The sequence below is a fragment of the Neomonachus schauinslandi genome, chromosome 12 (assembly GCF_002201575.2).
Source record: "Neomonachus schauinslandi chromosome 12, ASM220157v2, whole genome shotgun sequence".
Taxonomy (NCBI): domain Eukaryota; kingdom Metazoa; phylum Chordata; class Mammalia; order Carnivora; family Phocidae; genus Neomonachus; species Neomonachus schauinslandi.
Genome location: NC_058414.1, coordinates 21,545,412 through 21,663,136, shown reverse-complemented (window position 1 = coordinate 21,663,136; position 117,725 = coordinate 21,545,412). Strand labels below are relative to the sequence as shown.

The 117,725-nt window shown below is 37.6% G+C and overlaps 2 protein-coding genes and 1 non-coding gene across 3 annotated transcripts; 2 read left to right on the top strand and 1 right to left on the bottom strand.

The window, feature by feature from the left end:
* The first annotated feature begins 21,545 nt into the window (after positions 1-21,545).
* Positions 21,546-26,006, top strand: TMEM60 (transmembrane protein 60). The gene is made up of 2 exons (XM_021689664.2): positions 21,546-21,744; positions 25,317-26,006. The coding sequence occupies exon 2, from the start codon at positions 25,367-25,369 to the stop codon at positions 25,766-25,768; it is 402 nt and encodes a 133-aa protein (XP_021545339.1). The 5' UTR covers positions 21,546-21,744; positions 25,317-25,366; the 3' UTR covers positions 25,769-26,006.
* Positions 26,007-36,379: 10,373 nt separating this feature from the next.
* Positions 36,380-101,007, bottom strand: RSBN1L (round spermatid basic protein 1 like). Its single transcript, XM_021689700.2, has 8 exons — positions 100,408-101,007; positions 66,148-66,264; positions 57,243-57,883; positions 45,124-45,261; positions 43,429-43,571; positions 39,262-39,429; positions 37,669-37,777; positions 36,380-37,587 (listed from the first exon to the last, which is right to left on the bottom strand). Exons 1-8 carry the CDS (start codon positions 100,982-100,984, stop codon positions 36,946-36,948), a joined length of 2,535 nt encoding a protein of 844 aa, XP_021545375.1. The 5' UTR covers positions 100,985-101,007; the 3' UTR covers positions 36,380-36,945.
* Positions 77,353-77,456, top strand: LOC123326425. The gene has a single exon (XR_006541085.1). It is a non-coding gene; the product is annotated as a U6 spliceosomal RNA (small nuclear RNA).
* Positions 101,008-117,725: the final 16,718 nt, after the last annotated feature.

The window sequence follows — 117,725 nt, the reverse complement described above, 5'->3', positions numbered from 1 at the left end:
TTTAAAGATTTTATTTATTTATTTGACAGAGAGAGAGACAGCGAGAGGGAACACAAGCAGGGGGAGTGGGAGAGAGAGAAGCAGGCTTCCCGTGGAGCAGGGAGCCCTATGCGGGGCTCGATCCCAGGACCCTGGGATCATGACCTGAGCCGAAGGCAGACGCTTAACGACTGAGCCACCCAGGCGCCCCTCTTTTGTGCTTTTTAAAAAAAAAAAAAATACTTAATACTTTTATTTAACTGTTGTGCCACTTGTAAAAATCAAATAGTTACAATCCATTTAAATGGTTTAAATTCCTCATTTACTCCCAAGAAATTTTTGCCATCAACCAACCAGGCTCCATTCAAATATGGATATGTTATTATTGGCCTCTAGTAGAAACATTAACTAAATAAGTGGTCCAGGTACTCTTTATCAAAATAATAATGCACTAAATAATATTCAAATGGCTTAAAGATTTAATAGATCTTAAAAATGATTTTACTTAGGGCGCCTGGGTGGCTCAGGTGGTTAAGTGACTGCCTTCGGCTCAGGTCATAATCCTGGAGTCCCGGGATCGAGTTCCGCATCGGGCTCCCTGCTCAGCAAGGAGCCTGCTTCTCCCTCTGGCCCTCCCCCCTCATGTACTCTCTCTCTCTCATTCTCGCTCTCTCAAATAAATAAATCTTTAAAAAAAAAATGATTTTACTTAGAGATTAAAAAATGTTAACTACACCTCATCAAAAATGCTATGAATAAAATTTGAAAATCATTACTTCAGAGATATTTAATCCAGTGTCTGATCAGCTAATAAAAATACTTATTTACCAACATTACAAATACTGCACTATTCTAGGCACTGAGGATACAGTGAACAAGAAACAACGTCCCCGTCATGATGAAACTTACACTTCAAAGAGAAAAGACAGAAAATGAACAACAAACAAGATAATTTTGTGCTGAAGAAGTGCCAGGAAGGACATAGGGAGAGATGACTGGGATGCGGTGGGAAGTTTTGAAAACAGTGGTCAAAGAAGTCCCCGTGAGATGACATGGGAATTGAGATCTGAAGGATGAGAAGAGCCAACTACAAAAAGAATTGAGAAAGGGCATCCTGAGCAGAGGGAGGAGCAAACACAAGACCTTGAGGTGGGAATGAGCTTGGTATTTTTAAGGAACAGAAAGGAAGCCAATGTGCCACAAGTATAATGGACATAAGTGACAGTGGTTCAAGATGGAGTATGAAAGGGGGATGGGGGCATGGGATCACAGGTACCTGCTCTTTGGAGTGCCTTTCTATTTGCTAGATGGGACGCCACCCAATTCAAGAATCACTGAACAAAGCCAACTGAATCTTTAAAATCACTCAGCTGAATTTTGTTTTTTAACAAAACTAACAACAGTTGCACTTTTACTTCTGTTAGTCCTAACAGAGGAAGTAAAGGGAAGACACCCAGTTTCACTTCTTATAAATTGAAGATACTAAACAGAAAATACAGGACCATAAATTAAGCTCTTCTGTGAACCTGTTACAAATACCTCCAAGAAAAAAAAATAAAATGCATTTTCCCTCCCCAAATCGACTCCTTTTTTACTGTCTACCCAATCTGCTCTTCAAGCACAGAACCCTAGAATCCTTCTTGTCTCTCTCCCTTTCCTACCACCACCCGTTCGGTCTCTGGCACATAGGAACCATTTAGTAAATATGAAGGAATAAATTAATATAGTCTATTTGTCATACTGCCAAAAACACCTCTCATATAACCCCTCCCTGACCCACTAGCAGACCTGGTGCAAGTCCACATCATCTATATTTTTTTTTTAAAGATTTTATTTATTTATTTGACAGAGAGAATGAGATAGAGCATGAGAGGGGGGAGGGTCAGAGGGAGAAGCAGACTCCCTGCTGAGCAGGGAGCCCGATGCGGGACTCGATCCTGGGACTCCAGGATCATGACCTGAGCCGAAGGCAGTCGCCAAACCAACTGAGCCACCCAGGCGCCCGTCCACATCATCTATTACCAGGACTATTCTAACAGCCTCTTACTACTTCTTCATTTTCTAAACTCCCGACCTCATCATGTCTATCTCCTCCTTAAAATTATCTAATGAATTCCCATTGCCTAAGAAAACAGTTTAATCAGTACAGTAGACAAAAGATCTTTTTTTTTAACAACCCAATCACATTGCTTGATGGTGCGGGAAAAACATACACACTGGAATTGGTACCAGAATTATACTCTTAAGATACATATTTGTAGAACTTTGATAAAATTACAAGTTTTAGATTTCAATTTCCAAATAGTTACAGTTTCAGTAAACTGGAATCCTAATATTCATAAATATGATTTGGTTATATAAATATCTTCCAAAATATTCATTTAACATTTTGGACAACCACCTTTTACCTAATATAGTCTTCATTATTCACAGATTCTGCTATATACAAATTTGCCTGCTATCTAATTTTTAATTTGTAAGCTCAAAATCAATACTCATAGTACTTTCCTAATCATTTCCAGACATGTACAGAGTAGCAAAAAAACTGAGATGTCTGATGTGCAGGTTACCAGCTGAGATCGAACAAGATGATGCTCCGTCTTCTTAAGACAGCTTTCATACTATAATTAAGTATCCTTTTTGTGGTCTGTTTTGTGACAATTTTTCAATTTTTGCTTTTTGTTGCTAATTTTTTTTTGTTTAAAATGGCCCCCAAGGGTAGGGCTGAAGTGCTGTCTAGTGTTCCTAATGAAAGAAGGCTTTGAGAGGAAAACACAGGCAGTAACCTCTTTGACCTTGGCTGCAGCAACTTCTTGCTGGACACGTCTCCAAATGCAAGGGAAACAAAAGCAAAATATGAACTACTGGGACTTCATCAGGATAAAATGCTTTTGCAGGGGCGCCTGGGTGGCTCAGTCGTTGAGCGTCTGCCTTTGGCTCAGGTCATGATCCCGGGGTCCTGGGATCGAGCGCCGCATCGGGCTCCCTGCCTGCTTCTCCCTCTCCCACTCCCCCTGCTTGTGTTCCTCTCTCACTGTGTCTCTCTCTGTCAAATAAATAAATAAAATCTTTAAATAAATAAATAAATAAATAAAATGCTTTTGCACAGCAAAGGAAATAGTCGACAAAACTAAAAGGCAACCTACAGAATGGGAGAAGATATTTGCAAATGACTTAACAGATAAAAGGCTAGTAGCCAAAACCTATGAAGAACTTATCATATTCAACACCCAAAAAGCAAAAATTCCAATCAAGAAATGGGCAGAAGACATGAACAGTCATTTCTCCAAAGAAGGCATACAAATGGCCAGCAGGCACATAAAAAATGCTCAATATCACTTGGAATCAGGGAAATACAAATCAAACCACAATGAGATACCACCTCACACCGGTCAAAATGGCTAAAATTAACAACTCAGGGAACAACAGATGTTGCTGAGAATATGGAGAAAGGGGAACCCTCTTACACTGTTGGTGGGGATGCAAACTGGTGCAGCCACTCTGGAAAATAGTATGGAGGTTCCTCAAAAAGCTAAAAATAGAACTACCCTACAACCCAGCAATTGCACTACTAGGTATTTATCCAAAGGATACAAACATAGTGATCTAAAGAGGCACATGCACCCCAAAGGTTTATAGCAGCAATGTCCACAATAGCCAAAATATGGAAAAAGCCATATCCATTCATCTGATCAACAGATGAATGGATAAAGATGTGGTATATATATATGTATATATGTGTGTGTGTGTGTGTGTGTGTGTGTGTACACACAATGGAGTATTACTCAAAAAGCCATCAAAAAGAATGAAATCTTGCCATTTGCAATGATATGGATGGAACTAGAGGGTGATGCTAAGTGAAATAAGTCAGTCAAAGACAAATACCATATGATTTCACTCAAATGTGAAACAAAACAGATGACCATAGGGGAAGGGAAGGAAAAATAAAATAAGATGAAAACTGAGAGAGAGGCAAACCATAAGAGATGCTGAACTTTAGGAAACAAACTGAGGGTTGCTGGAGGAGAGGTGGGTGGGGGGTATGAGGTAATTGGGTGATAGGCATTAAGGAGAGCACGTGATGTAATGAACACTGGGTGTTATATGCAACTGATAAATCCCTAAATTCTACCCCAGAAACTAATAATACAGTATACATTAACTAAATTGAATTTAAATAAAAAAATTTTTAAAAAGAAGGCTTTGCTATATACCTTATGAAGAAAATGTGTGTTAGATAAGTTTCATTTACATATGAGTTATAGTGCTGTTGACCATGAAATCAATGTTAATAAACCAACAATAAAAAATAAATAAGATGTCTTTAAACAGTAACACATATGAAACAAGGTTATGTATTGATCAGTTGATGAAAATGTTGTGACCGGTGGCTAACAGAAACTTAACCCTGTATTTCCCCTAGGAGCTATGCTTTAATGTTCACGAATTCAATGTTTGCTGCCACCTTATAGAACACAACTACTGTGAATAACAAGAATCAACTGTAATTGGACTTAGTGACTGGGCTTAGTTCTCAGAAAGCAGATGGAGAGTTAATGGTAAAGTAGAAAATGAGAACTAAATTGTGTTCCCTGAGTTTTCTTATCCTACAGTTACAGTGGCCAATTTAAAACTAGGATTTATGGCTTTTATGTACCAGAATACTTCTTAGGGGACAAATTATCATTGGAAACCAAGACATTTTTAAAATGATGAACACGCTGCTGGTCAACAAATCTCACTATTTTATGTAACACCATTATTAATATGTCCACATCATCAAGTCAGGATTAATAAAAATGAAATCTGGGGGCTTTGTTACATATTACTACTAACTACCAAGCCAAGTGGCCTAAACTGCCTGGAAACTCAAGAATGCAATACAATTTAACAGCCACTAAACTTACAACATTTTTTTTGGTAAGATTTTATTTACTTGAGACAGAGAAAGAACATGAGCCGGAGGACAGGGGCAAGGGAGAGGAAGAGTGAGAAGCAGACTCCCCACTGAGCAGGGAACCCGATGAGTATCGTGACCTGAGATGAAGGCAGACACTTAACCAACTGAGCCACCCAGGCGTCCCTAAACTGACAATATTCTTCTAATCTGAGGGAATTTTCTATAAATCAAGAAACCAATAGTTCAATTTCCAGCCCATTCAAATCCATACCACAGAGAAAAGTACTCTATAAACATGCTACAACTACTACTTAAACCAGAATCATTAGCTCAACTACGTATAATTTATTCTTTTCATTTTTGCCTTATCTTTTCAACAATAAAAGACCAGAGTAGGTGCTCAACAACTGCAACTATTCCATTTCTCTTCTCTCTGTCACAGCAAAGCTTTGCTATCTCTTCCAATTCCTCCACCCTCTCTCTTCAATCCAACCATGCCTTTAAAACTCCCCACACCCTACTGAAAGCTCTCTTTAAGGATACCAATGACTTCTAGTTGCTAAATCCAATGGTCATTGTACCCAACCTACTTGCAGTATATGATGTAGCCGATTATGTTCCCTCCTCTTGGAACACTTTATTTATGCCGCTCCTTATTTATGTAGCTTCTAGGAAACCTCTCTTGGGTTTGCTCCTAACTGTCTGGCTACTACTCAGTTTCTTTGCTGGCTTTCTTCTTCTCCCTGAGCTCAGCACTTGGACATCTTCTCTGGCTTTATTTAGTCCCTTGATGATCACTTCAGGTACCTTGGTTTAAATACCAGGTATGTAGATTCCATCGGCAGCCTAACCTGTCCCCTAAATCTACTGGTTTAGAAAAACTCAGATAAAAGTTTCCTTACTTAAGGACGTCTCAGAGCCTTCTCCTGTGCATTATAAATATCCAAAAGAAGAGTATGTACACGTTATGTCTTACACTTATTTAGAACAGAATCTTTTCCTCATGATGCATCTTGTGAGACATACAATTAACTAAGCCACTAAATATAGCATACTAAGCTGTCTTTCAAGTAGTTCCAAATTCCCACAGCATGAATTAATTATATAAAAATGGGCAAACTTTCCCTCTGATTTTACAGAGGTAATAACTGAGTTTGAAGTTTTCAAGGCAGCTCACTCCATTAAAAGAGTTTGCCTCAAAGTTTTCCTTATGCAGAGAGAAATTATGTCTCTCTTAAGCTCCATTCACCTGTATTAGTTATACACTCTAAATGAGTACAAAATATATTTACCACATCTTCAGGCTTCGACTAAAATAATATAATAAATATATACTATTGTTAATCTTTCTTTTCCCAGACTAAATGTTGGTAGCTCCTTCAACTGTTCTTCATAGAACATGATTTCCATTCCTCTCACCATCCAAGTCATCTTCCTCCCCAGATAAGATATAAATAATTCCTGAAATCTAGTTGGTCAACAAAATAATCTGTTTATCTGAAGAATACAAAACACAGTAGACTTATAACTTCTATTAATTGGGACAGGGTCACTTGGTTATGCAGCTTAAGAATATATTCACTTTTTTATTCTTAGCAGCCATGACACTGCTTAACTCAATAATCCTTTCTGAAAATAAAGGTGTATTACACAGATCCACACACATACATACTCATATATACACATTTAGCTATGTCCACTAAGAGGGCCTAGAAGCAATGATTCCTTAGTAGCAATAAGCACATGTAGCAACCAGATCTCTAAATACCATTCTACAGTAAAAGAAACCAAGGCTCCTTAGAGAAATGTCTGATTCTAGTTGGCACAGAGACAGTACAAAATGATTCTGGAACATCTCATGGGGTCAGAAGTTAAGAAGGCTCAAAGAATGATAGGGACATTGCCAAAAGTTAAAGTAAGAATCAATGAGTCTATACTGATATGAATGAATGAATGAATGAATGAGAGGGAAGCTTTTCGATATAGCAGGAAGCCAGCTAACACAGAAGAAATTAGAGAATTAGGGAAAAAAAAAAAGTCACCATTTGGCAACAATCTTTTTTCCCAGTTTTACTGAGATATAATTGATTCCAAACACTGCATAAGTTTAAGTTGTACAACATGATTTGATATATGTATATATTGTGAAATGATCACAATAAATTTGGTTAACATCGATTACCTCAATTACAATTTTTTTCCTTGTGATGAGAACTTTTTTTGGGGTAGGCTCTACACCCAACGTGGCACTTGAACTCACAACCCCTAGATCAAGAGTTGCATGCTCTACTGACTGAGCCAGTCATGCACCTCTATGATAAGAACCTTTTTTTTTTTTTTAAGTAGGCTTCATGTCCAGCGTGGAGCCCAATGTGGGGCTTGAACTCATAACCCTGAGACGAAGACTTGAGCTGAGATCAAGAGTCAGACACTTAGCCAACTGAACCAACCCAGGCACCCCTGTGATGAGAACTTTTAAGCAACCATCTTAATAATGGATTCATGCAAGAAACAGCAATAAATATTAAAGCTAACAGACAAGTTTGAGAGTAATAGGATATTTACATAATCAAAATATCTCCAAAGATAATTAGCTACAAAGAGTGACTCTGGAGAAACCTGGCAGGTGTCACCTTAACTAAATGATCAAAGTTATCATCACCTGTAACATGAGAAATTGCAGCATTTGCTTCTTGATATAATGTACTGTGAAAAACACAACATTATATCTGTGGTATCCCTGCCCAAAGTATATAACCTGAATCCAATCATGGGAGAAAAATCAACCAAACTAAAACGGAAGGACATTCAACAAAATAACATCTTAACACTTCAAAAAATGTCAGTATCATGAAATACAAACAAAGGCTTAAGAAATATTCCAGTTTAAAGGAAACTAAAGAGACCTGAAGACTACATACAGCATGTGATCCTGGATTTTCTTTTGCTATCTGAAGAGTATTGTGACAACTGGTGAAATGTGAATAAAATCAGCAGATTAAATAATAGTTATTGTATCCATGTTAATTTCCTGATTTTTGATCACTTGCACTTTGCTTATGTTGGTAAATTGTCTTGTTTTTAGGAAATAAAACTGAGGTATGTGGAAGTAAAGGAGTCTCATGACTCAAATGAGTCAGGAAAAAAATAATATATATATACATATACGTGTATGTGTGTGTGTACACATATGGATAAAAGGATAAAGCAAATGTAGGAAAATGTTAATATACAGTTAATCTTGGTTGAAAGGCACACAGAAATTCTTTATACTATTCTTTTTTAAAGATTTCATTTATTTTAGAGAGAGAGAGAGAGAAAGCATGAACAGGGGGAGGGACAGAAGGAGAGGCAGAGAGAGAATCCCAAGTAGACTCCCCACTGAGCGTGGAGCCTGATGCAGGGCTCAACCTCAGGACTCCAATATCATGACCTGAGCCTAAATCAAGAGTCTGATGCTCAACCAATGGAGTTACCCAGGCACCCCTATACTTCTCTTATATAACTTCCTTAAAGTTTGAAATTATGTCAAAATAAAAAAGAAATAGCTATAAAAAGCTTTAATTCAGTTTTAAAATACCTCCTTTTTCATGTTAATTTTCTATGCACAAACTATCAACTTAATAAACATAAAGCCGTCCTCAAGCTTATTTTCTGATTTAGTATGGTTGCAGCGATGGAAAAGAATAGGATAAGCATAAGAGAACTATCCCTATGTTTTGATTTTACAAATTTACAAATCCACCTCCATCAAAAGAAAAAGGTCATACTCAGTTGCCTATGATCAATGAGGAGACAGATTTTTAGATACACTCTTCTAATATCTTAAAGCCCATTTCCTCCACAGAGATTTTTAACAGTGTATTTAATACCTATTACTTCAAAGGTTAAGTTAAAATGATTGCTCAAAATATAAACTAAAACTCTGGATCATAGCAGCATTTTTAGTCATTGTTACAAATATTTTCCAATGATGATAAAAACTGAATAATTATACTCTTAGAGAAATAAACACTTCTCATTAATTTCCCCTAGTAATAATCTAGTCACATTTTTCACACTCACACAATTTTTGTCATGAGAACTGGGTTTATAAAAGAAGAAAATGCAATTAGTTGCTCACCTTTTAACTCATCATACTTTCATACATTTGTTTTAAACGAAATAGAAATGGTAAGGGGGATGAACATAGACACATTCATCCAGTCAAAACATACAGTATATTTTGGTTCTGGATATGCAAAGCTAATACATTCTGAAATCATGGGACTTAATTAAAACAATAAAAAAATGGTACTTTATGTACTTTCTATTAAAATTATTACTTTAAAACTTAATATACAGGGACTTCCATTTCTAACCATGATGGAGTATCAGGGACCAGATTAATCTCCCCATCTTAAATACTAAAAACATGGACACAATAGTGAAGTTTTCAGACATTGGGCAACAGGCAGCACAATCTCTGAAAGAGGTAATAAAAGTAAGCCGGATGACTTCCCAAGGGTAGAGTTTCCGGGATACAATACTAAGATAGGAAAATCAGATCCAGACAGACTCCCCAAATTGAGAAGACAGATAAGGGGATTCAGGGACACCAAGGCAGCTACAGTTCCCAGGGCAAAGTACCAGGGAGGAGAAAAAAGCACAAAGAAAGCTCTGGAATTCTGTAGAACATTTCCCCTGAGTCTCCTGCTGAATACTGATCAGCACATGTATGCAAGGAAACTATCTGAAACCAGGGATAGAACCACCAGAAAGGAGCAAGGAGAACAATTACCAAAGTTCACCTAGGGATGATGAGTTCACAGAGTGAAGAAATCCTGTAACAATGGGCAATAGCTAGAATATCCAGAAGGGCATTATGCCTGTACTAGGAACAAATTAGCCTTGTACTAAAGGATGCTCAGGTCTCACCTAACGAAACTTAAAAAACAAGCCTTAGAAAATTAAACTGTTTCTAAGTAACTTAACTGTATCTCAGAAGAAATCTCAAAATATTAAAAATAATACAAAGGAAAGGCAGCTCCAAACAACAAAATTCACAATGTCTGATATCCAAACAAAAATTAGCAAGCATGCAAAGAAAAAGGAAAATACAATCCATCATAAGGAGAAAAATCAGTTCTAAAAACGGACCCAGGAATAACATAAGTGATAGGATAAGTAAGGAAGGACATTAAAACCGGTATCTTATATAAAACATTGCTGAAAAAAATTAAAGGAAGCAAAAGTAAGTGGAAAGCAACCTTATGTTTATGAATTGGAAGACTGAGTATTATTAAAGAAGTCCACACTATCCAAAGTGATCTACAGATTCAGTGCAATTTCTATCAAAATTCCACAGTATTTTTTTGCAAAAATAAAAAATCCATCCTGGGGCGCCTGGGTGGCTCAGTCGTTAAGTGTCTGCTTTCGGCTCGGGTCATGATCCCAGCGTCCTGGGATTGAGCCCCCCATCAGGCTCCCTGCTCAGCAGGAAGCCTGCTTCTCCCTCTCCCACTCCCCCAGCTTGTGTTCCCTCTCTCGCTGTGTCTCTGTCAAACAAATAAATAAATTCTTAAAAAAAAAAAAAAATCCATCCTGAAATTCATATGGAATCTCAAGGGACCCCAAATAGACAAAATAATTTTGAAAAAGAGGAAGAAAGTAGAAGGACTCACAATTTATTTCAAAACATATTACAAAGCTATACTAACCAAAACAGTGTACTACTGACATAAAGGTAGACAAAAAGACCAATGGAATAGAACAGAGTCCAGAAATAAACCCTCACATATATGGTCAAATGATCTTTGACAAGAATGCAAAGACTACTCAGTGCAAAAGAATACACTCTTCGACAACTGATGCTGGGAGAACTAGAGAGTCACGTGCAAAAGAATGCACGTGACTCTCTAGTTACAGAAATTAACAAAAAATGAATAAAGAGCTAAAACTATTAAACTCCTAGATTAACTAAGGGGCAAAACTCCAGGATTTTGGACTTGGCAATGATTTCTTGGATATGACACCAAAAGTACAGACAACAACAGCAAATATAAATAGGACTATATCGAACTTAAAACTTCTATGCATCAAAGGCTATAATCAATAGGGTGAAAAGCATATAGAATGGAAGAAAATATTTGCAAATTATATAACTGATAAGGAGTTAATAACCAGAATATATAAAGAACTCCTTAACAACAAAAAATCACTCAATTAAAACACAGGCAAAAGACCTGAATAGACATTTCTCCAAAGATGATGTACAAATGCCAACAAGCATATGAAAAGGTGCTCAACATCACTAGTCATCAGGGAAATACAAATCAAAACCATGAGATATCGGGGCGCCTGGGTGGCTCAGTTGGTTAAGCGACTGCCTTCGGCTCAGGTCATGATCCTGGAGTCCCTGGATCGAGTCCCGCATCGGGCTCCCTGCTCAGCGGGGAGTCTGCTTCTCCCTCTGACCCTCCCCCCTCTCATGTGCTCTTTCTCTCTCAGTCTCTCTCTCTCAAATAAATAAATAAAATCTTTAAAAAAAAAACAAACCATGAGATATCATTTCACACCCATTAAGACAGCTACTATCAACAAAACTGAAAATAACAACTGTTGGCAATGATGTAGAAAAACTGGAACTCTTTTGTACTGTTAGTGGAATGGTAAAACAGTGCAACCACGATGGAAAACAGTATAGAGGTTCCTCAAAAAATTAAAAACAGAATTACCTTATGACCCAGCAATCCCACTTCTGGATATATATCTAAAAGGAGTGAAGGCTTGGTCTTGAAAAGATATTTGCATACCCATGTTCAGAGCAGCACTATCCACAATAACCAAGAGGTAGAAGTAAGCCAAACATCTACCAATGGATCACTGGATACAGAAAATGATGTATATACATACAATAAGATATTATTCAGCCTTATTATTCATCACAACATGGATGAATCTTGAGGACATTATGCTAAATGAAATAAATCAGTCACAAAAAGACAAATACTGTATGATTCCATTTATATAAGGTACCTAGTATAGTCAAATTCATAGAGACAGAAAGTAGAAGAGTAGGTACCTGGATCTGGGGGGAGAAGAAAAGAGGAGATGTTTCAGATTTGTAAGATGAAAAAGTTCTGGGGTGCCTAGGTGGCTCAGTCAGTTAAGCATCTGCCTTCGGCTCAGGTTGTGGTCCCAGGGTCCTGGGATCAAGCTCTGCATTGGGCTCCCTGCTCAACGGGGAGCCTGCTTCTCCCTCTCCCTCTGCCTGCCACTTCCCCTGCTTGTGTGTGCTCTCTCTCTCTCTCTCTGTGTCAAATAAATAAATAAAATCTAAAAAAAAATTTTTTTTTAAAAGATGAAAAAGTTCCAGACAGTTGTTTCACAACAACGTGAATATACTTAAAACTCTCAAATTGGTTAAGTAAAAAGGGTGAAAATGGTTAAGATGGTAAATTTTATGTGACGTATTTTTAACCACGATTCAAAAAAAAAAAAAAAAACCCGTCTATTACAGACTCCATATATTTAAGAAAGTAAAAGAAGAAAACATGACCACTGTTAAGGAAAGACATGGAAGATATAAACAAGATTCAAATCAAACTTTTAGAGATGAAAAATACAATGTTTAATGAGAAAAATACAATGGATAAGATTAACAGCAGATTAGAAATCAGTAGAAGAAAATGTTAGTAATTTTGAAGACATAGCAATAGACATTATTCAAATTGAAACAAGGAGGGGAAGAAAAGAAACCAAAAAACAAAAAAACCCAGGATCAGTTAGGTGTGGAACAATATCTATTTGTCAATATATGTGTAACTGGAGTACCAGAATGAAAGGAGAGAGTGAAGGAAGAGAGAAAAACTATTTGAAGAAATAATGGCCAAAATTTTTCTAAATGTGATGACAATGACAAATCCACACACCCAAGAAGCTCAACTAACCCTAAGCATAAGAAACATAAAACTACACCAAAGCACATCATAATAAAAGTGCTTTAGGGCGCCTGGGTGGTTCAGTTGGTTAAGCGACCGCCTTCGGCTCAGGTCATGATCCCGGAGTCCTGGGATCGAGTCCCACATCGGGCTCCCGGCTCAGCAGGGAGCCTGCTTCTCCCTCTGACCCTATCCCCTCTCATGCTGTTTCTCTCTCTCTCTCTCAAATAAATAAATAAATAAAATCTTTAAAAAGTGCTTTAAACCAGTGGTAAAGAGATCATTCTAAAAGTAGCCAGAGACCAAAAACACTTTCAGTATAAAGAAATAAAGATAACAGTAGGATTTCATGTCAGAAAAATGCAAATGAGAAAATAGCGGAGCATCATTAAAGTCGTATCATTAAAGTCCTGAAAGAAAAAAACTGTCCATCTAGATCTATACCCAGTAAAAATACATTTGAAAACTGAAGTACAAAAAAAAAGGGGGGGGGGGGTTCAGACATATAAAAGCTGAAAAAATTCTCAGCAGTAGTTCAACTTACAATAAATGCTAAAGGTAATCATAGGCAGAAGGAAAATGATACCAGATGGAAAAGGAATTTCAAAGGAAAGAAGAGCCTTGAAAATGGGACAAATGTGGGTAAAAATAAGAGCCCTTTCCTAAATATCATTTTTAAATCCACTTAAGAGAACTGACCATTTAAAGCTAAAAAACTAAAACCATATTGTGGGATTTAAACATATGTACAACTAAAATGTATGACAACAACACAAGAATGAAAAGGAGAAATAGAACTATAGTGTTTTAAGGTTGTTATATAATATGTGAAGTGGTATTTTACCCAAAAACAGACTGTGATAAGTTAGATATATATAAACAAACAAACAATAAACCCAAAAAACAAACCAAAACAAAAACCTATAGATGATAAAAAGCAAAAAAAAAAAAAAAAGATATAAAGGAGAGTCATAAAAAATACTCAAATAATACAAAGTAGAAGGCAAAGAGCAAAAACAAAACAGATGGGACAAATAAAACACAAATCACAAGATAACAGATTTAAACCCAACAATATCAATAATCACATTAAATATAAGTGGTCTAAACTAAAAAGCAAGAATTAGAAAACTGGATTAAAAAACGAAGACTGAACTATATGCCATCTACGAGAAACTACTTCAAATACACACAAATGGATAAAAGTAAAATGATGGAAAAATATGCACCATGCTAATACCAATCAAAAGAAAGCTAGAGAGGCAATATTGTCAAAGTAGATTTCAGAGCAAAGCATACTACCAGAAATAAAGAGAGCCATTTCACAATGATAAAGGGATCCAATTCATCAAGAAATCACAACAATCCTAAATATGCATACATCTAGTAAGAGAACTTCAAAATATACAAAGCCAAACTGATGAAAGTATAAGCAGAAACTGGCAAGTCCAAAATGATATTCAGAGATTTCAATACCCTTCTCTCAAAAACTGCTAGAACAAGTAGACATAAAATCAGTAAGGATAGAGAAAACTTGAGCAATTCTATCAATCAAGTTGATCTGACATTTATACCACTCCACCCAACTTTCTTTTCACGTGCACATGAATCATTTACCAAGACAGACCATATTCTGGGCCATAAAACAGTCTCAATAAATTTAAAATGATTCAAATCTTACAATGTATGTTCTCTGAGCACAATGAAATTAAATCAGAAATCAATACCTAAAAAATCCCATGTGCATACTCATTTGTAACCAATGGGGTCAAAGAAGGAATCACAAATAAAATCAGCAAGGATTTCTGAACTGAACAAAAATGAAAATACAACGTATCAAAATTCACGGGATGTAGCCAAAGCACTATTTAGAGGGAAATTTTACAGCATTAAACATTTATATCAGAAGACAATAAATTAATGAGCTAAGTTTTTAAGATACAAGCAAATAAAATGCAAAGTGAAGAACAGAAAGAAAATAATAAAGAATAGAAATCAGTGAAATTGAGAATAAAAAATCAATAAAGAAAACCAAAAGCTGCTCCTTTGAAAATCAATAAAACAGACAAATCTCTAGCCAAACTGAAAAGGAAAAAAAATGAAAAAATACACAAATTAACAATCAGGAACGAGAGAGGGGACATAGCCATAGATCTTATAACATTAAAAATATAATAAGAGAATATTATGAACAATTTTATGCCAATTTAACAACTTAGATAAAACAGACAAACTCTTTGAAATAAACTATTGCTGCACCTGGATGGAGCAGCCCATTAAGCATCCAATTCTTGGTTTCAGCTCAGGTCATGATCTCAGGGTCGTGAGATGGAGTCCCGAGTCCAGCTCTGTGCTCAGCATGGTCTGCTTAAGACTCTCTCCCCTCTCCCTCTGCCCCCCACCCCTACTCATGCTCTCTCTCTCTAATAAATAAATCTTAAAAAAAAGATACAAACTATTGATGTTCATTCAAAAACAAATAAATAAACTAAGCAGCCCTCTATTGATGAAAATAAAGTAGTTGTTAAAACCTTTCCTACGGGGCACCGGGTGGCTCAGTCGTTAAGCGTCTGCCTTCGGCTCAGGTCATAATCCCAGGGTCCTGGGATGGAGTCCCACATCAGGCTTCCTCCTTGGTGGGAAGCTTGCTTCTCTCTCTCCCACTCCCCCTGCTTGTGTTCCTCTCTCACTGTGTCTCTCTCTGTCAAACAAATAAATAAAATCTTTAAAAAAATAAATAAATAAAACCTTTCTCACAAAGAAAACTCTAGGTATAGGTTTACAAGTCACTTAGTACTATCTTAAGTTTAAGATACATGGACGGATCTAATATTTATTAATTATTATCATGTGCTGGCATTAAGAATATAACTTTAATATGACTTATTAGTATTCAGCAACATCATTCTAGAAGGAAGTTGTGTGAAGAACTGATTAATATGAGGCTAAATTAAAACCAAGGAGACTAATAATAATCTGGGGGAAAAATGATGAGTACCTAAAATAAGTCAGTGGCAATGAGGGGTGGGTGTTGGGACAGGGCATGGTTAAAAGATGGATAGCTAGTAAAGAGAAAGACCAGTAAAGAGAAAGACCAGATGTAGTTATTGACTGGATATGAAAGGTACAGACAGTGAAAGAGTAAGGATGCTCCATGATTCCTGGCTTGAACAATAGAAGAACTATTCATTAGGATTGGGAATACAGAGGAGAAACAGATCTGGGAACAAGAAGATATGTTTATTTTCCAACATATAATACATTTAGACATTCACTGCCCAAAAGATATATAGTAGGCAATGAGATATATAGAATCAATACTTGGGAAATATATGTAGTTAAATTAACCGGCTCTATCTCCCAAGATTACTTGCAATTAAAGCCTTCTCTATGACTGTAAAATTAATGGCTTTTATCTGTTGGAAGAATTTCAGAGATAAGAATGTGGCTAAGGGATTTGAGGAAAAAAGTCCCTTTCCGTGTATATAGTAAACTCACAGTACAAGAGACCCAATTTCAGTATTCTTTTTATTGCCATTTAGAATAGCAAAATCTTATTTACTTTATCTGGTTTAATGAGTCTGACGTACTTTCTTCAGGAAAAAAAAAATTGAGAATATGACGCCCTTTCCCTATCTTTTCCCTTGTTTTGTATGTGGCTGCAATGACTTGATTTTTTTATTCAACTGTGCCTATTGCCTGTGTAACATCCAATCGTCTCCTCTTAAGGTTTTATTTGTTTGTTTGCCATTTTCTGGCTCTCCTTACTCTGTTTGAGAATTGTATTTTTTTTAAAAAAACACATCTGTTCAGGGCACCTGGGTGGCTCAGTCAGTTAAGCCTCCGACTCTGGATTTCTGCTCAGGTCACGATCTCAGGGTTGTGAGATTGAGCCCTGTCTCAAGATCCACACCCAGTGTGGCGCCTGCTTAAGATACTCTCTCTGCCTCTCCCTCTCTGCACCCCACCCTTTAAAATAAATGAATAAATGAATGAATGAATAAATAAAATAAAAATCACACCTATTCAACTTAGTCAAATAACAGCAACAACTGTTTTTTGAACATGTCTTATAAGCCAGACAATGTGTCAAGTACTTTACGTACATTAGCTAATTTAATTTTCAAAATCTTGCACAGTATCTCCATTTTATGATTAAATAAAACTGAACCTCAAAAAGATTACATAATGAGCCCAAAGTCACACAACTGATGGACTGTAGAACTGAGACTTGAACGTAGGTCTGCAGAGCACCAAAATTCGTGCCACACAACTTTAGTTTTTTGCTATCTGTAACAGACCTTTTATGGAATGTTTTACTAAGGTGCTTTCATTCATGCAACAAATATCAGTGCCTACTACATACCTTCAAAACTTCTATAGAAACACTGTGTTTTTTTTTTTGTAGAAACACTTTTAACAGTCCTTTTCCCCTACTGTTTCTGAAACTGGAAAGCTGCATACAGTGCACTTTTTCTCTCCTTTACTTCCTCTCATTAAATGTCAAATTCAATCATGTTATGATTATTATCAGGTAGTGGTTCAGCCACAGCCATTTCCTGCCCAGTTCCTGTTCACCACTCAGAATGAAGTCCAGCATATTTTCTTTCCTAGTACTCTAAAACTACCTGGTCTAGGAAGCAGTCCGTTTTTCTCATGTGAAATCTGATCTTTGTGTCATTTTAGCAATTTGTATGAGAATAACAAGTTGGAATACAAAAGCAGCTTTCCTAAATGGCATTTAATATTTTCAACTTAGATAATTCTGGTCATGAATTTACATGTCATACATGTACATACATACCTTACATATAAATCTACATTTATAAATCCAGTGGAAGTATTCATGGGTCTGTGCTAACCTGAAGGGAAGATTTACACATGGGACTTTTTCTCAGATTTTTTTAAGAACAGCCCCAATTTGAAACATTCTGTCTCACCGTTACATCTCAAATTTGGATTCAGAAAAGGCAGTTGGCGTATATACAAAGGGTAGTTTGCAATAGTGGCCCTATGTGGCTACATACTCGGTAAAAGGGTTAAGGGAAGCAAGTCACTTTAAGATTCTTCTTTTTAAAGTAATCCCAAAATACATTCCACAAATTACGTGCAAATGCCTCTAGTGGTGGTGTAAGTCTTCCTTTATAGCTTAGAATGAACTATTGCAATGAAATAATGAAAGTGCTTAGCTGGACACGTTTGGAAAACAAGTTTTAATTGTCACTGGGGGAAAAAAGTCTTAAACGGTAAATATTAAATAAAAATGTAACAATTCCCAAACCGTTGAGGATTTCCTATAATTTTAATCAAAATTGGGTAGTACTCACCTTGCCTAGCCACATTTATACACAATTACCATTTAAATTTTGGCCTTCACAAATACTTTTTATACAAAGCTACGATTACTTGCCATTCCCTCAACAATCCACATTCCTGTTCTGTGACCCTGCCTCCTGTTCTGTGTAGGATGCCCTCCTTCCCCAACCATGAAAACTACTACTTACCCTTGAAGGCTCCAGTGGTAGCCAAACCTCCAACCCCTTCTCCACTCCGCCTCTGAATATTATTCAGTCTTCTTTGTTCAGGGCTTACCAGTGTGCCAGTACTTTACATATTCTGTTTAATGCTTAATACTCCGCTTTGAAGTAATTCATCTCCACTTAACAGATAAGAAAACTGAAGCTGAAAAAGGTTTACTATCATGTTAAAGGTCACAAAGCCAAACAGGAATTCAAATGCTGGTATGCCTAAACTTCAACTGAATTCTCTTCTATTAAATCACAAACTCTATGGCACTCTTCTATAGTATACACTGTATTGTATTATGATTATTTGTTTATTTCTCTCCCCCACTAACGACAGGACAGGTGACTCCATCCTTACATCCCCAATACTCAACAATGCCTACTATACAGTGACTCAAAGTGTTACTGAATATGTACAATATTCTTACTCAGTTGATGACTTTGCAGCATTAGTTTTCACTGATTAGTCTCCTTTGTACCAGGTCTCTACGAAGCCACTGTGGTGGTAAAACATACTGGCTTGAAATTTAGGCTTTGTAATCAGATTGCCTGGATTTGAATCCCACCTCCACCAACTTATGACCTGAGAAATCTTCAACAAATGAGTTAACCGAAGTTTTGGTTAACTCATCTATAAAACAGAACAGTAATCACAGTACATGCCTCACAGCATTATAAAGATTAAACAAGACAGTATGGAAGCAATCCAACTATTTTTCGATCCTCATTTTTTCTACATGCCACCCTAAATTTTCTTTGGCTTAGTCTAGTGTAGCCTTTTTAATTACAAATTCCTTGAAATTTTATTAAATGGGCTGGCAAAAAGGTTCATAGGTTTAAAAATTGTTCAGGCCAAAAAAAGTAAAATAAAATAAAATTGCTCAGGCCAGAATGCCTGGCTGGCTCAGTCAGTAGAGCATGTGATTCTTGATCTCAGGGTTGTGAGTTCAAGCCCCACATTGGATGTAGAGCTTACTTAAACCAAACAAATAAACATTTAAAAAATAATAATAAAATAAAAAAATAAAAATTGCTCAGACCACCTACTTGATTTTTAGGGCCAACTGTCCACTGCCAGTTTGGACTCAAAAAAGAGTTTACTCTGGGAGGTTTGACTATACAAGACTGCCCCCATTATACTTTTTTCTCTTACTATGTTTTCATGGCCTATCAGAAAGTGGTAAAAGTCAGAAAAAACACTTTCTACCTTACTAACACCTAACTTAATACTATTTGATGCATGCACACAACTAACCTGCATGGGAGACAGGCTATTTCCCCAGCCAGAAATTTTCCTGGAACCACCCTGTGTCTGGTCTCAGGCATGGCTCATTCTCCTCAGACCTCTAGATTGCTTTCCTCTGGAATCTGGAGGCTGAGCCACTACAACTGAACATTTCCTTCTCTTAAACTTAGCAATGTTTACTCCAAGAAGTTAGGATTTCAAATTGTTATGCTATTTTACAGCTCTTTAGGCTAAAGTGCATAGTTTCCAAATTCTCAGAATGCTCCCTTCCAACTTTAAAATGCTATGAAAAAATCCAGCTGGGGAGGAAACAAATTTTTTTTAAAACATACATGATCTCTAATAACAAGAGCAAATAAAGTGGCTATGCCCAAAGTCTTAGGGGGAAAAAAAAGAAAAATCCTAAAATATCTAGTTGGCTCAAGCTAACCAAAAACTATAAAATCAAAGCACACACTTAACAAAATAACCTCAAAGTAGGCAGGATATACCATAAACAAAGACAGCAAGTATAAATTACAAAATATTTAATAATTCACGAATTTAAAAACTACTTGGTATATAAATACTTAGATTAATAAATTATTCCAGATTCTGTACTTCCCAGTCAGTACATGATGATATAAAGCAGTTCTTTTTTGTTTTTTTTGGTCAGGCTAAAAATAAAGAGTGATGGATCAGTGACAGAATGATCTCCAAAGTTATAGAAGGAGGTTGAGTTTAAAAGTCATGACTCGAAGGAACAATACCAAAATACTGGCTGTCAATATCAGGCAGATAAAAATAAGAAAAGGTAAAGCAAGCTGATGGACTGCAGTATTGTTTCCAGAGGGGAAAACAGCCCTTAAGGCCCCTGAGAGAATTTCAGCACCCGCTCCGCAGTGCTGGAATCAGAACTAAACTGTTGCCTGCTCAGTGGGTGCAGGGCAAAGACCCTCCCTCCAGCCTGCGTCCTGCGTGCGCACAGTCGCCCCCTCCGCCCGAGCCCACTCCTCCGGCGGCTAGCTGACCTCCCCCGCCCGCCCGGGCTCCGCCACCCGATGCCCCTGCACGCCCTCCAGGACCCGGCGCGCCCCCAGCACAGCGTCAGGGGAAGGAAGCGGAGGAGAGGGGCCGCGAGAGGGGGCGGAGGGGCGGGAGGCGGCGCTGAGCTTCGGCCCGTCACCATTTAGGCTCGAGGACGGCACGGGCTCGGGAGGAGGGAGGCTGAGCCTCTGCCACCGGTCAAATGATGGGAGGGGACCGCGGTTGCCCCCGGCACGCAGGTGCCAGCGGCTGCCGGGGAAGTCACCGGCGGCGTAGGGCGATGCGCTGGCCCCGGAGCCCCCACCTCCATCCTGCCCTCCGCTTTCCTCCCTCGTCCTGCTCCATCCCCAGGATTCTGTCAGAACCCAACGACCTCCACACGGCCCGCCCAAGCACGGAGGTGATGCCGGCCCTTACCGTAGGAGCGGGCGCCGCGCCGCTAGGAGGCGGCTGGGGTGCGCGCGGGAGACTCCGAGGCGAGCGCCGCCGCCGCTGCGGGAGCCGGAGGAGTCACAACGAGGCTGCCGGCGGGAGCGCTGCCTCCAGAGCTGTCGCCCCACCCCCTCTCCCGCAGGATTTTGCGCCGGAGCGGGCAGTATCCGCGCGCTGGCGGGGAGGGCGAGAGAAGGGGCGGGGCGCCCCTCGGGGGCGGAGCCGAGCGTTGGTTGGTCTGATTGGCGTCTATGGGCCCAATGGGACCACGGATACTCCAGGCTGTGCTTAGACTGACTTTCCTCCTAGCCCGTAGCGGTAGAGAGGCGGGCCTAGTGGCTTCTTGTAGAGCAGCCTTTTTGACAAACCCGAACGTAAGAAAAGGTCGGTTGGTTCGCACTGGTGGCCAAATGGTCCAATTACCACAGGGAAAAGGGCCTCTGAAACTAGATTGGCATCCTCTCTACCTATAGGTAGAGAGGGCAGACCCAGGGCAGTGGGAACCTGCCCCGGATGTGGGTGTGGCCCTGAGGTAGAACACAGAGCCACCACCGCGGTGGTTTGGGGAGGCGGAACTGAGATCTTTTTCTTGATTATCATGTGACGGGTTCTGGATTTAATGGAGGAGAAAGCGTGGAAAAGGCCAAGGATCCAAACTGGCGAGTTTTCTGATCTTCGGGCCCCTCCCCGCTCTCCGGCCAGCGGCGCTGCCAGGTGAGTCCCGGGCTCCAATGGGCCGGCATTCTCCCGAGGTGCATTTGCCCACCCGGTGCCCCGGAGCTGGCTTCCCGATGCCTCAGGGGGTTTGTCGCTGCCTCCCACCCCTTTACGCTTCCTGCCAAACGTACAGACACCTGCTTGGCACCAGGCTTCTGCGTGCGTTTTGGATCGTGTGCAAGAAACCGCGTTCAGCTCCCAAAATGTGCTGGGCCCAAAGCGTAGAGTGGGAATAGTCCGAATTAGGGCGAACCGTAGGTGTTGGAAGACTGAGGGCGAGGATAGTTTAGGAACGTCCTGAAGTTCTAGGGACAAGTAGGCCCAAAAATCATGTAAGTTGTAAGCAGAACGCTGTTCCTCTGAAGGAGGGTTAAGTTCGACGAGGCTGTTGAAGCAGGAGCCTTTCGAAAGCGACTCATTATTTAGAGGAATTGTGTTGTGGGCTCATAAGCAAAACTGTCTTTGGGATGGGGTGAGTTCATTTGGAACAGTGCTGGCAGTAGCCAGAGAAGGAAATGGGGGTTGTGTAGAACGCACTGTGGGCAAATTAATGAGTGCACACGCAACTGCTAGATGCTGGAATTGTGGGCAGAGCCCTTTCGATTTCCATCTTGGGACAATGCAGAAGATTTTGACAATGGATGAGAAAGCATATGAACTAATACTTAACTATCTTCCTGGTACCAGAAGTAGTCATCTCAAATAGGACTTTACTAGAGCAAATTTTTGTTTTGGAGCATGCAGCCCCCTCTGTTGAGATAAAAGACGGCCAGTAGTAGGAAATAAATTACTTCAATTAATGAAAATTTATGAACAAGTAAAATTGGCGTTGTGACGCCCTGCATCTAGAATTCTTCAAACCTCATTTAAATATCGGCATAGTGCTTCCCAGTTGAGGGCATTTTAGTATAAGTGCATACAGAACTTTGTTGCATCCCACATTATAAAACTTGAAGCCACAGGACTGTGCTCTTTCTATCATCCTTCCATCTCCATCCCTAAAGTACCTATGTTGAGTGCAGCAACCGTTTCCATGACCAGTTGCTTACTCAGTCCTATATGCAAAAATTTGAACCCTGACTTACCCAATGGCTGATGGAAAAGTTGTGTTTAAACAAGTGTATTGGGGCGCCTGGGTGGCTCAGTCATTAAGCGTCTGCCTTCGGCTCAGGTCATGATCCCAGGGTCCTGGGATGGAGCCCCTCATCAGGCTTCCTGCTCAGTGGGAGGCCTGCTTCTCCCTCTCCCACTCGCCCTGCTTGTGTTCCCTCTCTCACTCTGTCAAATAAATGAGTAAAATCTTTTAAAAAAATAAGGAAGTGTATTATCATAAACTTTTTAAACGTTCACAAAAAATGGTCAGATAGATTGGAGATCAGGTTTGAGCAAACTTGATTTCCAGCATGAAATCCATTTGTAGTTAATAATCAGTTCACACCCTTCGCACCTCTTCTTCCAAATTCAGCCCCATATCCCACCATGGCAGCCTTTGGTCAGGAAAGGCGACCTGGAGAAAATGCCCTCCTGGGAGCAAAAGCATCTGCTTTTCATATGGCAGTATGAAGCATCCGATCTGCCAGCTAAGTAAACAAGTGCTAGCAGATGGGTGTCAGGGGAAAGGGGATTTAGGAGATCTGTAAGTCACTATTATAGTAAAACAGATATGCACTCTTGCCCCATGATAGCTACCCACTCTTTAAAGTAGTAGAGGTGTAGTAAACAATATCAAAATTAGTTTTATTTTTTTTAAGATTATTTGAGAGCGAGAACGAGCGGGGGAGGGAAGAGGGAGAAGCAGACCTCCCACTGAGCAGAGAGCTTGATGTGGGGCTTGATCCCAGGACCCTGCGAGATCATGACCCCAGCCAAAGGCAGATGCCCAACCAACTAAGCCACCGAGGCGCCCCTCAAAGTTAGTTTTAAAATATAATTAATTAAACATGCTAGTCTAGGGCATTTTCTTCATCTAGCCAGTTTCTTCACTTTTTCCTTGTTTCTTATTTCTTCCTGCATTTTTACTCCTACCCCTCATGCTTTTGCTACCCCACCACCTTCTGATGTTTACCTCTTTCCATCAGGTATCCTCTCTCCGTCTCTCTCTCCTTTGTGGCCTATTTCCCTCAGTTTATAATCATATTTAGATTCTTCCTTTACTGAAAAATTTCTTCCTGACCCTTTCTCAATCTCATTATATGTCTTGTCTTTCATCTTCTCTTCTTCAAATGTTTCAGAGGAATAAAGTGTTGTCAACTGTTTACATTTTGCTAACTCCTCACCCAACTGCTGCAGTCTGGCTTCTGATTTCCATTCTTACCCTTTTTCCAAATGGTCACAAGGTTGTTATAAAAAGCTTGAACAAGTATAGAACATACTATCAGCCTGTATGTGAAGACTAAATAAATGCTTATACCTATGTATTATAGATTAATGTGTCCCAATCAAACTTCCAAGTTTTTAAGAATTAATGGTTTTAGCAGTGAAAAAAAAATGAAAGGGCAAAATATTCTGGAAAAGAAATCCATGAGTAGTAGGCACTAGTCCTTTCAGATATTAGAGTATATCCTAGAACATACCTAATCACAGTCATATAGTACTAGTGCAAAACAGAAATATAGGTCAGTAGGACAGATCTATGGACAGATCTTATATTTTAGGGATGTAAGAAATAACTTTCCGTTGCCTGGCTGGCTCAGTTGGTAGATCATGCAACTCTTGATCTCAGAGGCCTAAGTTCAAGCCCCACATTCTTTAAAAAAAAGGGAGAGAGAGAGAGAGAGAAAGAGCCTAAATTATTGAATAATTTAGCATCTAATAATAACAAAATGTCAAAAGTTTAAGTGGTCTTGATTATTGGATAGCAAGTAGCAAAAAATCAGGATTTATACCACAAACCAAAAGATACATAATGAGTAGTATTAAAAAGAAAAATTCAGACTAATAGGTATTTATAAGAATTGAAGTGAGAAAATTTAATTTAAAAAGACCCACAGACTAAGCTGTGTGAAAATCCAGTATTACCAATATATTTTGTATTATTTAGCCCAAAGATCTCCTCACACTCTTAATTCTATTTAATATCTGAATTTTTGTTAACCATTCCCTCCTTATTAAAACTCTCCTCCCTTGACCTGATAAGCACTTCCTCCTTTTTCACTACTTTTTGAATGCTTTTTCTTAGTACATCTTGAAATTGAATGAAAATTTATAGATGTACAGATGTACAAAAAGAATTTAAGAATATCCCTGAGGTACAGGAATAAAGTCATGAGTACCTGGACTTGAGTGACAGCAATGAAAAGGAACAGACTATTCTTGAGACATTTTGAATAGAGCTTACGCCCAGTTGATATGCTAAAAGTTTTATTGTATTTTGTCATGGGCTATAAGGAATGATGAATGTAATGTTGTCAAAGATGTCTACAAATTTTACAGGGTTTGAAAGGAAGAATAGAATGTTTTCAAAATTAGGAAATCTGTGAGTGGGGAAGAACAAGCTTTGTTCACCAGGAATGGAAGTGATTTTTTTTTTCTGGTATCAAAACAATCCTGACTTTTTTTCCTTCTCTTAGGGTATATTTCCCTTTTTTCGACTCTGCAACAGCCTCTTTAAACTGTTTAAATGAGAATGTCCTTGGCTCAGAGAGTACTACTCACCTGGCTTTTCACATTACTCTTCTTGATCATGTTGGTGTTGAAACTGGATGAGAAGGCACCTTGGAACTGGTTCCTCATATTTATTCCAGTCTGGATATTTGATACTATCCTTCTTGTTATGCTGATTGTGAAAATGGCTGGGCGATGTAAGTCTGGCTTTGACCCTCGACATGGATCACACAATATTAAAAAAAAAGCCTGGTACCTCATTGCAATGTTACTTAAATTAGCCTTCTGCCTTGCACTCTGTGCTAAACTGGAACAGTTTACTACCATGAATCTGTCCTATGTCTTCATTCCTTTATGGGCCTTACTGGCTGGGGCTTTGATAGAACTTGGATATAACGTCTTTTTTGTGAGAGACTGACTTCTAAGGACATCATTCATTTTATTGCCGTTCAACAAGCTATCATTAAAGTGTTCTGAATCCTTGCAAGCTTGAAGAATACCAGAGAACTGAGAAAATAACCAAATGTAGTTTTATACTGCTTCCATAAAATAGTCTTTGTGAATCATGGACTTCTAGTCAATCCAAAGCTTATTCAATATTTCAGTTATTAATATCCTTATTATCCCTATATAAATAAAGTTTGTTTTTGACCTTATTTTTCTACTTGACTCTTAATAATCTGTTGTACATATGTGGTCAATTTTTAAAGTATATAAATAAGTCTTTAATCTACATTATTTGGGTAGAAGTTTTAATGGATCATAGCCTCATTATGACCAAAGTAAATGATCATTTGTAAATTACGGAGGAAAAAAAACCTAGTTACTGAAATAGTTGTGAAATAGTTGTGCCACTTCATGTTTACATTCAGAAGGAATCTGAGAGTTTGACAGATTTTTATCTAAGCTAACATCATTGCTACTTCTCCCTTTATGACCCATGAATTACAGGTGGCATATTAAAACAGAGCAGAGGCTTGCCTCTTCCTAAAGTTAGAGGGACCTTTCATCATGGTTGAATCAGGACAGTTCCTATTTATGCCTTTGTCCTGGGGTTCAGGAAGTTAGTGCCCCTTTACTCTTTTTTTTTTTTTTTAAAGATTTTATTTATTTATTTGACAGAGAGAGACACAGCGAGAGAGGGAACACAAGCAGGGGGAGTGGGAGAGGGAGAAGCAGGCTTCCCGCCGAGCAGGGAGCCTGATGCAGGGCTCGATCCCAGGACCCTGGGATCATGACCTGAGCCCAAGGCAGACGCTTAACGACTGAGCCACCCAGGCGCCCCTCCCCTTTCACTCTTAAAAGTGTCCTGGCTTGAGAATTTATAGATGATCCTACCAAGGCACTCAACCCATTCCAGTGAAGCATAGGTGACATTAAGTATTCCAAACAGTCTTATGTACATTATAACTCTAAAGCAGGTGATTGTTCTTGACCTATACAGCCCTCACTTTTAGCTTTGGGAAGAACCCAAAGTAGTATTTTGTCTGTTTTAAAAATATCTAACACACAAGAAAGTGATTTCTGGCTGCTAGTACTTGAGAGGATTGCTTTGAATATAGCACTTTGGTCTAGTTCTCCTTTGTAAAGCAGATAACATGACAAAGTTTAAGCTACAACACCACAAATTAATATAGCTGAACTCCTTGTTTGAAACTACAGAGCTACGCTAAATAAATAAAAATTGATCAGTTACAAGCGTTTTCCTGTCTTACAATTAGTATATATTCCTATTTTGAGCATCTAAAAATAGGATGGAAAAGGATAGTTAATATGGGGAACATAATGTTCCAGACTTGATTAGATATTCCTAATTCAGCTGAGAGATCCAAAAAAATTTGGTCTAATGATAGATTCAAAGTAGAAGAACGCTTTCATCTCAGTGAGAAACCAGATAGGAGGATTTTGAAATTCAGCAAAAGCTGTATTTGTGCAAGTATTATCTAAGTATGATCTCTCACAGGGAAAAGGAAAAGGACAGCACCACGTGCAAACAATTAGCTGGGTCAGGAGTCAGCAAAATTTTTTCTGTAAAGGTTTATCTAGTAAATAGTTTAAGCTTTGTGGGCTATATCATTTCTATCTCAACAGCTCGGATCAGCTCTGTGATGAAAAAGCAGCCATAAACCATGGGTTATGTTCCAATAAAACTTTATGGACAATGAAACTTAAATTTTGTAAAATTTCCACATATCACAAGGTAGTATTCTTTCGACTTTTGTTCCAATTACTTAAAGCTATAAAAACTATTCTTGCCTCACAGCCATACAAAAAACACCTCTAAGCTAGGTCGTAAAACAAGCAAAAGCAGAAATTCTGTGTGAGATTTCTAAGAGAAAAGGTGGGACAGGTCTCCAAGGAAATAAGAGAAACTGGGTAAGAATTATATCTAAAAGTCAGCACAATAACCAACCTGTTGACCCATGAGGATCAATTAATTGTAATAGTGTCTGAGAGGTTCCCAGAAAGTAGAACTTTTTCTTAAAGTTAGTATACTGACAGACTAAATAAACAACTTGAAGCAGCATTAAGTTATTGACGTGCACCTCCTTGATTCTGGCACCCATTCCAATGTGTGTTTTATCCCCATACCACCAAGGAATTCTTTCAGTTCTGACACTACTTGGAAATATTATGTGATCCCACAGGTTAAGGGTTCAATCCCAGAAGACTCCTCCTCCCTCCAAACTTCAGATACCAAATACAAATCCAGCTATAGACTGGATGTTCCGACTCCCTTGATTAATTTGCTAGAGCAGCTCACAGAACTCAAACATTTTACATACTAGATTACCAGTTTATTATAAAAGAATATAACTCAGGAACAGCAAGATGGAAGAAATGGTAAGGCAAGGTATGGGGAAGGGGCAAGGAGCTTCCATGCTCTCTGGGCATACCACTCTTGCCCCATCTCCTTGTGTTCACCATCCCAGAGGCTCTCTGAACCCTGTCCTTTTAGGATTTTATGGAGGCTTGATTACATAGCATATAAATTAAATCATTGGCCATTGGTGACTGAACCCAATCTCCAGTTCCTCTCCCCTGGGAGATAAGGAAGGAGGAAAGTTCCAACCCTTTAATCACATGGTTGTTTCTCCCTGGCAACCAGCCCCCATCCTTAGGTTACCTAGGAGTTTTCCAAGTCACCGCATTAACATAAGCTCAAAAGACACCTTTATCACACTAACAGGAAATTCCAAGGAATTCTTGTGCCCAGAAAAAGGATAAAGACCAGATGTATATTTCTTATACATTACAATGTCACAGTCTCAGTGGTTGGAATACATTTAAAACATTAAATAATTAAAGACAGAGCAGATAGAAATTATGCTCACAGATAGAAAAAGCAAAACTAACGGAATAATATATAAACAATATTGCAGAAAAATACTTTCCCATTTGTTTTTAGTTCTAGGATATTTCCTTTATAATACAAAGATTTAACTTAAACATGAAAGGTTCCTTATGAAGCCAGTATTTTCCAGGTCAGTATGGACAAGAAGTAACTTATTCTGGTTTGGGGCAAAAGATTTATCAAAAATTCTGAGTAAAAGCAACTTGTAAACAAAATAACTTTTTTAAGACTTGAAAATATGAAAAGTAGAAAATATTCAAAGAATTCACAACTTGTTCAGCAATATTTCATGAACACAGAGGCTGGGTATGGTGGTACCATCAATCCACCACATGAAACATGAACACAAATCCACCAACAGAGAGCTTTCAAGCACCAAGAAAATTTGTTGCTCACAGCTTCTAGAAGTAAAGATCCATCTGTGGGCTAAAGTTTACTGTGATTTTAAAAGTTATTAACCACCTTACAAATTAGGTCATCTGCTTTCCTCTCTGCTTTTTTTACAGTGCAGCAAATAAGAGAAACCGATGTGACTGATGAACAGAAGTGATGGCCAAAAAAGGAGAGGAAACCACAGAACTTTCATTAGAGGCAGGCATATTACTATGCACCTGTGTCATCAAGAATAGTTCTCTTTACTGAGAGAAAATTAATCAGAATCCTTTTAGCATTATATTAAGAAACAGGCCACAAACTACAAAAGGAGTTTCCTTTAATCTTGATTGGTCATGTTTGCACAGTAAATGTCAGTTGTTTGGTGTTCTTATAATTCATGACATAGTGAAGGTACACGGGAATTACAGTGTTAGAAACAGGATAAAACAAAGAAAAAACCCTCATTATAATAATGATGGAAAAACTAAAGCACAGATAAATGAAATGAAATCAGTCCCTGGTCATTGATAAATGGAGAAGTTTTAACTCCAAATGCTATTTCCAAAATAGGTTTGCTATTGAAGAAAAAAAAAATAAGAATTCATCCATGGAAGATACATACCAGTTATCAAATGCCAAATAAAGTAACCCTAGGCTAAAAACTTTTATGAGAGGGATCTACTTTACACTTTAATGTTTTACTCTCATTTTGCTTGTCCTATGTTCAAATTACCATACTGTAATCATACTGATATCTTACACCACAAAGTAAATTTACTACCACTATCATCTATATACTACAAACCCAAATTTGTAATCAGGAAAAGGCATTCTGTAACATGATTTTTGAATTGCTGGCCCTGGGCAAAATAGTGAACTAGGAACAAGTATGTTTTGGAAATCTACCTACCTCCACGATACCTCATGACCCCTTGATAAACATCTTCCTCTTCCCAGATGCCTATCCTTTGCCAAAAATAAGAGGAATACAGAGAAAAGATAGTGAGAAAGGCATAAAATGATTAGGCTGACCCAGAACATAGCTCTTCTATTCTTTTTACTATGTTAATTCCAGAATCAGAAGCTAACATTTGTAGTATCTACAATATATAAACCAATGCACTAAGCCTTGGGCATGTTCTGTCATTTAATTTTCACCACCAATTAGCAGAATAGGTATTCCCTCCTCCCCTTTTACTGATACGAAATAAAAGCTAAGTGATTTCTCAACGTTATACAAGTGTATTCCCCTTTCATGAGCCATAGCTGTACTGCTCAAATGCCCTCAGCATAGTATCATACTAGTGAAGAAGGTCTGTGAAAATGTGCCACCTTTATGTCCTTGTCCCACTCTTGCAACAGAATGGATATTGACTAAAAATATGAGTGCATGTTATCACCTTCAATATTTTCAATTTTTGAATATTTATATCAATAGGGAGACTTTGTCTTGCCAAGTTAAGACTTAGCACGCTAAAAATCTGATTCAGACTATAAGATATTAAGGTGCTTCTTATATGATATTTGCCATTTTAATCACTTTAGGTCTAGTTTAAATTTACCCTCAATTTGTAATGAGTGTATCTCTAGTTGAAGAAAAAAGTTGGGTGAGTTTTACAGGTTTAACGATTTTTACAATACTTTCTCCACATTGCCCAGTGGGCCTAGATATTTAACAGGTAGCTTCTTAAACTTTATTCATAAGACTGAAGTACAAAATAGAAACTCGGTCTCTTTATAGTGCCTGCTAATCTAATTTTCTCCACTTTTCTATTGCAATTCTAGAATTACATTACGAAATAAAGTCAGTTTTTATATCATAGAAACCCACATAGTTTTTCCCACCCCAGTAAAGTTAAGGTACAACTTTTGTTCCTTCAAATATTTGTTGAATACCAAGTGTATATATTAGGTGTCAAGGATACAAAGGGATTAAAAAAGAAAAAACTTGTAACTTCTAGTTCATGGTTTAGGTAAAGCCCAACGTGTACTTAACTAATGTGTACATTAAATGATGTGAACAAAGGGACACAAGAAGCAGAGCGAAGAAATGGTTCTACACCAGCTTTGGGGTGAGGGGACAGTTGGAACAGATGAACTCAGTAAAAGACACAGAAGAGAAGATGTTTAGAGTTTTGAAAAAAGATTTCACGGTATTATATTCTAAGCAGAGATTTCCCCAGCAAAAGCAAAGAATTTTAAAAGTACACAAAGGAAATAGCAAGTCCTGGCTCCTGGTAAAGCTGAAAATTGGGCACATTAATGGAAGACTGGTGGATGAAGCTGGAAAGGAAGGGCCATATCATGAAGGCTTTTTGGTGTGATACTGAGATTTGGCTTCTAGACTTTAGGAAAGGAGCCACGGAATATTTCTAAGCAAAAGAGTAACAATCATATCTATCTTAGATTAATCTGGTAGTAACAAAGAATGGATTGGAATGGGGGTAGAGGCAGAGGACTGCAGGCAGCCTGAAACATTTTAGGCTATTTTAAGAGTCCAGGTAAGATGAACATCTACTATAACAAGAAAGTAGACAAATTATAAACATTTCCAGGGTCAACTCAAGAAAATCTCATGACACATTGTATATAGTTAGAAGAAAAGAGAAATCAGATAACTGCAATGACTAGGTAGAGACATAGTGATGCCGATACCCAAATTAGGAGGGAAAGGAAGAGCTAATGCTTGGGGGCAAGGGAGAAGAGAAGGATTTAATTCTGATTACACAGATCCTTAGAGCTGAAGTGAGAAATCAAGGCTAACTGAAGTCATGAGGTCACGAAGATAATTCGGGGACAAAGTGTAGAGACCTAAAGAACCTGAGATTGCTTTAAATAGCGGTGGCTAAGGCAAAAGAAGACATCCAAAGAAATGGAAAAGCAAAACAGAACAGATAGGTCATACATAGTTTTAGGGAGTAAAAGATTGCTAACAAGTGCCGCAAGGATTAAACAGAAGTATTAAGGGGTGCCTGGGTGGCTCAGTCATTAAGCGTCTGCCTTCGGTTCAAGTCATAATCCCAGGGTCCTGGGATCAAGCCCCGCATTGGGCTCCCTGCTCAGCGGGAAGCCTGCTTCTCCCTCTCCCACTCCCCCAGCTTGTGTTCCCTCTCTCGCTGTGTCTCTGTCTGTCAAATAAATAAATAAACAAACAGAAGTATGAAATGAAGCCAATGAATTTGGCAGTCAAAAGGTGACCTTTGAGAGAACCACTTCAGCCAGGTGATTAAATTTGAGGATTAAGACAAAATTATAGTGAAATGAGGAAGTGAAGGCAGACAGAGTTCTCCAAGAACTCTGTCAGTCAGGAAGAGGTATGGAACAACAGCGTAAACAAAAGCCAGACTAAAGTTTTTGTTTTTGTTTTTTTAAGAAGATAGAAGACTCGAGATTTTTCACATAAATGTCTGGCTCAGTTAAAAACAAAAACAAAATTTCAAAGAAAGAAGAAACTTGGGTAGAGGGAGGATGTAGAACTGCCTGTCCAAATAAAATTTTAAACACCATATTATGCAAAATATTTGCAACTATACTGACTTGTCTCTGAATCTGCATACTTTGTAGTCTTCAGTAGTACCAAGGCAATGAACTTTACAGAAAAGCATACAGATTTAACATTTTAAAAATATAGATGCATAAATTCTGAATTTCAAAATCTGTAGAAGGATCCAGAGTGCTAATATTTTAATAGTGCAGTTCTTGGAAGGCAAATAATAGTAATAAAACATATAAGTAGTATGTTTTAATTTTACTTTTAATTTCTAGTTAACATAAATTCTATTTGCCTACATTTTATTCTCAGCTCATTCACACTCCCTGATTGGGCCTAAAGTCCTAGAAGGGAAGATAACCTGAAATGCAAGATGTTATCCCCTCCTTTTTCCCTATCTCCCAGTAGAGATATGACCTAGAACATCTGTAAACGTAAAGAAGAAAAGCCATCTCTGCTTTTAGCCTCTTGTGCTTGACATTCTAAAAAGCGATGGTTTCCATCTGCAATATGCAGTATGTTAAAAAAAGAAAAGCCAGAGCAGAGATAGAGATTTATACTTCCTCCGAGTTGTCCTTTTAATTATTTTATCTGAGGTACACTGTCAGTGCCAAACATGTCAAACATAACTCTTTCATGAAATAGAAAAGGCATTCTAAAACCAGTAAAATTCTGTTTACATATCAAAGTAGTTACATCAGGTGGAATATTAATAATCAAGAGCTCTTCTATCACTCTGAAGACCTAAAACCCATCATGTCACTTTTTACCAGCTTAAAAGTATCTTGAAAACAATGCACTTTTGTCCTCCCCTCCTGGGACAGAAATAGTCCTGTCTAGAGAGAAGGGAAGTGATTTAGCATGCCATCCCAGCACCCACACTGAACTAGTTTAACAGCCTTGCTTAAGGTAATCCTCAATATTCTAGGTTGGCATGAATCAACTTTTGATAATTTTTAAGAGAAAAAAAAGACTTTCAGATTGGAATCACTTTCAAGATCTTATGGTTTCATTTGAAGACAAACAAGAACTTTTGAAGATGACGAGATGAAAATAAAATTTCAAATATAAGAAAATAATACAAAACAAAGGTAAAAAGATTACAGTTATCAATTTTAGTATTTATTGAAAGGTGGAAGACAAGGAAAATTCCTCTCAAACTCTAAAAACAAATCTTGCATCTCTGCTAAATGTAAAATGAATTTTTAGATATTTGCTTTACATGACAATAAACTTGTCCAACAAAATAACTAAATGCAAATTTACCAAAACAGTGCTAATCTATTATTTACAAAAATGATCTCACCTGCCATTATGTATTTGGGGAAAAAAACCGTTTCACACTCAGGAACACTAATGAAATACCTTGAGGACATAACACAAGAAATAAAATTCGTCCTACCCTCTCTGGCCCTTCCCTCCCTAAAGTTATAGAATAGATTGAAAATGAATATATGTGGGAATAAACATAGTATTTCCAATAATCTTACACACACACACACACGATTGAAAATGAATATATGTGGGAATAAACAGTATTTCCAATAATCTTACACACACACACACACACGAGTGTTGTGCCTGATCAACCTAATCTTTATTTAAGGTCAGCAGCCTTAGGGACAAGGGAGATAATGAATAATGAATATGGCTTTAGTCAAGTTTTCAACTAAATATCACAAATGCTTAATTCTTTTGCTAGCTAACCAGCTAACCTGAGAATGGAAAAGATTCTACTTCTTCAATAGCTAATAGGTATGAACCAAAGTAATTAAAAAAAAAAAAAAAAAAGCACTGTAGCAGACACCACTGAGGTACCTTAGTTTTTTTTAAAGGTCTGTGTATCGATTTAATAATTTACATAATAACTGTTTATATAGCATAAGATCATATAGAAACTACATCTTAAGTGCTTTATCGTTCTGGTCCAAGAAATTGGAAAAATCAACAAAAAAACGTGTGTTCAGGTAAAGAACTGGAATGTAGTAACTAGGAAACCATTAATATAAAGCAATATTGAAATAGAAATTATGTGTGTTTAACAAAGGTAATCAGCAAGTTCTTAGATTGCATCCAAAGAGGATTTTAAAAATTATAACCCGTAAGACAAGGGATGTAACATTATTCAAGGTGACAAAGCTGTATCTTGAAATCTTGAGCCCACTGATTTGTTTCATATATTTATATTGTAAAATGCATACATATATGTATTTTACAAAACTTTATAAATTTTCAAAATATGGAGAAGTTTTGAGTATTGGTTATATAAGAAACTCTACCTAAAAGCAACCACTGTGGTTGTTTTAGATATGTCTTTTAGTTAAAAGTTTAAGGCTCAAGATATTTTGGAGGGATACCCTAAAGACATTTTATTACTGTATGATCTCATGTATCTATGTGTATACTACTGGAAAACTAAAATATTGTTAAATATATCACCCTACAATTAAAAAAAAAAAACATTTTAACCACTTCAATTAAAAAAGAAAACATTTTAACCACATGCTCTCCTATTTCTCAATACTGGTTTGCTATGAACTTTTATATCCCCAAAAAGTAGATGCAAATGATAAATTTAGCTTAAAAGAGAAGATTAAAGTGGTGAGGAGTAGGCTAAGATGGTAACATATAAAACAAAATCCCTATTTACATTATCATGATTTATACCTTCCTTAACCCATGAAAATTCCTATATTGCAAATATATTGATTTCCTATAAACCACTGAGATTTCCTACAGTATTTGCCTAACCCTTTTAAACTGCGGGCCAGAAATGATGTCACTGCTGCAACTGATTTTAGTGGCTTCTCCCTAACCATAAAGATAAGCAGTTTTATGGGTACCACAAATGAGGCTGGAGCAGAAACAATTTCAACAGCAACACTAAACAAAAGACAGCACAAAGAATCTCAGTTAAAAGTCATCAACCAAAGTATGAGCCCAGAAAAATACCAAAGATAAATAAAATAAATGTGCAATGAGCAGTGTTCCTTACACCAAAGCATACATTAAAGACATTTGTTTGACTTTTAATTACAGTAGCGGAAGCGGTCTCAAATAGTGCTGAAGCCCATCACTGAAGAGATCTATTTTAATCTTTAGCTAGGCACTGGCAATCCTACCCGAATTTTACTTTCCAGGGCTTTTTTGGGAAAAAGGTAGGGAGAAGGATCCTTAGAAAAATGAGGTAACGCATCTTATTTTGTTAGTTTTATCTCTGTATATGGCAGTTGAGTCATGGCCCTTAAGGTTTTGTATTTGTCAGACTTTCCTCCTGTTCTGCGAGAAAAATGTAAAAGAGGATTTTAACTGCTCACAACTAAACATTCTGTAACTAAAGATTTTTACTCAGCTACTATTAAATATAGTACAGGTGCTTATTAGTAAGAACATTTTCTCAACTTTTTCTCATTCCAGACACTCTATATAGAGAAGATTTACGTTAGGGCTATGTAATCTGGCCACGTAACTTCATGAGTTAGAAGAGTTCAATACCACTCACAGACCTTGTTTCTCCCAACTTTATAAAACTGCTTCTATTACCTAAACTGCTTTCTGAATGTTGAATATAAATATTTTAAAATGTATTCCAGGGAGTGAGGCTAGGAAGTGTCACATATTCATCTTATTCAGCAATTTAAGAAGTTATGCAAAATATGATATACATATCTATATATATTCCCATACATACACGCATTATATAAATATGCTTTCATAACTGAATCTTGTTTTCAAAAATGCTTACACAGTGTGGGGAATTTAAATATTCACTAGATTCGAATACTTACATTTGCACTCCATTACCACTCTAAATGGATACACCAGCAGAAACGTAATAGACCAAATAAATGACTTAACTGAATTGTCAGTTTGTCTTTTTGCAGACCCAACAGAAAACATTTTATTATTATGAACCTTTATTAAGTGGCTCACATTTCAGTATAAATCACACTAAAAAGATTTTTTAAAAGCTATTTACACTACAGTGCTGACACATTAAAATGAAAAAAAAAAAATCGGTATAAATAAGCTCTATGGAAAAGCCTTAAATTGTCAAAAAAGAATTCTGGCTCATATTACAAAAAATATATATATATATGTTAATGTCAGCTCTATTCTAAAACCTACAATTCCAAATCAAATGATTCTTTAAAGACTCCTTTTGTTTAAACCTGTAATATTTACAGTGCATCTGGCCCTAAGTGCTTTGATCCTTCACAGTTATGGACAGGCACTGAGGAATGTTACAAAGCTACATAAACTCTATTTTGTAACAGACTTGGGAGCAAGTCCTTGGCTTGCTTTCAGAATTCATGAATCTTTATTACATTATTAACTTTAAAAAGAAAAAGAATTTTAAATGGTATGTACAAATTTAGCACAAAATGTCATCATCTTTTCTATCTTGATTTGAATGTGCTGAACTATGTTGCCTTGTATCAACTAGACCTATGAGACTTCCAGGGCACAATTCTTCCTTTAAATCTTTGTTGCTATTTTCAAATTTAGAGTCCATGTCAATCTTAAATTCTGTAAATTGAACATGATCCAATTTTGCTTTAACATTCTTGCCATCCGTATTATTCGGTGCTCTAGTCTTTTCAGGAATATAAACATTCACAGGTTCTTCCTTGATTCTTACAGCTGCAATAGGTTCATGTTTAACCGGCTGTAATTCAGATTTAGAATGAAGTTTGTCTGAAAAATTAGAATCCAAGGAGGTTTTGCTTACAGCACAAATCACATGGTCAGTGTGAGGTCCAAGAACTGATGTTGTGGAATCTGGTGATGTGCCTGTTTCGTGAGTAGCTGTATTCTGAGCAGTCTCCTCCTCTGAGTGATACAACTTGAGCCGAACATGCCATGCTAAACTGCATACTGCTGAAACTGTCTTGAACTGATGAACAACATTCCTTGGAATAAAATAAATGTCATTATCATACAGCTGAATCCTGGCATAGCGGATGCCTTCCCTCCTCAGTTGATTAAGTTTTGCATCATCAACCCACTGGACACACTAAAAAAAAGAAACAGGAATACCATTAAGTCTTTTCTACAATAAAAATTAAACTGAAGACAATAATAGTTTAAGATATACCTGGGACAGTGGAGGTTCATGTAAATCTAACTGCATTCGTTGAACTACTTCTAAGAAATCTTCAGCATGAAAACAAATTACATCTTTGGTTATTCGGGGTTGAGCAGGCCTAAAAAAGAACATGAGATAATGAAGACTCTTCCATTAATGTTTCACTCTGTTAAGTCCTTATTAAATTTAAAGCAAAAATAGTTTGTGGTCAAAACAAAAGTACCTAGAAATAAAGTTAAAATGTAATTAGAAGATCACTCTACATATTTAAACAAAGGGATAAAACCATGAGTTTTGACCTAAACACAAATAAAAACTAACCTCATTTTATTATAGCTATGTATATAACCATATTTTGAAAAATTAAAATAATCTGAATTGGTTAATTATGCAAATCAAAAAACTAAGGGCTTTGTCTTAAAGGTCAATACTTCAACAAATTAAATGCTAAAGATGAAACTACTACATAAAAATTAGAGGTAGAGGGGCGCCTGGGTGGCTCAGTCGTTAAGCGTCTGCCTTAGGCTCAGATCATGATCCCAGGGTCCTGGGATCAAGCCCCGCATCGGGCTCCCTGCCCAGCGGGGAGCCTGCTTCTCCCTCTCCCACTCCCCCTGCTTGTGTTCCCTCTCTCGCTGTGTCTCTGTCAAATAAATAAATAAAATCTTTAAAAAAAAAAAAATTAGAGGTAGATATGGGGAGAAGAGTACTTTCTTCTAATAAAGACATATATAACTGCAGTTATATCTAAAATTCCTAAGTAACCCTTAATAAATTAAGAGACCTTCATTTAGAAAAGTGCTAATAAACTATTATCACTCTATTTGTGGGAGTTAATAGTGTCTTTAAATATAGTTCTAAAAAAAAATCCCAAATTCTTCAATTAGCTAGCAATATACAAACACATTTTTACAGAAGATGCTCAAAAATGGATTTTGAAATGAAATTCCAAGCAACATAAATCCAAAAAAAAAAAAAAGAAAAAAATCATACCAAGGCAAATCATAAAGAAATTTTTAAAAACCAGTGATAAAGGGGGGCCTGGGTGGCTCAGTTGTTAAGCATCTGCCTTCGGCTCAGGTAATGATCCCAGGGTCCTGGTATTGAGCCCCGCGTCAGGCTCCCTGCTCGGCAGGAAGCCTGCTTCTCCCTCTCCCCCTGCCCCTCTTGCTGTCTCTAAGTGAATAAATAAAATCTTCAAAAAAAAAAAAAACAAAAAAAAAAACAAACCCAAAAACAGTGATAAAATCTAAATGTTAGGGCTCCTGGGTGGCTCAGTCGGTTAAGCGTCTGCCTTCAGCTCAGGACATGATCCCAAGGTCCAGGGATCGAGTCCCACATCGGGCTCCCTGCTCAGCAGGGAGCCTGCTTCTCCCTCTCCAGTCAAACCCAAAGAGTAAGACTACATTCTAACAACTGAAAACCTTTGGTGCAATTATACAATTAGGATATCCAAATACAGTGAAAAATGAAACTTACTTTCCTTATAGTAAGGAGAATTACTGAGAAACTTCCCAAGAAAAATTTTAGAAGCCAAGAAAACCTATCATTAAAATAGCAATAGCTCAAAAACAAACAAAAAAAGCAGTAGTTAATATATACCACTCTCCACAGTGCACAGCTTTCAACACTCCGACAGCAGCTGTAGTCTGTCGTTCAAAACCTTGTCCTATATGATCTGCATGGGCTCTTGTTCTGTCTTCAAAGAGCATCTCACGGGGCTCACTGGTTCGAGGTAGGTACTGCAGGTTTTTTATTTCATTGGTAGTTCTGTTAAAATAAAATTACATATATATAATATAAAGTGGAGGTGGGGAGAGAGAGGCAGGCCTATGTATTAAGGCTTAACTGCCTTCAAACATTTGTACTGATGTACTGAGGCTTAATTGCCATGAAGCATTTAGATCACGTAATTCAGACAGAAGGAAATTTTAAATCACCTGCTCCCAAATCAGGTTCTATTTTTAAAATGAACAAGTACAAACAAAAACATATATAATCCCCTCCTTTTTCTAACATACGCTTCACAAAAGTGGCAGCTGTAGTGTGGATAGACTACTAAATTACAGATGGTGTGGTTTACCCGAAAGTTCCCCTGTCCAGAATCTTTACCTGAGGTTTGTTTGGGTCTTACCTGTAGAACCATGCCCCCACTCAAGTCACATGGCTAACGTAAGATATATATCTGGAACAAACAGGTAACTTTAAAAATGGATTAATATTTATAGAATACCTATTATATACCAGGTCCTATCTAGGCACTGCAGCTAGTGAACAAGACAGTAATGAAAATAACAGACAAGTTTCCCCACTTTCATGAGAGTTCATACTCCAGTGAGAGAAAGACCAACAAATAAATAGCAAGAAAACACCAAATGATAACTGCTTCCACAAAACACACAGGACTTATTGGAGGCAGAAAGAAAACCTTAGCTCTCTCTTGAAGGACAACCACCTGCCACCGGCACTCTCTCAGAGCTACTGCTCACCTAGATATGCACACAGAAGCTGCTACTTTGCCTCATTCAATGCAAAAACCCTCTCTAATTTTGCTGCAGAAGGGAAAATGAGTGAGAATTACTTTGGGAGTCATCATCTTATTTATCCCTCTGTAGAGTTTTTCTGTTGCTTTCAGAGACAATTCCAGATTGCCCCCACAATTTTCTCCTCTCATCCTCATCTAAACCCCTAGAATCGCTCTTCCTTACTTGTTCTCTAATTTCCCTAGAATCACTCTTTTCTTACTAGTTCTCTAATTTACCTAGAATCACCCTTTCTTACTAGTTCTCTAATTTCCCACTCTCAATCTCTACTACTTACTGCTCTTTGTGCACTCTTGTATTACAGTCGTATTACACACTCGCACACACAGGTGATGCTACAACATACCTTTTTTGCCCTTTGTGACTGATGTTCTATAGGTGTCAGAAAGCTAGATGATGACCTTAATTCCTATGGAAAGCTAACAGACTTTCAAGCCTACAACTTTGGTCCCATTAACACCACTTTTTTTTTTTTTAAATTTTATTTTATCACGTTATGTTACTCACCATACATTACATCATTAGTTTTTGATGTAGTCATTAACACCACATTCTAATGATTTAAGACTTTATATGAAGCCGGGCACCTGGGTGGCTCAGTCAGTTAGGCGGCTGCCTTCGGCTCAGGTCATGATCCTGGGGTCCTGGGATTGAGCCCCATGTCCAGCTCCCTGCTCAGCGGAGAGCCTGCTCCCTCTCCCTCTGCCTGCCACTCTACTTCTGCTCTCTATCAAATAAATAAATAAAATCTTAAAAAAAAAAAAAAAGACTTTATATGAAGCCTTTAGCACCGTGCCTTGGGCAGTGTTAGTAGTTGCTCAGACTACAATGTGATGTGAAATCACATTACATGGATGCTAATCCCTGAAGTACATACAAGCAGGTTCCTCAGAGGCCTGGTGAACTCCCTTAAATTACATGTAAAACTCTGTGGATATCTGTACTTGTTCTGGGGAGAGGCTTTCAGATCTCTAAATGATTTATAAATCCTAGTTAAGAACCACTGAGAAATACGCCAATTTTATCATTTACTACCAGCTTATAAATTAACTTGTAAAAATTTCATTCAACAGATATTTATTAAGCAGCAGGCACTCTGTTTATGTGCTAGAGACACATTAAGTAACAAGTACAACATGGGCTCCTGTCCTCATGCAACCTACAGTTTACTCAGTGACCATTTTCCCTGGTTTTTAAGATTAATAATCACTGTAATTAATAAAACATCTTTATAGACCTAAAAAAAGGTATCTATCACCCACTCCATTCCCACCAATGTTAATTCTGTGTACATTTTTTCCACACTTTTCTGTGTTCACATAAATATACACTTAACACATGTTTATTTCTTTTCATACAAACAGAATCGTACTGGCCATATTACTCTATATTTTGCTCTTTTCAAATGTCCTGAACAATCTTCCTGATCAACACACAAAAATAACTCATTTATTTGAACTATTTCACCATATTTTTTTTTAAGATTTTATTTTTTTAAGTAATCTCTACACCAAACATGGGGTTCGAACTCACAACCCCAAGATCAAGAGTCACATGTTCCACCGACTGAGCTAGCTAGCAGCCCCAAAGGAATGGATACTGGGGTTTGGGGGGTCTTTTTTTTAAAGATTTTATTTCACCATATTCTTAATAGGAATGTACCAAAATGAATTCAACCATTCCACTGTTTATGGGCATTCAGACCATTTTAAACTCTCTCACTCCAAATAATGATGCAATTAATATTCTTATACATTTACCTTTAGTGCTTTCATTTCTTAGGACAGATTCCCAAAAGTGGTAGCACTGGATCAAAGAGTGTATGCATGTATACATGTGTTAAACTTCATGAGCTATTGTTAAATTACTTTTACAGAATGATTACAGCAGCTCATCTTTCTACCAATAATATATAAATGATCCTGTTTCCTCACATACCTATGAGTCTAATATTATTGTTCTACTTTTTTTGCCAGTGTAATAGGTAAAAAATAATATCTCATAATTCTTATATTAATATAACTGGCTGAGGCCTATTTTTCTACTGGGATATGTTACATTTTTCTTATCAATTTGGGAATGCTCTATGTCTATTAACTTTAGTCTGTCACATGTTACAAAATGTTTTAGTTAAGTGTATCATAGTTCTGAACTTTAACTTTAATAGTATTGTCGTTACATATTTTTATATTGCTTAGAAAGGTCTCCCCTAGGTTTAAAAACTTTATTCTTATATTTTAATTTTTTTATCTATTATGTTCAAATCTCTTACTTCTTATATGAGATAGGGGCTATGGCTTTGTTTTCTTTCAAATGGACTTCAATTATGCCACCCTTACTCATTAAATAAATCTTCCTTTTCCCATCTATCTCATACATTAAGTTCTCAATATACTTTGATCTATTTGGGTACTCTACCCTACTCCAGTGATCTTTTTGAGCTTTAAAGTAATTTTTAGTATCTAGTAACACAAGGCCCCCCTCACTTATCTTCTCTTTCACAGTTTTCTTGGCTATTTGTTGACTTTACTTATTCTTCCTTCTAAACTTTTTTTTTTTTTTTTAAGATTTTATTTATTTATTTGAGAGACAGAATGAGAGAGAGAGCACATGAGAGGGGGGAGAGTCAGAGGGAGAAGCAGACTCCCTGCTGAGCAGGGAGCCCGATGTGGGACTCGATCCCGGGACTCCAGGATCATGACCTGAGCTGAAGGCAGTCGCTTAACCAACTGAGCCACCCAGGCGCCCCTTCCTTCTAAACTTTAAAATCATTAAATCCAGTGCTGAAAGTGTGAGTTCAACTAAAATGCCAAAAATTTCAAAGGACTATCATTTTTATCCAATCTGGAACATAGTAGGGTTTTTGATTTGTTTCACTATTATTTTATACCCTCCAGAAGATGTTTACGCTTTCTTAGTATGGGTTCTGAATATTTTTTATTAAATTTATTCTAAAAGCTTACAATGTCTTTGTTGTGAAGGACATTTTTTCCATTCCTAATTACAATTTATTGTCATTTGCCCACATTTTTCAAGCCTTATTTATATTTGATATATTACAAGAAATTTCATTAGCATGTGTAGCCATTTTTGAATTCACATTCCAAGTATGCTCTAAACGTTCCCTTTCTTCTTTCTCCGATTTTCAACTAACACACACACACACACACACACACTCACCCAATGTACATCCATCCCTGGCAATAAAAATTGGTATTCGACATACCTTTTCCTTTTGAAAGGTGACTTTGGCATATCAGCCACAGGGATCATTTGTTCTCCTGGGCGTACCCACATGATGGGACCATCATCACTGTCTTTTCGACTCTCTAATTTTAGACTAGATAGGGTCCCCCATGGCAGTGTACACTAGAGGCAAATAATTACACAGAAACCAATTATTTTCAAAATGCATCTTCAAATATACATTAAATACTGCCCCCTTGACAAACTTTCATATATACCTTTAATACTTATACATTTGAAATACAAACCTACATTGAACATATTCCTATGTAGTCATATATTTTCCTTCAAAAGTAGGATTTCAAACATACCAAGAGTAATTATTCTTGGATGGCTCCCTCCTTTTAACCCTGCCAGAAGTATGATTCACTATATTCATCATTTGTTATTCTTCCTTCTACCAAATATAATAAGGGTCATATGATGTTAGTAAGTTGGCAAAATAAGCAAGTGTTCTCCATGAGAATCTATAAAAATGAACAATTTGTTTTAAAAAATAGAAATCTCAAAAAAATGGATACCTCTTTGATTAGCTATAATGAAAATTTAACAAAACAAAAAGGAAAACCAAATCAAAATCAAAATTTATTTGTTTAGTAGTTTCTTAAATAGTTTGCTGGTCTAAAAGCAACTTTTCTTAAAAAAAAAAAAAAAGAAATGTCTAAGGGCCATTTGTCCATGGAACAGTGAGAATGGTTATTTTAAAAAACCATTCATCCCATCCCCTTTTAAGAAAGGGTAGAACTGTCACATGAAATTTCTCCTAAAAGAATGCCTTTAGCTCATTTGTCTTTAAAATTAAAATCTGAAACATAAATATTTAAATAATGGTATTTTTAAAATACCACTCAAAATAAATGCAATCAAATTCCATAGTATTACTAGTTGGGAAAAAGAGAAAAGTAACAAAAGGTTTAAAAGGAATAAAAAAGGAAATGAAAGGGGAATGGATTGGAGTCAAAAAGATAAGTTAGAAAAAGTTAGAAAATGGAACAAGAAGAAGTGAAAAAAGAATAGATCTATAACAGATTACGTGGCAAATATTAGAGACAAATGGATTCTGTCACATTCTGACCTCTGAATTACTGATTAAATAACTACACAGCTCAGAAATTTCTCTCTCAATGGGATAGCCCCAGCAGCCCACAAGAAGAAATATTTTCTAGAATGCACAGATTACTGAAAAAATAAAAAGAATTTGGCTAGAAATCATTTAAAGAATTCAAAGGGGCCTTAAAGCTATGTAGCCTAAATGCAATGTTTTATGGATGCGGAAACTGAAGTCCAGAAAGTTTAAATGGCTTGCCCAACCCAGCAAGGTAGAGCCAAGATTGAAATACAGATGTACAATTTCCCAAGCCAGTTTTCCACAATGCCAAATTGCCATTCTTTTGTCCTAAACATTTAATTTAGTAGGCATCCTTCCTATACTTCTTAAATCCTCTGATACTCAGTTTATAAAAAGTTAATAAACAGATGGAACCTAATTTCCTAAAGTGGCAGCAACAAGCGTTATTTTTTGGTTCACCACTTAGCTCTGCCATTATAATTAATATCTGAGTCACATGCACACACACTATACGAGAATTATATTTCTGAAACAACTATGATTTGGTCACCGACAGCATGTGAGTGACACCCACAATTTAGACTGCTTGATATTGTTTTCTCTTACTTTTAAAAACGGTGAATCTTCCAACATGTCAAGGAATTCAGGGAAGTAATCTCCCACCTCTTCATCAACTGCTCCCACCAAGCTGATCTGTCGCATTGGGCCAGCTCTGTAAGTACCGTGAGAATATGTTCTTTTTACCTGAAGGATATGGATTTAATTAAAGGTTATAAATAAGATAATGCTTGCTATCATTGTGTAACAACAAATTATATTGTCTGAGAATATTAGAACATAATGTGAGGTAAGCAAATCAAAACAAAAAGGCCTTTACAAACAGTAAAAAAATAAAATAAAAAATAAGGCAAAAAAAAAAAATCCATACCAGAGCAAGCTATTTTACCTTCTCTAGCTATTCCTATACACTGCTTATGAAAACACAGGTAAGATAAACAGTATAATTCTAGATAGCAGACTATAACTTCTCCTCATTATATAGTTTATTATTTGATCTATAAGGCCAATGAAATTTATAGTCAAAAGTTCATATACCTACATTTTCCTAAACGGTTCATATCTTTTTATCAGAATTTCTAAAAGTAGACTGCCTGAAATGTTACATTTAACCATTACCAGTGGTTTGTATGTCTGAAAGGCCGCCAGGAATGATCTTCCCCTCTAGATCATACCATATTAATTAGGATCCAGTTTATATTTCTATGATTAACTCTGAGAAAAACTACCAGAGATTGAGAATCAGGAGTGCTAGGTCCCAATGCTACCTTTACTATCTAGCAGCTATGTGACCTTCAGAAATCACACAGATTCCTGTATTTTAGTTTCCTTAAGTGGAATGATCTACCTCAGACTGCTGAAGGAAATTTAATAATTACGTAAAGCTATAAAGCCACCCGCACAATGCTAGCAGGGTAGCATTCAAGTATCAACTGAAATAAAACCACCTGCACCTCAAGAATCTTGACACATGGGTAGGGGAGCCTGGGTGGCTCAGTCGTTAAGCGTCTGCCTTCAGCTCAGGTCATGATCCCAGGGTCCTGGGATTGAGCCCTGCATCAGGCTCCTTCCTCAGCGGGAAGCCTGCTTCTCCCCCTGCTTGTGTTCCCTCTCTCACTGTGTCTCTCTCTCTGTCAAATAAATAAATAAAATCTTAAAAAAAAAAAAAAAAGAAAAGAATCCTGATACCTGAATTCTGGCAAGCACATTTAAATTCTGCAAAGAAATCTATGCCTTTTCATACCCTAATGTTAAGAAACAAGAATCTTTATAAAGCAAAACAACTTCCTTTCATGGGGCGCCTGGGTGGCTCAGTAGGTTAAGCATCCAACTCTTGATCTTGGCTCAGGTCATGATCTCAGGGACATAAGATCGAACCCAAGTGGGGCTTCATGCTCAGCGGGGAATCTACTTGAGATTCTCTCCCTCTCTCTCTCTGCCCCTTCCCCCTCCACGTGTGTGGCATGCACTTCCTCTCTCCAAAATAAACAAACAAATCTTAAAAAATAAAGTACATTGTAATACTTTTACTTATATACCATTTAACCCAACTTTCTAGTTTAATAACCCAATATTCAAACATTCACTAAGTCAGTTGGAATCATTAATTTAATGTTTTAAACATGGCAAATTACATAAAACAATGCAACCAAATTAAAAAACACGTTATCTCTTGAGAAAATATACAGATGGCACTTAAGCAGTTAAAACAAAATATAAGAATACAATCCACACGCCTTTCAGAAAAATAGAAATAGTTCTCAATTTAGGTGACACCTATTTTATCAAATACTATATAACAAATATCCCCTACTACATGGAATGAAATAAAATCTACAATATCATAAGATTAAAAAGCCTCAATTCTCCAAAAATCATCTATCCAACTACTATTACACTCAAGGGCAATGGGCGGGGGAGGAAAAAGATGAGGGTTTAAAGAATCTCTAGATAGCCAAAATAAATGCCGTAAGACCATGACTCATAAAAGGGTCTCTTCTGACACGTGTTTCTACATTAGGCACAATTCTCACTAACCTCTAAAATCATAAAGGATATGAAACTACAAATGTGAAGGGGAGGAGGAGCAGGAAGCAAGCATACATAGCTGCAGCTCCCCTAGGATGTATTATAGCATCATAACGACAAACCTAGACTGAAAAAGGATAGCTTCACTAAAGTCTTGGTACCCAAAACTAAAGACTTCCATTATCTAGAAAAATCACCTATCTCGAAAACCTCACATCACGGTAATACTAGACATGAGATTACTGTATTTGCTTTTTTCCCACTTCAGTAAACATTAATCAAACCATCAGTTTTCTGATGCAATTAAAATAATTACTAGAAAATATCAAAACATGTCACTGTTTTAAAACATATTCTGTATGCTTCCTAAAAGAAAAATGCGTTGTTACAAAGAGTACACATATTTTTCCTCCCAATTTAGGTATAGCTCTTTCAAAAGACAACACAGTAAAAGACAGAAACAATACTTATTGATATATTTGCAAATACTTCTATTTCAATAGTTCACATTTAAATAGTGCCTGTTAGAACAGATAGATAGATCTTAATCTAAATCTCCTCCCTACAGCTCCTCCCCTTGCCATCCCCAGCCCTGGTAAAAAACCTACCAATATCGGGGCGCCTGGGTGGCTCAGTCGTTAAGCGGCTGCCTTCGGCTCAGGTCAGGATCCCAGGGTCCTGGGATCGAGCCCCGCATCGGGCTCCCTGCTCGGCGGGGAGCCTGCCTCTCCCTCTCCCTCTGCCTGCCTCTCTGCCTACCTGTTCTCTCTGTCAAATAAATAAAATCTTTAGAAAAAAATAAAAATAAAATAAAAAACCTACCAATATCATAACTGCATGTTTACCTTTCCCCTCATATATTCTCTACAAATGTTATAGAGGGAAAGAAAAAAACAGGAAATAGAAGACTTCTTGTACCCACTGCCAGTAAGTGCCAATAACAAAATCTCAGAAATACTGGTTGACAAGAAATGAACTATTTAATTAAATTATATTTAAACTAAAATCCTAGGGGTGCCTGCATGGCTCAGTCAGTTGAGCGTCTGCCTTCGGCTCAGGACATGATCCCAGGGTCCTGGGATTGAGCCCCTGCATGGCTGCCCCCCCTCCGCTCAGTGGGGAGTGTGCTTCTCCCTCTGTCCCGGCTCCCCACTCATGCTTGTACTCTCTCTCTCTGAAATATCTTTAAGAAATAAACTAAAATCCTATTCATTACTCGTTCTATGAAAAGTAATCTTTAAAACAAACAAACAAAAGACCTTATGATTCTGAGGTCAGCCCGCTATAAAAAGAATAAAGTAGCTTTTCTGACAGGGAATACATTGCCAAAAATAAATCTGTTAGACTTAAGACTGTTTTATGTATAAAAATTGCTACAACAAGGGAAGAAGCAAATATGGTAATAAGTAATTCAAAAAAACCATGAATGACTCACTTGAAACGACTTGCTGTTTCCTAAAATATGTTTCCTTATACGGCAGCCCCTGAAAAGAGGATTCTATATAGTCCACTAAGTTTGGGAAACTCTTCTGTTTGGGAGGTTTACCACACAACACTATTACTGAGTTTCTGAGAGGTCTTAAATGGTAAACATAACTTATTTGGCTCAGTACTACACAAAGTATTCTGACTTCAAAACCTGTTTTTCTCATAGTTGTTTTAGCATACCTATCAACATCTCAAGACATTAAAAGTTCCACAGAACAATGGTGAACCATAATAAATACAGAAGATATTACAGATGTTCCTACCTAGCATAAGCATCAATCTGAAGAAAATACAAAAACAGGATAGTTATCAGAACAAAAATTGAGGGAGTGAGGGCAATTCTGGGTGTTTTGTGGGGAGGGGTGAAGGTGAGGGAAAGTCTTATCTTAAAAAACAAGGTTTAGCTCATCACATTCTTTCTGAGGCAATCTAAAATCTAACATAAATGAGTGTGCCACAAGAGGGAGCCATTTCCCATCACATCTGGCATATTCTTCCAAATCAAAATATAATAGGTAATGACATTTAGTCAACATTCTATTTCAAAAATATCCATATAATTTCATGTAAAATAAGGATGAAAGTGTTATTATTCATTTTAAAATCAGTACAATAAAGGAAAAAGTCCCCTTTCTCAATTAGAGCATCTGGTACCAGCCACAGTAATATTTTGTACAGATCAGCTCATAAGCTTTCAAGGAAGATGTGACAGGCACAAATGGTCAAAATGAGAATTTAGTGCAAAGGTAGCCGATGGTTCAAAGATGGCATACCAAATTATCTTTATTGCCTAGCACAGTGAATGATTCTAGCAAGAAGTTAATTCTCCATTTTGCAGAGGGGCAAAGCTTAACAGATCAGATCAGATTTAATAACTGTTTAACTATTAGATATTAGCCACTTAGTCATGATTAGTTAACACCTTGACCTAAGTTACCTGATACAAACAACTTAGAACCAGGATAAAATAAAAACAAGATTTAGAGTTTGGGGGAGGGGAAAAGGTGGTGAGAAGACAACTGCTCCGTTTTCATATCCTTACAGCTCTAACTACAGGGTTCAGAGTATATGCTGCTTAAATACTGAGTAACAAGAAAGAAATCTTATTTATTCCTTGACAGACAAAACTCCTATCTCACTTGCCTTTTTGTTTCCCTACTATCAAATGAATATTTGAGCCAAGTGGAGATGGTAGAAAAATTAGAACAAATGTGGAGGTTGCAAATAGCCAAAAATTCTTCTCAAGTATGTATGCTCACTTCTGAGCAACATGACTGCACCAGTCCTATCATCATGAAGTGAATGTGGTTTTGGCCTTTTCACTTCCTTTGGCCAATGGACATTAGCAAACACAGCACAAGCAGAGGCTTGTGCACTGGGGAGTGCCCTCTTTTTGCTCCATGGAACCCTACAACAAGCATCATGTGTATGAGCTCAGGCTAACCCGCTACATGATTAAAGAAATGTGATCATCACTCCAGGTGACACTGCACCAACCACCAGACATACAAGCAAGATCTCCTAAGATCAACTGACCTGCCAACCACCAGACATGTAAATGAGGCCACCCAGCCCCAGACAAGATGACAAAGACCCTAAGAACTCTCCAGACAGCCCAAAGAACTGTGAGAAATCACTTTAAGGCATTAGGTTTTCAGGGTTTTGTTTTCTACAGCAAAAGAACGGATACAGATAGGTTACAAACTTACCTATTCTCAAAGACTTTTATCATACAGTTTGACTGACACTGTGACTCAGAGCCACAACTTAGAGACATGACATGACCTATTAAAACAATATATAATTTCACATGGCCTTTAAATTTTTCAGGCAACTTGCAAGGATACAGATGAAGACGGAAAACATTACAAGTAAAAAGAATTCCATAACCAAAAGAATTCAAAGGCTAGGATGTCTTGATCCTCTGTCACTGCCATGTGTGTGTGTGTGTGTGTGTGTGTGTGTGTACTGTTGTATACACATGTACACACATATCCACCAAAAAAACTCAAATTAACATGTTTTAAGGATAAAGGCTAAACAGGTGCAAAAATGAGTTTTTGTGACAACTACAGAGTAATTATTACAAAGATAAACACTATCACTATAAAGATCATAGAAATAGCTACATAATTTGTCATCTTTTAGTTTCCACAGAATTGAGGGCAAATGTATTTTGGTTAAATTTTGGTTGCTTAAAATTTTTAATTGGGAAGGAAGGAAGGAAAGAGGGAAGGAAAGAAGGAAGGAAGGAAAGAGGGAAGGAAAGAAGGAAGGAAGGAAAGGAGGAAACAAACTAGTCTCACGAGGATGGACTTAGTTTGGGTTCCATAAGCCACTGGTAGTCAGGGCCACCAGGTTGCATTATCAAGAGTTGTAGTAACAATTTACATCATCAAATACAGTGGCCCTGCTGGTGGTATTAATTCTTTGGGTCTGATCTAAACTTGGGCATATGAGGACGTGTTTTAAAGTTGAAATTAAGGAGGTTTTATTTACATTTCAAGCTTCAATATTTACACAGAGTACAATATTAGAATGCAAGAAAACAATCAAAAACTAATGATGTAATGTATGGTGAATAACATAATAAAAAAAATGCAAGAAAACATAGAACATATATTTTAAATTATTATATATACTATTTTATCCACTAAAAAACTGTGCTAATTCATTACATAGATACTCATCATGATTATCATTATAAATTTCTTTAATGCTGCTAAATGTATTTTCTAAACTAAGATTAAATAAAAACAACAAAGGTCAGATTTCTTCTTTTTTTTTAAGATTTTATTTATTTGACAGAGACAAAGCGAGAGAGGGAACACAAGCAGGGGGAGTGGGAGAGGGAGAAGCAGGCTATCTGCGGAGCAGGGAGCCCAATGTGGGGCTCGATCCCAGGACCGTGGGATCATGACCTGAGCCAAAGGCAGACACTTAACGATGGAGCCACCCAGGTGCCCAACAAAGGTCAGATCTGTACCCTTCTCTATCAACTCATTCAATTATCTCTTCTCATGTTTCTAGATCTTTTGAATACTGCTTTTCAGACTGGTTTTGATTGGATCAAAGGTTTGTCAGAATATAAAAGGTAGAAAGGGGAATTAAAGGGTAGTTACTGGATTATAAAATTCTATTTTTTAAAGATTTTATTTATTTATTTGACAGAGAGAGACACAGCGAGAGAGGGAACACAGCAGGGGGTGTGGGAGAGGAAGAAGCAGGCTTCCTGCAGAGCAGGGAGCCCAATGCGAGGCCCGATCCCAGGACTATGGGATCCTGACCTGGGCCGAAGGCAGACGCTTAACAACTGAGCCACCCAGGCAGCCCTGGATTACAAAATTTTAAAATTCAAAACTTCTCTACAGCTCTGCTTTCCTCTGCTCTGTAAAAAGCATTCTTTCTCATATAGAGCAGGTTCTACTGAACCTAACCCCTTGAACTTTGTTAATAAGAAGTCATGACCAAATCATCAAGCTGGAACATGAATTTGGCTTTATTTCCCACAACTTGTCTTTGTTATGGTTGATATTAAGTGAAACTACATTCCAATACTGATACCTCCTTTCCTTTCTCCCCTAGAAGACTAACACACAATTAGTTCAGTTAACGTTACCTCAACCAATTCTTTTGGTGAAAACAAATTCACATGGCATTATGTAAGCTAATTCATTTAACATCACCAAAATACATAGCTTCACTATGTGATTCTACTAACAAGTGTGCATGATGCACAATAATACCACAGATAAGGGGAGAAAGGATGCTGGAAGAGAAATAAGGTACAAGATACACTTTCAATTTCTCAAGATGAGTGTTAATGTCATATTCTAAAAGTACTCAGGGGGCGCCTGGGTGGCTCAGTCGGTTAAGTGTCTGCCTTTGGCTCGGGTCATGATCCCGGGGTCCTGGGATCGAGCCCTGCATCGGGCTCCCTGCTCCGCGGGAAGCCTGCTTCTCCCTCTCCCACTCCCCCTGCTTGTGTTCCCTCTCTCGCTGTCTCTGTCAAAAAAAAAAAAAAAAAAAAATTAAAAGTACTCAGAGCTTCCAAGTTCTCAAAAAGAGTGATCAATAAAATGAAGTCCTCAAATACCTAGGAATAAATCTCAAAGGATATGTAAGATCTATAGGATGAAAAAAATATATTATTGAGAGAAAATAAAAGACAAATGAAGGGAAATACCATGATCACAGACTGGAAGATTCAATATTGTAAAGACATCAATCCTACCCAAACTTGAACTACAACTTCCATGTAATCCCAATCAATATCCTAAGCAGATTTTTCTGTGGAACCAGACAAACTGTGAAGTTTATATGGAAATATAGAGAGCCAAGAAAATCTTGAAGAATAGCAAAACTGATACTTACTCTACTAGAGACCAAGTTTTATTATAAAGTTAAGACAATTAAGACAAATAGAATAATGAAATTAGAGGGAGTCCAGAAACACCATATATATGATTCAGATGATTCATGGCTAAGATGACATGACACTGTAATGTGGAATGGGTGCCTTTTCAATAAATGATCATGTCCACTGAGTACCTATATGGAAAAATATGAACCTTGAAGTTTACCTCATACCATACACAAAAATCAACTCCAAAAGTACTGTAGATTTAAATGCAAAAGGTAAAACAATGAAAGTTTCAAGAAAAAAACTTTAGAGAATACATTAATGACCTGGGGTAGGCAAAGATTTCTTAAACAGGACACAAAAAGCACTAATCGTAAATGGGGAAAAAACTTACAAATGAGATCACATTAAACTTGAGAACTTCTAGTCATCAAAAGACACTCTTAAAGAGTAAAAAGGCAAGCCACTCAGTGAGAGGGCGTATTTGCAATACACATATCTGACAAGATTCTTATCCACAATATATTAAGAAGCCCAACAAACCAATTAGAAAGAAAAGCCAATAGGAAAATGTACAAAAGAGTACAATAGCTAGTTTTATTTTTTTTTTTTTAAAGATTTTATTTATTTATTTGACAGAGAGATACAGCGAGAGAGGGAACACAAGCAGGGGGAGTGGGAGAGGGAGAAGCAGGCTTCCCGCCAAGCAGGGAGCCCGATGCGGGGCTCGATCCCAGGACTCTGGGATCATGACCTGAGCCGAAGGCAGACGCTTAACGACCGAGCCACCCAGGCGCCCCTAATAGCTAGTTTTAGAAAGAAGATATCCAACTGGACAATAATTACATAAAAAGGAGCTTGACTTCTTTAGTCATCAGGGAAGTGCAAATTAAAACCACAATGAGATACTACTACACAGCCACCAGAATGGCTAAAATGAAAAAGACAGACACTACTAAGTGTAGCCAAAGATGTGTACCACTGCTGGTGGGAACGTAAATTGAATTGGTACAATAACTTCTGGAAAACCTGTAGTAGCTAGTAAAGCTGAACATTTGTGTACTTTCTGATCCTGAAATTCCAATCTTATATACATACCCAACGGAAACAAATACATTATGTCCACTAAAACACATGTACAAAAATATTCACAGCACCCGTTGTAACCGCCACAAACTAGAAACAAATATCCATCCACCATAAACAGAACAAATAAATTGTCGTTTATTCATACAACAGAATGCCATACAGCAATGAGAAAATAAACTGTTATTATATACAAGATGGATGAATCTCACAAACATAATGCTAAAGGAAGGAAGCCACAGACAGCAATTCACATACTAGTTGATTCTATTATAAAAGTCCAAAAACAGGCAAAATTTATCTGTGGTATTTGAAGTCAGAAAGTGGTTACCTGGGTGTTTGTGTATGTATGGGTGGGGGGCACAAAGTAGTGATAAAGAAGGGTTTGGAGGAAGCTCTGACTACTAGTAATATTCTACTTCTTAAAATTATACATGTGTTCATTTAGTAAAGCTTCATTAAGCTATACATTTATAATGTGTGCATTCTGTGTATGTATACTTCAATAAAAAGTTTATTTAAAAAATCAGTTTAACTGGGGGTGCCTGGGTGGCTCAGTCGGTTAAGCATCTCCTTTCGGCTCAGATCATGATCCCAGGCTCCTGGGATTGAGCCCCACCATCGGGCTCCCTGCTCAGCAGGAAGTCTGCTTCTCCCTAGCCCTGTGCCCCTCCTCCCTGTGTTCTCTCTCTCTCTCTCTCTCTCTCTGTCAAATAAATAAATAATAAAATCCTTTTAAAAAATCAGTTTAACAAAAGCTTCAAAAAGTTTATCTTTAAAAATTTTTTTTAATTGAAAATGAAAAACAGAACTATCATATGATCCAGCAATTTCACTTCTGGGTATTTAACCAAAGGAAATGAGATCCTATCTTGAATAGATAGATGCACCCCCTATGTTTACTGCAGGTCCCTTTCCCCCAGGTCCTGGCAGCCACCAATCTGCTGTCTGTTTCTATAGATTTACCTATTCTCATTATTTCATATAAATGAAATCATACAATATGTGACCTTTTGCGACTAGCTTCTTTCACTCAACATAATGTTTTGAAGGTTCATCCGCACTATGTATCAGCATGTATCAGTATTTCATTCCTTTTTATGGCTCAATAATATCCCACTGTGTTCATGTATCGTAATTTAGTCAATTCCTTATCAGTATATAAAACATTTGTGGTAATTTTTGATCTTCAGTAGTACTTGCTGAACTCCCTACCCTAAATTAACACACTCAAAAATCCTCATTCAGGGGCGCCTGGGTGGCTCAGTCATTAAGCATCTGCCTTCGGCTCAGGTCATGATCCCAGAGTCCTGGGATCGAGCCCCGCACTGGACTCCCTGCTCAGCGGGAAGCCTGCTTCTCCCTCTCCCACTCCCCCTGCTTGTGTTTTCTCTCTCGCTGTGTCTCTCTCTGTCAAATAAATAAAATCTTAAAAAAAAAACAAAAAACTCCTCATTCAGAAACTAGCCATCACCTATTCAACCAAATGGAAAGTTGTAATATTATATACCAAGTCAGTGTAACAACTCTCTTTGTATAACCTGTTAATATTCTATGAAATATTTCTAACCAACAGCCCTGTGAATTGAGCAATATTATCTTTATTTTGTATGTGAGGAAACTCAGACATAGAGCTTAAGTAGCTGTCTAGTGTCACAGCTGGTAAACGACAAGACCAGGACTAGCTCCCTTCTCTTTGCATCCACTCCATATCAGAGCTCATCCAGCTACCCACACTAACCCAGTCACACTACAATGACTACACAAAAATTTGGAAGAGAGGTTCTCACATTCAGGACAAGAAAAGCCTCAAGTTATAAACTGGTTTAGCATGTAAGTTAGTCCCTGTAATTCATAAACCATTTTCCCAAATTAAAAAGCTCTATAAATATGGTTAAAAAAAAAATCATTCTCTGGAGGGATACCACAAATTAGATTAAGTGACAAGCTTTTCCTGGGAAGAATGAAGAAATTAGAAATAAAAGTATGTGTGCATGTGACTGGACGTCCAGACTACCATTTAAGGCGGAGACTATAACTTAAACACATATCAAAAAAAGAAATATACTCAGAGTAAGTAAAAGAGTTCTGGATGAAGACTAAGGAGATTGCGTTCTACTCCTGGTACTGCTGCCAACCTTAAAGTAGAAGTCACTCCTATCTATGTTTGTTTGCGTATCTGTAAAGTGAGAAAGGTTGGGATAGATGATCACTAAGATCCCTTTGAGACTTTACTTTTTTCCCTCCTTCCAAACTAGAATGCTGTCAATTATTCCTTAGAAAACTCGGAACTTTAGCACCCATAAATATGAAAATTGGCTGATCTCCTGGCCTAAGCAGTCCCTGATCTGAGAGTGGGTAACAAATGGCAATGGCCTTTTAGATGAGCCCACATTGACTTTCAAGAGCAAATGGACTTGACTCTGCCTCTGCTTTCTAAAATAATGTATATTCTACACCATAGAGAAGGGTAGGAAAAGGAAGTTAGCTCAATAAAAGCATTGCTACACTAATCTCCTCACATAAATGCAGAATTAACTGACTCCTTTGTACCACAATATATTTAACAGCTAACATTTACTCAGCACCCACTATCTGATGCATCCAGTGTTAAGCAATTTTAAGGCATAAAGCAAAAAGACTTTAGGTGATTTTTAGGTAAGAGAACTGCTTACATGGGAAATACATGGCTAAATTCATCTCAGTCCTTTCATTTCCAAAAAATACTTGCAAAAAAGGACAACAAAATCTTATTTCATTAATTATCTTTAAGAAAAAAAGAGACTGGGGCGCCTGGGTGGCTCAGTTGGTTAAGCGACTGCCTTCGGCTCAGGTCATGATCCTGGAGTCCCGGGATCGAGTCCCGCATCGGGCTCCCTGCTCGGCAGGGAGTCTGCTTCTCCCTCTGACCCTCCTCCCTCTCATGCTCTCTGTCTCTGTCATTCTCTCTGTCTCAAATAAATAAATAAAATCTTTAAAAAAAAAAAAAAGAAAAGAAAGAAAAAAAGAGACTAAGTAGACTCTGAAATTTAAAATCTTACGTTCACATCAAGAAGGTAATTTATTCTTAATATTCCCAAGAGTTGTCATTATATTCTTACCTTTTTATTTCAAACCTATAACAAAATGAAAAACTGAAACTTGTCTAAAATCATGTAACTAAAAGTTAAAAAAAAAAAAAAACTAACTAAAAACCTCTTACCTGAGCATGAAAATTGGACATAGTTGTCGTTTCTATATCCTTCTTTCCTAATATCTCCATTTTCACTGGCGAATTGGGAAAATTAAATGAAAAGTAGTCTAAAAAGTCAGGTAAATAAGTAGCTGCCCCATGAACAATACCCATTACATAGAAAGCTGCAGAGTTTTCATTTTCACTGAACACCAGATCCACAAACTCTTCGGCAAACCTCTCCATCTCCACAGGAGAAAGGTGGGAGAGTTCATTACTATAGGCATGGATAACGGATGCACCTCCATTAGGCTGGTGCTCAATATGAATGAGCTGTTTGAACTCCAAAGTGTCCAACCTTTTGAGGTTATTCTGAACCCGTGGCTCCTTTAATGAGACAAATGGAAACTCACTATTCTCAGGAATTTTGGAATCATAGTTCTTGTTATCCAAACTCTTTCCACTGTAATCCTTTACGTTATCATGTAGCATGCCTTTGGCTTCTTGATCTTCAACGTCAGATAGCAATCCTGAGCAGATGGTTTGAATAGATTTGCTATACATTTTTGGACGCTTCCGTTTTTCATTCTCTTTGTGTTTCTTTTTCTTTTTCTTCTTTACTTTTTTAATTTGTAAGTCTTCAGCATTTGCTTTTGGTTTCTCCTTCCCACCTGTTGGGAAAAAATTTCTTTAAAAACTCCGTACTTTAGTTACTTAGAAAAATCACACTTAAGGAACTGTCTTAAAATAAATAAGCAAAGTTTACTCAGATTTAGGCTTATATTTGGGACTTGTTTCACACAGTATTGGTAATCATAATTTAGTCTCTTTCCCTTTCTCTACACACACACACACACACACACACACACACACACACGAAGGTCTAGGACAAACTTACACCTATAGTGTGCAGGTACCATTCTGACACGTAGGAGATGCTCAGTCAGTGTTTACTGAAGTAATGAATGTAAGTTTTAGAAAGCATAATCTTCAAATTTAAATGTAGAAAATCAGAAATGGGAAGGTGAACAGAGGTCAATATGAATAATGCCCTCCAGATGTTTTCCACTGATATATAGCACCATTTTTATTCATCTGAGTTCTCCAAAATTGCGTATGTGTCAAGACTTGTAAATCACAATGGGAGAAAATGACTTGCATAATAGAAGAGTAACAAAACACACCAATTCCTTAGCTTTTTACCGTATTTCCTCCTTAGTAAACTACTCTTGCATCTAAAATGGGCTATTTTAGAGATCTACTGGAGTTTGCAAAGTTCCTGATGAAAACCCAATAAGGCACCATATAGAAGATGACAGAATTAGAATAATTTCTCATGTCCTAAGCATAAATGATACCATGTACTAGTAAAGAGATGAATATAAAAGTAAAAGATTTGGGGCATTATAAGTTTATATATTAATGAGCTTCTGTAACTGAAGTCAGGTAGACTCTGCACCCAGAAATTTAGAACTCCAAAAAATAAAAGAGTAATCCACGGAGTCTATACAGCTATAGACTAAGTGTACATATAAACACATAACATTATCACAATATATTCTGTAAAATGAGAAAAAAGGAGAGAGTAAACATCTTCGCAAGAAAATATTATGCTTCCTAAGATAATATGAGAAAGCCATTAAGGTAAGAGTTAAGAAAAGAAGGCATTCACTGTTTCCACCTGTTATTTCACTTTTATAGACAACCTGTTATGAATTAAATCTTCCCACTCTGCTTCCTTATGGAATTTTTCCATATTCACGTATGTCTTTTATTCCTGTCTCCAGTGAGTGAGATGTCCTGCCTACTTTTCAAAATAAGTCCTTCCCACCAATTCCAAAAACCCTTACAAAAATAGTTCCCTCTCCTCTTCTTTTGACCACACTTCTCATAAAGAACCCTCTATGCCAAGTGTCTTCCGTTTATTATCTTATCATTCTTGTTCCTTAAATTCTAGGTCTGCTTCCAGTCTACTCAAATTTACTTTCCCATAATGTTCAAATATCAAATCCAGTGATATTATTTCAAATCATTCTTCCTGGTCTCTCCAAGGTTTAACAATTATCCAGTTCATCCTTGATTTTTTACTTCTTTATAAATTTTTGGTCTAACAGCTTCATGACCAGCATCCTGAATTCTGGAGCCATATTAATCTTTCTATAAGTTTTATATATTGTTTGATCATATTCATCCCTTGAGTAAACTTCTTTCAAGTGTTCTCAATACCTACCAAATAAAAGATAACCACTCCAGTATGGAGTCCCAAGACCATGCTCTCAAGTACTTTATTCTCTGGTCAATCTGCATTACTTAAAATTTCTTATAAAACACTTAGTCCTGCCTTTTCTTTCTACTACTTGCAAAGGCATTTCCTCTCCCTAAAATACTCTTGTCCTGACCTCTCTCTTACATATTCTTTAAAAACAACTCATATCATTTCCTTCATTTTGCTTTCCCTCATTTCTCTAGTTGGAACTGGAATCACTTCATTCTAAATTCATATAAAGTTATTTTTTTCACTCATAGGATACCTGTATATCAGATGTCCTTCCACATATTGTATGAGTGAAACAAGTAATTTTTATATGAATTGAGAGTGAAGTGATACTTCTCCCCCGTCATTGTAACCTTTGTGACATTTAATATATCATTACAGATGAATATTTAATGAATCCATGAATGAAAACATTTCACTCACCAACAAACTAACTGAGGTTTGTGTAATTTTTCCTTGTCCCCCTTTCAGCCAAAGTTTTCCACAATATAAATGCCACTAAATCCTAATCTTGGAAACAAACATAAAAATTCTCTCAAGTTGGGGCGCCTGGGTGCCTCAGGCATTTGAGCATCAGACTCTTGGTTTCAACTGAGGTCGTGGTCTCAGGGTCATGAGATCAAGCCCTGCAACGGGCTCCACGCTCAAGCTTAGAGTCTGCTCGGGATTCTCTCTTCCTCTCCTTGCCCCTCCTGCTTGAGTGCACTCTCTCTCTAATAAATATTTTTTTAAAAAAGAAAATTCTCTCAACTTGATGGCAATTCTAAAAAGGGGAAGTTTACTGTTAAAAGCAAACCATCACTTCTAAAAATTCATAAATAGGGACGCCTGGGTGACTCAGTCGTTAAGCGTCTGCCTTCAGCTCAGGTCATGATCCCAGTGTCCTGGGATCGAGCCCCGCATCAGGCTCCCTGCTTGGCGGGAAGCTTGCTTTTCCCTCTCCCACTCCCCCTGGCTTGTGTTCCCTCTCTCGCTGTGTCACTCTCTTTCAAATAAATAAATTCTTTAAAAATAAAAAAAATAAAAATCATAAATATTCAATGAAGACTGACTTGGTATAATCATGAAAAGCAAAAATAAAAGCCTTTCAACTTTATTGATTACGCAGATTTGTAAACTCATAAAATTCTCTGAGGAGTCTACTTAGAAGTAAATATATTAACAAATTCATACTTGCTACCTAGGATGAACTATCAAAACATGAGATTCAGGTTAGTATCTTAACAAAATTAATGAAAAAAATTAAAATAGGGAGGTAATCAGAATAAAAGAGAAAAGAGGTTTTATATGTAAGCAAAATAAAAAATGTGTCAAGGAAAAAAGCAATGAATTAAAAAATACAACTTAAAGTTTAAAAGGCCTAAGTATAATAACTAAGTTGAAAATACATGTAAAATTACACAAATGGATTGCCAAAATAAACAGAATTTCATTTGAATGAAAATATAAGCTTAATATCCTATTACATTTATGCCTAACACATGTTTAAAAAGTAAAATAGAGGGGCGCCTGGGTGGCTCAGTCATTAAGCATCTGCCTTTGGCTCAGGTCATGATCCCAGGGTCCTGGCATCGAGCCCCGCATCGGGCTCCCTGCTCCGCAGGAAGCCTGCTTCTCCTTCTCCCACCCCCCTGCTTGTGTTCCCTCTCTCGCTGTGTCTCTCTCTGTCAAATAAATAAATAAAATCTTTAAAAAAGTAAAATAGAAAATATCCAGTCAATAGGATATATGTTCCTTTGAAATGAAATAGGCACAACAGTCTATCTATTCTCTAGTCACGAGGATGGATGAAAATAGCAATAGTATTAAATAGTCAGATGAAAAATGCAAAATAGTAAAAAAAAAAAAAAAATCAGTTAAGAGAGTCTCATAATGAGCATTAAGGAATTAAATTCCCAAGACAAGCTGCTCTGTAATTAAATACTAAAGTGAGCACAGTATGCAGAAGAGAGTTAACATAACATGCCTGAGACTGCTAATCTTAGGAAAGCCTGCTTGCAAGGTTGGCCCTTGGCTGGCATCTGAGAAACTTGTTCTTTGGGAATGTTCCCACAAATCCCTGATAAGAGTGCCTCACTGTACCTAAACTTTTTGTGTAAACAATCTGTTTTATACTGAACACATGTTTTCCTTCTGAGAGCCTGGAATTTTGGTACATGCTAGACAGAAGGTGCCTATGTAATCAACCTCCAATAGAAACCCTGGGCATCAAGTCTCTAACGAGCTTCCTCGTAGACAACATTTCACATGTGTTGTCACATGTGTATCCTGTATGATTCCACTTGGACAGTACTCTTGGAAGCTTATGCCTGGTTTCCTCCAGACATCCCATGTGCCTTTTTTCTCTACAGATTTTACTTTGTATCCTCCACTGTAGTAAATCATAGCCATGAGTACATCTATATGCTGAGTCATATGAGTCCTCTTAGCAAATCACCAAACCTGGGGGTAGTCTCGGGGACCTCTGATGGACACAGGTAAAATGCATTCTTTTCATTTAAACCAAACCGAGGCACTAGCATTTACTAGATAGATTTTTAAAGTTTTATATAATCTGTCATTCATTTCCTGTCTTAGAATGACATATGAAGTGCAGTAGATGTATAATGAGAAAATTTTAAAAATACTTTAAGGAAAACCAAAAATAAAAATAAAAATAAAATAAAATACTTTAAGGAAATTAGACAATTTTGAATATCAATGTTCTTCTATTACACTAAAAAGTACTTAAAGTACACCTTTCTCTAAATCCTGTAAATCTTCAAATCAGACCTATACTTTATTAAAAGGATCCTAATAAGCACCCATAACAGAAAGAATAGAAGTGCTGTCAGTAATTTGGACCCTCAAAAAATATAAAGGTATAAGGTTGATAGGGAATCCTCCCTCCACAGATCCACAGATCCACAGATCTATGCACAGGGTGGACCCCAGGCAAATACACATACACATGGCACCACAGACACACAAATGCAAACAGAGGCAAAGAGAGATTCAGACACAGAGAAAGGTGCACATACACAGCCAGAGAGAAAGAGACTGTCACTCAAAGAAAAAAACACACACAGAAACAAAAACAGTGTATGTTAATGGCTAATTATACCAAAAAAACCTTTAAAAAAATCACAAATTTACTGGCATTTATTTGCACCACTAGCCTTAGGATACTTTGTGTTAATAGAAAAAATAAAGGCTGTCCAGAAAAACTGGTTCTGATTTCATATCTAATACGAGAGTTAATATTTATATATAACTCCATTATCATACATAGAAAAAAAAGTAGTAATTAGCTTAGCTATTTTCAATGTCTGGTCTTGGGGGAATGACTTTGCTTTTTTTGCACAGCAATATTTTCACTCTTCCCGACAAGAATTACCCACCTATGACCGACCGACCTTTGGTATACTACCAATAATCTTGGATATTGGCTTCTTTTAACCCCCATGCCCACTGCTCACCAACAAGCTTCTTTGATATACTATAATGATAAAACTTACTCTCAAAAATACTATAATCATAACATCTCTGTTCTTACAACTTTTCACAACAAAAAAAATGGCTGGAACATATAGCTGGCAGACATTAACTATAAAAGGATGAGCTGATAAGCTTATGTGTCAAATATATTTGTTCCTTTAAACTATTTCTCATAAAACAAATAATCCTATTTCATCAGTGAAAAACATTTACAGGATTTCTGCATTAATAAAAACTTTTTAGGGCGCCTGGGTGGCTCAGCCGGTTAAGCAGCTGCCTTTAGCTCAAGTCATGATCCCAGGGTCCTAGGATTGAGCTCCTCATTGGGCTCCCTGCTCAGCAGGGGTCTGCTTCTCCCTCTCCCTCTGTGCTCTCCTCTCTCTCAAATAAATAAATAACCTTTTTAGCATGTATATAATTATGTACATATCTCTAGTATACTCAGTTTGATGCAGTTTTTGATAAAAACCTGAAGGAAATGAGGACTGGTGTGAAGTAAGAGTTAGCATCTATTTTAGATGTTTGAGTGCTGTCATCAATCAATGCCTGAATAGCCACAGCCTGCAACATTAGTCTTATCAGAAGGAGAAAATTATAAAGACAAAATAAAGGTTAAAAGCCATGAAGGAAAAAGGGGCACAGAGTAGTAAGTAACAGCACACCGCCCCCACCATATTGATTCTGTTGTTGCTGCATGACACCAATAACAAAGAGGGCCTTTCCCTGATCATAAATTAGCAGAGCAAACTGTTTTTACTAGACAATAACAATAGCTAACACTTACTTGCTGCTTACAAGGGGACAGGCACCATTTCCCAATGAATCGTGTTTTATTCATTTAATTATCTGCATCTTACCCAGGTAGGAGATAATTTTGTTGTTTTGCAATCACAAGAGTTAATCCTTCATACATGTTTACAAAAAAGATTCATATCCACTTCTTGAATTATCTGTGGGCCAAACACATTACTTGGCACTTCCACCATACCTTACCTCATTTAATCTTCACAACCCTGTAAGGCAGTAATTAAATTATTATTTACCTCTGTTTTACAGTAAAAACACTTTCCCCTGGTCATCTCAGAGGTCACTAATTCATTTCCAAAACTATCTCATTTTTTCCCCTTTATCATCACTAGGTTTTCAGTTTAGCTCAGTTCAAAATATCTCCTAGATTTTTCACTTACTTCAAAGTCAAAGTTATTATTGCCTATTGCTGAAATATCTCCATTTTCTGGGGCTATTTTAAATTTTATTTGTATATGTAATCTCTAGATTCACATATTTTACATTAATGGTATGTAAGGAATCCCACATTCAACCCAGTAACATCACTGTACATTCCATTGGATAAGAAAATGATTATCTGACTAAACCAGTAAAAAATGACTATTTGACCAAACCAACAGGATAAAGTTAAGTAAACACTTCAAGCATGAATCATTAGCTGCTGTACAGCACTAGGGTGGTTAGATTTGACTCCTGCTTCAAAATCTTACAATCTAATTGGAGAACACAACAAAAACACAATGTCAAAAGAAATAGAATAAAAGGACCATGAGCATTAACTAAGTAGCTACCGACTTAAGCTCTGATCTGCTTCTTCCAAGGTCAAAAGAATTTTATAAAATATAAAGTTATGACAAGTAGAAAATAGAGTTTAAAGTGTGACCAGGGAACATGACAAAGAATGAAATGAAAATACAGAATGTAATATTCTGTTTATCTTAAATAATATAAATTTTAACCAATTATTTCATTACACATACAGTACTACAGCCTTTTCTTCTCAATGTAGATATAATGGTTTATTAACACGTAAATTCAACATCCAATTAATCAATGTGTTCTGATCTACAAATTGTCAATAGGGGCAGGTAATGAATTTGTTAGCTGCCTAACAACCAAAGTGCCACTGATTATCTTGCTACCAGAGTGAATTTAAAACTGTCCTGGGGCGCCTGAGTGGCTCAGTTGTTAAGCATCTGCCTATGGCTCAGGTCATGATGCTAGGGTCCTGGGTTCGAGCTCCCTGCTCCTCGGGAAGCCTGCTTCTCCCTCTCCCACTCCCCCTGCATGTGTTCCCTCTCTGTGTCTCTTTCTGTCAAATAAATAAATAAAATCTTTAAAAATAAATAAATAAATAGGGGTGCCTGGGTGGCTTAGACAGTTAAGCATCTGCCTTCGGCTCAGGTCATGATCTCAGGGTCCTGGGATTGAGTCCCGCATCAGGCTCCCCATGGGGAGCCTGCTTCTCCCTCTGCCTCTCTCTCTCTCATGAATAAATAAATAAAATCTTTAAAATAAACAAATAAATTAATTAATTAAAATAAAACTGTCCTTACTTCTATTTCTAACACACATATTCCCTGATAAAGTTCAGATTTACTGATAGGATTTGTATTATCCCCCAACCACCCCCCACCATGTATAAACAGCAACTGAAAACAAATGTAACAATAGAGAAAAAACAGCAAACAAAAAGAGGATGTTCTTTAAGCCTACAAGAAACACAGAGTAAAACAGTATACCTTTTTTTTTTTTAAGATTTTTATTTATTTATTTATTTGACAGAGAGAGAGACAGCGAGAGAGGGAACACAAGCAGGGGGAGAGGGAGAAGGAGAAGCAGGCTTCCCGCGGAGCAGGGAGCCCGATGTGGGGCTCTATCCGAGGACCCTGGGATCATAACCTGAGCCGAAAGCAGACACTCAATGAATGAGCCACCCAGGTACCCCAAAACAGTATACCTTCTAATTCAGCTCAGAATAAAATGTTCCCTCTATGATACCAGACTATGATAGGGTGATTACATTCAAATATTTTTAAGCTCACTTCTTCTACCATCCCTACCATACTAAAATTGTTTTAGCCTGTTTAGATGATCTAAATATGGGTAAAGACTAGTAATGCAAACAGAATTAGATAACCTATGTTTAAGGAACCTAATAGTTTAATGAAGGCTAACCTTTTCTACTTTTTCATAACTCACTAATGAAATATACTAAAGACATTACTATACAGATTAGAACTCCACATTATTACAAAACTTTCCACATTCTTACCATTAAAGTTTATTCTCACCAAAATTCAGCAACAAACATTTTTTATTTGAATCACTAAGCCAGTAAGTACACTGAGCAATATAATATAGTACAACTAAAATCACTTAATATAAACTTACTTTTCAGCAAAATCTTTACTTCTCCATTTTCTTTCTTGATCTCATTCATTACTTTATGCTTTTTCTTCTCTCTCTCTTTTTCCTTATCTCTCTCTTTAATTTTGTCTTTGATTTTATCTGAAAGACAAAACCAAGTAAATATTTAAAACTATTTTATAATTTTTCCCCAAGAACTGTGTGCAATTTCTAGAATACACCAAAAATTAGAATGAAAAACAAACATGCCTTTTGTTCTTCTTCTCAGGTCTGGGGAAAGAGATTTCCAAACTTCCTGTCGTATATTAACATAGAACACATAACATACACATCATAAACTATCAAAATTTATCATTATATATTTCATTCTAGAGATTATTCTTCTTTAATTCATGTCAACCACAATATTAGACTAACTTCAAGTCATTTAAAATAACTTTAATCAAGATAATAAACTACAATGGATAAAGTGCTAGTTTTGAAGTTGGCCATACCTGAATTAATACCATAACAATGGAAAAATTACTCAATCGCAGTGTCTTAACCTATAAAATACTGGTTATCTTTCTCACAGGTTACCATAAGGATTAAATGAAAAAAAAATAAAATGACTACCCAGACCCTGGTATATATATGACTAGATGTTAGTTCCCTTACCCTTACTCCTTTTAAAAAGGATATGACTGATCTGGCTACCTGGTGATATTAGGATGTTAAAATAAAAGGTATAAGAACTCTAGGAATCACTGATCTGCTTTCTAAAAATTTAAATTTGCGTTTATAAGATTATTTGATGTCCTATTCTTGCTTAATCAAGCTACTATGCACAGAGCAAAACAGAAGATGTAGAGGAGAATTTCAAATAGTAACATAGCCTTTGCCTTCAAAAAAAAAAAAAAAAGCTTACTATTGATTACAAAGTCATGATTGAAGCACATAAACACTGTAAAATATCTTGTAACAGAGATTATATAGTATATATGCATACTGCAGAATTTAAAATCCTTCCTTACTTTCCTTTCTATAAATACTACCCTAATTCAGGTCCTAATCACCTCATGATTAGATTACCGTCTAGATCAGTACTGCCCAGTAGAAATAAAATGCTTACCAGATACATGAATTTGAATTTTCTAGTAGTCACATTAGACACAAAAACCAACAGGTGAAATTAATTTTAACAATACATTTTATTTAACCAATAGATCTAAAAAATGTCATTTCAAAATGAAACCAACACTAACAAATTATTATTGAGACATCTTACATTGTTTTTCACAATAAGACTTCAAAATCCAGGGTATATTTTACACTTAACAGCACATCTCAATTCAAAGTGTTCAACAGTCACATGAGACTGGTGGCTACCACACTGAACAACTCAGGTCTAGGCTACTTAAGCAGACAATTCTCAAAAAATTAAGTACATGTACTTAATAAACATTTTAAAACTTACACTCATTAATAATAAAAAAATACAAATTCAAATAAGATACTTTACCTTGAAACTTACAAAGTGCTTTTTTAAAAGTGATAATACTCAAAGCAGAAGAAAGGATAGTTGATGGGAGAGCAAACAAAAACAGGGACTCACCAATTTAACAAATATGCATCGCTGAGTATAAGAAAAGGCTTAGGGAGACAGAAGTGAGTAAATAAGATCCTCATCTGTTCATATACAACTTAAATTCTAGAAATAGATTAAGCGGTTCTCATGCTTCAGACTAGTTTGCTACTCTTACTTTTTAATGTCTAAAGTCCTTGAAATCCTGTCACAGGCTGTCGTCCAGCCATCAAGTGTTACTCCAAATAGCTGAAGCTTAGATACATATATAGTTAATATTTCCTAAGTAAACATACATTTTTAATGAACTATTTACGTATCTTTTAAAAATCACAACTGAAGAAAACAGTCACCTATCTCTACATTTCTTTTCTCAATCATCCCTATTAACTTTATTAACCTTAAAGTGTTATTTCAAGTACTGAACTTTTAAAGTTTATTAAGATATACATACAGAAAAAACATGTAAGGTATATAGCTCAATTTTCACAAAAATGAACAGCACCTCAGGACCCCTCTCGTCTTCCCTTCCAGTCTTGATGCAACATCCCTAAGGGTAACCACAATCCTGACTTCTAACCACAAAGATTAAAATAAATATGGCATATATATAAAAAATTATGATATAATATAACCTATCACAGTCACAAAATATAAATATTTTTCAGAATACAATTAAACTAGCTTCTCAGGAAATAAAATTATAATATGGTATTACCCAATTTTTAATAAACTTTATTTATGAATATATTTATTACATTACAGACCTTATTTTTCTTGTTTTTTTGTTTTTTAAAGATTTTATTTATTTGACAGAGAGACACAGTGAGAGAGGGAACACAAGCAGGGGAGTGGGAGAGGGAGAAGCAGGCTTCCTGAGGAGTGGGGAGCCTGATGCGGGGCTCGATCCCAGGACCCTGGGATCATGACCTAAGCCGAAGGCAGACGCTTAACAACTGAGCCACCCAGGCACCCCGATAGACCTTATTTTTTTAAGATTTTTATTTCTTTATTTGAGAGAGAGAGCGTGCACACGCATGCACGTAAGCAGGGGGAGAGGCAGAGGGAGAGGGACAATCAGACTCCACGCTGAGCAAAGAGCCAGATGCAAGGCTCAATCTCATGACCCTGAGATCATGACCTGAGTGGAAATCACGAGTCAGACATTAACCAGCTGAGCCACCCAGAGGCCCCTAGACTTTATTTTTTAGAGCAGTTTTAGGTTCTCAGCAAAACTGAACAGAAAGTGCACACAGATTTTCCATATATAACTCCTGTCCCTATACATCCTTATCTATCTATCTGTCTACCTACCTACCTACCTACCTATTTATGAGAGCAGAATGTGGGTGGGGGGCAAAGGGAGAGGAAGAGAGAATCTTCAGCAGACTCCACGCTGAGCATGGGGCTGGATCTCATGACCCTGAGATCAGGACCTGAGCTGAAACCAAGAGTTTGGCCACTTAACTGCTTAAACTGTACCACCCAGGCACCCCAATTATCATCCCAATTTTTTGAAATTATAATTAATACACATTCAAAAATCAGACTGAAAAATAATAATGCAAATTATTAAAAGCCATTATTTTTTTAAGGTAAATTCTACACCCAATGTGGGGCTTGAATTCATGACCCCAAAATCAAGAGTCACAAGCTCTACTGACTGAGCCAGCCAGACACCCCTAAAAGCGATTATTTTTAAGTAGCAAAAAGTTTCAAAGTTTCTGCAATAGGACCATATTAGTTTCATAAAACAGGAAAAAGGGTCCTAGAATATGCCTTCCGGTATAATATTAGGTAAAGATAAATTGAAGATGTTAAGTCATTATATGAAAAACATCTAGAAACAAAAACAATGACATAGCCAAGACAAGAAGAGTGACTGACAACATAACTAGTTACCCTCCCACCCCACACTCAGAACCTTCTAAGGAAAGGAAGCAAACACAAATCATCCTATATATTCATAGCAGAAAAGCGTTTTTGGGGGGTAACTGCTGTCCCAACCTACACACCTGTCTCAATCTTTCAATCTACCTTCAACCTTCCTAGAATTTTTTGCTTCTTGTCAGGGCATATACTTTTTCAAAATCCAACTTTAAATTCCTCCATTAAATGTTTCATAAATCATGTTACAGATAACAGAAAGATGTTGTAAGACATGTTTATATGTTACAGGTAAACATGTTACAGCTATAACGAAGTGGAAAGCCTACAAGTTCAGAAGACCTAGGTTCAAGTTCTGCAACCTTGATAACAAACTTTCAGATCTCCCATCTCAGCTGTAAAATGGAGTTTATATAAAGATTAAATAGGAAATATATACAAAAGCGTACTGCAAAGATATGAGCCTTATGAATGCAGAATATTATCTATGTCTATCCATAATATTGAGCCATAATAAGCATTTTTTGTCATAACAATTTAGAACACCACTGTCTATAAAATCGCAACTCTGCTGTTACTATATTTTAATGCATTCACGGTCATAAAAGCCACTTCTACATGTTTTCACAAGGAAAAGAGCTCCCTGGCATCATGTTTACTGTAAAATATTGTTCTTTAAAAAATGGTCATTCTTAAAAAATCATTTCTCTTCATGACCAAGAATTTGTATGGTTTTACCCTTCATGGTCTAATCTAAGGTTTAGAAGGAATTTTTAGCTAATTATTGGGATAAAAGTAAAAATTATTCTACCATAAGAACAAGAAATTATCGGTTTTGAAAAGTCCAACTTAACATAAGGACTACAAGTTTTATTTAAAAATAAAGTGGGGGGGGGTGCCTGGATGGCTCAGTTGGTTAAGCGTCTGCCTTCGGCTCAGGTCCTGGGATCTAGCCCCATATAGGGCTCCCTGCTCAGCAGGGGAGTCTGCTTCTCCCTCTCCCTCCCTGCTCATGCTCTCTCTCTCATTCTCTCTCAAATAAATAAAATCTTAAAAAAAATGAAAATAAAAAATAAAAAAAGATAAAAATAAAAAGGGGGCAAGGGGAGAGAGGAAAGACAGATATAAACAGACCCATGATAGAGTTTGAACCTACAGAAGCAGAAGGAATATAAGAATGAAGGAAAGGAGAAGGAATAAATGACTAAGTCATTATGAAACCAGAACAAACTACAAATTACACGTGTGGAAAAATACACGTGAAGACTTACACTGTATGTAAAAGTTATGATATAAAAAATAAAATTGATTAAAATAATTTCAAATAAGATATAAATGGGATTTTCAAACATATATTCAATTTACTGATTTAGCAATATATTTCAGATTTCATGCACACAATATTTCTATTGAGCACTTACATGCAAGAGATGAAAATGAATAATAGTGCTGTACTAAAGATAAAGAGTCTTAACATCGATATCATTTGATTCTTATTATTGGTACCACTATGGAAAACCAGCTCTTAAATAAAAATCATTGTTTTCATCTGGTTATAATAAAATTTACTAGTCTTCACCTGTATTAAAGTCATTATAATAATATAGAGATGAAAGCACATACACAAATATTAGATGAATCACTTCAGTAAGGAGAAAGTCAAACTTATAAAAAGCATTGTTAGAGAATCCTTTTAAGAGATATTTTTAATTTTCTTAGAGAGGAGTGAGGGGGAGAATAAGAGGGGATAGACAGAGGGAGAGGGAGAATCTTAAGCAGGCTCCACACCCAGCATGGAGTCTGATGGGGGCCAGATCTCACAACCCTGACTTCATGACTTGAGCTGAAATCAAGAGACAGACTTGATTAACCGACTGAGCCACCCAGGCACCCCTTAACAGATTTATAATACAACAAAAATCCATTTATCTGCAATCTTAAGAATTCATTCATAGTTTCTAGATAACAGAAGATTTGGCACTATTTTTTAATCATTCTAATAATTTTCAAAATGTATTACATACTTCCCTGTTTACAAAAATGTAAGAAATATAATTTAGTCTTTTCATTATGACAAATATTTAAACTCATTATCATATTCATATTGATGAACTCAAAAGCAAAACAAAATTCACCTGTTCAAAACTATAGGATTTGAGCATCATTTAATTTTTATTGTCTTGGGTGTCACTTATTATTCCACATATGAGAGGTGACAGTTATAACTTCTGGCAGTCACCAATAGGCTCATTCTCATCTGCTCTGTGCTAAGAAATCAGACCAGGTCCATTAAAACTATCCTGTATAATACAGTAGGCAGGTTCTCTCTAGCCTTATTACAGCAAATTTCACACTGTATTCTTTCTGATATAAATGTATCTTTCTCTTTATAATCCTCCCCCCACCAGAGTATAGTGTATGTTCCTTAACAGTAGAGAAGGCTCTAACCCAGTAAGTGCTTGTTGGGTTCATGAAACAGGTCCTGCGATATAGTAAGAAATTACTGCATTACTTTCTACAGTACATCGTAACTTTCTTTCCTCTTAGGTGCTCTATGTTGATCTTTGTTAATTCTTCCTTCTTTTCCTAGTCATACCACAGCAAGGAAGGAAATTCTTAGTCCTTACAGCCTTCCAGAAGTAGTTCCTCAAATTTATTTCCCTTTTCTAACGGGCCTGGTTGTTTTTGACACAAAAAAAAAATCCTAAGATTTAATGAAGCTACTCCTCCAAAAATGTTAGGGATCCACAATTTTTCTATGTGTCTCAATAAAAACAAATAATTTTCCTTAAAAGACCATGGGGTAATTTCTTTTTTATATAGATCTCTTTTTATAGGAATTCTTACAACTTAATATTTTTTTAAAAATAAGAAAAAATAGAGAAAGAAAATAACAGTGCAGGGGTGCGTGAGTGGCTCAGTTGGTTAAGCATCAGACTCTAAGATTTCGGCTCAGGCCATGGTCTCAAAGTCTTGAGATGGGCCCTGCTCAGTGGGGAGCCTGTTTGGGATTTTTCTCTCCCTCTTCCCCTCTGCCCCTCCACCCCACCCCTGGGAGCACAAGCATTCATGTGCTCTCTCTCTCTAAGTAAATAAATAAATCTTTTAAAAAAAAAAATAGAAAAAGGTGCAAAGGACATAAAACAAATTCCAGAGAATGTTAATGTCAAATAAATATTTTTAAAAAGTTCAACCTTACCAGTCTTCAAAAAAAAACACAAATTAAAACAATATAAAACCATTTTCACTTATCAAATTGACCATTTTTCTTAAGAGTAATGGCAGGGGCGCCTGGGTGGCTCAGATGGTTAAGCGTCTGCCTTCAGCTCAGGTCATGATCCCAGGGTCCTGGGATCGAGCCCCACATCGGGCTCCTGGCTTAGCAGGGAGTCTGCTTCTCCCTCTCCCTATGCCTCTCCCACTGCTCATGCTCTCTCTCTCTCTGTATCTCTGTGTCTCAAATGAATAAATAAAATCTTTAAAAAAAAAAAAAAGAGTAATGGCAAAGGTTAAGTAAAATAAGCACTTCTACAGAATGATAAGTATAAACTACAAAGTCTTACTGGAAGGCAATTTAACAATATGATGGAAAGCATTAAAACTGATCATTCCTGGGACACCTGGGTGGCTCAGTCGTTAAGCGTCTGCCTTCGGCTCAGGTCATGATCCCAGGGTCCTGGGATCAAGCCCCACGTCGGTCGGGCTCCCTGCTCCCGAGGGAAGCCTGCTTCTCCCTCTCCCACTCCCCCTCTGCTTGTGTTCCCTCTCTTGCTGTGTCTCTAATAAATAAATAAAATCTTTTAAAAAAAAAAAAACAACTGATCATTCTTGGGTGACTCAGTAGGTTAAACGTCAGACCTTTGATTTTGGCTCAGATTATGATCTCAGGGTCAAGAGATGGAGCCCTGCGACAGGCTCCGTTCTGGGCATGGAGCCTGCTTGAAATTCTCTCTCTCCCTCTCCCTCTTCCCCCCACAAAAAATAAAAATAAAACAAAACAAAAAAAGCCCAATCATTCCTATGATCCCAGAATGCCACTGCTAGGATTCAATAAAAAGGAAATAACAAGCCAGCACAAACATACATGCCCAGGAGTCCTCATCTCATATTATTTATAATTACAAAAAACTGTAAATAAATGTTTAACAAATGGAGACTGATTAAATAAATTTGGGTATATTCATTAATGGGAAAATACGAAGCCATTAAAAATCATGTTTGAGGGATGCCTGGGTGGCTCAGTCGTTGAGCGTCTGCCTTCGGCTCAGGTCATGATCCCAGGGCCCTGCTCAGCGGGACCCACATCAGGCTCCCTGCTCAGCGGGAAGCCTGCTTCTCCCTCTCCCACTCCCCCTGCTTGTGTTCCCTCTCTCACTGTGTCTCTGTCAAAAAAAAAAAAAAAAAAAAAAAAATCATGTTTGAATAATAGTTAATATCATGAGGCAGGGATAATGTTCATGAAATATTAGAAAAAAAAGGCAATTTAACATATATAAATGTAAACGTATAAAATGATCCCATGTATCATATATATATATATATATCTGTGTAAATATATGAAAACTCATACACATATATTTAGGTATATACATCTGTGTATACACACCACACACAGGAGTCTTTAAATAAGGGAAATCATTTAAAAGTTTACATAAAAAACAGTAGGACTTCCCAGTCTTCCCACCCTTGTCCCAAAGAGTCAAGTCAATCTCACTCCTTAAGGCAAACATCCACTTTTCATTTTCAGGAGAAAATGAACAGGCTTGAACCTCAGGTACCCCAGGCAAGGCAAAGGGTGGAGCTAAAAACAACCTGATTGTACTTCTCTAAAATGCTTAAACTGAATTGAATTGGGAAATTAAAAAAAAAAAAAGAACTTTTAGAATTTAAAAATACAAAGGCAAAACTGAAAAACTCAAAAAGTTGGAAGGTAAGTTGAGATAATCTTCCAAAAAGAGAGCAACAAGACGAAGAAGTGGAAAATAGCAGAAAATAAGGTGACCTAAAGGACCAAATTCCTAAAGGATTCAGGAGATCCAATATCAAATTAACTGAAATTTCAGAAAAGGAAAATAAAATTTTATAGGGAAGAAAAATACCAAAATAAATAAATAAAAGAAATTTTCTCAGAAAAGATCAGTCACCAAAATTAAGATTCCATCAAGGGATGAGTACAAAGAATGGAATTCACAGTGGTAGCCCCCCTTCCCACACACATACCAGGCACACCATCATGAAGTTTCGGTACACTAGAGCTAAAGAAAAGGTCCTGTCTCCAAAGGAATTAAAAAAACAAAACAAAACTAGATCACATATAAAAGATCAGGTAATAGCGTGAAACTCTTCAACATGACAGTAGATGCTAGAAAGCAATACAACAAACAAGTGCCTTCAGAATGCTGAATGAAAATAATTTTTAACTTAGAATTCTTTAATCTGCGAAACTATCAATCAAGTATGAGGGAAGACATGATCAGACAAGCAAAAATTCAAATATTTTTATCATACACGCATCCCCCTTAGGATATGCTCAAGAAAATTTTAAGGACTAAACAAAGAAGGAAGAAGGCATAAAACCAAGGAAGCAGGAGACCCAGCACAGGTGGGCACACAAGGAACTACCTGTATGAAAGCTGTGCAGGTGGCTTAAAGGGTAGCCAGTTCAGACTGAAGGACACCAACAGAGCACTGCAGAAAGTACCTCCAGGAATAAAGAGGAATTGCTATATCATCTCTTATCACACAACACAGAGAACAGGACAGAAAATGAAGATGTAATAGATATAAACAGAGCTTCTTGACTTACAAGGGGATTTCATCTCAATAAATCCATTCGTTGTAAACTGAAAGTATCATTAAGTCAAAAATGCATTTAATACACCTAATTCACCAAATGTGCTCAGAGCACTTATATTAGCCTACAGTCGGACAAAATCATCCAACACAAAGTCTATTTTATAGTAAAGTGTTGAATATCTCAAGTAATTTATTGAATATTGTATTAAAAATAAGAAAAAGAACGGCTGTATGGGGACAGAATGATTTTAAGTGTATGGACTGTTGACCCTTGTGATCCCATGATTGACTAGCATTATGGCTCACTGCCCCACCCAGCATCACCAGAGAATATCCTACCACATATTGCCAATTCAGAAAGTACAGTTCAAAATTCAAAAGTACAGGGACACCTGCGTGGCTCAGTCGTTAAGCATCTGTCTTCGGCTCAGGTCATGATCCCAACGTCCTCGGACTGAGCCATGCACTGCGCTCCCTGCTCAGCGGGAGGCCTGCTTCTCCCTCTCCCAGTTCCCCTGCTTGTGTTCCCTCTCTCACTGTCTCTCTCTGTCAAATAAATAAATAAATAAATAATCTTAAAAAAAATTCAAAAGTACGATTTCTACTGAATTGCATCACTTTCGCACTATAATCAAGTCAAAAAATTGTAAGTCATTGTAAGTTGGAGACCATTTATCTGTGTGTAAAGAGAGCCAATTCTTAAGTATTATGAAAACCCAGAAGACCATACAGAAAAGGATCTCTGATCTGCACTCAACAGTATTTGCAAAGTCGTAATTAACACTGATTATTATGTTTCAACTAAGTTTTATGAAATTACTGGGTAGGAAAGAAGCTAGGTTATAAAAGTGCTAAATTCTTCTTAAGAAGAATGCAATATATGTCTAAAACTGACCAATAAAAAATTAAAAGGCAGTATGAGCACTTTATTTAGAAATTTGGAATTAAAAGATGAGAACTGAAAGAGTTAACAGCTGGGGGCCAGGGCAGGGACTAGAGAGAGTTAGGGCCAATTCTCATTATAAACCGTTCAGTACTGGGACGCCTGGGTGGCTCAGTCGGTTAAGCGTCTGCCTTCAGCTCAGGTCATGATCCCAGGGTCCTGGGATCGAGAACTGCATTGGGCTCCTTGCTCAGTGGGGAGCCTGCTTCTCCCTCTCCCACTCCCCCTGCTTGTGCTCTCTCTCTCTGACAAATAAGTAAAATCTTTAAAAAACAAAAAACAAAAACCTTTCAGTACTACTTAATTTTTTTTAAAGATTTATTTTATTTATTTGAGAGAGAGAGAGAAGACAGTGCATGCACGTAAGTGGGGGGAGGGGCAGAGGAAGAGAATCTTTAAGCAGACTCCCCGCTGAGGGGGGGATAGATCCCAAGACCCATGAGATCATGACCTGAGCTGAAACCAAGAGTTAGACCAATAACCATCTGAGCCACCCAAGCACCCCTTGATTTTTTAAATTATATTTTATTTTTAAAATTTACAAAGTCATGGGCCTTCCTCTCAAAAACCGATAACCCCATTCTAATCATGAGAAAAACATAGGACAAATCCCAATTGAGGGACATTTTACAAAATGCCTGACCAGTACTCCTCAAACCATCAAGGTAATCAAAAGCAAGAAAAGTCTGAGAAACTGCCATAGCCAAGAAAAGCCTATACAGACATGATGACTAAATGTAATGTAGTATCCTGGGTGGGATTCCTTGAACAGAAAAATGACACTGGGTAAAAACTAAGGAAACGTGAATAAAGTATGGCTTTAGTTAATAATGATAATATATCAATACTGACTCATTAATTGCGACAAATGTATAATACAAATGTAAAATTTCAGTAAGAGAAAGTAAGTACGGAATACATGGACACTCTAATTTTTCTGTAAATCTAAAACTCTCCTAAAATTAAGAGATTACTAAAAGTCATATATATAAATTTATAAAGGCAAAACTTAATTAAAAGAAAGAAATACAGTGCTTACTTCAGCAGCGTATGTACGAAAATTGGAATTGAAACCATACGGAGAAGATTAGCATGGCCCCTAAGTAAGAAAGGTATTAAATTCATGAAGCCTTCCATATTTATGGGACAGGCGGTGGCTTACTTGTGGTGAGCATAGCATACGTATAAGCTGTCAAATCACTATTGGTATACCTGAAGCCAATGTGCCATTGTGTGTCAACCACAGTCAAATAAATAAATAAGAAATACAGTTTGTGTGCATGAGGCTACTGTGGCACTGTGTGTCAACTCTACATACATACGTAACACAGACACACACAGTTTGTGTACATGTGTGTATAAATTTCACTCTATGTAATGGACAGAGCTCCAAGACACACTGTTCAGTAAAACGAGCAAGTTATAGAAAAATACATATAGCATATTTAGGTTTTCAAAAATAGGCTACATATTCTTTTCTGTGTGTACATGTATTTATGTATATATGTAAATACATAGGAAAAAGTCTGGAAGGAAGAACACAAAACACCTAACAGGGTTTACTCCTGTAGAAGGAATAAAAGGAACTCTTGATTTTTATTTCCTTTACTTCTAAATTTATATTTATTATTATTAATTATAATTTCTACAACAGAAAGGGATTCATATTTATTACTTATGTAATTGTTAGCCTACATCTCTTTCCTGAAAGAAAAATTGATAATTATGTTCAGACAAGTACTTTTTTTAAAGATTTAGAATCACTTAAGATCTATCAGAAGAGATAAGAAAAAAGCACTTCAAAATAAAACAATGACTATATAACCTAATACACACATACATGAAAATACTCTTCCTTTTTACAAAGTCCTCCCTTCATTACAATTGTTCAAGTGCATTTCTACCTCACTTTATATACATTATGTCAAGTTCACGCTATAGTTAACAAAAAGAAGAATGAAAGGAGAAAATATGATACAATTATATATGTATTCTGAATATGTACATATACATGCACTATTTGTTACATTTAATAGATTTTAAGGAAAAGACAGAAATCCCATACTATACCATGACTCATTAAACCAAAGATTTTTGTTTAAAAAAGGATCTTTATATAAGTTCATTTAAAAAAAAAATTTTGGGGGCACCTGGGTGGCTCAGTTGGTTGAGCGACTGCCTTCGGCTCAGGTCGTGATCCCGGAGTCCCGGGATCGAGTCCCGCATCGGGCTCCCTGCTCGGCGGGGAGTCTGCTTCTCCCTCTGACCCTCCCCCCTCTCATGTGCTTTCTCTCTCTCTCTCTCTCTCAAATAAATAAATAAAATCTTTAAAAAAATAAATAAATAAATAAATAAAAATAAAAAAATAAAAAATAAAAAAAAATTTTTTTTAAGAAGTGTCACGGGGGGCCTGGCTGGCTCAGTCAGCAGAGCAACTCTTGATTTCAGGGTCATGAGTTCAAGCCCCACGTTGGGCAAAGAGCTTACATAAAAAAATAAAAATAAAAAAATAAAGAAGTGTCATAAAAATCCACACTTACTTCTTAAGAAGTGTTGGTAGAATTTCCTGCTAAAGCTTTCAGCCACAATATATTCTTGTAGAACAAACCTCAAATAGGCTTCATGCTATCACAGTTTTGCCTGCTTTGGGTATGTGCCATGATTCACACTGTAATAATGCAGTCTATGAAATCAGTTAGTCTGAACAACAACACTGATCTTCCTGATCACCCTCCCCAGACAGAAGTATAGCTAGAAATAGATCTGAAAACAAGCAGGAAACAGGAGAAAATGAGAAATAATACAGAATTGAAGTGGGGAGGAAGAGGGAAAGTAACATTACAAAAATGGAAAGGAAAAGATAAACGATATAGTAAAAAGGAGTGATGCCTTCTCAGTCTTTTTTTAAAGATTTTAATTTTCTTGGGCGCCTGCGTGGCTCAGTTGGTTAAGCGACTGCCTTCGGCTCAGGTCATGATCCCGGAGTCCTGGGATCGAGTCCCACATCGGGGTCCCGGCTCAGCAGGGAGTCTGCTTCTCCCTCTGACCCTATCCCCTCTCATGCGGTTTCTCTCTCTCTCTCAAATAAATAAAATCTTAAAAAAAAAAAGATTTTATTTTGCTTGTACAGAAATATTTATTGAAAATCTCATCAACAAATCACTGAGCCATTCTATATATGACATAGAAGTAGTGTTTGGAACACTTGTTTTTTTTTTTTTTTAAAGATTTTATTTATTTATTTGAGAGAGAGAGAACGAGAGACAGAGAGCAGGAGAGGGAGGAGGGTCAGAGGGAGGAGAAGCAGACTCCCCGCCAAGCAGGGAGCCCGATGCGGGACTCGATCCCGGGACTCCAGGATCATGACCTGAGCCGAAGGCAGACGCTTAACCATCTGAGCCACCCAGGCGCCCTGGAACACTTGTTTTTAAAGAGACTTGCTTTAAGGCTAGTTTGTCAACACTCATTTATTTTTTTTCCGTTTTTTTATTTAACTCAATTAACCAACATATAATGTATTATTGGTTTCAGAAGTAGAGTTCAGTGATTCATCAGTCTTATTATAATACCCAGTGCTCATTACATCACATGCCCTCCTTAATGTCCATCACCCAATCACCCCATTCCCCTATCCACCTCCCCTCCAGCTACCCTAAGTTTGTTTCCTATGATTGAGTCTCATATGGTTTGTCTCCCTCTCTGGTTTCATCTTGTTTTATTTTTTCCTCTCTTCCCCTATGATGCTTTGTTTTGTTTCTTAAACTCCACATACGAGTGATATCATACGATAATTGTCTTTCTCTGATTGACATATTTCACTTATCAGCCTTTTTTTTTTATTGGTCCTCACTGCAAGAGATATTACTAGCCTCTTACTCAAAACTTCTCCCTAAAGTCAGTGGAACTCCACTATCATGACTACTCCATAACTCATGATCCTACCATCAAAACCTGCACATTCTCCTTAGGATTTTATCTTAGGTGTACCTCCTTTCTCTATACTTGTCTAAAAATGCATTCCTAGGATTTAAACTGTAACCATTAGGCAAATGAATCCCCAAACTAATATCTCAACCCAACCTCTTGGCCAAGCTTCACCACGTCATCTCCGTAAGAGATATTTAACATCCTGGGGCACCTGGCTGGCTCAGTCAGCAGAGCCTGCAACTCTTGATCTTGAGGCTGTGAGTTCAAGCCCCATACTGGGTAGAGAGATTACTTAAAAAAATAAAAAAATTTTTAAAAATTTTAAAAAGAAAAGAAATATTTGGGGTGCCTGGTTGGCTCAGTCGTTGGGTGTCTGCCTTCGGCTCGGGTCGTGGTCCTGGGGTCGAGCCCTGCGTTGGGCTCCCTGCTCAGCAGGAGGCCTGCTTCTCCCTCTCCCACTCCCCCTGCTTGTGTTCCCTCTCTCAGTGTCTCTCTCTCTCTCTGTCAAATACATAAATAAAATCTTAAAAAAAAAAAAAAGAAAAATATTTAACACCAAAATTATCATCTTTCTTATATAAATAAGGTTCAAGCTCTCCTTTTAATTCCCTGTTTAGGTTAATGGCACAACAGCCCCTGACATCCAAATTCAAAATTCTTAAAACCTTTACACTTCCCTCTTTAGTTTTTCCCCTAACATTAAATCACTTGCTTAGTTCAGTCTACTGAAATACGTCCATCTTCCTTTCCCCTTTCCACAGCTATCACCATAACTGATTAATTATCTTTTGAAAGAAGTGATCTTCCTACTTAAAATTTCTCTCCTCTCCACCAATCCACTCAGCAGTGACAAAAAAATATTCCTTGAAAATATAGTTTATCATGTCACTCTCCTCTACTTTAAACAAATGAACAAATCCACCCTATGTAAAAAGAGAAACTTCCCACAGTATGCCATTCAGGAATCTGTATAGTGAAGACTCATACTTTAATCTAGTTTCTTCTACTATTCAACCATATGTATATGTACACAAGATTTCAGATTGTTTAATTCATTACTACTTGAGTCTTACTCCATTTACTTAGAATGCCTTTGCCCATCCCTACTCTTGCCGACCAGAATCCTACACATCCTGCAAGATCCAGCTGAAATTCAGCTTTTCATTAAGGACTCCTTGATCCCTACAACTAGAAATGACCCCACTGCCTCCTCCTCCCTCTCTTATGATTTGAATTCTGCTTCTTTGTGTACCTGTTCTATCTGCCCTGCTGAATATAAACTCTTCTGCAGTTTTTTGGTTTGTCTTTTTTTTTTAATTTTATGTTATGTTAATCATCATTAGTTTTTGATGTAATGTTCCATGATTCATTGTTTGCGTATAACACCCAGTGCTCCATGCAGTATGTGCCCTCCTTAATACCCATCACCGGGCTAACCCATCCCCCCACTCCCCTCCCCTCTAGAACCCTGTTTGCTTCTCAGAGTCTATAGTCTTTCATGGTTCGTCTCCCCCTCTGAGTTCCCCCCCCTTCATTTTTCCCTTCCTACTATCTTCTTTTTTTTTAATATATAATGTATTATTTGTTTCACAGGTTCAGGTCTGTGATTCATCAGTCTTACACAATTCACAGCGCTCACCATAGCACATAACCTCCCCAATGTCCATCACCCAGCCACCCCATCCCTCCCACCCCCCACCACTCCAGCAACCCTCAAGTTTGTTTCCTGAGATTAAGAATTCTTCTGCAGTTTTTGTATCTAACACATCTTTGTCTTCTTCTATAGAATCTAGAATAGTGTTTTGCGCATAAGATGCTCAAAATCAATGAAGTTTCCACGGGGCAAAAGAAGAAAAGAGTTAATGTAAATAAAAGCAAATTACTGATAATCATCTGAAGGGTCAGCAGTCACAGAAGATAAAAAAAAAAAGCAACATTCAGAAAAAGAAACAAGATGCGTAATAATACAAAGTGTCTCTTACATTGCAGCTAATAATCTTTCCAATTAAATTATAAATTCCTGAAGTCAAGAAATATAAACAGCTTTCCTCTCTGCATTCCCCTACACAGTGCCAAGCATATAGCAGGCAGTAAATGTTTGTTGAATCATATAAGAAGCAGAGGACAAATTAGAGAAATTGTGACGTAATTTAAGAAAGTAAATGCTCTTATAAGACTCTAGAAATAAACAATAAAAAATAGCAGAGGTATGACAACAATCAATAAGATAGTGTTGAAGTGGGGCAGCTGCCAGAAAAGTTTCCATAAAATTAGTTTTTTCATAGAAACAAATTAAAGATTTTACCTACTCTCCTCGCCAAGGCCCAGAGCATTTAAGATTTTCTCAGGGACAGAGACTAAGTGGCAGAAGTAGGAAAAGTCCTAATCAAGTCCCCAAATTTCCAGTTAAAAGCTCTTATACCACACTTTAGGAAAAAAAAAAACAACATAATGAGAATTCTTTGGACCACAAATGTTTCATTGTATTTAGCTAATAAGGGATAGTTCCTAACTTATAACTGGCACATACAAGGAGCACTACTTCTAGCTCTTCTGCACCAAATCTTCTCCGGTAGATAGTTATATAATAGGGGAAGGAATGACATAGAAATGGGTTCCAGAAAGTTGGAAGGCAAAGAAGAAAAACCCTTTCTTCTAATTAAGGGATGGCTGAGATCTGACAGGCATGAGGCAGACGGTATTTAAAATACCTGACTCCTCCTCTAGGGTTGTCTGCTCATCTATACTGAGGGCAACTGTTAAAGGGTGAAAGGTCCTTATGGACTTAACTGTAAAAATTGCTGTGTTAAGAACCCTGAGATATGAAAGACCTGTGCAGTTCCAGTAACTTAGAACATAAGGACTTGTGAACTGCTGAACTGAAGGAGTGTTATGGAGCTTCTGTTGCTTGTACTTGTAAAATCAGGGGCTTATGCTATCTCTGATGAACCTTTCTTTGCTAGTATTTTATGATTCTACGTTTCTGCTTTTTTTAAGAAGGGGAAAAATTTAGTATAATGACTCATAAAGCAAAAACGTCCTATGTTTTGTACAGTAATGCAAAAAATGTTTCTGCCTGAAGATATTATGAGGAAGTTCAAATTGTACAATACTTATCTCTCTTACTATTCAGGAATAGGCAGGTTGCTCTAAATACTGAGACCAAAAAAACAAGGAAGAGAATGTTGAAAATGATGTAGTTTAAGACGGCTGTGTATTAAGAAATTCTAAACATACTATAATACGTTGGAAATAACTCAGGCTTTGTAATCAGACATACTTAATTTCCAGCTGCTCCTGCCACCAACTGACACAAAACAAATTACTTATTAACTATGTTGTGCCTCAGCATTCTCATCTGTCAAAGACAGTAGCACTTACCTTTTAGATTTTTATGAGGATTAAAAGCAACATACGCATTATTTCCAACACTATGCCCAGTATATATCACAGGCACTTAACAAAGGTAGCTAGCATTTTATTAAATATAAATAGCAGAATTGTATTAAGAAGGCATCTAGTAACACACATAGAGTGACAAACAGTATAGTAACAGTCGTCCCAAAAACACAGAATCACTAAAAGGAAAACAAAAAATAAATATATATATACCTACATGAAAGCCAAGCCAGACATAACATGAAATAGTGGTCTGGGCTCCCTCTCCTACCCTAATAAAAAATTTCAGGTCAGGCTTACTTCACTGACCGACCACGAAAGATCTGCCTCCAAAACAGAAGTACAATTAGCTTTCCTCCTCTCAAAATACTGTAAAGGCAAGATATAAAAGTACTGAGGCACTCTACTTGGTATCTAGATCACAGACTTAAATCACTCTAGTCACTGAACTTTATACTATAGCTGTCATATAAAATGTGATTCACACACGAACTGGGGCATTCTAGACCTCTGAAGTCAACATTATACAATTATATTATTTAATTACAATTATGTTCTATAATGCAAACAGTAAGTCATATAGTTTGTAGTTAATGATAACAGCATATATGGGAACCACTGCTCTTATTATATACCCTTTATGTTTTCCATGCAACCAATTAAAGTTCTAAATTTTAAAAAGTTATGTATTTAGTTAATATCATTAAATAATGCTCCTATAGGTGCTTTATCTATTTTCAATTTAGAATGTACTCTAAGGGAAATTTTACAAAATATACCTATTATATTATGTAATGCATTACAAATTTTTATTTTAATTTATTTAAATTATTTTAATACATTAAAATTTGTAATACATTATAAATATTAGTGCCCTAATATATGTACAGGGAGGAAATGATTCAGACTTCTAAAGCTAGGTTATAAGAAGCCTCGCTGTTTCCAGTCAGGTCTCTTGGAGTCCTGAGCTGCCATCTAAGAAATCCAACTATCCTGATGAGATCACGTGGAAAGGACCCAAGATGACAGAGAGAGAGGGGCTCGGCTTAGCATCTAGTTATGAGAGGGATGAGAAAACATCCAAGTGAGTAAAGCCATCTTGGGACCTAGTAAACAAGACCAGCCACCAACTGACCACCACTGAGCAACCCCAGTCAACCCCACATGAAGCAGAATCACCTAGTCAATTCTGCTGGAATTCCTGACCCATAAAATCACTAAATATAATAAAATGGTTGTATTTTACGCCACCAAATTTTAAGTCTGTTACACAGCAAAAGATAATATATCCTTCACAAAGTCTTAGAGTCAATGAAGAAGTTGTTTGGTATAAGTTACATATGTACAAAACTTGCACTGACTTCAGGTCAATGTTAAAACAGAATTTGTCTTATAAAACACGCTGATATTTAAAAATCAAAAGTGAAGGGTTAGAGGGATGCCTGGGTGGCTCAGCTGGTTAAGCATCTACCTTCGGCTCAGGTCATGAGCCCTGGATCCTGGGACTGAGCCCCACATTAGGCTCCCTGCTCAGCAGGAGCCTGCTTTTTTCTCTCTCCCACGCGCCCTGCTTGTGCTCTCTCTCTCTCTGTCAAATAAATAAATAAAATAAAATAAAAAAAAAAGTGAAGGGCTAGAATAAAGATGTTTAGCAATATATAATGTCAGAACTATAATCAAACATCTCGGAATTATTTTCTTCCTTAAGCTTTTATGGCATGCATCGTTGTTTTCCTATCTAGTTCCATGAATGTTACACTTCAAATAATGCTCTCTACCTAGAATTCTTTCATTTCTTTTTTTTAAAAAAGATTTTACTTCTTTACTTGACACACACACACACACACACACACACACAAACACACACACAGTGAAAGTGTGCACAAGCAGGGGGAGTGGCAGAGGGCGAAGCAGGCTCCCCACTGAGCAAGGAGCCCGATGACCTAAGCCAAAGGCAGACACTTAACTGACTGAGCCACCCAGGCGTCCCAATTCCTTCATTTCTTTACTGATAACCTACCACACTGTCCTTCAAAGGTTCTCTCAAACATCCCCTCCTCCCTCCTGCATTCCTTCTCCCTCTCTTAATATCTGCCTACTCCCATTTCCACTAGTACCAACACTACTGTCCATCTGTCTTGTGGTATTTAACTTAGAGCATTAAATACTATAATTACTTTTTCTGGTATACTGCTAGATTGCTTAAGGTACTTGAAGGCAGAAGCTTTATATTGATTTTGTCATTTTTACTAAAACCTACCAGGACACCTAAGCACTAAAAGTGTTTGTCAAGTTGAATAGTTATACTCTGCTAACAGAGATCTCAGATTTCAAAGACAAACACAATGTTTGAAGAACCACAAAGAAATCATTTCCTGAATATTACAAAGTACCTTATTGTGATTCAATCTGTTCCTTAGGGCCCCTGGGTGGCTCAGTCAGTAGAGCATGTGACCCTCAATCTCAGGGTCATTAGTTCAAGCCCCACATTGGGCATAGAGCCTACTTAAAACAAAAACAAAACAAAAACCTGTTCCTGATTGTGAAGAATTGATAACCTTTCAATACTATACACTTAACATACCCAATTATCAAGTATATGTAGAAACAACAAAAGCTTTCTTACATACCAGTAACAATCTGGAAAAAACTCCCCAAAATGAACAAAATACCAGAAGAAAACTCATAATCTGTATTAAATATCAATAGACTTTATGGAGATATAAAAGAATATAAGAGTAGGTAAAGACATACATGTAGCTTGTAAGTATAAAGAAAATTCTGTAATTACAATCTGCCCCTACTTTAATCAATAAATTTAATGAAAACCCCTAGGTGACTGGAGTCAGGGGAGGGGGGAGAGAGTGGACTTCACAAAATAATTTCCCACTTAATCAATAAGGAAAAATAAGAGTAAGGGAACTTTGATCCAAACCTCAAATACAAAAATTTTCAAAATGCACTACAGTCCTAAAGGTAAAACCTAAAACTATAAAGTATCAAAAAGAAAATATAAGAGAAAACCTGTGTGACCCTGGGTTAGGCAAAGCTCTCTTGGTTAAGACACAAAAACCACAAACCATAAAAGAAATAAATTATGAAGTAGACTTCACCAAAATCAAATTTTTCTGCTCTGAAGAAGTGTGAAGGATAATATTAAGGGAATGCAAAGCCACAGAATGGGAGAATACATTTGTGAAATACATATCTAATAAAGAACTTGTACACAGAATATGTAAAGAATGATTACAATTTGAAAATAAAAACAACACATAATCTGAACAGACACTTCACCAAAGAGACAGGGATGGAAAATAAGCACATAAAATGATGCTGAACATCAGAAGTCATTAGGGAACTGCAAATTAAAACCATAATGAAATACTACTACATATCCACTAGGATGACTAAGACTTAGTAGACTATAACAATATCAAGGGCTGGTGGGAATGAAGAAAGTACAGCCACTTTAGAAAAGTATGGAAGTTTCTTATGAAGTTAAGCATAAATTTAACCATACAACCCAGTGATTCCACTTCTAGATATTTGCTCAAGACAACGAAAGCTTATGTCCACCACAAGATTCATGTATGAATGACTATAGTGGGCTTATTCATAACCATCAAAAACCAGAAACAATCCAAATGTCCACCAACTGGAAAATGAAAAAACAAACTGTGGTATCTCTATGCAATGAACTACTACTCAGAAATAAAAGGAATAAATTGATTAATGCAACACTGATGAATCTCAAAAGCAATACGCTAAGTGAAAGAAGCCAAACATAAAAAAGACAGTGTAAGATTCAACTTATATGACATTCTGGAAAAGGCAAAACTATTGGGACAAAAGACAAATCACGCCCGGGACTGGAGGTATGAGCAATGAGTGGCAGAACATTTTGAGGTGATAGAAAATATCATGACTGTGCTGGTGGCTACAATGTACACTTATTAAAACTCATAGACCTATATACCTTAAAGGGGTAAATTTTATCTTATGTAAATTATGCCTCAATAAGCCTGGTATTTTAAAAAGCCAAGAAAATTCTGAAAAAGAGTATGGAAGCAGGGGGGCCTTGCCCTATAGATATTAAAATCTAAAGATACAGTAAAATGAGAGTGTTACTTGAGTAGAAATGAACTGATAAATGTAAAGAATTGGGAATCTAAAAATAGACCTGAGGGGGCACCTGGCACTCAATCTGTAGAGCATGGGACTCTTGATCTCGAGGTTGTGATTTCCAGCCCCACACTGGGTGCAGAGATTACTTAAAAATAAAAAAATCTATAAATAAATAAATAAAATCTTTTTTAAAGATTTAGAAAAATAAAAATAGATCCAAGCACACATGATTTTAGTATAGGATAAAAACTGGCATTCCACATCTGAGTGCAAAGAATGACCTATTCAATAAATGGTGTTAAAATGGTATTAAAAACTATCTGATTGCTGGAACAAAATTAATCTTAATTCCTATCTAATTTTATGTCTAAATAAATTACAAATAGGATTTCCATTTATAATGCCCTTACGGGTTTTGTAAATACATGCAGATTAAAAACAAAATTTCCAGGGCACCCGGGTGGGTCAGTCGTTAAGTGTCTGCCTTTGGCTCAGGTCATGATCCCAGGATCCTGGGATGGAGCCCTACATCAGGCTCTCTGCTCAGCGGGAAGCCCGCTTCTCCCTCTCCCACTCCCCTGCTTGTGTTCCCTCTCTTGCTGTCTCTCTCTGTCAAATAAATAAAATCTTTAAAAAAAAATAAAAATAAAAAAATTTCCTCTTCGTATAATGTAGTGATAAGCTTTATTTTTTTGAGATTAGAGTGTACAAAATGGCAATTCGGATAACTCAAGTGAGTCAAACATAATACAATTAGTATTATCCACACAGTGACTTTCCTTTCTAGTTTCTCATACCATTAATATCTGCCTCTTGTGCTCACTTGACAATTTAACCACTGTCTGTGAGCTGTTGATCAACTTCTCATCCCATTATCACTTTTCTACTGTTCTTACTTTGAAATACCTGCCAAAATTTTCCTGAATAACAACTAGATATCTCTTCTCAGCAGGCAGAAAGGGCTGAAATGCAGTACAACTCGTTAATTTCCCAAACAGTTACTGACTACCCAGAGGTACCATGACCTGAAACAAGATAACCACAGCCCCCAGATTTCACAGGCTGTGTGTCTAGTGAAGAAGATAACTAAGTGATTAAAATGAAGTGAAGAAAGTCAGGAAGGAAGAAGTGCAAGGTGACACAGGAAGAGACAACAAGGGGACCTAACCTAGTCTAGGGAATAATAAAGGCCTCCCTTTCAAGTGGAGTCCTAAAAGATGAGTAGACATTAGCTAGGTGTAGTAGAACTGTGGAACGAGGGATAACGCGTAGACAAAGTTCTAGGCAGCAAGAAGCACTGAGGAGAAGTTAAAGAGCTAAACAAGAGCCTTGTAGGACATTTTTAGGAATTTGAACATCTCATAAACAGAAAAGTGACATAACCAAATGTGTTCAGATCTCTAGCCATCACTTAGGCTGTAGCATGAAAAATGAATTGAAACATCACAGATTTGAAGTAGGGAGCCCAATAAGGAGGCAGTTATACAATAATCTAGGCTAGAGATAATGGTAACTTGAACTAAGACTAGTAGAAAGGACAGTGAAAGGAGATAGATATAAAAGATGGTGATTAGAACTAACAAGATTTGGCTACCGGTTGGATGAAGGTAAAGTGTAGAATCCAGTTTTCAAGCTTGAGCCACCAGATACAAGATGGCACTGAGATAAGGAACATACACAGCAGGACAAATTTGAGTAAGGAAGGCTGAGTTTTGAACATATTAATTTTACAGTTCTGTGGAACATCTAATAGTGACTATGTCAAAGATGGATCTAGAACTCCAAACTAAGCTAAGATTTGGGGAGTGCTAACAATAGACCGTAGAAAACCAACAGGGTGATTAGCAAAGCCAGAGAGAAGAGTACTGTAAAAGGGTCCCAAACTAAACTAAATGCTGAAATAGTAGCAGCAGAGATAAGGCCAATGATGAGGGAGGCCAGGAGAGGGAGGACAAATGGAAGGTAAACTGTTAAATTGTTAGACCAGAGTAAAAGTTAAGGAATCATGCCTAATCTTGATTTTTTTGAGACCGTTTTAAAGGCTGTTAACAGCTGGCTACCTAAGAACTAAGAGAGGATCTGAGATTATTTCCTCCTCACACAAAAAGCAATCATTGTTGTCTGCCACCACGACTTTTACAAGGGTCCCCTCCACATATGCAATACTGAAGCATACACACACTAACAGAATCTCCTATACATAGAACAACATTTTAAAACTTTACATATTGACTCACCATTAATTTGAGCTGCATCTGATAAGAGAACTCTAATATAAGGCACTTGCCTATATCTCAAACTCATATCCATCTTTTCCAACTAGTTCTCCTGCGGGCCCACCAACATTTTTTCAATGATATGCTTACTCCCTCCATCTGAAACCATAAAATTAAATATATAAATCCTCCTCTCTTGCTACATATTTGATAATCATGAAGGCTGATCATACATTCCCTCTCAAAATCTTTTCCTTTCCATGTCCAGGAGTACCTCATTTTACCACTAAAATTAGTCTCCAATATCCCTGTCTCTATTTTTTCTCTCAGCCAATTCATCCTATACAATGCTAACAAATTAGTATTCCTTAAATGCCAATTTGAATAAATTATCACTCTATTAAAAACAAACAAACTGTGCCTTGCTGTTGCCCACAGTACGAAGTCTTAACTCCCTATCCTGGCAAATAGAAAACATATTGTGGCAAACTTTCAACTGGCATGAGGTGCTATTTCCCAACTTTGTACAAAATCACCAATCCCAGCTGAATGGTTCTATTCACAGACCACTGAACATGGCATGCACACTCCGGTCTCTATGGTCTTGCTCACACCATTTCCCCTAACAAGCCTGTTCCATCATCTCCATTTTCCTAAGTCCCACTTTTCCTTCAAACTCTGGTTCATTTATTTGGCAAACTAGCTCACAATGTAAGGTACAATTCTGGATAAAGGAGATTTAAAAACATTAACACAGTTTGCACAATAGTTTATAGAGCTGGAGCTCTTAAGTCAAACTACATAATGATCTAAAATTTAGATTGTATACTTATTTAATATCCTTGGGCAAGTTACTTAAATTTTCTGAGCTTCCATTCAGCACTTATAAAAGGCTAATATCTAACTAAACTTTAAAGAAGTTGTGAAAATTAAATAAAAATACATATAAAGTGCCAAGTACAGTTCTATGTGTTAATTATTATTATTGTTGTTGTTATTATTGTTTCTGTCCTCAAGAAGCTTATATTTTTGTTCAAGTTGCACCCAAGTACTCACTGCATCAGCTTTTGGTCCAACTCAAAAAAGCCTGACAGGGCGCCTGGGTGGCTCAGTTGGTTGGGCAACTGCCTTCGGCTCAGGTCATGATCCTGGAGTCCCGGGATCGAGTCCCACATCGGGCTCGGCGAGGAGCCTGCTTCTCCCTCTGACCCTCCCCCCTCTCATGTACTCTCTCTCATTCTCACTCTCTCAAATAAATAAATAAAATCTTTAAAAAAAAAAAGCCTGACAGAATTTACTAATCGTGATATTTTCATCATCCCCAAAGGAGACAAGTGAAAAATGGTGACTATATACTCCCTTAAGGTATAAAGTTCATCAGTGATTCAGCCAGAAAATGAATGCCCCAGGACACTGGTTTTCCAGAATATTGTTCCACATGTCAAACCACTGAAAGCGGTTCTGAATTAAATAATATCTAAAGAAAATGTATACCCTTTCTATAAAAAAAACTAACAAGAGGGTGCCCGGGTGGCTCAGTTGGTTAAGCGACTGCCTTTGGCTCAGGTCATGATCCTGGAATCCCAGGATCGAGTCCCGCATCAGGCTCCCTGCTCGGCAGGGAGTCTGCTTCTCCCTCTGACCCTAACCCCTCTCATGTGCTCTCTCTCATTCTCTCTCTCTCAAATAAACAAATAAAATCTTAAAAAAAAAAACAAAAAACTAACAAGAGTAGCCACTTAAGTTTGTAGTGCAAAGAGAACAGATAAAATTAATTTCTTAATAAAAAGTATTTTTTTCTTCAAATCACTTATTGAGTACAAGGCAAAGATCATAAAATGATGACTAAAATGATGCCTGCTCTGAAGGAATTGATATAATCTATTTAATAAAGGAATTCATATACGTATACAGTTAATTTATATTAGTCAACAGAGAACATTATGTAATAGAAATTGTAATTTTGAAATATATATAGTATTTAACACACTATACTAATTCATATTTACTACATTAAAAAAAAATGGTAGGACTTCTTATTTTTGGCCCATGTTACCAATATTATAACAGATCATCAATTGTAACTGACTACACTCAATCTTTAATGAAAAGCATTCTGCAAGTAGCTTTCCAAAATTCAAACTATGATGAATTTAGAATTCAAGAAAAGTGTTTACCAAAAGATTCTAGTCTTATTACTTATTTACTTTGGTACCCAAAATCAAAATAGACTGCCAAATTTTAATCTAAATACAAGAGTAGCAAATTATTTTGAATTCCCCATTCCCAAATCAAATTCCTTTTTTATTTAGAAATAGTTTGGCATCATTTTTTAAGTCCCAACAGAATGGGTGACACAGGCAAAAATCATTAATTGATACTGAAGCCATTAAGTAAAAAATTGCTGGGAAATTGGATATTCATAAATCATCGACACACCGATTACAAACTAAATACAAATAGAAAAATGAACTAGTATAATGGGGTAATGGTCACCTCAACCAATTTACTAATGGCACAATCTTAATATTATACGTCTCCTGATGGGATGGAATATGAAGCACACCAATGAAATATTCTTACCAAAACTATTTAATCTGGATTAATCAGCCTTGATCTTGATACCTAACTTCCAGTTTGTAATAAATACAAAGAATCAAGCTAAATACCACAACATGGATGTAGAGATTACTTAAAATCTTTAGTGGCAGCTGGGTGGCTCAGTCTTTAAGAGGCTGCCTCAGGCTCAGGTCATGATCTCAGGGTCCGGGGATCCAGCCCCACTGTTGGGCTTCCTGCTCAGCAAGGAGTCTGCTTCTTCTCTCCCTCTCCCTCTGCCCTTCCCCCTGCTCGCGCTCGCTCTCTCAGGCTCTCTCTCTCGCAGATAAATAAAATCTTTAAAAGAAATAAAATTAAAAATAAACAAAATCGGGGCACTTGGGTGGCTCAGTTGTTAAGTGTCTGCATTCGGCTCAGGTCATGGTCCCGGGGGTCCTGGGATCGAGCCCCACGTCGGGCCCCCTGCTCAGCAGGAAGCCTGCTTCTCCCTCTCCCACTCCCCCTTCTTTTGCTCTCTCTCTCGCTGTGTCTCTCTCTGTCAAAATAAATAAATAAAATCTTTAAAAATATATATCACTATGAATGTTTAGAAATCATGAATATAAAAAAATCTACAAGGTAACAGGTATATTAAACTAGTATCTTCAAAAAGTCAATGTCATATGAAGAAAACAGTAAGTAGAACAGTTCCAGATTAAAGTAAACAGAGAGGGACGCCTGGGTGGCTCAGTTGGTTAAGTGACTGCCTTCGGCTCAGGTCATAATCTCAGCGTCCTGGGATTGAGTCCCGCATCGGACTCCCTGCTCAGCGGGAAGCCTGCTTCTCCCTCTCCCACTCCCCCTACTTGTGTCCCTCTCTCGCTATCTCTCTCTCTCTGTCAAATAAATAAATAAGATCTTTAAAAAAATAAACAAGACATAAAAAGAAGAAAAAGAAAATATCACTCAAGAAATGGCATTATAAAAATAAATATTTAGTGTTGTTTGGAATACAATGGGGAACTTGGGGGTTATTGGAAGACTAAATATGCATTGGCTATATGATTATTTTAAATGTTTTATTTTTTAAATTTTTTTAAAGATTTTATTTATTTGGCAGAGAGAGACACAGTGAGAGAGGGAACACAAGCAGGGGGAGTGGGAGAGGGAGAAGCAGGCTTCCCGCAGAGCAGGGAGCCCGATGTGGGGCTCGATCCCAGGACCCTGGGATCATGACCCAAGCCGAAGGCAGACACTTTACGACTGAGCTACCTAGGCGCCCCTTCTTAAATATTTTAAAGTTATTGTAATTATCTACTTTTAGAAGATGAAGACTGAAATATTTAAGAATGAAGTATCATGATGTCTACAGTTTACTTTCAAATGATTTACTTTCAAGTGATTCATTGCATATATAAGATAAAATATTAACAGTTGTTGCATCTAGGAGGAAAATCTATTCTTTCAGCTTTTCTGTGTGCTTAAAATTTTTTATAATAAAAAGTTAGAGAAAAAAGAAATAACTTGGAAAAAGTTTTAAAGTTCATCTTCACTTTCTCCTTCCTGTTTATCACAGTCTAAAGGGAAAAAATTAAGTTAACTGTCGCATTCTGTAGTTAGGCTCACACTCTTGCAGAAATGGGGTTGATCCAAATTCTTTACACATTAGCAATGCAACTCTGAGCGAGCTAAGAAAAACTCAGAGTTTTAATCTAAAAATATTGAGATAATACCATGGCATATGACAAGCACTCAACAAATGCCTTTTCTTTCTCCCACCAAATCCCCAAATTTTATTTCCTAAGCTATCATGGCTGACCGCACACTGACTTCACAAGTATCTGCTCCAAATAAATGTTACTGGGAGTTTTTTGTTTTTTTTTTTTTTTTTTTTTTTTTTAAGATTTTATTTATTTATTTGAGAGAGAGAGAGAGAGCACATGAGAGGGGGGAGGGTCAGAGAGAGAGAGGCAGACTCCCTGATGAGCAGGGAGCCCGATGCGGGACTCGATCCCGGGACTCCAGGATCATGACCTGAGCTGAAGACAGTCGCTTAACCAACTGAGCCACCCAGGCGCCCACTGGGAGTTTTTTGTCTCCTTACTTAGATTTACTTTTCTGATACTAAATAGTTAACCCAACCCTTGGGCACAGCTGGTGGGAATGTAAAATGGTGCAACTCCTATTGAAAACAGTTATGGAAAACAATATGGCAGTTCCTTAAATTAAGATTACCATATAATCCAGCAGTTCTACTTCAGGGCATATATCCAAAAGAACTGAAAGCAGGGACTCAAACAGATATCTGTTCATCCATGTTCATAGTAGCATTATTCATAATAGCCAAAAGGTAGAAGAACCCACATGTTATCAAGGGATGAATGTACAAACAAATGTGGTATAAACATGTAATGGAACATTATTCAGCCTTAAAAAGGAAATTCTGACACATGCTGCAACACACACAGACATATATATAGAGAGAGAGAGAGAGGTAGAGAGTGAGTATGTGTAAGTGTGTATATGGGAGGGGTGGGGGTTGATTCTGCCCTCTTGCATCTTTTACCATCTCCAATTTCTAAGCCTTTCTAGGGGTACTGCAAAGTAAAGAGGATTGTTTGGGACTTACACTAACCTTCTATTATGCTCGCTCACCCCCTCCTCCGTTCACTGCCCCCACCACAGGAATGAGGTATGATCTCCAGCAAAACTGAATCAGAATGGCTCCAAACTCAGGTGCATCCCACACAGAAAAAGGGAGAAGTGAAATGTGGGTGTGAAAGAAGGGAGACTAAGTGAAAATTTAGAAACTGAACGGTGAAACTTACAGCTTTCTTCCTCCACCAAGCACTACAGCCCCGCCACCTAAACTCATTACCTCTGCCAATCCCCTCCTCTCCATTATTCCAGTTACACAGACAGAAAAATGAAGGACCTTTATCTGAAGAAACTGAAAACCCTCTTACCCACTACCCAGAGAAAAGAAGTAAAGGTAAAATATGGGAGGGGCGCCCAGCTGGCTCAGTCAGTATAACACGCGATTCTTGATCTCGGGGTTGTAAGTTCGAGCCCCATGTCGGGTATAGAGATTACTTAAAAATAAAATCTTTTTTTTTTTTTTTAAAAGATTTTATTTATTTATTTGAGAGAGAGAGAATGAGAGACAGAGAGCATGAGAGGGAGGAGGGTCAGAGGGAGAAGCAGACTCCCTGCCGAGCAGGGAGCCCGATGCGGGACTCGATCCCGGGACTCCAGGATCATGACCTGAGCCGAAGGCAGTCGCTTAACCAACTGAGCCACCCAGGAGCCCTTAAAAATAAAATCTTAAAAAAAAAAAGGTAAAACATGGGAGTTTATTAGTCACTAAGCCATGCTCATGCATGCCCAGTGAGCTTTCAATCAGCTTTGAACATTCCTTGAATATGAAGGAACTGCTAAGGATCACACAAATCTGAAGAAAGCCTCCAACAAGACCAAAATCAACGACCAAAAAAAAGTTTTAGAGGAACCAAAAACAATGCAAGAAACGAAGAAACTATAATTAATATCCTTGAAGAGGTAACAGAAGATGCTGCACCCATGAAAAAAGAACAAGATGCTACAATACAGGAACTAAGAGCAAGAGCTCGTGAAACATTGTTTTAAAAGAGAGCTAAAATTTAAAAATTCAATAAAAGGGTTGAGATCTCCCAGATTGTGGAAAAAAGACAATTTTTTTGGAGATCAAATTTCTCAACAAGAACACTGGAAGCCAGGCAATAATGGGAACACCTCCAAACTTTTGAGGGAAAATGATTTCCAATATAGAAATCTCTCAACAGCCAAACAGCCTAGCATGAGGGTAAAAATAAATTAAAAAAAAAAAAATTTCCAGTGCACACTTTCACAGTAATAGTAGAGGAAACCAAAATGAAGGAATAAACCAAAGGAAGGCACAGGGTCCAGAAAAAAGGGACTCAGCGAAAGTGAAAGAAATTCTCAGAATGTCAGCTAAGGGAAGTCCCAGATGACAGCTTTGCAGCAGGCCTAAAGAGAAAACAATCCAGACTAAAGCAGGAAGAAAGACAGCTACAGAAGAGATGACTACAGGAACAAATAGAACTGATAAGTTTATCTGACAGATTTGACCATGTGGAAAATTGTACTGAGAAGCATTTTATGGAGCTGCTGGAGGGTACAGAAAGACTTTACCAGACCAAACTAAGCAAATGAAAAAACTAGGCATGAAAAACAAAGGTTACACAAGAAAATGAAATCATAGTAAACTATTTCAGCAGTGACAAATACTTGGTCATAATGATGAAACCTCTGAATATGAATTTAACCTAAAATTGTGGAATTAACATTAGAAAGATAGGAAAAAGTCTAGTTTGAAAAATCTTCCAACACCTATCCCTTTAAATCACTGACATTTACATACCTTAAATTATTCACTTCTAACAGACTCTTTAACTACAAAGAACAAACCAATGGCACCTAGTGGGTGGGGGAATGGGTTAAATAGGTGATGGGGATTAAGGAATGCACTTGTGATGAGCACCTGGTGATGTATGGAATTGTTGAATCCCTGTATCGTACACCTGAAATGAATATAACACTGTATGCTAACTGGAATTAAAATAGAAACAAAATAATTATTATTCAATTCTTAAAAAAAGCCTCTATTTTCATTAGTTAAATTCTGTAACTATACTTTCAAGGCAAACATTCTGTGAAATGCTCTGGTTTTATCTTGGGATACTTAACAGGATCATTCTAAGGAAAAAAATAAGTTAATAAATGCAAAGCAAAAACACTAACAAAAATGAGAAGAGCTATACAAGTTTTATTAGTTACTGCAATTGTTAAGGCACTCTGTTATCCAATAATATGTTTGTTCTGTTTGCTATAACATAATTCTAAATGTTGGATACCTTCAGTACATGTCCACTCTTACCTTCCACATTTACCAATTCAAAAATTTATTCAATCTTATAGGAAAATGGGCTGTGAACTCTTTAGTAGATTACCTCTCACCACTAAATCTGGTTATTTTCTAGTTTTAAAAATCTAAAACATTTTGCACATTTTCTTTTTATAAGAAATAAATTTAACTTTTACATGATGACTCAGGCTATCATGGAAGTTAGCTACCGCACTATGACTAGATGACCTCACAGGTTTTTGGTGTGTAAGGCACCAACCCTTATGCTAAATGGGCTTAGACTGCTACGCTTTTGTGATTCTGTTGTTTTATCACTCTTAACTTTCAAATCTGTCAATGATTCTTACTCTATCTGGACTGATCCACTTTTTAATTGTTATAAGGTTAAAAAACAAATCATTATATTTCTGACTCAAATAACATTTACTAAATGGCTTGCCAAGCCTTTTCATACACAGTTTCATTTAATACAAGTAATTCCTGTTAAGATGGTAGCCAATGTAAAAATTTAGCAGTTCTCACTGAAGACTTAAAAAAAAGAAAAACCTACTAGCATACAGGAACTCAACTGGTTAATGGAGTTGGGAGCTAGATTTTTTGGATGTCTGTTTGCCTTTTGAGGGAAGGATCTATTTTCTTTGCTTAGGTGTCCTTATAGCTCACTTCCTGTTCTGATTCAGCTTGTTCAATCAGCCAGCTATGGGATAAATGGGGTCACTGAACTATCCTCTGTGCTATCCATGAACTATCCAACTTAAAGCAACATTAGAAAGAGTTATATATCTAAAAAACAGACATATCCACTAAGATTTTTTTTTTTTAAGATAAGGCTAAGCCCAAGGTGGGGCTCGAACTCACTGACCCGAGATCAAAGAGTTGCACGCTCCCGTGGCTGAGGCAGCCAGATGCCCCAACCACTCACTAAGATTCTTACATAAAGCCCAGAGAAACGGATTGTATTACAAATTAGAATTTTCATATTTATAATTACACTTGAATGTATATAATTTTCTGTTTTAATAACACTGTTGCTGAGGAATTTTCTTAATTGATTAAAACAGAACTTCAATTTAGTTAAAACTGAACTTTAGAAGGGTAATACTTCTTAAGATTTTCACCATTAATCATTAAGACACTGAAAAAAATCCTTTGATTTTTAGATTTTCTTCAGTAAAATAGCAGCATTTCTCTCAAAAAAAAATGAAAATCTTACAATGGTGTTCATATTTAGTCACTACGAAGAAAAAAACCCTATAGAGCTCATGGAAAAACATGTTCCCCACATCCTAATGTAGAAGCTATCATTCCTCATATTAAGGCTTCATAAAATAATCAGTAGCCTTCGAAAGAAGAATTCTAAATGTAATTTAAAAAACTGGACAAATTTCTCTTTAACAGCCATTTCACATTAAGAGCCATTTTTATGCTCCATATTTTAAGTTAGACTTGGGAAAGAATGCTTATTTATTTTCAGCCATTCCAATACCCTGACAATGTTATACCCCACACTCACTTCCTCATTCAAAGAACTTAGAAGAATACACTGTTCACACATCAAAAATGAGACTAAAAGCAAGCTGCAAGCGCACAGACTTTCAAGCACTTTTTACTTTTAAAGGTAAGCATTAAAACGAAATAGCTTTAAAATACTAACCACCTAAAATTCCAGACTAAAAGTAGTATAAGTTCCATCCTCAAAACCACTTTCCTAGAAGCAACACTCTCTAAAACTGAGAGAACTTTACCCTGTGCCAGAGTACCTGATGGCTATGCTTAGTTGTCCAAGGTTTTCTACAGGCAGAACAGCAGGGAAGAAGTAACCCTGCTACTACTACTCCTGTGCAGCATTTTTAAAAAATTGTGAGAACAGCCATTCTAATTCAAACATATAGAGAATTATTCATGATTTAAGCTACAATTAGATCAGCAATACTAAAACTGCTTGACATGTCATTTTTCCTCAAAAACACTTTCACAATACATTCTCAATGTATATTTATAATAAAGGTCACTATGTGCTTTAGGCTTTTGATCACATAAATTCCTAATTTTCAACCACTCTCCATGTCGTACCACCGTCAGATCAACTGTGTATCAATAAATAAGCAGCTCCATCTATTTCAAATAAATACTTTCTGAAAATCAGACGGCTAGCCTACATCTTAAAAGAAAATTGCCTAGCCCTGTCTGAAAAGGACCCTTATGAATTTGCCATTTTCTGATGCTAAAACATTTTGCAGTCACTTGATCTGGCAAAAAAACACGTCAACGCTCCTGATTTTATCATTTGCGGCAGGAAAAAAGAATATGGCTGAAAATTCTTTCTGAAGGGTGGTGGTATTCCAAATAGGACCACTCAAAACACCTGAGAATACTGAGCGGTGCGGAGGGTGCTGGGAGGCTACCTTATGAAACAGCACACTTCGGGCCCTGCACACTACCTCATTTCCCTAATAGGGATGAAAAGCTCAGGCCTCTGGTAGCTTCCAGCTGACGCCAATGCTCTCCACACCCCTTTTTTTGACAGGATTTTCTGGCGTTGGAGTCTGTGTCACAAATAACGAATTCTGTGATCACGTCTAAACGGTCTAATAATGAATCAAGCACCTTTTACAAGACCAAACCCTTCGCGATCCCATTCCCTCCCCTCTCCCTCCGTAGCCCAGCACACCCAGGCGGGTACTCTAGACCGAATTCTACAAATCTTGCAGCGCATTAACTGGGAGATAGAAACAATATAAAAAATAAGAGTTTCGGCCATTCCCCTCGCTGCAACCGAAATTACAGGCTCCATTTCCTGTCCCCAAGGGGACTGCAAAGTCGCCTGCTGAGAACGGGACGCCTCCCGCCCCCTCCAGGCTGGCGCCCGCGGCCCCCGCGCTCCCCCTGCCCGGGCCCCGCGGGCGCGAAGAGGTGGCGGGGACCCGCGGCGCCCTCCCCTCCCCCTCCCAGCGTCGACACCCACCTCGCGGCAGCGGCTTCACCTCCCCGTTTTCCTCCCGGGCGGCCCCGCCGGCCTCGCCTGCCCCGCCGAGGCCGTGCCTCCTCCTTTCCTTCTCTCGCTTCTCCTTAGGTCGGCGCTGCTTGGCGTTGGCCGAGGAGGCGGCGGCGGGCAGCAAGAGATGGTGAGGCTGAGCGTGCAGCAGCGTAGGAGGGACCAGCAGTTTGCGCGGCACCGGCTGAGACGAGGAAGCGGAGGCTGAGGAAGGGACCGCGGAGCCAGCGGAAAAAGAGAAACTGCTCCGAGCAGAGGACGGGGACGGGGCAGCAGACAGACCGGGAAAGCTCCAAGACGCGGGGCTGCCATAGCTCTGAGGCGAAGGTGCCGCCAGCGGCTGCAGCTGCCTGCTGTTCCCGCCGTTGCCCCCCTCTCCGTTCAGTCTCCGCGGCGCCTTCTTCTCCTCAGTCCGGACCTTCTTGGCCGACAGAGGACCCGGTGGGTCCCGGAAGGCGGGCTGCAATTTGCCAAACGGTTCTTTCTCCGAGACGGCGGCGGCGGCGGCGGCAGCAGCGCCGTGCACTGGGCTCGGCGGTTCCGCCATTTTGCGCTCCTGTTGTATTTACTCTCCTCCGCTCCCGGGCGCGGGGCAGGGGCGGGCCCTCAGCGAGGGGTGGGGGAGGGGCGGGGGAGGAGTGGAGCGGCCGGGCCATCGGCAGAGCCCTCTATTGGACGAGCCATGCTGAAGGATCCCTCTGGGAACCAACCAAAGGCGTCAATCTGGAGCCGAAGAGGCGGTATCGCCAAGCGGACCAGTTTTGGAGGTCAAAGCTCCGCGGGGCGCGGCTAGTGGTGGAGCGAACTGTGAGGGGAGGGTCTTCCACTTGTCGCCAGCGTGAACCCTGGTGCCGCGTGAGTGTCCGGAATGAATCCCCAACTCCGGACCCTCAACTCTGCCCCCTTCCAGGCGCGCTCGTCTCTGCTTCAACTTTATCATGTGTCACTTTCTCTTCCTTTTATCCCCTGGGGTCCTTTTGGTCCCTCCCCGTCTCTTCGCGCTCAGAAAGCCGAATTTCGCTGATGCTTAGCTCAGAGAAGAAAATTTTGTGCGGAATTCAGTCCTTCCTTCTGTTAGGCAGCAGTCGTTGGATGGGAGGGACTAAAAATCACTTGGTGTCCTGACAAGATCTGTTACTGTTGCTAAGATCGTCAACTCTAATGCTTTAAGGGAGGTAACTTCGTGCAAAGCCAGAACTTTCGGATTACTTCCGAGCTTGAAGGTAAGACTCCCTGGATAATTTTTCTTTTGAACTTTACTGGTACGCTCTTAAAGATCTTAATTTTATTGCAATTATTATAACTGAGGCTTGCTAAGAAAAATCCGTTAGCGATATTTATTGCTGTTTGAAAAGCAAGGATTTTTTTAGGTGTAAAATAGCGGTTAGCATCCTGAGTGTTCAGTGCTTTATAAATGTGTATTTTGATTTCTAGCTTAGAAAATAAGGAATTGGGGGAGATGGGTTACAGTAATACTGTTGCAACCAAAGCGAGGAGCAAGATTTTAATTCAACTCAGGTCTCACATAAGATTAACAAGTCAAAGGAATAGATGTAAAAATAAAAGTAGTCAAATCAGGAAATGAGCAGTCGGAGAATATTCTAAGTCCTAAAAGGAGCCCTATGTTACCTGTAACTTTTTAGAAAACAGAAGGAACTTTCCAGGATTGCCAATTCTTGTGACCTCACGAAGTTGGAATTTTTTATTTTGTTTTCCCTTTTTTGTTTGTTTAGAATACTTTGGAGTCAAAATTTAATAATGGACTTTTTTTTAGGTGCCTCAAATTTTTAAAGTAATGAAAATATTTACTTCCTTTAATACCTTAAACGATGAAAGAAAGTGAAAACTTTGTGGTTGGAATTGACTGTCAGCATATGTCTTCATGAAAAGTAGCATTGTTGGAAGAGTGGACAGAGGATGGGGCTGGAAATCATTGGGTAGTAACTAGCTTTGTAACCTCAGTCACAGTGTTTCATCTGTCAGAACCTCTGTTTTATTTGAATAAATTCAATTACATGATCACTAAAGTCTCTTACATGCTCTTAACTTCTGCCATATTCAAGAATCTTTTCAAAATCACACTGAAACCATTACAATTAAAATAGTCTCTTAATTGTTGACCCTCCAGATACATAAATGTATCTCATATACGTTAATATAGTACCTGGAAACTTGCACCATTTATTTTCTCATCACCCACATAGAAGTCTGGAAAATCCGATTTGTCCCAGCTAAAGTGTACTCTCACTCTCATGAATTTGTTTCTGCTTGCACTATAGTCCTTTATACTGTTACACACGCTTATCAGTCCTAACCCTAAATTTGCATAGCCTGGGCAAGAGTATGGCTTGGAGGCTCACATACTATGTGTCTAAATATTTAAGTTATAAATCAAGATAACAAACTATTATAAAAAATGTATTCTGGAACACCTGGCTGGCTCAGTCAGTGGAGCATGTGACTCTTGATCTCAAGGTTGTGAGTTTGAGTCCCACATTGGGTGTAGAGATTACTTAAAAAAATAAATCTTAAAAAAAGATAAAAATAAAAAATGTATTCTACTCTACCACCTTGACTGAAATAATAATCTGGAAGGCCAGGTTTAAATTTATAATTCTCAGACTTCTAGTGTTCTCAGCCGGATCCTGTTCTCTTCCCATTCCCAGCTTCTTCACCCACCACACCAGAAGGGACCATGCATGTGTGCACCTAACATGTGCAAGCTTATGTCTGCATCCCTTCTTGCAAATACTGATGTGTAATCAGCAGCTCTGTCTGCCCTCTGATCTAGGCAGACATGGCCCCTTGATCTCCTGGACTTCTTGCTCTTTGCAATAGGAGGAGGATCCTTCCAGGTCTAAGGGCAATTCAGTTATCTGTTATCAGTGCTCAATTATCTGTTTTCTCTCCTGTGTAATCAGCCATCCCCTTTCAGCTAGATCAATCCTCATAACACTGAAGTAGGAGAGAATTCCCACCACTATCACCAATTCCTGTTGGCTTCATCTCTGCTACCACCAAAACCATCCACTTTTCTCCATGCCCATTGTTGGCACCCTATTCAAAGTACTATCCCTTCTCACCAGGATGACTATACTGGCCTTTTTTGTCATCTCTTTATATTCTTGTTTTGTCAGATCTGTTCTCCATTCTATCCAGAATGCTATTTTTAAAACCTAAATTTGATCATATCACTTTCCTTGCTTCAGACCTGCCAATGGCTTCCGTTGCTTTTAGGATAAAGAACAAATCCTTAATGTGACCCATCATGAACTAGTCCCTTCTTCTTCTGGATCAAGGTGAAAGCTCTTTAGTTTCTAGATTGCACCATGCTATCTTTCAACATAAGAATATTGCATATGTTGGGGCGCCTGGGTGGCTCAGTCGGTTAAGCATCTGCCTTCGGCTCAGGTCATGATCCCAGGCTCCTGGGATTGAGCCCTGCATCAGACTCCCTGCTCAGCAGGAAGCCTGCTTCTCCCTCTCCCTCTGCCTGCTGCTCTGCCTACTTGTGCTCTCCTATCTCTCTGTCAAATAAATAAATAAAATCTTAAAAAAAAAAACAAAACAATATTGCATATGTCGTTTCCACTGCCTGGAATGGTTTTCTCTTTACCTGATGCTTATATGATGGTTTGGATAATGAGCACAGTGGAGTAAGATACCATGAATACCTCCTGTATTTCTAACCTGCGTGACTTGATGGACAGTCGTACCATTCACTGCACTAGGAAACACTGGAAGCGTGACAAGTTTGGGCTACTCCTTGACCTTGGACCTGATGAACATGAGGTGCCTATGAGAAAGCACATCTTTTGGATCTCAGCTCAAGCCAAGTCTCAGTTGTTTGGAAAAGCCTACCTTTTCTTCTCCATCAAGACTAGATTCTTACCTTGTTTGTTCCTGTTCTCTTTATCCCCATTTCTTTCGCTTTTGGTTGTTGTTGTCCCCTCACTGATAATCTCTCCCATCCCTTTTCATTCCCTTCTCTATAACAACAGCTCTATTGAAAACATACTACCATATATCCTGCTTCTCCATCTTGTTTGAAACTCTGAGGACACAGTCTGTACATTTGAAAGTTGTTCCTTCTCTCTGAGCTGGGGATCACTTCCCCAGTTCTACATCACAGAATTTCAAGTTATTATTACTCTTTCAATATCATGCCAAAAGCCCTCCCTTCTATCAAATTTTTGTATTATGACTGTACCATCCTCCACTGACTTGCTGGTGATTTTGCCACACTTAATGACGACTTTCATACTTTGCTCATGTTCATCCCCTCTACCCTTCAGCCAACATTTTAACTGACCTCAGTGTCCATGCTAATGAGCCACCAAATATTCTTGCCTCTGTTTCTTCTTGGACTTGCATTTCCATTCCATTTCAGTCACAAATTCCAGTGGACCTTCCTTGATCCTTTTCATCACCCTTCCATCTCTGAAATCCTAAACTACAATGCTTTAATATTCAGGGTCCTCACTCCTCTATACCATGCCCTTGTCCTTTGACCTCAGGAGAACTCCCAGACTCTAGATCTTTCTTTTTCACCTAATTATGATTGCCAAATAAAATACAGGACACCCAGTTAAATTTGAATTTGAGATAAACAATGAATAAATTTTTAGTCTAAGTATGCCCCATACAGTATTTGGGACATATTTATACTAAAAAAATATATTCTTTGTTTATGTGAAATTCAAATTTAGGAGCTCCTGGGTGGCTCAGTCAGTTAAGCATCTGCCTTCAGCTCAAGTCATGATCCTGGGGTCCTGGGATCAAGCCCAGCACTGGGCTCACTGCTTAGCAGGGAGCCTGCTTCTCCCTCTCCCTCTGTCCCTCCGCCCCTCCCCCCACGCTGTGCACTCTCCCTCTCAAATAAATTAAAATCTAAACAAACAAACAAAAAATTCAAATTTAACCAGATGTCCCTTTTTAATTTTCTCAGTAGAGCTGATAGCCCTGCACTAATCTATCCTTTTTGTACTTTCTTCACTATCCTATCTAACCTAGAGCCTATGGTATGTAATTGGTACCGAACATTTGCTAGCATCTCAGTTCCTCACACTCTAATCCTCTTCATCTCTATGCTGCTGGTAACCCCTCTACCTGCTCTTCGTATCCAGCCTCCTGAGCATTGGCTCCCTCTTTTCCATTTAAGTGTTGGTGGTTCTTAGGTGTATGTCACTGCTCTTGATCTCACTTTGCACACTTCTGTGTGATATTATGCATCACAGTGTCTTCTGATAGCTCATAAATGCTGACACTTCCCAAGCTCCCTCCTGCCTTAACCTTGTACCTGATTACTGACTCTTATCCAGATGCCAAGTGGACGTCACCACCTTTGTAACCACAAGCACCTCAGAGTTCATGCGACCCATTTCCATCTTCCCATGTGTCATCTCCTACATTCCTTATCATTCAAGCTACAAACTGGGAATCTTCTTTGACTTCTTTTTTTCCCTCCTCCTCTATATTCAATCCGTTACTATCTCTAGTCAGTTTCTCTTCATTCTCGCTGCTGCTTCTTGCCTTCAGGCCTCAAGTCCGCTTGAGTTTTGTCAATGATTTCCTTACTGACTGGTCTCTCTGCCTTCGTCTTCCATCTTCTAAACTGTCCTCCATGCTGCTACCAGAATTGTATTTCTAAAATGTAAACCTGATTATGCTTCAGTCTCTTCAGTAATTCCCTTTTGCATATGGAATAAAAGTCACACTTTTTAGTGTAGATATAAGCCATTCTTGATATATAACCCCAGCAATCCTATCTTTCTCATTCTCCTACAGCTTCCCTCTCTTTCTTCTATTCTGAACCATTGTAATTGCCAAAAGAGTTGTACTCCATGTCCCTGTGTGCATTCTCTTTCCTCTGCCTGGAATACAATACTAAAGGTCTATTTACCCTTCAAGATTTAGTTCAAAAATCTCCCTTGTGTGGTGCTCCTGACTTGTCAGTCAAAATTGATCATGCCTTTGCACCATCATCATTCTGCGTAGGATCATTTAACACACTGGTCTCTGCTTCTAGCCTGTGAGCTCCTCTATGGTAGGGATAATGCAGTATTTATGTTTGTGTGCAGAGTATCTGGGATATAGTCAGTGCTCAGTAAATGTATGTTGAAAATAAGTATATAAAGTGCAGGTTTGTGATCTTTATGGTAAGAGGGGACCCGGGGTTACAAACTTGAATGCGAAATGGTTTTGGAAGGCTAAAAAGTAATAAAAATAAGGCAGGATGAATGTAATATAATAGGAAGTGGTGAGGACTATGGAAAACTGGGAATACATGCTTTATCTGCAAGGTACATTTGCTTCTCAGCTCTAGCTGATTGTTCCCATATGAAAATGAAGTGGACCTACCTGCTAAATATGTAGATTTTTTTTTAATGTGAAGTTTCCTAAGAAGCTGTGTAAGCCAAACAGAATTTATCTGTGGGTCATTGTAACCCAGTCTGACTTCTGATCTAGAAAAGAATAGCTTAGTTTGGGTCAGGTACCTTTTGAGAGTTTTGTTTGTTAATCCACAACCCTACCTTTGTCAGTTGCTGGAATGGATGCTAAGCAAATAAAAGTGGTCCTTGAACAGCGCAAGTGTCAACTGCGTGGGTCCACTTACATGAGGATTTTTTCAATAAATACAATACTCGAAATGTATTTTCTCTATCTTATGATTTTCTTCATAACAGTTTCTTTTTTCCAGCTTACTTTTTTATAAGAATACAATATATAATACAACATACAAAAAATGTGTTAATTGACTTATTGTTAAGGCTTCTAGTCAATGGTAGGCTATTAGTAGTTAAGTTTTGGGGGAGTCAAAGGTTGTATGCAGATCTTTGCGCACAGCACCCCTAACCCCTGCATTGTTCACGGGTCAACTTATACTCAGACTTCCATCCATTATAAGTGTTTGTTAGCAGTGCTTCAAGCTGCCCTCTGCACGTCTTAGAATCTGCTTTCTCTATACATGATGCCCTCCAGTATTCCTGAGCTGAACTACGTTTTCACTCTTTTTCACTCTACAGGTATACTATCCTCTGGCCTTGTCCACATTCCGGACACCCTTGGATAAAGGTCCTTGTGCTTTATGAAACCCTATATGAACCTTAAAGTCATCTCTTTTACCCATCTGGCTTGGACATCTCAAAGTCCTGTCTCTACCACATTGACCTGCTCATTTTTATGTGTCTTTCTGACTTATCACTTGTAAAGAGTGGTTCTGTGCTTTAGGAAAGCCTGACCTTTTCAACTACACTTTGTCAGTTCTAATTTAGTCCACATCTAGTACAGGGGCCAGCAAACTTGTTTTTAAAGGGTCAGGTAGTAAATATTTTAGGCTTTGCCAACCACATGGTCTTCCTAGCAACTACTGCTTGTTGCCGAAAAGCAGCCATAGACAGCATGTAAAGAAATGGGTGCAACTGTGTCCCAGTAAAACTTCATAAAATTAGGAAGCAGGCTAGATTTGACCTGCAAGACATAGTTTGCAGACTCTTGCTGTAGGATTTTGATTTCCACCTTTAGACCATGTGAAAAGATTGTTGAGCATCTCATGCCACACTCCTCTTTGCTCATGCTGCATCAGCCACACTAGCATTCTCTCTGTCCCTTGATCATGCCCATCCTGTCTGAGACCCTTTGCCCAAGCTGTTTTCCCTACCTGGAATGCTTCCTCCTGCCCACCCACAACTCTCTCTTCTTACAGATGTCATAAGGCCTTCCTTGACCATTCTTAGGTGGCTCTCTTCATTATTCTCTATCATAGTACTTTCTTTCGGAACACCTATCACTGTAATTATTTTACAATTATTTCTTTACTTTTTATCGTCCATCTCCCTCAGTAAATAGTAAGCTCCATAAGGACTTTTTTATTCACTCTTATTCACCTATGTATCTGTTGAATCTAGTAAAATGCCTTGTATACATTAAACACTCAACAGGTGTTTATTGGATATATCAGTATCGATAAATCAGTCAGTGACTCAGCCTGTATTATGATTTGCCAGTGTAATTGTTTTCACCAGAAACTGATAGAATAGCAAAGGTATATCCACCAAAAAAAAGTCAAAATTTTAGCTTTCTAACGAACCAAGTTATGACTGCATGTGGGTTTCAGTCATGGTCACTGTTTCTTAGTGTATTTTTACATAGATACATTGAAAATTAGTACAACTAGGGGCCTGGCTGGCTTAGTCCATAGAGCATGAGACCCTTAATCTCAGGGTTGTGAGTTCAAGACCCACATTGGGTGTAGAGCCTACTTAAAGCAAAAATTTTTTTTAATTTAAAAAAAAGAAGAAGAAAGAAAATTCATACAACTAGAATGCCATTCTATAGCTTTTTCCCCAAAGGTACAGAATAGCTCCAGCTGCAGATCTGAATAGGTAAAACAACACCAAGTTTATAGCATGAGATTTTATGTGGTATTATGCCTCCATAGGGATGGTCAAGGCTATAAGAAAAACACTGATAAAATCCTGTCCTTTAGGGGAGACCGGGTGGCTCAGTTGGTTAAGCGTTTGCCTTCGGCTCAGGTCATGATCCCGGAGTTCTGGGATTGAGCCCCACACCAGGCTCCCTGCTCAGCACGGAGTCTGCTTCCCCCTCTGCCCCTCACCCCGCTCCTGCTTGCTTTCTCATTCTTTCTCTCTCTCAAATAAATAAATAAATCTAAAAAAAAAAAAAAAGAATTCCTGTCCTTTAGGAAGAAAGGTCTGTTTGGGTAATAGATGAGGTAGTGACAGGAGTCAGAGGGTCAGTTCGATTCTTTGATAGCTGTCTTCAGAACCTGGAGTTAAGCAACTCTGAATAAATTTCAAAAAGAACTCTATTAAAGTAGAACAAAACATAGTATCTAAAGCTAGTCTCTATATTCATCTGAAAACCTTCTGTTGTACTATTGGAGTAAAAAGCTTTTAGATCAACATTGCATCTGTCCAAACATAACCCTGTTAAAAGAAGTATTGGCATTAACTTCAGAAAAGGAAATTTACGAAGCTGCATGACATTACATTATTGCCCTTTCTATTAGCAAATAAGATTTCTGTCAAGTTTGAAGTCCATGTATACATATATGACAAGAACCCACTGAACCATAGATTCATCATCAATTTCTCTGGCATACCAACACTGGGCTCTGTAATGATTATGTAAATCCCTTCCCTCACCCTGATTATAATCATTAAATATAGGAAGTAGAAAAGAACCATTTGAGATCCCAGGGTTGAAATATATTATAGTTGTAAATAGGAGTGTTGCATATGGAAATAATTAAAATAACTGTGGTTAAAAAAATAAAAGGCATTCAATTATTATTAGAATTACAAGAAAAAAATTAAAGCACCTAAATAGCATTTAGTTAGCCATATAGTATCCAATATAAAATATTTTTTAAAAAAATAAAGAATGGGGGCACCTGGCTGGTTTAGTCGGTAGAACATGACTCTTGATCTCAGAGTTGTAAGTTCTAGCCCCACGTTGGGTATAGAGATTACTTAACAATAAAATATTTTAAAAATAAATAGATAAAAATTAAAAAAAATAAAGGATGGATATGGGGACACTGGGAGAGAATTATCTGTTAAATTCAGCTGCCACTATCAGTTCCATTGGATGTCTCAAAAACATTTCAGATTTATCATACAGCTCCTGCTCACAATATTTTACAGATTTCTCCTCTCCTCAAGCATTGTTAATGGTGGAAGCCCTCAAGTTTCAGTTCAAGGACCCTTTTTTCCCCCGTCACATTATTCTTTTGTCTGGCCAATCCCAAAATGCCATAACTTCAATAAATTGGTTTTATAGTAACAGCTCCCCAGTGGACATCTCTAAACCTGATTGCTCCTTTGTGTTTGTGACGTAACTACTCATCTCCACATATATGTCAAAAACACCTCAAGCTCAGCATGGCCGTGGCAGAGATGGCTAGTATATGTTTGCCCCTCTTCTTCCTTACTACCTGAACCTTTATTTCATTTAGTTTGCAATGTGCCTAGCTTAAATAGAAAAAAATAGCCTGTCCAACCTCCCTTACTTTTGGAGATGCCAGTGATGTGGTGGAAGTCTTTGGGTAAGGTTTTCAGGAAGCTCCTTTAGGGGTGGGAAGAGGCGCTTAGCCTATTTTCCCTTCCCCCTTTCTCTCCTGCCTGGAACTTGGGTAAGGAGAAAAAAGAAAAGGCAGTAACTGGTCAAGATTGAAAGCTTTCAGCCATATATATATATTTTTTTTTCTTTTAATTTAACATTTTAGGTGAGTTGAATTCTCACCTCTTAACCAGTAATACCGTTTTCCAGCAAATATGAGCCACCCACTTGCTCAACCACAACCTTCTTTCCAGTTTGAGTATGTACTCAAGTTCAGCGGAAGGAGAGCAAAGTAGGGGAAAGTGAAGTTGAAAATTTTAAGGGAGGGAGTGGCCCATAGTTTAAAGGCTTCATTGAAGAACCAGGAGCAACCACAAAGCAGGAAGAAGGTATAAAGAGTAAAAGGAGCCAAATAGAGTAAACAGAAAGCATCCATAAATGTTTCTTTTGGAGTTAATTTTGCTGCCAGAACTTTTATATGGAAGGACATCACATCACTTTAGAAAGGGATAGGAAGCCTATAAAATGTATGACAGGAGGCTTATTCAATGTTGTAAAGCTCTAAAAAGAAAAGCATGTTTTGTTGTCCTACTCAGTTCTCTGGGAAGAAGGAGCTATTTTAGCTAATAACTGGTGGGTAGAGGGTAAAGTATACTATAACCATGAAACCTAGGTGTGGCAAAGAGGTGTAAAGAAAAATGATAAACTCATAGAATGTCTGGATTGAAAAACAAACCCGTACCCAATTTGTGAATTTTCTTTACCACATATCCTTTCCTTTCTTCTTGAACAGGAACACTTCGCCTCCAGAATAACTGTTCTCTCCTTCATAGTTTCAGCCACACTACCAGATCACCACTGTGGCTAGAAGTGTAATACTCACTGAGTGCCTCATATAAGCCTCATGTTTGTGGACATTTCCTCATCCCATGCTTTGAAAAGTTTTCCAGGGCCCTTTTCAAAACTAAACTGGAATTCCACATTCATTCTGACTCTAAACCAGTTTTCTTTCTAATATGTCCTATCTTGCAAGGGGAAGCAGAAATCTAAAGCATCAAAATTTAAATTCAAACGTTGACCAGGCCTTTTTAGAAGTTTCAGTTAATTAAATTGCTATATTCAGAAAATAGGCATTCAAAAAAGATGCAGTGTTCCTTAGGGCACTGGTGCTTTTATCTCCTAAAAAAATAGGCCAGGATTATTTCTAGGGGAAGGAGTGAGAATGGGAGAGAGTAGGGAAGACCAACAGACCTATAGAAACAGTGGCCTCAGCTTCCAGAGACACTTTATAATTCAGTTGCCCAGAGAAAGTCTGGGTAAGCTGAACATCCTGAAGCAGGTCTAACAGATTCCAAGGGGAGAGGGGGATGACCCACAGTTAGAAGAAAAGAGTTTTGTGCAAATACTGTACCTAGAGCCAGGAAATTTCAAAGCTATGACTGTCACGAAGTTATCATTTCATCATTTTAGTTTCACAGATTTTACTTTGAAAAGCTTTTCTGTATAATTTATTTACAGGGCCATGAAATAACATGTATCTTGCCTGAGATTCAAGTGCTGGCTCTTGATTCCCCTCAGATGAATTAGTACTTCTCTATCTTTGATTGAAAAATAGATGTAACTTTAAACAGTTAAAGAACCATCAAATAAATAACCACTTTTTAACTTTTAAATCTAACTCAAGCTGTGATTCAATCTGCTTACATTATAATTCCTATTCTTTTTTTTTTTTTAAGATTTTATTTTTAAGTAATCGCCACACTCAACATGGGGCTCAGACTCCCAACCATGAGACCACGAGTCGCAAGCTCCACCAACTGAGCCAGCCAGGTGCCCCTGTAATTCCTATTCTTAGGATTTTAATCCTGGTCTTTTCCCCATATTTAATTTTTTTTTAAGATTTTATTTATTTATTTATTTGAGAGAGAGAGAAACAGCATGAGAGGGGAGAGGGTCAGAGGGAGAAGCAGACTCCCTGCTGAGCAGGGAGCCCGATGTGGGACTCTTTCCCAGGACTCCGGGATCATGACCTGAGCCGAAGGCAGTCACTTAACCAACTGAGCCATCCAGGTGCCCCTCCATATTTAATTTTAATGCATGAAAAATTTAAATTCTATACTATTGTCACTGGGAGTTTTACATCTATTAGGGAAAGAGGACAGAAAAAGGAAGGTACAAATCTAGTCCTTAGAAACCTTGAATACCAAGGCCCAAAACCTGGGATCAAAGTTTGCCGTATCCAACCTTGCCAACATAGATGCATAAGTCTAAGTCCCAAAGAGGAGAAACTCTCTTTTTGTAAAGTTATTTTAACTTGGGTGGAGTTTGCCTTTTGAAGGCTTAATCTTGCCACCTGGCTTCACAAATACCAGCAGTGTCCCTTGCTCATCACCTTGATCTAGGTCAGAAGTGTGAGGAGTATGGACGTTCAGTCTCTTCAACTTGTTCACAGTGAACTCTCAGTACAGAGGCACAGATATTAGAGTCACACAAGTGCTAAATACCAAGGGAAGTACTTCAGTGATTATCATAGGAAAATAAACCCAAAGTAATGCAGCACCAGTATAAACAACAGGTATATGGTCATAATGTGTTACGCTTATAAATGAATAAATAACTTAGTTGAGATTCAATACTACTTCTGATACTCTAGGTAGAGGCATTAAACAGAAAAAGACAAATAAATATATTAGCAGCAAATGATAATAGATTTGTTTGAAGATGTAAAGGACATCATTATTTTATTTCTGTTGGCATACTAATAATGTCTGTTTTCACTCTATAAATAATTAAAAATATAAATCCTATTTATATCAATTCACATTGCCTCTTCTGCCCCCCAGAATAATCTCTCATGTTTATGATGATATGTTTAGTAATTTTTTAAAATTTTTTTGCTAATCAGTGATGTTATTATTTTCTACAGTCTCTTTATTCCTTGGTATACTACCAGTTATGTTAGAGGTGCTTCTCTTACTACGTTTTATGGATTCCCTTTTTTAGTTTATTTTCAAGTAATTATTAGCTAGTCTGCTTTTTCTTATTTTCCATGTACATTGTGTCCAGTTAGCAAATGCTCATTTTTTTAAAGTTTTTATTTAAGTAATCCTTATCCCCAACGTGGGGCTCAAACTCACAACCCCCAGACTGAGTCGCCAGGCACCCCAAGTTAGCAAATACTTATTAAGCATGGTCCCAGGCAGTAGACTAAGTTCTGGGAATATAGCAGTAGACAAAGCAGACATGGTCCCTGTCCTCATCGAGCAGACGTTACTTTCTAGTCACAAAATACGTTTCCAATAAGCCTTTCTTTGGTGCTTCGTTATTCAAGACTGTAGTTTCATTTGTTACTCATTTATTCATACAACAAACAGTATTGAGTATCTGTATGTACCCAGCACAGCATGACGATATAATTAAGAAGATAAACATAACAGGGGCGCCTGGGTGGCTCAGTCAGTTAAGTGTCAGAGTCTTCATTTCGGCTCAGGTCATGATCTCAGGGTCATGAGATCAAGCCCCACATGGGGCTCTGTGCTCAGTGCAGAGTTTGCTTGTCCCTCTCCCTTCTCTCCCTCCTTTCCTTCCTCCTCCCACCACTTGTGCATGCTTTCTCTCTCTCTCTCTGTCTCTAAAATAAATTTTTTAAAAAGACATAATAGATAAATTCAAGCACTGTGGTTAAAATAATGAAATGGTAGCATGAACTATGTACATTGAAGACAGAAAAGGCAGATCAACAGCTCTAGCTGGAGAAACAGGGAAAAGCATCCTGGAGAAGATAATATTCAAGCCGATTAAAGATTAGTAGGCAAAGAAGATGGAGAAGGACTTTTGAGGCTGAGGAAAGAGCATTTGGAAAAAGATAAGGAACCATATGTTCGATGTGATATTCTCTGTAAGTTCATTGTAGTTCAAGTATAAAGGACATGAACTATCATAAAAGGAGAGGAGTTTCTCAAATGGGCTAAAGCCAGACTGTGAAAGGTGTTGCTTGCGACTGCCTTGGCATGCTGAAGAGTCAGTGAACACATCTTACTAACTTAACTTAAGGGCTTTAATGAGGAAGAGTGGAAAATGTTCACATAACTGTGTTTCACTTCCTGCTAATTGATCATGGTTTCACCAGGTACTGCTTCCTGACTTTAGCTGAATAGTTCTGCTTGCCATATAAGACTCGTTTGCCTTTTGACTATCTGTGTGATACTTAAACACTATCCCAGTTATCACAGCTTTTTTTATTATTATTATTCATTTTAGAGAGAGGGGCGGGGAGGGGCAGAGGGAGAGGGAGTGAGAGAATCCCAAGCCGACTCCGTGCCCAGCACTGAGCCCAGTGCAGTGCTGATCTTACGACCCCAAGATCATGACCTAAGCTGAAACCAAGAGTCAGATGCTTAACCAACTGAACCACCCAGGGACCCCTCACAGCTTTCTGCAAACCAAATAATAATAGGAAAAATTTGAAATTCTGAAATTAGATTTATTTTTGCTCTTACTAAAAAATCATTGGAATTTAAAATGTCATATTGACTTTACACAACTAATGTCTTCATTTAGCTGTCTTATTTATATTCCTATTTATGACTATTTACTTTTTTTATTTGAGAGCATAAAAATACTTTGAAAGTAGAATCATTAAATACTTTGGTGTTGGTTGTAAAACAGTATTTAGGTAGCTTCTTTCTTTTTCTCTATTTTTAAAAATTAAATGTCTATTTTGAAGAGATATTTGCCACACATATAGATGCCAAAGGAGAGAAGAATGGTTTAAAATACTGTTAAACTAGGGACACCTGGGTGGCTCAGTCGGTTAAGCATCTGCCTTCAGCTAAGGTCATGATCCCAGGATCCTGGGATCAAGTCCCCTATCAGGCTCCTTGCTCAGCGGGGAGCCTGCTTCTCCCTCCGCCTGCCTCTCTCATTCTCATTCTCTCTGACAAATAAATAAATAAAATATTTTAAAAAGTAAAAATACTGTTAAACTAAAGCCAATGAAACTTAAATCAATGGTTATTCTTACAGGAGAGATCAAGTCAATACTTACCTATTCTTGGAAAGGAATATCTGAAAGTGGACTGTTAGTGGTGTTAAAAGTAAGACTTTCCTTAATTTCAAGAAGCATATATTAAGCACTTATTTTGTGCCAAACTCCGTTTTAGTCACTGGAAATACAAAAATGGATAAAACACAATTCCTGCTCTCAGTAGACTTACTGTCTAGTGAAATGTTAAGTTGAAACACATGAAATTGCTTTGTTTTTTTAGGTCAAAATGGTCAAACACCAGTTCAGCCTAACATGTATATGTGAACAGAAATTTGCCATGATAGAGACAGGAACGAGGTACTACTACATGCACCAAGAAAGTGCTTCATGCTGCCTAAAGCACTCAGTGAAAGCTTCCCAAAGGAGATGACATTTGAGCTGAGTTTTAGAAAATGATTGGGAGGGGCGCCTGGGTGGCTCAGTCGTTAAGCGTCTGCCTTCTGCTCAGGTCTTGATCCCAGAGTCCTGGGATCGAGCCCCTCATCAGGCTCCCTGCTCAGTGGGAGGCCTGCTTCTCCCTCTCCCACTCCCCCTGCTTGTGTTCCCTCTCTCGCTGTGTCTCTCTCTGTCAAATAAATAATAAAATATTAAAAAAAAAAAAAAAAGAAAATGATTGGGAGTTCACTGTGTATTTCCAGGAAGCAAAGAGAATGAGGGCATTCCAGAAATAGGAAAGAGCATGTGCAGAGTCGTTGAACCGAGAATGAGCCTCGCACATGTGGGAAACTGCAAATAGTTCAGACTGGTTGGTATGCCAGATATGTCCCCTGGGGGTGACGGGAGACAAGTCAGGTAAAGTAAGCAGAGGGCAGAGGGTTGGGTGTGGTAAGCCAAAGAGCTTGATTTTATCCTTGAAGTTGGTGAGAATGTATGTAACCCAGAGAGTGTGTGAGGCAATCTGTCAGGGTTCAGAAAGAAAATATTACCACTTATATATTTACCTTTGCCTTATCTTTTTAAATTTTCCAATTAAACAGGGGTTATAATGCATGTAATTCCTAATGCAGTAGTGGATGTAAATAATTTATGAATAAGTAAATATGCATGTATTATGGTATGTTACAGGTTGAATTGTGTCCCCCCACAATTCATGTTGAAGTCCTAACCCCTAGTATCTCAGAATATGACTTTATTTGGAAATAGGGTCATTGCAGATGTAATTAGTTAAAATGAGATCACATCAGAGTAGTGTGGGCCCCTAATCCAATATAACTGGTGTCCTTATAAAATAGAGCACGCCACATGAAGATGAACGCAGAGATTGGGTTGATGCTTCTACAAGCCAAGGAAGTCCAGGATGGCCAGTGTACCCTCAGAAGCTATGGGAGAAGCATGAAACAGATCTTTCCCTCACTGCCATCAGAAGGAACCATTCGTGCTGCAGAATCATGGATTCTAACCTCCAAACTGTGAGACGATTTTCTATTGTTTAAGCCATCCAGTTTGTGGTACTATGTTATGGCGGCTTTCAAAAACTAATACATGGTGCATGGTCAAAAAGTTTGGAGACCCCAGTTAGAGAATGAGAGCCATTGAAGAGTTGATTTATGTTTAAGAGTCCACATTATTGTATGTACTCTCTGTATTTAATAATTTATTTTAACTCGAAGAGATTTCTTATCTTCTCAGCACTTACTCTATTTCTTAAAGCCATTATAGTTGGAAAAGAATCTGTTCACATTTGTGTTTGGTGTAGTTTATGTTAGAGTAGGAAGGAATTAGGAAATATTTGACCTTTAGTTCAAAGCAGGGTGGTGATATTCAACAGTTTTAGTGGGGAAAAAATTTATGTTTAAGAACCCCACTATGCAGAGGTGGAGCCAAAATCAGAAATAGGGTCCTACCAACAGAACTCATAGCTGTGAAAAGTCTGATAGTGTATCATCGGTGCAAGGAGGACTGTGGGCAATGCATGTATTATTCTGGCTGTGTTAATCTTCAAGTGCTAAAGACAACCAGTCCTTTTTATACAAGTTATACATTAGTCATGTGCCTGAGGTTCCAAAATAGTATGATTGAGAGAGTTCTCAAGGCCAGAGGTAACACCTTAAACTCAGATGTAAGTCTTTGGAACCTGTGTGTGGGTCTACCAAGTCCAGAAGTCGGCAATACATTAATTATATTACTTAAAATTAACTAATATATTAATGTAAAAACC

Excerpts from the sequence above, each read along its gene's own strand:
- TMEM60 (XM_021689664.2), top strand. The coding sequence starts at position 25,367 with ATGAGAATGTCCTTGGCTCAGAGAGTACTACTCACCTGGCTTTTCACA.
- RSBN1L (XM_021689700.2), bottom strand. The coding sequence starts at position 100,984 with ATGGCGGAACCGCCGAGCCCAGTGCACGGCGCTGCTGCCGCCGCCGCC. Across the intron at positions 45,262-57,242 it reads TGTCCAATTTTCATGCTCAG|GTAAAAAGAACATATTCTCA; the intron begins GTAAGAGGTTTT and ends CATATCCTTCAG. Across the intron at positions 37,588-37,668 it reads ATGAACCTCCACTGTCCCAG|TGTGTCCAGTGGGTTGATGA; the intron begins GTATATCTTAAA and ends TCTTTTTTTTAG.